At 45.6% G+C, this 137154-nt stretch overlaps 1 protein-coding gene across 3 annotated transcripts; it reads right to left on the bottom strand.

The window, feature by feature from the left end:
• Nucleotides 1-69408: 69408 nt before the first annotated feature.
• AZIN1 (antizyme inhibitor 1) lies at nt 69409-101336 on the bottom strand. 3 transcript variants are annotated; one of them, XM_030303747.1, is made up of 13 exons: nt 100981-101336; nt 96728-96865; nt 87878-88023; nt 82807-83004; nt 80387-80560; nt 79703-79875; nt 77871-78005; nt 75879-75960; nt 75409-75483; nt 74599-74761; nt 72515-72630; nt 71993-72207; nt 69409-71749 (listed from the first exon to the last, which is right to left on the bottom strand). In XM_030303747.1, exons 4-13 carry the CDS (start codon nt 82906-82908, stop codon nt 71638-71640), a joined length of 1347 nt encoding a protein of 448 aa, XP_030159607.1. In that variant the 5' UTR covers nt 82909-83004; nt 87878-88023; nt 96728-96865; nt 100981-101336; the 3' UTR covers nt 69409-71637. The 3 variants fall into 3 exon arrangements, with proteins under 3 accessions (XP_030159607.1, XP_030159605.1, XP_030159608.1); XM_030303745.1 differs by lacking the exon at nt 87878-88023; XM_030303748.1 differs by lacking the exon at nt 87878-88023 and having other exon boundaries at nt 72515-72627.
• Between the last annotated feature and the right edge of the window lie 35818 nt (nt 101337-137154).

Raw genomic sequence — 137154 nt, 5'->3', positions numbered from 1 at the left:
TTGGAAAGGTATACACCCCTATTTTATTGCAGCATTATTTACAATAGCCAAGATACAGAAGCAACCTGTGTCCATTGATAGATGGATGGAGAAAGACGTGAGATATATAGATTAGATATAGCTACACAGATACAGATATAATGGAATATTACTCAACCACAAAAAAGAATGAGATCTTGCCATTCACAACCACAAGGATGTACCTAAGAAGGTATAACGCTAAGTGAAAAAGAGAAAGACAAGTGCCATGATTTCACTCATGTGAAATTTAAGAAACAAAATAAACAACAAAAAAAGCTGAACAAGAACACAGACTCTTAAATACAGAGAACAGACTGGTGGTTGCCAGAGGGGAGGTGGGTTGGGGGGGTGGGTAAAATGGATAAAGGCGATTGAGAGTACACTTATGATGAGTACTGAGTACTGCACAGAATTGAGTTATTATATTGTACACCTGAAACTAATATAGCACTGTTAATTATACTTCAATTAAAAAATACTCAAAATGCATAAAACGCATGGGATTACAAAAGAAACCAATTACATTGAGAATCAGTTATCACACTATATTTTGAAAATCAAACTTCTACTATCACAACTAATGTGCTTCTTTATCAAATGCATTAAAGAACGAGATCTAGTGACAGGCCCTGATGTTAGAGTAGCAATAAACACAAATGACATTTGGAGACATCCCCAAAGCTCTAATGTGATATGCAAATGTCTGTGATTTCTTCTGGTGACAAAGTCACAGATCCCATGACTATCATGATCACTGCCTACAGTCATAATGGAAGGAAAGTTCAGTTTTAGGTAGAGCCTCATGAAAATAAAGATATCGTTTTTGCCCACTCACGTTCGTGGATCCCCTGAATTCCATCCATAACCTTTAGAATGTTAAGAGTTTCTGTCTTGTAGCAAAAGTCAAAAGCCCCAGTGCCCACAGGGGCCAGACGGGTGGCATCACGAAACAGTATGGAATGGCTGTGAACTTGGCGTCCAGGAGAATACACCCTCCTTCTAGGGGGAGCAAGACTGCTCAGCTCCTCGTCCCGCCCATCTTCACATTTTTAAGAGATACCGCAGCAAACACCAAGTTTTATGTGAGTTCTCCTAATTTTTAAATGTTAGCAAAAATATCCACACTTTAAAGGGTACTTTGGGGGCCAAGTATAACATAGCTATTGGCCAGATGCATACTGGAGATGCTGAATTTTGGATCCCTGCTGCTGGGGTCCTTTGTGGGGCCGGGCCTCACCCTCCAGGTCTACAGTCTTCCATAAGAAAATAAGGGATCAGGGGCGCCTGGGTGGCTCAGTCGGTTAAGCGTCTGACTTCAGCTCAGGTCATGATCTCGCGGTCCATGAGTTCGAGCCCCGCATCGGGCTCTGTGCTGACAGCTCAGAGCCTGGAGCCTGCTTCGGATTCTGTGTCTCCCCCTCTCTGACCCTCCCCCATTCATGCTCTCTCTCTGTCTCAAAAATAAATAAACATTAAAAAAAGAAGAAGAAAGGAAAGAAGGGATCGTATGTACCCCACAGCTCTGGTCTAAAAGTGTACTTACTAGGCAATAACCCCAATCCACAGTAAAGTACCACATTAAAGCTAGCAATTGTCAACTGCCACCTCCCCGCCCCCCCCCCCCCCCAGGGACCGACAGTGTCAGAGCTATGTTTTCATGTGCACTCCTCTACCACGGGAACCCTACCACAGGAGCTGGATTGGAACCAGAAGCTCTGAGTTTCAGTCTTAGCTCTGCCACTGATCAGACTAGTGACCTTGAGAAGTCATGACTCTCTTTCAACCCCTACGGGCTCTCCTCTACAAAATGGTTTAAGGGGTTAGTGGCACATCCGATGTTGTAGGTTGCTGTCCACATGCAAGGAGTACTGGTTATTTCTGCCCAATTTCTTTTTGTTCTCCACTACGGTCAGCTGGGTCCCTGTGAGGTGAGGGTGTAAGAAATGAGGGAAGCCGTGTTTGTCCCAAAATGTAGCATAATGGACAATATCTGTCAAATGCCTAAAGCAAGAGTATACCAACGCAAGGCAAGGCAATTGCCTGACTTATTCAAACGATAATCACTCTGGAAAGGTCCAGGGATTGGGCAATTACCTCGATTTTTTTTCCGGCGGCACCAGAATCTGGGTGTTTTGTAGATTTAAGAGGGGAAGGGAGAGAAACTGCAGACTTGAGGGATGCTGGCTGCTTTCATCTTGCACACACTGTGTTAGGCTGGCTCCCGGGGGTCTCACTCTCATTTTCACATAGAGCAAAGGGATGCTCTGAGCTGCTCAGCAGCAGGTTCTCAGGGGCTGGGCTGTGATGGGAGCTGGGAAATGAGACTGGGTAAGATTCCTGCCACCACACTGTCACATCAGAGCTTTTTTAAAAAAAAAAAAAGAAGAAGAAGAAGAAGGCCCTGTGGTTCTGTGGGAGTTTTGCCTGCATTTTCCGGGTAATTGCCTTGCCTCCGCCCTCTGTGAGCTGGGCTGTGGCAGGCGCTCAGGCTGGGGGAGGTGGCCAGCGTCTGAGCCTCCTTCCCTGAAGTCAGGGGCAGGGCTGCCTGGGACGGGATAGGGGACCCGCATCCGCCTTCAGGGCAGCGTATGAGAATGAACTAGGGCCCTAGGGAAGCGGGGTCACAGGGGCACAATCCATCCCAGAGGCACAGAGGGAAACCAGGAGCCACTGTTGGCAGATGAAACTTCCACGAGCCACCCACAAGAGGCAGATCCAGTAAAGACTGAGGGCCGGTGCTCTGAAGGCAGAAAGCTGGGTTTGAGTCCCGGCTGTGCCCTTGGGTAGCTTGAACTTACGCAGGTACTTAAATCTCTCTGCAGCTCTGAGCACCTATCTGCCTCACGGTTTGTGGTGAAGATCAACACATTGATTCAGGGAAAGCATTGAGAGTGGCCAAAAGGAAAACAGAACAAAACAAAACAAAACTGTGTTTCTTCTACACTCACAGAATACTTCTGACACCCAACGGGTGGGGATTTTCCAACCGTTCGGACATCCACTGGGTGTCCTGTACTTCTATTCCGACACTAACTGCCCCGAGTTAGGGTTGAGGCTCCTGTCCCACAACACTGCACCCCTCCCCCCACTTCAGATGCCACTGATAAGTCCCAGGCTGTTACCTGTACTCTGACCAAATGCCTAGAAATGGGGCTCCCCCAACCCCATCTTCGGGTTTATTTGTTATAATGGCTCAAAAAAAAAAAAAAAAAACTCAGGGAAACACCTATTTATTTACATTTACCAGTTTATTATGCAATGATGAGCCACCAGATAAAGAGGTGCCTAGGGGCGAGCTATGGGAGAAGGAACGTGGAGTTTCCATGCCTGCTCAGTGCTCACCGCCCTCCCAGCACCCCATGTGTTCGCCAGCCCAGAAGCTCTCCAAACCCCATGCTGTAGGGATTTTTATGGAGGCTTCATCACGTAGGCATGCTCATTATTAATTAAATCTCTAGCCCCTGTCCACTCCCCAGAGGATGAAGGGTGGGACTGGAAGCTCCAAGCTTTAATCAGGCTTGGTCTTTCCGGTGACCAGCCCTGATCCAGGAGCCCACCCAGAGCTGTCTCGTCAGAGCAAAAGATATTCCTGTCACCCCGGAAATCTCAAGGGATCCAGGAACTCTGTGTAAAAATACTCCTGTAACTCCCATCACTCTACAAGGGATTTAGGAGCTCTGTGTCAGGAACCAGGGTCAAAGACCAAATATTACAACAAAAGATGCCTCCAGCACCCCTCTCCCTCTGGACGTCCTACTCTGTACCAGGAACTGAGGACAAAGACCAGATTTCTTAGTGCACCACAGTGGCCCGTGCAAAGGGCTTAACAAATGGTAGCTCTTATTATCCGAGCAGAGGCATCCCTTGCGGTCTCTAATGAGGCCCGTGGAGACATCCCTGCAAAACCTGGGAGATGCTTGTGTTCCTGGTACCCTATTTGGAACCTGGTAAACCTTTACTTGTCCGTAAAGACTCGGTTCAAGTGACACCTCCTCTGTGACGCCCCTTTCCCATGCTTATTTATAAATGCATTTTACTTATTTATTTCATGATTATCATTTTTTAATTTCTTGAAGTTTATTTATTTATTTTGAAAGAGAGAGAGAGAGACAGAGAGAGACAAAGAGCGTGGGGGAGGGGCAGAGAGACAGAGGGAGAGAGAATCCCAAGCAGCCTCTGCACTGTCAGTGAGGAGCCCAACGCGGGGCCGATCCCAGGAATGATGAGCTCACGACCTGAGCCGACATGAAGAGTCAGATGCTTAACTGACTGAGCCACCCAGGTACCCCTATTTTTTTTAATTTTATTTTTTATTTTTTAAAATTTACATCCAAATTAGCTAGCATGTAGTGCAACAATGATTTCAGGAGTCGATTCCTTAGGGCCCCTTACCCAGTTAGCCCATCCCCCCTCCCACAACCCCTGCAGTAACCCTCAGTTTGTTCTCCATATTTACGAGTCTCGTCTATTTTGTCCCCCTCCCTGTTTTTATACTATTTTTGTTTCCCTTCCCTTATGTTCATCTGTTTTGTCTCTTAAAGTCCTCATATGAGTGAAGTCATATGATTTTTGTCTTTCTCTCACTAATTTCACTTAGCATAATACTCTCCAGTTCCATCCACATAGTTGCAAATGGCAAGATTTCATTCTTTTTGATTGCCGAGTAATACTCCATTGTATATAAATGCCACATCTTCTTTGCCTATTCATCCATCGATGGACATTTGGGCTCTTTCCATACTTTGGCTATTGCCGATAGTGCTGCTATAAACATGGGGGTGCACGTGTCCCTTCGAAACAGCACACCTGTATCCCTTGGATAAATGCCTAGTAGTGTAATTGCTGGGTCGTAGGGTAGTTGTATTTTTAGTTTTTTGGTGAACCTCCAACTGTTTTCCAGAGTGGCTGCACCAGCTTGCACTCCCACAGGTGTGCCTATTTTTACATTATTAAGCGATCACTCTATGCTAGGATCTATGCTGAGCACTCCACATATGGTCTCATGCAGAGGCAGACTCAGGTTTTGTGGGCCCTGACACTTAAGCAACTTAGGAGGCCTTCTTTTTTTTTTTTTTTTTTTTTAATTTTTTTTCAACGTTTTTTAATTTATTTTGGGACAGAGAGAGACAGAGCATGAACGGAGGAGGGGCAGAGAGAGAGGGAGACACAGAATCGGAAACAGGCTCCAGGCTCTGAGCCATCAGCCCAGAGCCTGACGCGGGGCTCGAACTCCCGGACCGCGAGATCGTGACCTGGCTGAAGTCGGACGCTTAACCGACTGCGCCACCCAGGCGCCCCAAGGAGGCCTTCTTTTTAAAAGGGAGTGAAAAATTATCCCCAAAAATGACCTTGTGAACAAATAGCTAGGGCTTTGGAAGGAGCCTGGGCAAGTAAGGGCCTTGACGTTCAAGCTTTGTCAGATTCACAGTAAACTCCTCTCTAGTCTCATGTAAACTCCACAGTAGTCAAGTGAAGTTGGTAAGAATTGTCCCCATAAGTATCTCCATATCCAGATGTTGACAGGGAGACTCAGAGAGAAGTCATTTGCCTAAGACGGTGCCCTTGGTCACTGTACCACACCGGCATTCCCTGCTGTCCCGGATGGGCAGGGACTGTCATCAGTCTCATCCCCTCCATTGCAGGGCTCACCCTGTGAAAACATGACACTGTAAACAGGAGTTGCCCAGCTGCCTCCACTATAATGTCAGTGTTTGCATGGGGGGAGGGGTGGTCCATAGAAGGCACTCAAAGGCATGTTGAATAAATGCACACACTCTACCTTTTTGTGCCCTTGGTCTCCACCAACTAATCTGTTTCATGCTCATGGGTTCCCAGCCCTACCTTAATGTTTTGGATAGAGTTTCTAGGGAGCAGCGTGGGGCGGGGGGGGGGGGGGGAGAAAGAAAAGAAAAGAAAGAAACCTTCCTATAGGGCCTAACAGGGCTCTAGAAGAAGATAGTCAATTTATACATTCAATAACTGTTTCTTAGGTACTGTTCTAAATAAATATCCCTGCCTCCAAGAAGACTGCATACTACTGAGGAGAAATACACTGTAACGAAATAAATAATATCATAGCCTGGCAGATGCTGATAAGTGCTATGGAAAAAAATAAGGCAGGAAAGGAGATCAGGTTTGCTGGGGGAAGGAGGGTGTGTGGGAGGTCCTCATGCAGAAAGTGACACATGAGAAAGCTCTGAAGACGGTGAGAGGGGGAGTCATGTGGCCATCTGGGGAAAGGCCTTCCCAGCAGAAGGAACCACCAATGCAAAGGCCCTGAGGCAGGAGCATGCCTAATGAGTGAGAGGAATAACAAAAAGGCCTATTGTGAGTGAGGGGAAAATAGCAAGAGAGGGATCAGTAAGGTGACAGGGACCAGATGAGATAGGTACTATGGGCCATCATGAAGAATTTGGACCATACTCAAAGAGAGATGGGGGACTGACTTTTATTTTGGAAGGATCCCTCCATCTGCCAAGTTGAGAAGAAACTATAGAAGGCAAGCCTTGAACGGGGGAGACCAGTTAGAGACTATTCCAAGAATTCAGGTGGGAGATGGCTGCAATTAGGACAGGTTTGGTGGCTGTGGAAGATGAGAAGTGGTGGCCTGTTTCCGGGTGATTTTGAAGACAATGACAACAGGAGGTAGGATGTGATGGAAAGAGTGGAATAAGTCTGACTCTGAGATCTCTGGCCTAAGGAACTGGAAACGTGGGGAAGTCTAGGGGAGGCAAAGCTTTTGGGGATAAGATTAGGATATGAGATTTGGACACGTGAAGCTTGAGATGGTTTTTGAAGTCAAGTAGGCAGCTGGATACATGAGATTTGCATCGGGGGAGACCAGGTGGAGAAATAAAATTGGGAGTTGTCCACATATGGTTGGCGTTCAAGGTCATGAGAATGAGTGAGACCACCAAGGGACTGTGGACAGAGAAGGGGGCCACGGTCTGACCTCTGGGGCTTGCCAGTGCTGGGTCAGGGAGAAGGCGCAAACCCCCAGGTCACGGGGACACCCGGAGAGCGCGGTATCCTGGAAGCCAAGACAGTGTTTCTAGGAGGAGGGAGTGATTATCTGGACTCAGTGCGGCTGCTGAGTCTGGTAGATGAGAGGAATGATCACTGAATTAACAACACGAGGATCTTCGGTGACTTTGTCAGTAGAAGTTACTACGGAGTAGTGGGGAAGGAAGGTGGCCTGGGGTGGTCTGAGAGAGAAGCAGAGAGAGACCATGTGGAGAGCAGGTACAGACCACTCCCAAGGAGTTTTGCTATGAAGGGGGATGAAGAAATGGACAAGAGCTGGTGGGAGAAGTGAGGTCAGGAGAAGTTTCCTGAGGATGGGGGAAGTAAGGGTATGTTTCCACGGCGGTGGGAACCACATAGTAAGGAAGTGATGGCGCAGGAGAGGAACAGAGAATTCGGGAGCAAAGGGCTCCAGTGGGCAGAGGGTGACGATGGGGGCACAGTGGGAGCATTAGCCTAGGAGGGGAACACCCAGACTGGCAGACAAGAAGGATGGAGTTCTGGACCCTTATGCCACGTGAGGGAAGACAGGGAGTTGGGGTGTAGGAAGGAACTGAAGAAGGCCGGGTATGGGGTGTGGCCATGAGGCAGACAGCAGGAATGGTGAGAAGGTGATGGCTTCAGAAGATCCGGGTCCTGATGGGGCAGGAGAATTGTTGGAGATTGTGGAAGACCCTTAGCTGGTCCCCAATCCATTCTTTCCTTCCTCCATAACTATAGAGTCCTGCTGTGCACATTCCTGCCAAGGGAAAAACCCTATTTCCCAGCCTCCCTTGCAGCTAGGTATAGCCATGTGACTAAGTTCTGGCAACAGAGGATGACAGCAGTGAAGCGTGCAAGTTCCATATTGCTTGCACAGAAGGAATTTGTTTGTCCTGCACCTGTACCCTTCTCCCTTTCTGGAATGTTGACAAGCGGTGGCCTAGCTCCCAGCAACAGCAAGAGCAAAGCACGAGGCAGGGCTGCTTGGGTTTTTTTTTTTGCTTGTTTTTTGTTTTTTGTTTTTTTGTGCCTCAGACCCCTCTGGCTGTCTGGAGAAGTCAATGGATGCTTCTCAGAAGAATGTTCTTAAATTCATAGAAAAAAATCATAAGATTACAAAGGAAAACAGCTATATTGAAATACTGTTGAAATATTAAAGATTCGGCCTAATAGTACATATTACTAACTACCCTGCTTTCAAAGTAATGGCAATCAGTATAAGTGGGATTTCCCAACATCTACAACAACTAAGTGTGATACAAAAATATCTGTGGTTTCTGTCAGAGACGAGGTCGCAGGTACCACCAACACTCCTGTGTTTGTGGCCTGATGTCATGATGGAAAGAAATGCTAATTTTCAGGTACACCACGGTGGAAATCAAGAAGTGATGTTTTCTCATGCAAGTTCAGACAGCCCCCGAATTCTGGCCAGCCCTGTTTGGAGCCCAGGTTTAGAATATCAGTCTCTGGGGATGGTAGAACCACAAGCCTGAAAACTCGCCTTCAGGAATGACTGCTTGAGGCCGAGCCACGAGCCACGACGAGGAGGTGTGGGGGGGGGGGGGGGGGCTGGCTGCTCTTTGAGGTAAAGTCCTGCCTCATTTACACAATCGTCTGTTGGGGGCTTTTTGTTACAGCAACTTAACCTGCACCCTAACAGAGAGGCGGAGGGTGACTAAACAATTTTCAATGCACAGCTGCATGAGTCAGTCGATTGCCTTGTCCCAAAGCAACCTGAAACCCAGCTGAGGGCCTCCGGACTCCCCGGCCTGGGAACGCAGCGAGTCCTTTTCATTTCGCCATGCACCTCCTCAAGCCCAGACGTGGGCTGCCTCACGTCCCACCCCCATCTGGGCCTCAGCAAAGTCCACCTGTTTCCTGTTCTTGGCCTGGACAGGCTGTGCCCTGGCCTCACCCGCCGTGACTGGCTGACAAAAGAGCAGCTGTCGCTCGCTCCCCCCCCCACCTCCTCCACCCCCTCCCTCCCTCCCAGGCAGGGACACACCCCGCCAGACCTCGGCAGATCCCTGACTACAGTTAGCAGGAATGTGGGCGGAGGACTCGGGTTGGTTGGGGCTGGGACTGTTGGCAGGACCTCAGGACTCCGAGAGGGTCTGAACTGGGGCTGACTGCGCAGCTGGAGCAGCAGAAATGCCCTTAAAAAGGGAAAGGAGAGAGATGCCAAGGAGAGAGCCGATGCCTGTGCCAGGAGCTTAGAAATCTCAAGAGGTGGGCAGAGGGAACGAAGTCAACAATCATAATGGCAGGGGCTATCATCGATTGAACACCCACTAACGGTCAGGACTGTTCTGGTGCTTTCCACAAGTGGCCTCTTTTAACCCTCACAAGTATTTACTGCACTTTACATCTGGGCAAACTGAGGCTCAGAGAGGTTGAGGTGCCTGCCCGGGGTCACAGAGCCAGTGGGCTACTGACGGTTCAAACCTCCTGTTAATAAGAAGGACTGGAGCTAAGCATGAAGTGTCTCTTCCCTGGGAAAAAAGGAGGACCAGCCTTCACTTTAGAAATTCCTGCTGTTCTGGGTAAATGTGTGGGCTTCACAGGAAAACGGCAAGGCTGGCATCTCCAGGGAAACTGCTCTGTGTCCCCGGGGTGGTATCGGACACCACGTGATAGCCGTGCTGCGCTGTGGGATGATGATAGAACCAGAGCCAGGAGCCCCGGGCCAGGCCACTACCAGGGCTGGTCAGCCTGACCATCCTTGCCCTGGCACAGCACAGGCTAGACACGACTCTGTCCTGGCAAAAGGCCACAGCGATGGCCTGCGGAGTTCCAAGAGCCCTGAGGCAAGGAACGAGATGGTCCCAGACTCTGTGAGAGGCCCTGATTTCTGGGGAAGGGTGAAGCTAAAGGAGCGCCCGCACAAAGAGCTGCACTGTGGGGTCAGACAGACCCAATGTGTCCCAGATGTGTGGACGCATCTTTCCGCACCTGCAAGGGACAGTCACCGTCCCGGCAGCATTGGTGTCAGCTGGATGACTCCATCATAAAGGGACAGTGAGGAGAGCACGGGGCACACCGTGTCCTCTACGTGGCCGCCCTCATCACTGCGTGGAGAAGGCCAGAACAAGGTGCAGCAGCCGTGAATCCTGAGAAACAGGTGAAGGCTCAGGGGGAGGTGGGCAAGGTGACCCCCGCAGAACGGACCGCCTGGCTCCCTGAGCGGCAGACAAGGAAACTGTGACATCCATGTGCTCCCCACAGTCGCAGAGAGCACATGGGACTGCACGTGAGGGGGATCTGCCGCCCCTCGGTGCTCAGGGAAGGCTTCCCGAAGGAGATCGCGTCGGAGCCGAGCGCAAGGGCTCAGCCAGGCAAACGTGGGAAGTACCTTGGGGTGAAGCACAGAATGACGCAAGAAGGTTATTAGAGGGAGCTTGGCATCGCTTTAAAGATCTGCAAGGAATTCAGCGAGCAAGCCAGTAAGGGAGGCAGTAGGAAGGCGAGCAGGAACCAGGTCAATGGGGAACCACTAAAGGGCCTTACAAAGATGGAAACTTGACTGAGCTGGTATTTTAGAACCACCTTCTGGCTGTAGTGTGAAGAATGGATGGGAGGACAAGACAGGAGTCAGAGCTCGGAGTCTGCTGCAGAAATCCAGGTGCCAGGTGGTAGGGGCTGGAACCAAGGTCACAGCCATGAGGGTAGAGACTAGGAAGTGCAGGTGAGCCAGGGTGGTTGAGAGGATGTGGGATCAAGGAGAGGAAGGAGAGAAAATGACTCCCAGGATTCTGTCCTGGGCTTCTGGGTAGATGGATGGTGGGGTTAGTCTCAGGGATCCAGAAGGAGAACAGGATTGGACAGAAGGGAAACGATGATCCCATTTGGGACTTTACTTTAAGGTACCTGTGGGGCCTCCAAGTAGAGGCAATCCAGAAGACAGATGTACACAAGAGTCTGGGGCTCAGAAGACCACTTGGGATGGGGGCCTAAGGAGGCACATAGGTGGGGCTGGACATCTATGCTGGGAGGCTCAAGAGAAAGGGGAGACCCTGGGGGGAAAGAACAGGCAGAAAGGAAGGCATGTTCGTGTCCAGCTCAGGTGACATAAAGATACACTTGGGACACTAAAAGTGGTTCCATGCAGCTGGGACAGGTTAGGATGGGCAAGAATGTTCCAGAATGATGGCACGCTGAAGAGCTATATGCAGGGGGGACTATAAGCCATGTTAAAGAATGTGGGCTTGGGGCGCCTGGGTGGCGCAGTCGGTTAAGCGTCCGACTTCAGCCAGGTCACGATCTCGCGGTCCGTGAGTTCGAGCCCCGCTTCGGGCTCTGGGCTGACGGCTCAGAGCCTGGAGCCTGTTTCCGATTCTGTGTCTCCCTCTCTCTCTGCCCCTCCCCCGTTCATGCTCTGTCTCTCTGTCTCAAAAATAAATAAAACGTTAGAAAAAAAAATTAAAAAAAAAATTAAAAAAAAATAAATAAAATAAAGAATGTGGGCTTTATCCTGAGGGCAATGGGGGAACCACTGAAATGTTTTCAGCAGGGCAGTGCCTTGATTATGGACTTTCTGATCATCTCACCAGCTTTCATAAGACCACCGTGGCAGAACCTGCTATTGTTCTCCAACATCCGCTTTTCCTTTCTTTCATAATAATGGAGTTTTAAGCGGGAACATGGTTGCCCAGCTAAGGACTATGTTTCTTGGCCTCCCTTGCAGCTAGATGTGGTCATGCGACTGAGTTCTTGGCGATGGGGTACAAACAGAAGTGATTTCTGTCCTCTTGATTAGGTGAGTGCTCGCCTGTCTCCCTTTCCCTCTTCTGGTCAGCCGGCAGATCCCAAGAACTAAAGCAACTCGGAGCCAGAGGTCTATGCAAGGAGAATGGTAGAGTCTCCCCTAAAAGGTCTCACTGACCTGCAGGCAAATAAACTCCTATTTTGACCATGCCACTGCACTGGCCTAGATCCTACTATCGAAAAGAGCAGTGATGGGGCACCTGGGTGGCTCAGTCAGTTAAGCAACTGACTTCGGCTCAGGTCATGATCTCACGGTTCGTGGGTTCGAGCCCCACATCGGGCTCTGTGCTTACAGCTAAGAGCCTGGTGCCTGCTTCAGATGCCGTGTCTCCTTTTCTCTCTGCTCCGCCCACCCCCCCCCCCCTGCTCGTTCTCTGTCTCTGTCTCTCAAAAATAAATAAATATTAAAAAAATTTTTTTCTTATAATTTTTTTTAATGTTTATTTATTTTTGAGACAGAGAGAGACAGAGCATGAACGGGGGAGGGGCAGAGAGAGAGGGAGACACGGAATCGGAAGCAGGCTCCAGGCTCTGAGCTGTCAGCACAGAGCCCGACACGGGGCTCGAACTCACGGACCGTGAGATCATGACCTGAGCCGAAGTCAGACGCTTAACCGACTGAGCCACCCAGGCAAACCCCCCCAAAAATTTTTTTTTAAAGAAAGAAAAGAACAGTGGCAACAGAGCCCAGTGGGCTTCTGACTGCACGGGTTCTGCATGCTTTTCTGGTATCCCAGGAAGTCTTGGAGGGTCCTGTCCTCACAGTGGGTAAGGCCGTTGTGGCGACTTAAGGTCAGAGAGATGGGCAGAAATAAACAAATACAGTCTTCTAACGTCCTGTAGGTACTGATATGCCAGATACAACCACACGGAATCTTCATAATGGCCCTTTGAGATGGATAACGGACTGCTGCTTACCCATCTGCTAGCTTCCTTGTGGAATCCCACCTTCTCCCTGATGGGGAGCCAAGTCTAAAGCAACTGGAACCGGGGTGGCTGGGGCAGCAGAACACCCACAGAAACCTGGAACTGGGACCCAGAGCTGTGGCCGTTCAGCTCATTCGTCCGGCAGCCAGCTGTGGAGCTCCGATGTGTGCCAAGCTCCGAGCGAAGCATTAGGGGTACAGAGGTGAGCGAGCCGACTAGCGCCTACCCTCCGGGAGCTCCCTGTCTATGTGGGGGAAGCTTAGGCTAAACAGAGAATCACGCAGGTGATGGGTAATTCCAGAGAGACGAAAGGAAGGAAGGAAAAGACTACTGGGCCAAAGTCATCGGCAAGTTTCAAGCTGGGGATATGGAGCCAGGTATGGAACCGAGACGGGCCCTGGGCCTCTGAGAGTTTGAGGAGAGCAAAAAGGAATTGGCTCCCCCAACAGAGGGCTTTAGGAGTCCTGTCAGCACAAGGGGGACGTCTGCATGTTTACTATGATGCACTTGGACCACGCGTGCCATGACTATGCATGGCACCATTGCCCAGAGAAGTCCTAAAAATTGGACTCAAAGACTTCCTCACAGATCCTTACTTTTACCCCAAGATGATTATTTTCAAAACGTGATTTAAAAAGAAAGAGCTGTGGGGCGCCTGGGTGGCTCAGTCAGTTAAGTGTCTGACTTCAGCTCAGGTCATGATCTCACGGTTCCTGAGTTTGAGCGCCCTGTTGGGCTCTGGGCTGACAGCTCAGAGCCTGGAGCCTGCTTCGGATTCTGTCTCCCTCTCTCTCTGCCCCTCCCCTGCTCATGCTCGGTCTCTCTCTGTCTCAAAAATAAATAAAAACATTTTTAAAACTTTTCAAAAAAATAAAAAGAAAGAGCTGTGGGGCACCTGGCTGGCTCAGTCAGTTAAGCATCTGACTTCAGCTCAGGTCATGATCTCACGGTCCGTGAGTTCGAGCCCCGCGTCGGGCTCTGGGCTGACGGCTCGGAGCCTGGAGCCTGCTTCCGATTCTGTGTCTCCCTCTCTCTCTGCCCCTCCCCTGCTCATGCTCGGTCTCTCTCTGTCTCAAAAATAAATAAAAACATTTTTAAAACTTTTCAAAAAAATAAAAAGAAAGAGCTGTGGGGCACCTGGCTGGCTCAGTCAGTTAAGCATCTGACTTCAGCTCAGGTCATGATCTCACGGTCCGTGAGTTCGAGCCCCGCGTCGGGCTCTGGGCTGACGGCTCGGAGCCTGGAGCCTGCTTCCGATTCTGTGTCTCCCTCTCTCTCTGCCCCTCCCCTGCTCATGCTCGGTCTCTCTCTGTCTCAAAAATAAATAAAAACATTTTTAAAACTTTTCAAAAAAATAAAAAGAAAGAGCTGTGGGGCTCCTGGCTGGCTCAGTCATTTGAGCATCTGACTTCCGTTCAGGTCATGGTCTCTTGGTTCGTGGGTTCAAGCCCCATGTTTGGCTTTATGCTGGCAGCTCAGAGCCTGCTTCAGATTCTCTCTCTCTCCCTCTCTCTGTCCCTCCCCGACTCACACGTTCTTTCTCTCTCTCAAAAATAAACATACATTAAAAAACAGAAAAAGCTCCTACTTTAGCTATTAACAAAACAACTCCATCATGTTCTTACTGAAAATGTAGCTTTTTATGAGCGAAGAACTTCAGACCCCACTTGTGGAGAGATTAAAAGAGCCCGACTCCTTTCTCTTTGTGCCTGTCCATGCAGCACAACAGGCCTTAGAAGTTTCTGGAGACTGGTCTGCTTTATCATTTGGAGACGGATTTGTCTGGGAGCCTCCCACTGATAACCTGAATCCTGAGGCCTGGCACATTATCATTTCTCCGGGTTACAGTACTTGTTTTTGCGGCTCTCCGATTTAACAAAGGAGTAAGTAAGGTAGTGGTAATATTTTATGGAAGAATTAGCAGTTTAAATGTTACACAAGCAAAACTCTGACCAGCCAGCAGTTCAGGAGTGAGCAGCTAGCTGCGGGGGACTTCTTACGAATAGCAATGTTGAAATTGAACTGTAATTGGCATACAATATTATGTAAGTTTCGGGGGTACCACACGGCGATCCGGTACTTTCATACACTATGAAATGCTCACCTCCATCACTCTAGTTACCCTCTGTCACTCTGCGAAGTTAGTACAATGCGATTGTCAGCCCAGCCTTTGGGTTTGAATCCCTGTACAGGTATCAGCTTCTGCCCAGTCTGGATAGTCATGGGAAGCTGGAGGGCCGCAGGTAAGGCTCCCCTAGTGGTTTCTTTGTGGGCAGTGGTGCCACTTTTCTCTTCCATGGAAATGTGCGCCTCGGGTGGGGGAGAGGGAAGAGGCACACCCGGAGCACGTAGGTTTTGAGTTAGGCGTCTAGGGTGTGGGTGGTGTCAGTGAGGCCAGTGAGGGAGCAGTCAGGTGGCCGGTGAGGGGACAGTAGCTGTGGGAGTGACATAGAATGAGATCCATTTGGGAACGCCTCGAGAAATAGTCTATACTCCGTACAGGGTCACTGGAAGCAGGCCCAGCCTTCAGGCCCGAGGTCCGGCTCCCTTCTGGTCAGGAAGAAGGGGCTGATAGCTCTCAGATGGGAGCCGGTCCCCAGCCTGTCTGATTCCTTCCCTCTAGGAAACTCTCAGGCCGACACCACCCCTAAGGGGCTCAGCAGCCAACTGAGTCTCCAACTCAGTCTGCCCAGCAGCTGTTCTGCCCCCAGGACAGGAAACTGTGATTTCCTTCCAGCAGCAGCGCTGGGAAAGGAGAACCGCCCGTGCACACACGCACACACGCACACCCACACAGGTGCACACGTGCACCCAGGAAACTTAGTTGAGGATAATCAATTCTAGTCACCTGCTTTTAAGGTTGAAAGCAGGGACATAACAGCTCCTCAATACATGTTTATCAATTGCATGATCAAGTGCCAGCTGAATGGAGGCAATGGCCATTACCCCCCTAGTTAAAGGAAAGGGAGGAGAGAATCCAAGGGGAGAAAAAGGAGGGAGGAGGGAAAGATGGGGTGGCAATGAAATGAGATCAATGAGATCATTGAGAGATCAATTGAGAATGAGAGGAAGGAGGAAGCCCACAGAGCTTTGCTCCTGCTTCGGTCACTCCGCACTGGCCTCCTTTGTCACGCCTGAACACCTGCCACATGCACACTCTTTCCTTCCCTCACTGACTTTGACTTTCACTACAAACCTAGGAGTATGATAAGCCCTACTTGTAGATGGAGTAGACGAGTTTAAATTAAGGGGACAAGGCTACACCACGGATCCAGAACTGGAGCCAGTTCTGCTGGGCCGCAGGGCCCTTGCTGGCTGCCCCGCCCCTCCACAGGCGGCCCTCGCTGGCTTTGTTCCATGTGAGTGCCTTCCTGGAGCCCATCCTGGTATCTCACCTGGATCTGAAACTCTTAATGCCTGTCATGGTGTCTATGCCTGGGTAAATGTGCCGTGAATGACAGAAGAGAGGGTGTGGGTGCCGGTGGTGAGGGCAGAGCCCCTGCACTGTTACCAAGATGGGCAGGGAAGGAAAGGAAAGCAGAGGTGACCCAGACAGGAACTCCAGTGCCAAGGAACCATTCCTCGGGGACGACCAGGCTGGGTGGGAAAGACCGTGTGAGTACGCTTGCCCTGCTCAGCTCTCACACAGGCTGCATTAAAGTGAAGCACAGTGAGGATATGGGACAGGGGGTGCAGTTGAGTCGGGGCCAGCCTGGGTGCCAGCCCCAGCTACGGGGCAGTTGCATTCTATCCTGTGGCCCTACGCCTCTCTCCAGCTGACCGCCCCCAGGAATCACTTGGGGAATTTTGAAAACAACAATAGCTTGGGCCCCACCGCCCAGAGGTTCTGTGTTCATTGATCTGGGATGGGTCCTGGGCAGAATTTACTAGAAGTCCCCCAGGTGGCTCTAAGATGCAGCTCACATCGTGAATCTCCGCAGAACCACTGCGGACCCAACCTACCACTTGAGGGAGAAAGGAGGAGAAAACTAACATTTCTCAAGCCCCTATTATGCATCGCCCACTGCCTCACGGGGTATCCTCAGGCCCACACTACAGGTGACTAACTGACTTGCTGGGACATTAAGGTACTCAACAGTTGTCACTCTGGAGTTGTCACGACTAAGGGGCAGAAGTGTGAAGGGAATTCAGACCTGAATTCAAAACCCAGCTTTCTTCATCCAACACACAAAAGCCTGCCCATGTGGGACGAGGCAAGACTGGGATTGCCCTGGCTTCCTTATCGCCCTGGTCCACTCTCCTGTGAGAGGCACAGTCCCCTCCTCAGCCAGGGAGGTCAGTGAGAGCTCTGGCCATTAATGACAAAGCTCCATCTGTACAGTTCTAAGCGTCCACAGGGTTTTCCCACCCCTTATCCCATTTGGGCTTCCCACCTGCACCATGAGGTGAGCCTGAAGGAATGATCGTGAAGTCCATGTCACCGTGGATGGAACTAGAGCGCGGAGAAGCTCAGTGGTTTGCCCCAGGTCACAGAGCTAATTCCTTGGCCCAGGGGAGCCGCGAATCCAGTTCTAAGACCAGCACTTTTTTTCTGCCTCCTTGAATCAGAGTTGGACAATCTAGTATTGCTAAAGGAAGCCATAATTGGTGACAGAACAAGCCACCCAGCTTAGCCCAGTCAGGGACAGAGCTGCTCTTTAATGGCATAGAGCACTTAGAAAAATGCCAACATGCAAGTGTCTACAAAAGTGTTGGTTACGATTATTATTATTATGTTGCACAAAAGTGTTGTATGCCTTGCTGAGTCAAAAATCAAGAAATCAAGAGGGAATTGGAGAACCGTCTCTCAGTTTTGAAATAACCCTCTCTAGCAACTGTCACTGGGCCAGGAAAAGCAGGACCCCAGTGGCATGATCTCAGTGCCTTCCTGCCTGACAGAGAATGTGTTCTCTGACCTTTGGCATGTCCTATGACCTTGGCAAGGTGAGTCTGTCCTGTTGGAAGTGAGACCATTGGGTGGGCCAGGTGTGAGACAGCACATGACTCAGAGGATATCTCCTGCTCGCCACAGGTCCTGGGGACTTTTGACTCGCCTCTCTTGGTCCAATGGGATTGCTAAGAAGCCTGAGAAAAAGGAAAAGAGAGAAGAACTAGAAAGCCGGGAGATGGATTCCCAGAATATCAGAGGCAGTTCCCAGGACTACTTCTCCCTGGGACAGTGTGAGGAGACGCCACAGGCTGCTGCTTGTCCTCAGCTGACCCAGCCAGCGCTGGTCCAAACTCCAGGAGAGGCCACAGTCACACAGTTGGCCCCTAACATAGCCCCAATCCTAGGCATGGCCGCATGGACCCTCTGAGAGCAGGAGAGGAGAGACGGGAACCGGAGGGCAGGAGGAGGGTCTAGGCCACCAAGGGGCCCAGACTCCCAGCTGAAGCTGTGCCACTTCTGGAAGGTTGTAGGGCCTCACACAGCCTTGAGATGCTCTGCACGGCATCTCTCTGACTTAAACTGGTTGAAGATTTTTTTGGCTGGCTTGTATTTTCCCAGTAAGAATGAGTATGTCCCTGGAGGGAATTGAATCCAACCACTGAATTCGTTTAATAAACACTGATTGAGGGATTACGACTATGAGCTTGCTCAGGGTAAAGGGTACAGAGTTAGAAACACTCCACCTTTGCACCAAGACCAGGCTCTCTACCTTCCCTTGCTCTCTTTTCATCTTCTCCTTGTGTACCCCACCCCACCTCCCACTGAAGATGTTGCACTCCTGCCTGCCTTGATGCATTTGCACGTGCTATTCCAGCTGCTTAGATGCTCTTCCCTCCCTGCCCCCACTTCCAAAGGTGCCCAGGCTTCAAGATTAAGCATCGTGAATCATTCATGTTTACTGGGTTCCAAACCACGGCTGCTGGACTCCATACCCGTGTCATTACCAAACAGTCTCCGACATCACCCAGGAAGTGAAAGGTTCACTGCACCCCCAAGATGCAATTAATTAATGGGCTCAAAAACAGAGTTCCCTTGGGGCACCTGGATGGATCAGTCGGTTAAGCGTCCGACTCTTGGTTTCCGCTCAGGTCATGATCCCACAGTTTGGGAGATCGAGCCCTGTGTCAGGCTCTATGCTAACAGCATGGAGCCTTCTTGTGATTCTCTCTCTCTCTCCGCCTCTCCCCCACTTGCTCTCGCTCTCTGTCTCAAAACAAATACATGAACATTAAAAACAACAGCAACAGAGTCCCATCATTGTCCATATCTCATTTCAGTGTAGCTACTGTCCTGACTGTTGTTCTGTGTAGGAACTTCTCCAGGGTAGGGGTTCTGTTTGATCTTTGGATGTCCAGGGGTTAGCAGAGCGCCTGGTACACAGAGCATAACAAATGTTGACTCATATTGAATAAATGTTGAATGAACAAATAAATAGGCAAATAACAATATACTAGACAGACTGACAAATACTAGAAGGGGGATCCAAACAACAAAGGAGTTTGGAGCAGGAAGCGGTCGCATCTGGGTGGGGAATCAGGAAAGCTTTTCGGAGGAAAGGGGAAGTGGCATTGGGTTTGAACCTTGGGCCCGGTTGGGTTTTAGCACTCAGCATGGGGAGGAGGGAGAGAGGATGTCAGCCAAGGGAAGAGCATAGGCCTCCCTAGGAGCTTAAATACAGGGTATGCTCACAGCTATGCATTCGGAGGACACAACAGCATACTGAGCAGCAGTGGGAGAAGAGGGTAAGTGCAGTACACTGGCGTTCCCCCAAAAGATATTGACAACCCCCAGTACTTGTGAATGGGGGCTCATTTGGAAATAGGGTCTTTGCAGATGATCAAGTTATCAAGGTCATTAGGGTGGGCTCTGATCCAAAAAAGATTGCTTATAACGGGGAAATATGGGCAGAGCGAGACCTGTGCACAGAAGAACACCATACGAAGAGGAAGGTGGAGATTGGAACGATTGTGTCTGCAGGCCAAAGAACACCGAAGGTTGCCAACACACCATCAGAAGCTAGGTGAAAAGGCATGGAACAGATTCTCCCTTGCAGCCCCCAGAAGGAACCCCCCTGTCCACACCTTGATCTTAGACTTCAGTCTCTAGAACTGTAAGAGAATAAATTTGTGTTGTTTAAACCACACCCCCCCACCCCCAGTTTGTGGTGCTCTGTTGTGGCAGCCCCAGGAAGCTCACACAGCGTGAGGGGCTCTCCACTGGCCAGCTGTGGGCTTGCCAACAGGGATTCAGCGAAGGCTTCTGGGCAGGAATGATCCCAGTCAGATATTTGTCCCTCTTTGCTACCCAACAACAGGAGAGGATTCTCTGGGTGGAAAGGTCGCGGTAGCCAGCCTCGAAATAGAGTCAGGCTGACGGAAAGTGTTCCATCCATACTAATGGATTGCATGGCACGGGCCCAGCTCTCCCCCAGGTACGGTGAGTAGATGCTATGGTGCCTGCACCACACTGCTCACAGCGCAGCTAAGGGGCAAGACAAACAAGCAGGGACAGCGGTGAACGGTGCACAGCCCAAGTGTGAGCCCAAGCTCTCTGTGATCCGACATTGCCAGGATGAGCCGTGCATGGGCGCGCCTGGGACAGCGCCAGACCTCCTCCCCGCTCTGTGGGACTAGGGTGGCTTATCAGCTCGGGTGGTTTGGGTTTCGAACTATAAAATACAATTCCAACTTGAGCAAAAAGAGAATTTATTTGGCACATATAATCGGTGTGTGAATAGAGGTTGAATCAATGGAGATGAACTGCCAAATACCTATAGGCAAGTCAGAAGGCGACAAATACTAAAAGAAAGGTCTGAGCAAAATGCTAAAAGGCAGGAATTGGTCACATCTGGTTGTGCGGGGATCCAGAACCAGATCCTGAAGGAAGTTCATGAATAAGAAGGAATGGCTGCACTCAGGAAGGACAAGACTGGGCGGTCTGGGGGCAGACTGGGAACCCTGGAGGTCTCTAGAGGGTGGCCCACGAAGTGGCAGCTTTAACTCTCCCCTGGACTCGAATTTTCAGGGAAAGAGCTGGATTGGCTTACTTTGGGCTGTGGGCCCAACTGTGGGGGGTGGGGGGAGCGCGTGGCCTGTGATTTGGAACTCGGGTGGAAGGGACTAATTCCTCAAAGGAAAAGTAGAGGAGACCACTCTCACCAGCACGCAGTAGAACAAGGCAGGCAAACAATCGCCTGGGCAAGCAAAACAACAGACCCCCTGTGCAGAGGAGAAGAGGAGGGTCTGAAATTCAGAAGGCTAAACGACAAAGAAAAGAGTTGGAATGAATCATGAATGAGACAGAGGGAGGAGACATCCCTGACCAGAACCCAACGTGAGTGCAGGAGTAGTGGGCACCTATGGTTCATGGCCAGGAAGCCACACCCCACGCCCCTTCCCTACTGAAATCTTTCTCTACTCCTTCCCCGCCCCACCTGCATCTCCGTGGATCCCACGGAAGCCACTCTGACATCATGTCCTAATGGATTAATCCGAGGGTGGCACGGGGACCCAGCTTGGGCCAACCCTGGTACATTCTCAGCCCTCGGTGCAAAACTTTTCCCTAGTACGTCCTTAAGTGAGTTTGAATTACATTTCTATTCTTGTGGTTGTCTAAATGTGGGGTCCTAGCTAACGTACAGTTCGTGCCCTCGGGGAGCTTACAAAGCAAGAGTGACAACTACAAACACAGCTCGAATATAAGATGAATATACTTATATATTGAGCCCAGTATATATGAATATACTTGAGCCGAGCCTGGCCTGCGATGTGAAACAAATGAAGTTTGGACTTCATTCTTAGACGTGGGGAGAATTGGAGAGCCAGGGAGCGAGCTGTGTTTTATGAAAGCACATGGTGGTGATGGGAACAGTGGTGGGGAGTCTGGTGATCGGGCCTCCTCAGGAAGACAACGCCCCGAGGTAGTGCAAGCCCAGGGGACAAAGGTCTCAACAACCGGAGAGCAGACACCATGGGTGGTCTATATGGGGACGTGCAGGTCAGAGCCAGCAGCTTCCACACTGGGTCATCAGTCCAAAGGGTGGATGGAGCTTGTCGAGGAGCGGAGGCCCAAAGGGGAGGCTGGAGGGGGAGGAGAGGTCGGAAGGAGGGGGAGGCCGAAAGCAAGGAGTGGCAGAGCTGGCCAATAGGAAGCGAGCAGAAACAATGCTGGAGCCACAGTGGACCCCCACTGGCTCTTCAAGCATCACAGACAGAACTTGCAGGAGGACCCCCTCCCCCCCTCCACTTAAAAGGGCCTGAATGGAAATTGCAGAGCAAACAGCCAGGGGCTCTTTTCATAGTTCAGGCAAGAGTGCATAAGGATCTAGGGCAGTGGTGGTGGGGATACAGGGGAGGAGATAGCCCAGGAGCATTTTTAATTTAAATTTTCATAGAAAATTCATGCTCATAGTTAAAAAGAAACTATTAAAGTATTAGAGGACACTACGGATGAGCATTGTTATTATTCTGAAATTAGGAAAGACTTTCCAAGCCTCATACGAGAGGAAGCCCAGCTCTCATCAAGGAAATGGTCAATAAATATGATTACACGAAGAGTTAAATTCCTCAGTAATAAAGAAAAATCGACACATACGCACGGGAAGGGGGAGCAAAAGATCGGGGAAAATATTGACACCATATTTGACAGTCAAAGGTGCTAAGTGTTACATTCTGAGAAGGGTTTGTAAAATTTGATAAAAAAAAAAACTATATGGAAAAAGTGGATAAAGAACATGCATGGATAATTTGCAAGAGAAAAAAACAAATGCCCGATAAGCAGATGAAAAGATGGTCAACCTCACTAACAGTCAAAGGTTTGGAATCAACACATGCAGCCTCCTGAAGGCTGAGTCTCAATGGGTGGGTAGGATTTCTAGCACTGGGAGCACGTTTAGTGAGGCAGGGCGAGGCCAGCCTGGGGACACCTTGGAAACTCGGGCCAAATTCCAGATTGATGGGGTTTGGAAATAGGAACCTGTGAAGGTTTCTGAGCAAAAGAATAACAATGAGGAAGTGGCACTCTAAGAAAACTTGTCAAGGCCAGGCAGAAGGGACAGGAAGCTTGGTGGATTTTAGGGGCTGTTTATTTAGCAAACATTTCCTGGGAACCAAGTATATACCAGGTATGAGGTGTCGACACAGAGATAAAGAAAAGAACAAAGATCTGGGAGAAGGATCAAGAAAGTCTTCTTAAAGGAGCTGGGTCTTGAGGGATAAATAGGAACTTGCCCGCCAAACTCTCCACTGCTGGGAAATGCCCTTATTTAGCTTTAGAAACACGTGTGAAAAAGACAAGCGATGCACAGGGATGTACAGTAAGAGTAACTCTCCAGCGCAGTTTGGTCCCAAGCACTATGAGTCCCATGCTTCTTGTTCTGATTAAAAAAAAAAAAAAAAATGCAAAAGGAGGAAGACAAAGTTTCTCTGTCCCAGAGTGTCTTCACCACTACCTACTGCCAGTGCATCCCTTTTGCCATGGAGGCTGAGAGCCCGAAAATTACAGAACCCAGAATCCCTCACTGGCAAGGATCGGGGTTCGAATGCAGTCCTTGGAGGTGCCTGTGTAAGACTTGGAAGAGAAGGAAGGAAGAGAAGAGGGGAACACGAGAATGTAGAGTGGCCTCTAGGAATGCGCATGAACATCTCCCGCTGTGGTCTGCAGCGACCTGTGATCATCCCTGCGGCTCGTTTTACGTTTGCTCCTCCAGCCTTTTCAGCAGTTGTGTAACCACTTAATTCCATGTGTAGAGCTCCTTCCTGCTGGAAATACCTAGAGTGGTGTCTGTCTTCCTGCCTGAACCATAATTAAACACTTTTTTTTTTCTTTTTTCAGAAAAGAAAAACGTTCCCAGAAATCCACCATCAGACTTTTACTCACATCTAAGGGGCTAGTGCTGGTTTCAGACCCCAGCTAACTGGCGAAGATAAATGGGATTACCGTAACAGGTTTAACCCAGCCACATTCACGCTCCCCACCCGCTAGGGTTGGGCATATTGCTGCCTCACACTTGAACAAAGAGGTAAATGGCTATGGTGCTGACACCCATAGTTTCTGTTTCCCAGGGCCTGGGAGACCCCTATCTGGTTTGGAGGGTCCTAATAAGACAAGCTGGACTGGGAGCAGGGTTTGTCTTCCAAGTTTGGCTGATGGTAGTAATGAATGTCTAAGAAACTGGGCGTCGTGATCAGGCTGAGAACCCGTAAGAAAAGAATCCATTGTGTTTGTGCTGATTTGAGGTGAGCATTCGTATTTTCTTCTCTGCAAGGCTAAGCATTCTTGGGACATATTAAAAAGCAAAAGTACAGGGGCGCCTGGGTGGCTCAGTCGGTTGAGCGACCGACTTCGGCTCAGGTCGTGGTCTCACGGTTTGTGAGTTCGAGCCCCGCGCCAGACTCTGTGCTGACGGCTCAGAGCCTGGAGCCTGCTTCCGATTCTGTCTCCCTCTCTCTCTGCCCCTCCCCCACTCACGCTCTTTCTGTCTCAGAAATAAACATTAAATTTTTTTTTTTAAAACAAAGCAAAAGTACAGTGCAGTAGAGCAGGACTAAACATTATTTGCACATTATCTACTGACGGAATAAATAGCATGTCTCTCACAGCTATCCTATGTCTTAATAAAAATCGTAGCAATTACTTTCATAGCACTTACAGTGTGCCTAGGACGTTTCCCAAATGACGTTGAGTCATTTATTCCTCATAATAATATAAGGTAGTTATTATAATTGTTCCCATTTACAGGTGAGGACCTTGAGGCTGAAAGTTGAACCTGGACGGTCTGGGAGAGAGCTCATGTTCAGAATGAATGAATGAATGAATGAATGAATCCATCACCTGGTATGAGCCGGGTGTGGGTTATACTGCTTCTCAAATGTTTGTAGCTGCTGTGTGCTTAACAGACTGTAAGTGCATTACTGAACTCGAGGTGGCCTATTGTCATTATGAATTCTCTTCATCAATCCAATGTGGCTGAAAACAATCATAGGAGGAGCCATGGCGTTTGTTCATGTGTATATTCGCTCCCAGTTACTGCTGCAGCAAATTACGGCAAGTTTGGTGGCTCTACACAAAATATATTTACTCTTTTACGGTTCTGGAAGTCGGAAGACTAAAATCGACACGGCTGCTTTCCTCCTGGAAGTTCTAGGGGAGAATCTGTTTCCTCGCCTTTGCCACCTTCCAGAGGTCATCTGCATTCCTTGGCTCTGACCTGTTCTTCCGTCTTCAAAGCCAGGAGATGGCACTTGTCTCCTCTCTGACCTGCTGCCTTCCCTGTATAAGGACCTGTGTGATTACTTTGGGCCTACCAGGTAATCCAGGAAAAACTTCCCGTTTCAAAATCCCTTACTAAATCATATCTGGAAAGTCTGCTTGACCATGTAAGGTTACATATTCCCAGGTTCCAGAGATCTGGACATCGCCATCTTCGAGGGGCCATTATTCAGACTACCGCAATGTTGTAAAAAGATCCTACCCCTGGAAAAGGCAGAAGAGGGCCATATTAACATAAGTCTACCACACGGACAGGAGGAGGCAGAGGTCATTTTCTGAAGGTCCATGCCCTTCCCTAACTCCCTCCTGCACATGGATGGGGCCAGCTGGGCTCCTTGGCCCTGAGGAGAAAAGGGCCCTGACAGGCAAAGCAGCAAGTCTCCCAAGAGTGCCCTTGCCCTTGGCTTGGCACAGCCCGCTTCGAGGGGCCTTTCCAGGTGGGCTTTGTTCTTCCAGAAGAAAACTAACAGAGAGACAACAGTCTCGAAACAGTAAGAGTTAAGTAAAAGCTCGGAAGACATCCAGACATCCAGAGCTTTCTGTCTCTCACGCAGGGTCCCTCAGATTGCAGCAGCCATGTGATGCACGGTACGGTCCAGGGAGAGGGGGTGGAAGGCCTACGGTAAGAGGCCCGCGGGCACTGGGCTACGGCTGTCTGGGATGACATCTGGTCGGCACTGTCAGGTCACGTGGGGAGCGTGGGGCTGCAGAGGGGCAGAGGGAGGCTGCTGCTTCCTTTCCTGTGGAAAAGCTCAGCCTTCTGCACGGAGGCCAGCTCCTCCTCCTCCCCGCTGTCCCTGACAACAAACATCACCCACAGCTTTTACCGGCGGCCCCAAGACTAGGGGCAAGGCAGGGGGGGGTCTGGAGGAGAGGGGCAGGGAGGTTGCTACCCGTAAACATCACTTTTGCTCCCTGCCCTCTGCAGCTTGCGGTCTACCTGAGGAAACAGGGCCCGGACGCAGAATGACCACCGCAGGTAGGACACATCACTTAAGCGTCGCCTTGCTCTCTGGACTCTCACTTGTACACGGAAATCATGGAAGAACAGTTCAATCCGCTGCTCCCTACAGAGCGCGCTCCCAGATCCCCCAGCGAATTTTAACCTGCAGGAGCAGTCACAGTGAAGCTCTTTCTCCAGCGGCTCCCTGTCACGCCAGCTGAAAGAGGTAGTCCCCCACGGTGCTCCCCTCCCTGGAGGCATTAGGGAGCCGGTCATGCCTGCCAGGAAGTTTCCCCTTCACTGCGCTGATGAACGCAAACTCTGTCAAACAAGAGTTCAGGTCTGCACGTCGCCTGCGAGCACAGCCCGGCCAGCTGCACAGGGTTTATTTTCATAGCAACCCTCCCCGTTCTTGACAACGGCGGCCTGGAGCCCGGCTCCAGGTGACAGGTACGGTGGCGACGTGCCACGGTGACTCTGGTCCCATGCGCCCACAGATGTCAGCTGGGCTCGTCCCTTATGAGTCTGAGTTTGGCTGATCCCTACCCCTGACCTTCCCAGACTAAGCAGGGGCCCTACACCTCACCTGCCCAGACTCTATCAGGGGAGAGAAGGGTTACAGAAAACACAGGAGACGAGAGAACACTGAGGAGGCAGTCAGAGCCCTCCATTCCTCACACCAGTGGGCAGGGCCGCCCAGGCTTCTTCCAGCTCAGTGTCAAGCCCGAAGGCCAGAGCTGTGAGAACACATACCCGGAGTCCCCTCCTGAGCACAGAATCCCCGCGTGTGAGGGCAGGAGGCACCTGAAGATGATCAAGACCAATTCTGTCATCTAGTAGATGAGGAAACCGAGGCCCGGAGAGGCTAAATGACACGCTCAAATCCAGACAGAGGGTGGGCAGCAAAACTAGAACCTGGGACCCACCAAAGCAACACCAGTCACACCGGCCTTCAATTTCCACCCGCAACACATATGCACACACAGGTGGCAGGTGACCGTTCTGTGACTTCTGCGCCCTAGTGAGAGTGTCCTTTGACATGAATACATTTGCATACAAATGAGGACTCAGGAGGTGCCTGGAACTCACTATAGGATGATGACAAGCTTAGTTTTGTGCCAAGTACGGGACCAGGCCCTACCTGCATTAGCTCATGTAATCCTCGTGGCCTCGGTGCAGTAATGATTATCTCCAGCTTACAAAGGAGGACGCTGGGCTGGGGGAGATTCCTTCACTTGCCTAAGTTATTCAACTCGAAAGAGACAGAACCAGGATTTGTGCCCAGGTCTGCGGACTCCAAACCCACTCTCTTAGCCATGCCAGGATCTGCCCCCCTTGAGACAGGACCTGCTTCTATTCATCCCACTAAAGACCTCGTGCAGGCCTCCGGGATTCTCCCCTGGGCCTTCTCTTCAGGTAGCAGGCATAGTTTTTGGCAGAGGGGAGGGTCAAGGGTTGTAAAGTGTGATGAATATCAATCCAAATGCAAAAGTGTAAGAAGCCCAAGAACCGAATGGGAGCCATGTAGACCCCTCAAGTTCACCTGAACCTGGACAGGGGTGGTGGCCTGAGGGAAGGGGCCGGGCGGGGGCAGCCTGCAGGCGGGGTTGGAGGAAGACTGACTTTGCGGTGTATACCAGATTTATATCTTTTAAATCTAGTATCATGTATATATCTGGCCTTTTAAAAAATAAAACAGGGGAGCCTGGGTGGCTCAGTCGGTTAAGCATCCGACTTTGGCTCAGGTCATGATCTCGCGGTTTGTGAGTTCGAGCCCCACGTCCGGCTCTGTGCTGACAGCTCAGAGCCTGGAGCCTGCTTCCGATTCTGTGTCTCCCTCTCTCTCAGCCCCTCCCCTGCTCATGCTCTGTCTCTGCCTCTTAATAATAAATAAATGTTAAAAAAAATTTTTTTTTAATAAAACAGATTTTTTTTTAAAAGTTAACTCAAACATATTCAGAAGGTGCTATGACCTCAAACTGACCCACAATACACGCTTTTTGTAGCACAAGCCCTTGTGACACCTGCCAGCCTCCAGAACCAGCCAAGCGCTTCATGCTTTGGGGATTTATTGTGATAAATAATAACCTGTCACCACCTTGGCAGAGCGGTACAAGTGGGTTCTCGCATCTCCCGGCCCAGTTCACAATTTGACTAGCCTGAAAGTTCCACTGAGCAGAGGCCCGGGTGTTCTAGCCTCCTCCTGACTCAACTAGAGAGATGGGCAGAACAATACAGGAGATATGGCTGTCATCAACTGCTACTCACCCACCCCCAGCACATCACCCCCTGTTACTTTCTTAGGTTCACTTAGCTACTTGAAGCCATCCCCTTTATGTGTTTGTTCCCTGCTAATTATATCTCTGCCCAGGGAGCAAACACCATGGGAACAGGGACTTGGTCCTGTTCCCACCACCTAGAACAGTGCCTGGCACGTAGTGAGCCTGTTTTAAATAAATGATCACATAGACTCATAGACTGTCAGAGTAGAGTTGTGTATCTACCTTATAGAGCTGAACTGAGAGTTAAATGAGATCATCCATGATGCATGTAAAGCTCTTATGAGTGAAAGTATTATGCCTAGGGGTGTCCGGGTGGCTCAGTCAGTTAAGCTTCCGACTTGGGCTCAGGTCATAATCTTGCCGTTTGAGAGTTCGAGTTCCACGTCGGGCTCTGTGCTGACAGCTCAGAGCCTGGAGCCTGCTTCGGATTCTGTGTCTCCCTCTCTCTGCCCCTCCCCCACTCACACTCTGTCTCTGTCTCTCAAAAATAAACAAACATTAAAAAAAAATTTTTTTTAAGTACTATGCCTAGCACAGTGCTTTAAACATAGGAGTTTAAGAGATAGTGAGTGAGTGATGAAGATAAAAGGGAGCCTCACAATGAACCGGCCCAGCCCAAATATTTAACTGAAGACAGCAAGTGGCCTTCACTCATCTCAGCACCCTTGAGAGATAAGGAAAGCTGTACCCCCTCCTTTTGCTTGTGAGCCAAACTTGGGGATCTGCTAAACAAAGGCCAAACCCCGCCTAGGCTCTGCCTAGCCCAGCAGCCCACAAGAACATTCAGATCCCTATCCCTACCCACCCCTGTCTGGAGAGGAGGGCAGCAAAGCAGGACACTAGTCCCTCTTTCCCCACTGGCTTGTGGGGTTTAGAAAAACTGACCTTGACACTATAGTCCCATGGGCTTCTATCCCTAGAGAGTCATGAGTCTCTCTCTCTCTCTCTCTCTCTCTCTCTTCTAGGTATTCCAGAATATTTCAAGGAGAGGTCAGCCTGCCCTCACAGCTATTTCTGCTGGGGTCCCTCAGGCTCCTACTCTCCCAGGCTGGCTCCTACGTTAGCCTATTAACCCTTACACCATCTCTGTGCCACACTTTGGAAGCTCAGACCCTGTTGTGCTCCTTCAAATCAGATCTATACCTGGAGCTGGCCTGCAGCTCCCTGGCCATCATTTGGCCTTGAGCGGAACTGTCCAGGGCTTCTCTTGAGACTGCCATTTCAGCCTCGCTGGCCGTTCACCCCTCAGTTTTGCTTGCTCCTGAGCCTTGCCTCCCAGCATGCCCCAAGCCCAGCAGAATACCCCCTGCCCTCCTGGAGGTCAGAGGTGATAGCAGAAGGGAGGCGGGGAGCAGAGGGAGGTCATCCTGCAGGGAGCTATTAATTAGTTACCGCCTTTACTCTTTACCAGGGCCTCTGTGGTTCCAATCTCTCCCATGCAATGATGTGCACAGAGCAGGTGTCCAGCGACTCCCCACCGACTTGAATTTCCCTTCATTTTTTGTCTTCCCAGAAGTCCCCTCGTCCCTCTAATTCAGTTACCCGGATGGTGGTGAGCACAAATACTTCCTAGATGCTCGGTAACTGAATAAGCCGACAGAGTTAGAAAAGGACTGGAACAAATATCCTGAGAGATTGTATTTTCTGCTTGCTCCTCCATAAGCCAGCTTCACATCCGGTTTCCTGTAGGTACAGAGACCCAGGCAGGATCTGGCTGCAGACCCAGGCAAACTCCCCAGAAGGAAGGGATCTGGTTTCCTAATCAGAGGGAAGAAGTGTGTAAACAGCCTTAGTAGGCCAGAGGGCAGGGAGAGGAGCCATGTTGACTTTACCTTTTCCAGGTGTGGGAACAGGACAGTTCAGCGATGGATGGCGGGTGCCAGCACACGGCACGGAGAAAACACTTCTGACTGGCATTTCCTGGCACACCTGAGTGGCTTGGTAATTTCCTGCTCCTGAGACACATGGGTGCTTGGGAACATTTTAACCCAGAGGCAAGTAAGGGAAGGCTTTGTGTTGATCAAGACTCTTCCAGCCAAAGTGACAGAAAATTCAACTCAAGCACAAGTAATAATAGGTCATGTTGTAGAGCGTTTACTGTGCGTCAAGCTCTAGCTAAGTCCTCTATGCCGTAACTGCTGTTCCTCTCAACAATTCTATGAGGAAGGAACTATTATTCTTGTCCCCACTTTACACAAAGTCACTGAGTCATCTGCCCGGGATCACACAACGTGGCCAGCCAGGGTTAAAACTCAGGGAGGCTTTTCCTCCTAACCCCTCCACTTTCCTGCCTCTTGAGATTGAACAGGAACAAAGAGGTTTGTGCTAGCTCACGTCCCCTGGTCACACAGAGGCAGGATGCAGGTGGGGCCTGGAAAACAGGTGACAGGAACAAGGGTGCCTGCAGATGCCCCTTCTGGGTATTTAGTTCCTCTTTTCCTGCAGGCTAGACCGGTTTTCCTCTACTGCAGCTTGATTTTCTCCACCCATAAAGGGGCACCGACTTCTGGCAGTTCCAGAACTACATTCAGTCCCCACAGAGACACAGACTGCCCTCTCTCTGTGCTCCCAAGTTGGAAACTTCCAGAAGAGAGCCCTGACTGGCCAGTCTATAGAGAGTAAGGAGAATGGATCTCTAAGAAGATGGGAGCCCCCATTCCAATTCTTGGCCAGAACTGTGGGAGGGACCGGTTCCAAGAAGAAAGGGGGTGGAGAGTCCTTTTTAGACTCAAGTGCCCGCTGTCCATGACACAAATGACAGTGGTGAGAAAAGCCTTGGAATCCAGGCCCAAATAACACCATGGGCCAGGATCCTCACAGGGCAGCAGGGTGGGGGCAAAGGGGAAATAAGAGGACTTCATTGCTCTGAAAGGAGACGAGGGTAAGCAGAGAAGGAAAGAAGTCAAGAATGGAGGCTGGCACGACAGACTACTGTCCCTGAGACAGGCTGGGAGACGACCATGAGTGTGAGGGGCAAAATGCTCTTGGATTCCTGGGTCAGGGGTGAGGAGTCAACAGGGACCCATGCTCTGCTGTCTTCTACAATGACAGTTTCTAGGGAATGTCAGGATGCCTGCTGGAAATTAGTCCCCACCGTCCCCCCCCCCCACCAGCTTGCGTTAGACTTATTCCTGAATAATGACTCATCCCCAAATTAAAGCAACAGTATTCATTTATTATCTCTCACGTTTCTACTGATGGACATTTAGGTGGTTTCCAGGTTTTTCTCCTTTATAAACACTGACACAATGAATGTATATGCACATGTCTACCTAAGCTGTGTTTCCTGGTATAATTTAGAGGGTAAGGGGTGTATCTGGCTCAAATTCCATCCCCTCTGCCTAACGGCTGTGCAAACGTGGGCATGTTTAACTGCCTGACACCTCAGTTCCTTCGTCCCTGAAAAGGTAATAATGCCTTCCTATAGGGCTGTTGGGAGGGAAATCTCACAGGATTAGCCGAAGGATCACATCATATAAAACATGTAAAGCATCTAGCATATTCAGCCTCTAAGAGGCACTTTCCCCGCCCGTAAAATAGTGGTATTACTTCCCTGGTTGAATGGTTTTGAGGATTAAATCTCACAGACTTGTGAAGATTAAATGAAATAACCCAAGTAAAGCATGCGGTACTGACCTGGCCCATAGAAAGTGCTCGGCAAATGTTAGCTCTTGTTATGACCCATGATCTCCACTAAGTTTGCTCTCTTATTACAGGGATTAAGACTACCATACCGCTTCAGAGCAGCTATATTTTGGTTGATTATGGTTCTTAACAACTGACAATATTTACCGAGGGCAATCTAGGCAGAAGACTTAAAAGCAGACCCTTTAGGGATAGAAATGTGCATAGAAACATGTCTCATTAATTTGTTTCTTGTTATTTTCTGTTGGGGAGATCAAAGCTTCTTCCTTAGCTGTAACATGTAAATGAGTGTTCACAGGCTGGTGGGGTGAATGGAATGGATCCCTCTGATAATCGTCCCCGGGAAGACAAACCCCAGATTGATATTTTCCTTCATGTTGCTCTCTCTACCAACATGTTTGCTCCTCCCACGTGCCTTGCCCTAGCGAGGGGACGGGGGACACGGAGAGGGAAGGAGACATTTCAGAGTTCTTGAACTACATGCCTATAAATATTGGATGGGAATGCTAACCCCACAGAGCAACCAAGTCACTAGGTGAACCCCGTGAAGTGTCATGGTGGCTTCAGAATAAACACCTCCAGAAGCCAGGTGGTTCCCAGCTGTTAAAGAGATGTCTGTGGGTTTTCAGAACAAACACCCCCTGCCGGAAAACTGCCAGTTTTAACTGCGCTTGTGACAATTAAGCAAGAGACCTACAAACATATTGCTTAACACCCATCCATCAGCACCCAGGCTGTCCGGAGGGCTGTGCCTGCCTTGTCCTAGAACTTGACATCTCTATTTGGGCCATCTCCCCACAAAGGGTTCCCATCCAGAGAAAGTTCCCCAGGAAGCAACAGGCATCAGGCTGGCAGTCACACTGCCCACTAGGGTAAAAGCCACTGGGACTGACATCAAACCATGTGGGGCTGTGGAGAGCCAGAGCGAGGCTGGGAGGGGGCACGGGCGTCTTCTTCCTATGGGGCCCCTCTCTGCCTCTCCCTGCTCTTGGCACAGAGAAGTATGTGCTCTGGACACTGTTTGCCCTGACAAACTGGGACCAAGCCACGGATGCTCCATGCCAGCGCAAACAGGGAACGTGATCCTGCCTGCCCAGTCCGCCACTCCATGGGAAGCTGCCTCCCTGGCAACTCCAGCGTGGTGGCTCTCAGACTCCACTGAGCACCAGACCACCCTAGAGGTGAGGGAGGGGACAGAGAGGAGGCTTGTTTAGATTCCCCCCCTCCCCCCGCCCCGGGGCGCCTGGGCGTCTCGGTGGGTTAAGCGCGTCTGACTTTGCTCATGGCACGATCTCACGGTTCGTGAGTTCGAGCCCCGCGTCGGGCTCTGTGCTGACAGCTCCAAGCCTGGAGCCTGCTTCGGAATCTGTGTCTCCCTCGCTCTCTGCCTCTCCCCCGCTCACGCTGTGCGTCTCTCTCTCAAAAATAAACGTAAAAAAAAAGGAAAAAAGAAGGCAGGTTCCCAGGTCCACCCCTAGACATTCCGACGCTGTGAATGACGCTCCGTATTTGCCAGAATCACATACTGGTAGACAGTTCACCAAACCTGGCCCACAAACCATGTTGTAAAATTTCTGTGCCATCATTACCAATTGGAAGCTTTTGTGTAAAAATCTTATCTCCAGCCTGTATGAGGCCAGGCCCAGGTCCACATTACCACTTGGCAGGAAGAAGCCAGTACAAAGCAGTTTCTGCCCTGGGAGGCAGGGCTGGTGCCCCCTAGTTCACCTTAGCACCACCCCCCCAATACCCGTACAGATGCAGGCACACTCACCACTCCGTCCCTCTCCCCTGGCAGCCCCGTAAGCCTTTGAGTTTACAACCTCTGCTCCATCCCGCCAGGGTGAGGAGGGATAGAAGAAGCCCGAAGAGCTTGCGTTTCTCTTTCCCCAGCTGCAACCAAACGATACTAATGTCCCTGCTAACTAATGGAGTTAAGTCTCCTAACTGCGTTCTCCTGTGTCACCTCCCTACCAGGATGAACTTCCACAAAAGCAGAGTCTTTGTCTATTTTGTTCTCTGTAGTGTCCCCACAGCCTCGCACAGTGTCTGGGTCACAGGAGGGCGTCAAAAAGAGGTGCTGAGCAAATCAAAACCACAACGAGAAGACACTTCACGCCCACTGGGATGGCAATAATCAAAAAATGGAAACTGACAAGTGTTGGTAAGGATGTAGAGAAATTGGAACCCTCGTACATTGCTGATGGGAATGTGAAATGGGGCAACCACTATGGAAAACAAGACTAGCAGCTCCTCAAAAAGTGAAACATAGAGTTACCACATAATCCAGCAATTCCACTCCTAGCCATGTGTCCAAGAGAACTGAAGACAGTTGTTCAATCAAAAACTTGTACAGTGTTGTTCCTAACACTATTCACAGTAGCCAAAAGGCGGAAACAACCCAACTGTCCATCAACTGGATGAATGGATAAAAAAAATGTGATATATCAATACAATGAAATATCATCCAGTCATAAAAAGGAATGAATTACTGATACATATTATGACTTGGATGAACATTGTAAGCTAAAGAAGCCAGACACAAAGGGCCACATGTTGTGTGATTCCATTTACATAAAATATCCAGAATTGGCAAATTCATAGAAACAAAGTAAATTAATGGTTGCCAGCAGCTGGGAGGAGAGGGTAGTGGAGAGTGACTACCTAATGCACTGGGAGGAGGGAGGGAGTTCTCTTTGGAAGTGGTTAAAATGTTCTGGAACAATGTGACTATACTCAAGGCCACTGGATTGTACACTTTATTTATTTATTTATTTATTTATTTATTTATTTATGAAAGAGAGAAAGCACAAACAGGGGAGAGGGGCAGAGGGAGAGAGACACCCAGGCACCCTGAATTGTACATGGTTAAGACAGTGGGGCGCCTGGGTGGCTCAGTCAGTTGAGCATCCGACTCTTGATCTCAGCTTAGTTCTTGATCTCAGGGTCGTGAGTTCAGGCCCCACGTTGGGCTCCGCATCGCATCGGGCTTCGAGTTGGGTTCCACGTTGGGCGTGGAGCTTACTTAAAAAATATATATTAAAGCGGTTAAGATGGTAACTTTCATGTTACATGCATTTTACCGCAATTTAAAAAATAGGGTGCCTGGGTGGCTCAGTCAGTTAAGCGTCCAACTCTTGATTTCAGCTCAGGTCACCATCTCACCGTTCATGAGATCAAGCCCTACATCGGGCTCTGCCCTGATAGCCCAGAACCTGCTTGGGATTCTCTCTCTCCCTCTCTCTCTGCCCTCCCCAACACCTCTCAAAATAAATAAACAAACATTTAAAAATACAAGAAAGGAAGGAAGCAGCCACTGCCGTGGTATTATAGTGCTGGGCCCTGGAGAGACAGATAACTAAGTCCCATCCTGAGCCTCAAGAATATTCAGGCCAGAAGGGGAGCAAGGAGACAGAGGATTCAGTGCAGGGGGAATGCAAATGACCGAGGTGGAGAAAGGGTTTCCAGAAACGGCCAAGCCGCTCGCGTGGAGGCAGGGGTGGGAGACAGCTCCGCCTTTGGAAGACTGCTGATAGTTTTGGTAGCCTGGAGAGCAAGGGAGAGGAAGAGGTGCCTGCAGCGGTGGTCAGGCCGGATTACAGAGGAGCTCACGTACCTGAGCCAGGAGCTCTGCAGTTCCACACAGGCAGTAGGGAGTCACTGAGGGATTTTAAGAAGGGGAGTTACGCAATCAGATTCGCAGTTTGCTGGTCCTTGAACCTATGGATGTTCCACGAGGCCCCCAGAGCAGCGGTGGTGCCCTACCCCCTTTCGCACCCCTCGGGCCCTGTTCGTTCTTCACTCACACACATATGTTAAGGGACTTTCTCATAGGTCAGCTGCCCCGGAAACGGAGACTGAGGTAGAGGTTTGTGTGTGGGGTGGCCTACTGGGGAGAACAGAAGGGTAACACCCACAGGTGAGTAAAGGAAGCAAGACAGCGTAGGGGCAGAGGCTGGACCGGGGTGCATTTGCGACAGACACTGCTTTAGCTGATCCCACGGAAAGCTAGGAAGCTGGGATGTCCTAAATAAGGCAAGGGGCGGGTCTCTGTGCCCCTCACTGACTGGCAAGTCACGGGGTGCAGGCTGCTGTCCTGGAGGGGTACAGCCTGGAACGCAGCAGCTCCCTTCAGCTGGGGGCACCTCCTGGGGAAGGGCCGGGGGCGGAGTGCCTGGGTTCTGAAGGGGGATCTGGGCAGGACCCCACAACATCCACCGCCAGCCTCCTGGGCTCAGAGCTCTTTGCAGTCAGGGGTTCACAGAGATGAATGTTGTTCCCTCAGCTTATGCCCCCATCTGTTACCAGAGAGCCAGCCCTCAGCAAAGCTTCCCTCAAGTGTTTTGGGACATCACCTAGAACGTGTTTCCTATCTTCCCCCCACCCCGTCATCACCAGCTACCACTGCTGCAGCTGTTGAATTCCTCCCCTACCACACCGCCTGGCTGCCTGCGCAGGAACAGAGAGCCATAAGGTCTTTTCTGGCAAAATAGGGAAGGCTGCCCCCTCCCCTTTGTGACACACTCGCCTAGAGGGGCCCTCAAGAATTCCTGTGCCTCAGTTTACAGGGTTAGCTCTTCATTTGGCCCTTACGGAGCTAAGGGAATAAAAGCCTGGAAAGCTACGGTTCTCAGCCCGGGGCTACCCCGTAGAATCCCCTGGGAAATTAAAAAAAAACAAAAAAAACCCCACCAATGCCCGGGCTCCACCTCGGCCCAATGGAATCAGAAACTCGGAGGGTGGGGCCCAGGCACTGGGAGTGCTTTTTCAATCTCCCCTGGTGATTCTAATACGCTGCCAGGGCTGAGAACCAGTGACCCCGATTTTTATATACAAACATCAGTCAGGGAGTGTGGAGGACAGAGATGGTTGCGGGGAGAGAACTGAGGGCCTGACCCAGACTAGAGGTGATGGGAATGGAAAGAAGAGGGTAGAGATCACAGAAGTAGAATGAACCAGGGTCAGAGCAGGGGAAAGTTGGAGGATCACGGCGGGGGGGGGGGGGGGGGGGGGGGGGGGGAGGAGCCAAGAAATACTCCTACCTGGGCCCTGCCCCCAGGGATCTTGATTTGATTGGTCCAGGTGGCTGCGAGGTGGGGGTGGGGCGGGTTTCATTTCCCCGGTGAGTCTAATGGCAGATTCCACTGTCAGGCCAAGCCAATAGACAGAGCTCTGGGTCATGGCACCGCCTCTTGCCTTGGGGACCCCACCAAGCAGGTGTCCAAAGTGTCCAGGTGGCCTCCACCCATTGTTGACAGGCCAGCCACGTTTCTCACCGTCTGGACCCCGGGCTGAGGTCTTGAGCAACACCAGTTTCCATCCAATCTAAACTCTAACCCTGGCACGCCCGGCTGGCCTCCTGGGAGAATGTTTGGGGCTGTTCTGCAGGATGTGGAACTGGACAGCTGTTTGGGACTCTCATTCCCCGGGGCGGGGGCTCAGCATGCTGGGCTGTCTGCCTTTCCCACCAAATGCACTGGCATATGGTTTATCCGGTTTAGCATTTTCTTATATAGGTGATTTGTTTTTCCCAGAAAGGAAACAGCTGTTTTCTAAAGACAAGTAGATTGTCTATTTGTTGTTGATTGTCGTCAAAAGAATCCTTTTTTTTTTTTTCCAGAATGTGAGGTGGAAAGTAAAAATCACCCTTCGTGCCAACACCTGGAGGTGGCCCCATGCAGGTAGCACAAAGCCCCTGACAGCCGGGCGCTCGCCTGGCCCTCACAGCCGAGTCAGGCTCTGCTGTTTAGCGTGACCAGCTCCACAGAACACCAGCCAAGGCTACTGGATTGTGAAGGTCAAGACGAAAACAAGACCATTCTGCAATCGTGTCTGAATGAGACAAAAACAAGAACGTTGTGCAAACGACAAAAACAACCAAGCATCCCCCTATCCTGGCTAATGGCAACCGTTGTTCCTGTTTTTACCAATTATAGCCTAGCTCCCCTTCTTCGTTCTTAGCACTCCATTGACCAGAATTATTAAGATATCCAATCATAAAACTTCCCCGGCGCCTCCGCCGCATCCGACCCAGAGCAAAGCCATGCTTGCTGGAACCGTCCCCCCAAAGCACCAAGCGCAAGCCCAAGTCTGGAACTAATTGCTTTCAGCCTCGTCCTGAGATACCTCGTGTTGCCCATGATGTGCCCCCTCCCTCACTGTAATAAGCAGATAAACCCCACTACCCGTGTATTCCTGGTGGCCTTCAGCTAAAGAGCATTGACACCATAGATTTTGGAACATATCCTTCCAGATATCATTTCCCTATTCACATAGATATAGTTTTATTTTAAAAATGAGAAGGCACTGTGATTCTAATTTGCACTCTACTTTTTGTTAAATTAACCAACTTTTTTTTTTTTTTAAGAGAGAGAGAGCGCGAGCGCAAGCAAGGGGAGGGACAGACAGACTGAGACCGAGACCCAAAGCAAAGTCGGCTCTGAGCTGCCACCATAGAACCGAGGTGGGGCTTGAACTCACAAACTGCGAGATCACGACCTGAGCTGAAGTCGGTCACTTAACCGATTGAGCCACCCAGTCGCCCCGTTAAAAAAAAAAAAAAAAAAAAAAATCATCATTTTGAACACCCTATTTTGTTCAGATCCAACTTTGGCTCAGGTCATGATCTCATGGTTCGTGAGTTCAAGCCCCACGTCGGGCTCTGTGCTGACAGCCTGCTTTGGATTCTGTGTCTCCCTCTCTCTCTGTCCCTTCCCCGCTCACTCTCTGTCTCTCAAAAATAAAGAAACATTAAAAAATATCATTTTAAACAGCTGCGTCTCTTGTTGTGTGGCTGTTGTAGACTTGCTGATACCACTCTCTAATTGTGTGATGCTGTGTCTCTTTAAGCCCATTGAGAGTAGGCTCATACACTTTTTTGCTATCAGCCCTGGGCTGCTGGCTGTCTTCGAAAATCCCGATAAGGATCCCCAATCCTTCAGGCTTTGGTGTGGGGAAGCCACAAGTGAGGGTGGAGGTGCTGCAACTGGTCTCCGGGGAGACAGAGCACAAGTGAGGCAGGACAAGTGGCCACAGATGCAGGGCCACGCTTCAGAGCTGGCCCTGAAAGGAGGCTCCCACTCCCTACTCTACTCCCAAAGGGTCACCCACCCAAAGATCGGGGACATGGAACACAGCTGACCCTCAGCTTCGAGAACATTCACTGCCTTAGAAGGGTGTCCACTTGAGATAATCAGGCTTGGGAACCATTTCGGTAGATTTCTATTTCAGAGGAAGTTTCTCCAAGGCAGCAAAGCCAACAGAATTCTGAAACAGCAAGGTCAGTTCAGCTCTGAACTAATTTAAGATAAGTCCATTAAATCAATGCCAGGAAATAGGCCTTGTTCTAGCTCAGTGCTTCTCAAGCTTTGCTCTGCTCCCCAATCACCTGGGGATCCTTACAAACAAATCTTGATTCTGCAGGTCTGGGGCCAGGTCTGAGTCTTTCTTTCTTCCTTTCTCCCTCCCTCCCTCCCTCCCTCCCTCCCTCCCTCCCTCCCTTCCTTCCTTCCTTCCTTCCTTCCTTCCTTTTAATTAATTTATTTTTAATTCACATCCAAGTTAGTTAGCATATAGTGCAACAATGATTTCAGGAGTAGATTCCTTAATGCCCCTTACCCATTTAGCCCATCGCCCCTCCCCAACCCCCTCCAGTAACCCTGTTTGTTCTCCATATTTCAAAGTCTCTTCTGTTTTGTCCCCCTCCCTGTTTTTATATTATTTTTGCTTCCCTTCCCTTATGTTCATCTGTTTGGTCTCTTAAAGGCCTCATATGAGTGAAGTCATAGGATATTTGTCTTTCTCTGACTAATTATGCTTAGCATAATACCCTCCAGTTCCATCCACGTAGTTGCAACTGGCAAGATTTCATTCTTTTTGATTGCCGAGTAATACTCCATTGCATACATATGTATATATATATATATATATATACACACACATATATACATATATATATATGTATATATATATATATATATGTATTTACCACATCTTTATCCATTCATCCATCGATGGACATTTGGGCTCTTTCCATACTTTGGCTATTGTCGATAGTGCTGCTATAAACATGGGGGTGCATGTGTCCTTTGAAACAGCACACCTGTATCCCTTGGATAAATGCCTAGTAGTGCAATTGCTGGGTCGTAGGGTAGTTCTATATTTAGTTTTTTGAGGACCCTCCATACTGTTTTCCAGAGTGGCTGCACCAGTTTGTGTTCCCACCAGCAGGGCAAAAGAGACCCTCTTTCTCCGCATCCTCGCCAACATCTGTTGTTGCCTGGGTTGTTATCTTTTTTTTTTGTAATGTTTATTTACTTATTTTGAAAGAGAGAGAGAGTGTATGTGTGCACGCGTCGGAGGGGCAGAGAGAGGGAGAGAGAGAATTCCAAGCAGGCTCCGCGCTGACAGAGCAGAGCTCGACACGAGGCTCGATCTCCCAAATTGTGCACTTGTACACTTACCCGACTGAGCCACCCAGGCACCCCTGAGAGTCTGCCTTTCTAACAAGCTCCCAGGAGATGCTGAGGCTTCCAGAATAGCCAGGTCCTCACTGTCAGGCTGAGACTTACCCCTAAAAGTCTGGTGAGTCCAACCCCATCTCTTACCAACACGCAGGCAGAACGTGATGATCACCAAGTGACATGTTAGACCTCTCTCCCCACCTCAGAGAAGTCTTCCTGTCCCTCGGAGAGATGAAACCACACCCAGCTAAATGTCCTGCTCTGCGGCAGTTAAAACATGAGTTTTGATACCACATTCTGCTCACGTGCAGCTGTACTTGGGTAACACGGGGCGGCTCAGACAGGAAGGGCTCCCAACCTTCCCGTTGCAGAGTTGACCGGGAGCTTAAACAGACCTGCTTCCCAAGAACCCGCTTTCAAAAATCGAATGACCCTGAGGCTCAAGAGTCCCAAACTGGCACCCCCTACCCATCTCTATGGTCATCTCCATAAAAAAGTTCATTATTCCCAGGGTGCCTGTGTGGCTCAGTCAGAAGACTGTGCGGCTCTTGATCTCATGGTTGTGAGTTTGAGCCCCATGTTGGGTGGAGAGATTAATTCATTAAATAAAAACTTTTTTAAAAGTTCATTATTCAAAATCAAGGGAAGAAAACAAAAAATAGGTTCAAAAGAGTTTAGCTAACTTCATGACTGGCAGATTCATAAAAGATTGCTAAGGGATGTGGGGAATCAGCAAATTGGAGAGGAAACTCTTACCTCCTCAGGCAACCCTTTCTCTCTTCCTCCTTCAGCTATTGGGTCCTTGCACCATCCGGGGTTGGGCGTTGAACAGTATCAGTGGAGTGTGGCCATACGGCACTGTCTAGATTTTCTCACTAAAACCCAACAAGGCTATAGGGTGCCTTCGTGTGTTTCAGAAAAAGGTACCCCTTCCTCAAGACACCTTCCTGACGCTTGCAGGAACAATTGAGTAATAAGCAATCACACTACAACCAAGCTGTAAATGGCACCCCCACTGTTGTGCAGTGCACAACCTGCACCATCATATGCAGCCACCTCAATGAAAGTCCTCCATTGATCCTTTGAGTTTCACCTTGCTCTGTCTTTCCCACTTCAGACCATGGCCAACGTTCTCTTTTCCTCTGGGGGGGGGGGGTTGCAACTGGTCCTTGTATTAGTTTCCTAGAGCTGTGGTAACAAATTACCACGAACCGGGTGGCTTAAAACAACAGAAATGTATTCTCTCACAGAAGCTCAAAGGCAGTGTGTCACATGCTCTCTCCAGAGTCTTCCTTCCCGGCCTTGTCCAGCTTCTGGTGGCTCCAGGCCTTCTCTGGTGCGAGGCCGCATCACTCCAACCTTTGCCTCTGTCTCCACATGGCCTTCTCGTCCGTATCTGTGAATTATCTTCTGCTCAAAGCACACTTGTCATTGGACCTAGTACACCCTGGATAATCCATGATGCTCTCATCTCAGGATTCCTGATTACATCTGCAAAGATCCTTTGTCCAAATAAGGTCATAGTCCCAGGTTTGGGGGATCAGGACACGGACATACCTTTTGGGAGGCCACCAGCCAACCCACCAGAGTCCTGTTGCATGAGTGTCTTGATTGCAACCTCCAGCTGGTCACACTCAGCAGGCTTCTGACAGATGAGTTGTCCTCCAAACTAGACTGGACCTAAAGGGGAAGTTCTCTCCTGCTACCAGGAGATACACCTCCTCCTGTGCAGGAATGAGGATGCTCATCCATCCCAGTGCAGTGGAGGCCGGCTCTCCTTTCCACCTAAGGATCATCTGCAGGGTCCCCACGGCTTCTCCAACACCCGGCACAGGTTCCCTGCCATGTGAGCGTCTGCAGATTTCCAAGCCACCCATGCCACCCTCAGCCAGCCTGCCAAGGCTTTGGGAGGACAGTGGGGTGATAAAGATCGACCTGCAGATGTGGGGTAAGAGGGAAGGGGAGAGAGAATAATCATAATAGTAACAACATTGATCGCTACCGACACTTACATGGTGCCTGCCGTGGGCCAAGGCTACTTTCCATCTTTTAGGACTGTTACCACGACAGTCCTTGCAACAACCTTAAGCAGTACGCTTCAGTAGATGTTCTCAACCCACATCAGAGTCAAGGGATCTGAGGCAGAGAGAGATTAAGTAACATGCCCAAGTCTGATAAGTTTCTGAGCCAGGATTAGAACTCAGGCAGTCTGGCTCCGAAACCCACACTCCAGCCAAGAAGAGACATGGTGTAGGCTGGATGGTTCTGGAAACCTGGAGGAGCTACGAATGTGAAAGAAGAAAGGCGCTTCTGAGAAGCACAGCTGAGTTGAGCCTCAGCAGAGGAAGGGCAAGGAGGGCTTGGAAGTCCATTTTAATGACTTCCTTGATAGACAGCGCACTTCTTTGAACAGACCTTGAGCAAAGAGCTGCGTGGGCTGTCAAGCCCAGCCTCCAACCCCTCCTGTGTTTCCCCATCCAGCCAACGTATACTCAGGGCAACCAAACGAATACATGAGTGAGGTTCATGATTAGGAGAAAGAGAACTCTCTCTCTGCCCTCCCAGCTCACCCTGCTCAAGCCTCCCCTCACTTTTTCCCCACCATGCTCAGGACTGGAAGTCTCTTGTCATCTTACTGCTGTGAGGTGTTGAGGGGGGGGGAAGATTAGTGAGGCGAGGTGGTGTGAGAGTCAGAGAGCAATGGAAACACTGAAAGCCAAAAGGGGAAGACAAGGAAGGCTTGACTCCCTGTGTGCGGAGAGATCTGAGGAGGGCTCAGGTGGCGGGGATAACACCCAGCATTCCTTATAGGTGGGGAGGACGTCATGGGGGCCTATATCCCACAATTTGACCAAACTCAACCAATCACATGGTTAGATTTAGGAGTTTGATCACCAGGGAGTGTGGTTTTCAGTCTCAGGAATTACCAGGTGAGTCGTGCAAGGGCAGGGACTGGGGACAATTCCCTGTGTGCTGAAACCACCACAGCCTGGCCCTGAGCACCCACTCGGCTCTGTGGGAGGAGGGTTGAGAGCCCGGGAGATGGAGTTCCTGGTGTAGACACAGAGGAGCACAGCTGTGTCCTTTCAGCATTATTTTCTAGTGGAAATTTCAGTCACAGCCAAGTCTTGGAGGTCACGGGGAAGCCAGGAACCTGACAATAACAGAGTAACAGAGTTGACAGTAGATATTTCCTCCTGAGCTAGACCAGAATTTTCCTGGGCAGTCAAATGGAATAGAATGGGCCCAGATTTTGGAGTCAGAGCAGTCTGGGTAGGATTTCTGCCCCCTATCCCCCACCCCCGACCACTTATTAATTGTATGACCTGAGGAAAGTTCCATAACCTCTCTGGGTCTGTTTCATCTTCTGTAAAAATGGGATTAAAAGCACCTCACAAGATTATCAGAGAGATGTTCTGCTCATAGGCCGTCCTTCCTTTGTTTCTCAGCACTGCTGTGAATGCTCTGGTCCAACATACAAATTGAAACTTCCCAGAGCAGGCCTGCCCTTTCTCCCTCCCTCTCCTGCCCTGTTCACTGGGAAAGGACACAAGAGCAGCTCCCACACAGCCCTGGGAAAGGCCCTGAGGAGGCCTATACTGCATCAGAGCTAGCATAGCAGGGGGGCTGGGAGGGGGGTGGACCTGCGGCTCTCAGGCCTGGGGGTGGGGGTGGGGGTGGGGGGGGCTCCCCGGCCTGTGGAGGAGACTGCCGGACTCTCTCACCCAGTGCTTTCTCCAGGTTCCTGGGTACAGGTGTCCACGCTTCGCCTCCCAGGGTACCTTTGTGCAGTGCACAAATAACTCACCCAGCTCGTGCCCCTGGGTAGGCACTCCAACCTTGCAGGAAAGGCCCAGAGATATTCAGTGACCTCAGCCCCAGAGAATGTGGGGGAATTCAGTGTGAGGCAGGGCTGACACAGCCAGACCTGAAGGGGAGGTCAGTGTAGGCTAGGAAGCTTAGAGGGTCAGCTGAGGCGTGGTGCCGTGTTTCCATACCCTTGGGAGTCAGTGTGACCCCTCAAGCCCGTAGGAGACAAGCCAGACACGTTGCCAAATGCCCTGAGCCTATCTTCTCCTGCACTGGCAACTGCCCAGAGAAGAACTGTTTTCAGGTTGTTTTCAAGGCTTCCTTCTGCAGCCGTTGGGCCCTGCCTCTTCTGTCCAGGGAGACAGGGCTCTGAGAAGAGGCCCAGAGCTGCTTTCCAGGGCCCCACTGCAGCAGCCTGGGAGCGGGGGTGGGGCCTGGCCTCCCTGGAGTCCCCGTGATTTGGCATAGGCCTACCAGCCTCTTTTCTAGAATTCTCCCCTCTATCTTCCCCTACTGGGGTGGATATGGATAACACCTACCCAAGGTTGCCAAATTGAACAAATACAAATACACAATGAACAGTTAAATTTGAGTGTCAGAGAAACAACGAATAATTGTTTTAGGATAGATATATCCCATGCAGTCTTTGGAACATACTTCTACTAACAAAATATTCCTTGTTTTATCTGGCTTTCAAATTTACTAGGCCACCTTGTATTTTAACCCTGGCCACACCTCATTCTTTAAATTCTGAGAATGTCCTTTTTCTCTACATCTTATCTGTGGGGAGACAACCGGACATGAGGGTACACGCAAGGCGTTAGTGCTTCTCATGTTTTACAAATATGTATTAATCGGGCTCACCGGTGAATGGGACACACTCCCAGTGCATGCATATTCTTGAAATCATGTTCTGGACTTGGAGGATGTGAGGTCTGAGGCCCGACCCATTGGGCCAGGGCCCCAGGGGAGCCTCCAGTTTGGGTATGCTTGGGGATATAAGAACGTATCCTGTCTATTTTTGCCTCCTTGTGCAAAAAGTTAAAAGAAATAGCAATGTTCCAATGTCCAGGGTCACAGGAGTAGGGAGGGGCAAGGGCTCCTCCAGGGCGGGCACAGAAGTCCCGGGTCTCTGCCTCTGGGCAGGTGGCAGGTACCTGAGCCACCTTTGCCACAGCTGAGGTGTCCAGATGCACCTCAGCTTGCAGGGTCTTGCCCTGGCAGCCACCTGGTCCCTCCGAGGCCCAACTCTAGGTCACCAGAGAAGATTTCGTGGAAAAATGCCGGTCCTCTCCAGGCAGCACCCTGGCAAGGGACCGGCTTGGGCCCTCCCTGCCCTTGCAGGGAAACAGGCTTCCAGCTGCCCAGCCCAGCTGAGTCTGGAAGCTCGGAAGCCAGTGCCGTGACGTAGGCCTTCCTCAGGCACACCAGGCAGGGCCTCCTGGGCCGAACCTCCCGGACTCTAGCAGCAGGCTCGCTCCTCCTTCCCACCCCCCACCCCTTCCCATACCTCTCTTCCAGGATTCCCAAGGACTTTGTCAGTGTGTCTCAGGCCAGCACCACACCCACCTTGACTCAGAGAGTGTGACAATGTACATGCCACTCAGGGGTAGTTCTGTCCAGCTCATGGCACGCATCTGCCTTCCCTGAGCACTGGCTGGGGAGGCTTTTCTTCCACTTTCCATCTTCTTCCATCTCTATTAGGAAGCACAGTGGTTAAGCTCTCAGTCTCAGACTGAAATTGCTGGGTTCCAATCCTGGCTTTCCCACCCGCTAGGTTAAGTTACTTAACCTGTCTGTGCCTTAGTTTTCTCATCCGTGAAAGGGGGCTGATAATCACCCCTATCTCATAAAGCTGTTGTAAGGATTAAATGAAGCAATGCCTATAAAGAGCTTAGAAAAATGTCTGGCACATAGTGAATGTTTACTAAATGTTACTTATTGGCCATTATCTAGATTTGCCAGGTGTCCTCTATAGGCATCAATATTTTGTCCCTATAGTGAACAGCACCTAATACTAGGCACTGAAGGGAAGCCATACGAAATGGAAGATGTGGGGGCACCTGGGTGGCTCAGTCAGTTACGCTCTGACTTCGGCTCAGGTCACGATCTCGACGTTCGTGGGTCTGAGCCCTGCATCGGGCTCTGTGCTGACAGCTGGGAGCCTGGAGCCTGCTTCGGATTCTGTGTCTCCCTCTCTCTCTGCCCCTCCCCCACTCATGCTCTGTCTCTCTGTCTCTCTCTCTCTCAAAAATAAACATTAAAAACAAATTTTTTTTTTTTAAAGTAAGAAATGGAAGCTGTTGTCTCCATTCTCTGCTCTTGTGTCCCCTTGGAGAAAGCCTGAAAGTACCTGCATAGCATTTCTGTTGTGCTTTGTGGCCATCTTTGCATGAATCCTTCGAAGGTTCTTCCTATATCTGGGGAAAATCCTACAGTAGAGGTCCATGCCTCCCCAAGGTAGAAGCCAGAAACTTGATTTCCCAGCCTGCCTTGCAGCAAAGAGGCACATGATATAGGCTCCACCAATCATGTGCATTCACATGAGACCTTGAAGAAGCAGGAGATACCAGGTAGGTACCTCAAGGGCAAATGACTCTCCTCCATACTTGCCTAGGCTTTTCTCTAGAGGGTGTCATAAACTGAATCGTGTCTACCCTCCCTCAAAAAAAAAAAAAAAAAGATATGTTAGCATCCTAACCCTCAGTACCTCAGAATGTGACTTTTTTGGAGATGGAATCTTTTCATAGATAATCAAGTTAATGAGGTCATTAGGGTGGGCTCGAATCCAATATGACTGACGTCCTTACGAAAAGGGAAATTTGGACACTGACAGACACACAGGGAGAAGATGCAAGGCAGGGATGGGACACTGCATCAGGAAGCCAAGGAAGACCAAAGATGGCCAGCGCACCACCAGAAGCTGGGAGACAGGCACGGAACAGATTCTCCCTTGCAGTCCCCAAAAGGAACCACGATGCCAAGACCTTGATCTCAGATTGCCAGCTTCCAGAACTGGGTGAAAATACGTTTCTGTTGTTTAAGCCACCCAATTTGCGGTGCTTTGTTACAGCAGCCCCAGGAAATGAACACAGAGGGGAAGTTCCTATGCTTTTGTGTCAAATGGAAACTCCCAGGAGCAGGCAATTTTATCTGGTTTATTGACTGACACATAGATGGTGCCAAAGAAATACATGTTCAACAAATGAGTGTCTTCTTCCTCGTTCACAGCTCAGGCCATACAAGACAGAGAAAGGTCCTACCTTCACAGATGGCGATTGTATCCATTACCATCCATCTCAGCTGTGGTCCAGGAGGGAACCCACCTGCCAGACATCTGCAGAGCTCCGTGATGCAACGGGGTCTCAGGCCCTGTGCGGGCAGTAGGTTCTGGTGGATGGCCGCCTGGCCTTGTGGCTTTCAGGCCTGGACTGATTACTGAAGAGACTTTAGAAATCCTACTTGCACTCTTTCATTTTAAAACCCATGAGGCTCAGTGAGGGTTTAAATACCTTCCCGACCCATCCCTTACCATGGCATGGCATAGCCACGCAGATAAACCTCAGGTTCTGCTAAAACATACATCAGCATGGACCTTTTCAATATATCTTCCATGCTATTTTGCTTACCCCAAAGTTTCTCCCTTCCCTTCCCTTCCCTTCCCTTCCCTTCCCTTCCCTTCCCTTCCCTTCCCTTCCCTTCCCTTCCCTTCCCTTCCCTTCCCTTCCCTTCTTTCATGCAATGCAGAGTCACAATGAGAGTGCCTGGTGGCAGGGAGAGACTCCAAGTTCTAAAGAAAACAATGATAATTATGCCTGTGGCCAGTACGGTGGTTCTTGTTGCATACTTGCTAGCCTGATTTCTTTGAGACCTAGTCTAATTTCTCCGTGACAATGACTTGGGGGTGGGGGCAAATGTCTGCACAGCATGTTTGACTAGTCTAAGTATGGCTGGAGATCTTCTCTCATTTAGACTGAGTGTATGATTGCATGGATATGAGTATATGTGTCTGAGAAAGAGAGAGTGTGTGTGCGTTGTGGGGAGTAGACCTAGGAAGGCTCTTCCCCAGAGGACGAAGAGGCAATTGCCCATGTCCTGTGATGTTAAGCTGCCTGCCCAGGCCTCTCTCCATCTTCGTGTGCAGACCAGATCATAATGAGGACTGAAGTCACCCAGATGGGTCACCAGGAGTCCACAGGGCCCTGCCCAGCAGGGTTCAGCCTACAGGCCACACCCAAGCCCATCTGGGAATGGGCCTCCCTGTGGTAAGAAACGTGAGCCTCCCTGATTGCACAGGGGCTGGGCGTGTCCCTCACAGAGCGTCCTTTGTGCCCAGGAGAGGATTGGCCCGGTTTGTTCTGGCAGACTTCCAGGCACTGCCCACCTCCAGCCACCCTGCCCCGGAGCTCCCCGCCTTTCCTCTCCAGCTGGGCCTCCCTTCCTCACGAAGTGCAACCACCTTACTGAGGTGCTTGGGGGGAGGCCTGTGCCACAAATGTGACCCTGGAGCCCCTGGCTAGAGGTCAGGGTGACTCCAAGGACTGCTGTCACGGAGAGGAGAAGCTTCTGGGGCCAGCTCACATGACTGGGGCTGCTGACAGGCCCACCCTGGGGCACCGGGGACAAGAAAGAGCCTGCTGCCGGGATGGAGGAGAGAATACTGGAGCAGAAAAGCCCCTCTCGTTCAACCTGCCTGCACAGGGGTGAGATACAGCATCTGGTTTGCTGCTGGGGAGACACCATCACTGAAGGTCCACAATTACAATTGCAACTGTTCGTGTTCCTTTAAAAAATTAAATTAAAAAAAGCCCACTAGAAATCTCATGCTTGTCAGAGCCTTCCTCCCCCGCCGTCGGCTCCCATTATGAATCCATGGCATCTTCTGCTGAGAGTTAATTACATGTTGTGTGAAAGATACAGGGCTTCCTTTTACATTTTTTTTTTTCCTCCTTGATGGGTCCTAACCCTTTCGGCTGTCTGCCTCTGCTTCTTCCCTGTGCTGCAGGAAAGAGGGGCACGCGGTGAGGAGGAGCAAGCCTGACTGTGCTCCTCAGAGCCTGGCTCTCAGATGCTGACAGCTCAGGGCCTCCCTGCACCAGTGAGCTGGCGACAGCCCTACCCATCCAGGTCCCCCTGCGCCACTGCAGGGAGATCCCAAGTGCCAGGGATTATGACAAAGCGCAAATGGAAGGTGTTGTTTAGGTGCCCGGCACTTCGCCCCTCTGGAACCTACCTCCTTTTGCCCTCCTCCCCCACAAGCAGGGACGTCAGGTGGAGGGCAGCGTGAGGATGGCATCCTGAAGCCATCTGCGTGAAGGCACAGAAAGGGAATAGAACCCCTTCCAGGAGGCTTGATTCAGAGTTTCACAGTTGCTGTTCTTCTTGGTTCTTTTCTCTGATTGCTCCCACACATAGCCAGATATTTCATTCTTGAGATGGCTCACCTTTTCTCTTAAGAGGCTATGACCAACTCCGGAAGCAACAAGTGAGGACCGATACCTTGAATTATTGCCTCTTTGAGGTGTTGAATTTCACCTACAGATGACATGGCTAATTGCACAGCTGTTGGGCCCTCTCCGAGCATGCTACAACTCCCCTTGGCCTTGACAAGTCGCAGCACTGCAGGGCTGAAGGGCGCTCTTGGCCAAACCCCGCCCCAAGGCAAGACACACCTTAAAGTGGAGAACTTTCTACCATCCTCCAATATCATTCCAGTAAAACAGGCAATAAAGGAAACCTCAAGGTTGTGAGTTAAAAGCAATCAGGTCTATAATTATGACTCTCAACTAACTGCTCACAGATTAACCACTTTTTAATGGGGCAAACCTTTCATTGCGGGCTGATGTCCTCCTGCAACTACTTTTCCTAATTCCAAATTAGGGCCCAGTCTGGGAATGTTAATTCATTTTAATTATTAGCCTTGCCTAGCTTAAGAAGCGCAATCTGCTGCTACTGGATTCCAAAATAAAATACAAACGTGAATTTTCTATTCTTCTGAATATGGTGTTTTGCAGCTTCCCGACTTAGGTACAACCAAGAGTAGACTTCGTAAAAAAAACAAAAAAAAAAAACAAAAAAAACCTCCTCTGTTTGGCTTGATTCTTCAAAGCCCAGTGTAGGCTGAGAGGGCATACATGGCTGGTGTGACAAACCACACTGGATTACTGATGAGTGGGGTGTCCCCAGCCTCTAAGGCAGGGGGAACTCAGCCCAAATGTGCAGAGCCTGTGAGAATGCCAATTCCTGGGCCCTGCGCCCAGAGATCCTGATTTGGTGGGTCTGGGGTGGGGCCTAGAATTCTGTATTTTAAAATAAAAATAAAATAAAATAAAATAAAAATAAAAAAGCACCGTGGGTAATTCTGATGCAAGTAGCCACAGGTTAAAAAACTCCAGAGGGCTATGGCTGTGGCTTATAAGCGTAGAAATCAGCTGGGCACCCAGCATGCTGCTCTACTCCCAGCCAGAACCTTCCTGGAGTGTATATTCCAGGAAACTATTTATATATCTATTTTTTCAATGACATAATTTTTTCCCCTTGGTTATAAAGCGATTGCAGAGAACTTATATAATGCCATAATAAAAAAAAATAATAACAGCCACTCATAATCTCTCCAAAAGGGGTGGGACTATCAGCATCACGTTGTGGTTTTTTCTTTTTTGTGTATTTTTTATAAAGTTGACAACATACTGAACAGATCGTGTTATTTCATCTTCCCTCGTGTCACTATTTTTTCCTGAATATACCATCTCTGAGGCTACATAATATCCCCCTTGTGTGGATGTGACTTATTTTAATAACCACCCTTACCTGTTAGATGTTGAACAATAATTAATGATTGTGATATTGAGTCGGATATCTCTACGCATAAAGTTTTATCAACATTTTTGCTGACTTCCGATAGCTAGGTTCCTAGAATTGGATCACTGGATTAAAGGATGTGAATGTTTTTGAGGCTTCTGATAAAGAGATTGCCAATGTCCTGTTCCAATTTGCCCCCTCACTGGCATATAGTGGAATGCCCCCGTGTTGACTAGTCCTCAGCCTGTACCACAGCCTGTTACCAAAGATATTACTCTTACTGTTATGTTATGAGTTGAATTATTTTCCCTAAAAAAAAAAAAAAAAAAAAAAAAAAAAAAAAAAATTTGTGGAGTCCTAACCTTATTTGGAAACAGGGTCTTTGCAGAGGCAACCAAGTTAAGAAGAGGTAATTAGGGTGGGCCTCTGTCCAATATGACAGGTGTCCTTACTAAGAGGAGAATGCCACGTGAAGTCACAGATACACAGGGAGGGCATCGCGTGCTAAAGGAGGCAGAGACTGGAGTGATGTTTCTGTGTGCCACGGAATGTGGCCTGAAGCTAGGAAGCGACAAGGAAGGCTTCCACCCAGAGTCTCAGTGGGAGCATAGCCCTGGTGACACCTTGATTTCAGACTTCTAACCTCCAGAATTCTGAGCAAATCAATTTCTGTTGTTTAAAGCAAGTAAATTTCTGTAGCACTTGGTTATGCATTCCTGGGAAATGAATATACGTGTATTTCCTGGATTGGTGTCACCTCGACCAGAAACGGCTGAGGTGCAAAGGACAGAAGAGTGTCCAGTGCAGCCAGTTAATCCGTCCTTCCTGGGAGCATTTCCTGCTCCTGTGCACAGGAGTAAGAGTCCAGGGCCCAGCATGGGACTCTGGGGCCCATAATCCATTAGAGCATCTATTTCCCTCAGTCACATCTCATGGTAGACGGGCACACAAAACATGAACTTTGCATTTTTCTTTCAAACTCTTGGATTTGACTCAATGGAATAAGGATTTATTGGGCTCTTTCAACACCTCCTGGATTAAAGCATTGTTCAGCGGTTCAGACATGCCTAAGTGTCTGCGCAAAGGTCATCTTTGTCACTGATAAGGCCTCAGACTGATTCAGGATCAGGTTTCTCCCAGGCCCCAAACCCACGATTGGTCAGTAGATTATGCTGCAATTAAATTCCTTACTTCTAGAAATGTTGGTCTTTACTCCACTGGCTTCTGAAAAAGAGCCTGTTTCTCTCTCAAGTTGACCTTCTTGACCCTGGACATAACCTGGACCTAAAGAACCCCAAGTGGAAAAAAATTATACACGCTAAGGAAGTTTTTACACCCACAGTTTGAAAATCTAAAACACGTTAAACTACTCTTTACTGAGCATCCCTGACTTCTGGTCCTCACAAGAGCCCTGTGGGTGGGTATAACGATCTCTATTTTACAGGAAAAGAACACAAGGCCCCAGCAGATCAGCCGGCAGATGGCCCAAGGTAGCAAAGCTCAGACATGGCAGAGCCAGACGTGGAGCCAAGATTTTCTAAAACAATGTCCTGGGCCCTCTCGTCTATTATGTGGCCAAGGATGGCTTAGGGAAGGTTAGCTCCTCAGTGGAGCGATAAATGCTACCAGAGGAAGCCAGATGTTTTGAGGAGTTATGCCCAACTTTCGGAGGCAGATATTCCTAATTTAGCTCAGTCTCATGCCCAAATTTTCTGGTATCTGCAGTAATACAGAATTTTGTTTCATGACCCCTGAAAAGAGTCTAATCTCTGCTAGTTCATCTTTTGATCTTATATCTCACTTTCAATATATCTGCTCCACAAGAGTTGCAAAAAAAAAAAAAAAAAAAGAAAAAAGTAAGCCCTCTAAATGCAGATGAGGACTCATACATTTAATGGAATGCTTTGAAAAAAGTTTTGTGATGAGACAGAGCCCCTCAGGGGGGAAAAGAGAGAGAGACAGCCCCTAAAATTTTTTTGTATTAACGAACGTATTTACACATGACATGTTAGCTTTAACGAAGTCCATCGGTATTCTTGAGTATGGACTTACACACGATGGGCTAGCTCTAGTGAGGTGCCCTTATATTCCACTGGCCCTCTGCCCTAGTTCCAACTGCTAAGGGAAGGAGCAAAGGCTCTTCCTGCTGAATGGCCGCTAGGAATCAATGAGGATGATGAGCCAGGGGGCGCAGAGGCTGAGCTCAAGCCAAGAGCAGACTGGGTCAAAACCCAAGCTGAGGCTCTCATGGAAGCAGACACGGCAAGCAGGAAGCCCCGTCAGACACAAAGGAAGAGTATCAGGCCAAGCGTGGGGCAGAGGAGGGCAGAGATGACAGCTAATTCGTTTCCTCAGGGGTTCCACCAAGGGGGAGCTGCAAAGATGAAACCCTGGGCCTCCCCGTGGGCCTCCGGGTGGAGAAAGAAGTTGAATTCAGCAAAACTGCTCAGGCCAAGCAAAGCAAAGTAAGAGTTACGTGGATGCGTTTAGAGCCAAGTGCACTCAGGCAGGCAGGAGAAAAGAGTTTTGCAGAGAAAGTGGCAACTGAACTGGGCCCAAACCAGAAACATGAAAAATCGGAATGTGAAACAGTGGAGGAGGCAAATCCTACCCAAGGGAGTTCTCAGCCTGAAAAAAAAAGATGTGGAAGTTGGGGGTGGCAGTGTCTGTGGCTTAGGTATCCGGCCACAGCTCCCCTCCTGCACCTGGCCTTAGCTCCCAGGATAACCCCCACTGGTCCAGCCCACCAGCTTCCCCGAAGGGCCACCACACAGGGCCCAGGATCTTCCACCACTAACACTTTCCATACCAATCCCTGGCCACTATTTCTGCCCTCTGATGTCACAGGGCTCCGCATCCTGACCCATCTCGGCAAATTAGACCTCTCGACTTCCCAAGAGCTGTCATTCTTAACTCTTTTCTGCAGAGGCCTATAGCGCAGAGCTTCCCAGAAGTCTGGTTCAGTGCTATTTTGAGCGGGACTGGATTGGCAGAAATGAGCCACCCACCCGCACACTTGGGAAAAGGCTGCCCAAGGAGAAGGGGGCCAGGAGCTCCCACTCTGCACGAGTTTGAGTGAGGGTCATATGGGGCAAGCAGCAGCTCACGTGGCCCCTGTCGAGGCTGTACCCACAAACAGCTCTGGACAGATCCGGGCGGGTTCTGTTCACCCAGCTGTTGCGCTACTTCTCCTGCAAGATGAGACACGGACACCCCCCTCCCCGGGGTTGGCATCACTTGTTGAGCCGTGGCTTTGGAAAGAACAGCAAGTTAAATCCCGGAAAGAGACTGAGAATGAAATCCAGCTGGAGGCCCACCAACGACAGTTGTGTCTTGCTCATCCTGGCGGCCACAGCCCCCCTCCTGCACCTGGCCTTAGCTCCCAGGATAACTCCCACTGGTCCAGCCCACCAGCTTCCCCGGAAGGGCCACCACCCAGGGCCCAGGGTGGTGGGGGCGGGTGGGATGGACAGGGAGTGGAGGAAGCCCAAGCACCTGTGGGGCTCCTCTGCCTTCCTTCCTGTCTGACACGGGCAGGGAAACCTATCAGGGTTAAAGCAGCTTCCGGGTGCCTCTTAGGCCACTGCAAGTGGGTGCTTTTTAAAGGGTCTTTTGCCCTCCGTGAGCACCCTAGAACCACAGGATGCAGGCTCCCCGAGTGGTTACTGAACACCGACTCAGGGGCAGACCATAGCGCCCAGAGCCGCTACAGCCTTGTTATCCAGACCAAGGCCAGACTCCTTCGCCTGTCTCATTCCTGCCTACAGCTAACCCGTCTTCTGTCCTCAAGGGGCTTTGACCTAACATCTCAGGCAGGAAGCAGCTCACTTTCCCAGGAGCCCAGTCATGTTCTTCACACGTTCTTAATATTCTTCCTTCCTCTTTTCATACAGCGGCTTCCTTCCATCTTCCTATCACCACCCCCTTCACTAAACCACCACCCACCTTCTATTTCCTGAGGTTCTGGAAAGCCTTTCGGCTAGGATACACGTCCTCTTTGAAGGGTGTGAGGTGGGGGGAGTCACCAGCCTCAACCCCATCCCACCACGGGGCAGGGGAGGGAGGGAGGCTAGGCCAGTGCACCTCTTCAGGCTCAGCTAGAGCCGCGCGCCCACCGAAGGGAGCTGGACCACCTCCTCCAGACTCACGAGCTCCCCGGTGCCCCGGGACCAGGGTGTTCACCCGGGCTCCCCTTCCTCCCCCGGAAACTCGGCCTGCGGCCTTTCCCAGCATGCCCCCCTTCCCCAAGCCACTGTGGGGCGGGTCCAGCCACCCACCCAGAGCCGGCTTCAGCACGTGGCTGTGGGGCGGCAGGTTTCCTCTCCGCCCGGCTGCACCGCGGGGCGGTTCTCACCCTCTTTCGCCCCTACCCCCCGTGACTTCTTGTAAAATGCTGCGCCCGTCCCCACCCACCTCCGCCCTCCCGCGGCTGCCAGACCGGGGCCGGCCCCCCACCGCCTCCCCCGGAGGCAGCGCTTTCTCCGCCCCTGGCAGCGGGATCCGCTTCGGAAACTGTTGACTCAGAGGGTGGCCGGGCGGCCAGCGTCTGATGTCAGCTTGGAGTGGGGCCAGGGGAGAGGGGGCGGGAACGCTGGGGGCTGGAAGCGCGGGGCGCGGGGCGCGGGGCAGGGCCCACGGGCGCCGGGCCGCGGCGGGGGGCTTTGCGGCTCGCTCGGCGGCTGCGGCGGCCCGGGCGCCCGTGAGTCACTGTGCGTCACCGGAGCAGATGCCCGGGGCGGCCGGAGGCTCCCGGGCTCCCGCTGACTCATCAGAAAGCCCTGCTGCACAGCCCGGGGGGCGGGACGGCGCGGCGGGGGACGGGGGGGGGGGGGGGAGACGAAAGGGGGGACGGAGGGAGTGAGGCAGGGGACAGAGGGAAGCAGGGGGAGGCAGGGGGAGGGGGAGGCGGGGGTGTGTGTGTGGCGGAGAGGCTCGGGCGGGCGGCGGCCGAGGTCGTCTGAGGCGCGCGGGGCCGGAAAACCCCAAGAAGGCGGCCGCGGCGAGGGCGCTGGGGCCGGCTGGCAGCTGCAGGGGTCACCTGCAGCGCGGGCGGGCGGCGGGCGACCGGAGAGGGAACAAGTCCCCGCCTCCCCGCAGCCGGCGCGCCGCGTCAGGGGCCTACCCAGCCCCCCCGTGCGCAGTCTGTCCCGGCGAGCGGGCCCCCGCAGGGTGCGGTGGGGGCGAGAGCTGCGGGAGGCCCCTCGCCCCATGTCGCACACGCCCAGCTATCGGGAGAAGGCGGTCCCGAGACACCAGAGCTGGCCTCTGTGGCGCCCGAGGTCGCGGGGTTCTTCCCTCCACCCCCTAAGAAAGCCTTTCTGTGTGTCTGGGAAGAGACAGCACCAGCATGCAGGTCCTCGACCGTGCATTCCTGGCCTCACTCTTTATACCCCTTCCCTCTCCTGGGGCGTCTACCCTGGTGCTGTAGCCACCACGTGCTGGGTCAAGGCCTGGTTCCAGGGCTTTGCTGTCACTGTTGGCTACCTACAAGACCCCGTGGCTCTCAGAAAATTGAACAGAGGGACCAGAGAACTTCAGGAAGGCTCATGAGCCAGGAGAATTTCTCTGGGTGACTGTCCACCCTGTCCTGCAACAGGGATAAATTCTGTAGCATTCAAGAAATGAGACTCTTCTATGCAAGGCGCTCCCCATCCCCTGTGACAAGTGGGGGAAGAAGAGGCACAGAAGAGTCTAATGGTTCTCACTCTGCACATACAACCTAACCAGGGAGGCACCCAGGGCACACGTTGAGCAGAATGGGGGTCAGGGGTAACAAGAGCACACAGACACCCTGGTGGAGGCTCCCTGGTGGGGCTGGCATTAGGGTAGGGACCTTGAAGAGGAATGATTTGAACAGATGGGGAAAGGACATTCCAGACAGAAACAAATGCCTGGAACCAAAACCTAGAGGCGGGAAGGAGCAGGGTGAGTTCTGGGAATGGCAAGCAATCTAGTTGGACCGGAAGAACGGAGGCTCACAGGAGCATCAGCGGCTTGGCCCAGCAGACAGATGTGGATCTCAGAAGCAGGCACAGTGGCCCAGAGGGACCTGGAGCCACAGGGTTCCGCCCTCTGCCCCAGGGCACCGAGTCATGCCAGTTCCCAGACAGATGGATTCCTTCCAAGAATTCCATAGTCCTGCTCAGTCACAGCTGCTGGAACCTCCCTGCTTTGGATGGCTTTTATTACTTGGTGTCTAATGCAAATCCTCTTTTGTTCAGATTTCAAACTTTCCTATTCTGTCCCTTGATCACTATCTATATGTATTGATCTCCCTCAGTGTTTCTCGATCCCAGCACATTAGAATCACCTGGGGGTGCTTCCGAAAACAAAAATTTAGATGCATGGGCCCCCCTCCCTGAAATTCTACTTCCTTTTTCTGGGGTGGAGCCCAGGCATCAGCTTTCTTTCAATGGGCAGCCAGGGATAAAAAGTACGGATGCAGATGTCACCACTGAGTGCGTCCAGGTCAGGCCCACCCTCAGAGTGGGGCCTCCTGGCCTTCAGACTTCCCAACTCCGACAAACCCGGAGAACGGCCTTGGCAGGTCTCCAGGAGCAGTCGGACTCCCTGAAGCTGGAGTTGAAATGTGTTTCCCAGGCATCCACTCTGTAGCTGAGCCCAAAGTTTCCAACAGGAAGGGAGGGTGAGGCTTCTGTTTGCTTCCCAAGAGCGAACTGGCCTTTTAAGAGCCAGTGATAGCTAGCCACCATGAGCCCCACCAGCAGAACTGGGCGTCAGTGGGACCTGCCTGCAGGTCCCATTGACTCCACATGCCTGGTAGGGGGCTTAGATGTGGCACCATCTCCTGCCACACTGGCCCTCGGAAGTAGAAGAGGACCACTGGGGATAGACTGGGGATCCGGCCTATAGGTCCTCTCTTTCTTACAGGCAAAATGGTAGGGATGGTTCCTGACACTGTGAGGATCTTGAGCTAAGTCACCTCAGCATAGGGAAGGTTTTCAGTAAACATTCTCTTCTTCCTGTTTTGCTAGTAACTCTTTTCACAAATGTAGGAAAACTCTCCAAATCTGGGCCTCACAACTCCCTCGGTATTTGTCCACCCCCACCTCCCCAGTCCACAGCTTTGGGGAGGAACCTGAAGTCATATCTAAGGCCCTGTGGTAGGAAGGTCAGGCTTAGGAACTTGGCAGTGGCCTCCCTGCTGCAAGGGAAATGGCATCGATTAACAAGAGGGTAACCAGCCAACCTCTCCCAGGACTAAGAAGCAGAATTATGGCCTTGAGTCCAGGGAGGATTTAGACCTAAAGGGAGAATTTCCTGACAAATGACAATGTTGCCTATAGGACTCATGGAGTCCCTAACAGTTTGAGATCCATCCTGAGCACCTGACCCTGTCCCCACCAAGCAGTGTTGTTCCCATTTGACAGCTGAGAAAACTGAGGGTGAGAGACATTCAGTAATTTGGTGAAGCAGCCACGTCCAGCGGCAAGTGGCAGGAAGGAGTCTGGAATCTGGAAGAGCTGCAGTTGAAAGTAGTGTGGCCATCTCTCCCCGCCTTTTGACTCTTCTAATATCCAAGGATTTTGCGTTTTTCATCTCAAGCCTTGCACCCAGAGTCCTAGAGAGGCCATACTTAATCCTACGGTGGGGGCATTAAACCGAAGGGGAGTCATTGACATGCTGGACACTCTTCTCCCTTTGAATCCCCATCACGCTAGAGGAAATGCTACAAAGGTAACCAGTGGTTATTGGAAGGTCTTTCCCGGCCAAACTGAAGGCAAGCTAGAGACTGTCCAAGGTCTCGAGAAATGCAGCAGTGGCGCCACGAGACGGCCTTTTGTCGGATTTCCGCATGGACAATTCTGTTCTCCCTCTGGATTCTACTGGGCACCTCTATTTACAGCGTCGCAAGCCTCCCGGTGTGGAAGCTCCAATTTTACAGATAAGAAACTTGAGGCTGGACAGAGGTACCACTGGGAAACAACTGTGTCTGGAGGGGACGCCACCGGTTCCCTCCCCCGTCGCGTCCCGAGGCCAGGCCCGACCACCTACTGCGGACGGGACCGGTAATCCGGGCGCCCTCCCAGGTCTGGCCCTCCGGGCTGCACGGCGGCCCAGGGCGCGGCGGGGCAAACAGGACGCACCTTCTCGCCGCGCGCGCACAAGCCCAAGCCTAGGGCCGGGGCCCCGAGCGCCGGGGAGGAGCCCATTTCCCTTCCCCTTCCCCTGGGAACCGGCCGCTGGCGGTGGGGGTGGCCGCTGCCCTCCCCACCCGGCCCGGCCGCCAGGTGCCCAGAAACTCAGCCTCCCTCTCCCGCCCCCGCGGCTGCTCTCCGCGCCGCCCGCGTCTCGGCGGTCACGTCTCCCCATTCGGCTCCAAAGTACTAGTCAGCCGCTGCCCCGCCGACCCGGCCGAGAGGCGGGGGCCGGGGGAGGGGAGGGGAAGGGCGGGGCGGGGGCGGAGGGGGCAGGGGAAGGAGAGGCGGCCCGGACGGGCGGGTCAGTGCGCTCAGCCCCCTTTCCCTCCCGCTCGGCGCGGGCGCGGCCGGGCCCCGCCCACTGTGCCCCAGTCGGCCCGAGCCCCCGGGGCGAGGCGTGGGCAGGGCCGCAGTAGCGTGGCCACCGCCCCTGCCGGGCGCTCCGCGGGCGGGGGGCGGGGCGAGGGGAGGCCCCGCCGGGGAAGCCGCGAGGCCGCGCTTCTGGAGCGGCGCGCGGGCCGGTGTTGCTGGGGAGAAAAGCGCCGCCGCGGCCCCGCCCCGAGCCCAGGGGGCGCTGCGCCCTCTGCTGGTACAGCCTCAGAACTGCACGCGGGCCCCACCTGCACCTACAGCGACGACCGGCCTTTGGACACTGAGGGGGCTGCTCGGGTCTGGTCAGTAGAAACTACTGGTTAATTAAAGATCATAATCCCCCCCCCCAAAAAAAAAATCCGATTTCAAAAGCGAGTCCTCGGCATTTCAGGAAAATTTGGAAATTTGGAGAAGAATAAAATCACTCATAGTTCCTGTATCTAGAAAGGAACACTGTTAGTTGTTTTCATGTCTACCCTTACGGTGCTTCACATCGGCAAATCTGTGTGTGTGCACTCTTTATAGAATAAAAAATACAATATTGCCAGCTCTGTGAACGCAGAGGCCTTATTTTATTCATTGCTCCGTCCTCAGTGTTTAGAACACTGGCAGCATTCTAGATGCTGAGAAACCATTTGTCTCTATCTACAGGGGATCGGGCTTTATACGCTATCAGGATCGTCGTTGTTATCATGCTTAAATTTTCTTTTATGATCCCCTGACCCCACAGATGTGAGTATGAAAGGGATTGATGGTAAAACGGTCCACTAGCCCTCGTAGCAGATGTGCTTGGGGTTCACAGGTATTCACAGTACACATATAAGGTACCCCCCCCACACACACACCTGGAATCTGGACAACACCCTGTAATCAAACACACGATTCCTGCAGCAAAATGCATGGCTATTCACACCAAGTAGGATACACAAACACCATAAACAGCTGCATGTCAGTTCAGTCAAGTTTTGAGGCCAAATGGGTTTTCGCCAAACCAAACTAAAAACTTTGGGTTTCCCGAGCAATTTGAATTTTGAATTTGTAGACACTGCGGACCCTGCACTAACCTCTGGCCACACCCGAGGGTAGACGACACGAGTCTCTGCTATGAGCTCATGCTTTCCCGTGCGCCTGTCTCTTGCACCCTCGGTGTGCCTCGTAACTCCAGACAATTGAGGTGCCAACTGATGAGATGTGATTGAATCTGGGATGTGGGATGTGAAGGAGTGGGATTTAGTGGGGTTGGGCTTTTGGACGTGGTCACACCTCCTTCCCTACTCGCAGCTGCCTTCGAACCAATGGACCTCAGCACGTGTGCGGTCACGTCTTCCTCCTGGACTCGCTTCCAGGGCGAAGCTGGCCCCAGTGGACCTTCCCTGGGGATTTTGAAAGAGAGGAGCCCAGCTTCCCCCGAACACCCCCACCCTCCCAGAGCACTACCGGGACAAAAAGGACACTGCTGTAACTTCTCAAGAAAGGTATGGGAACCAAGGCATTCATCTCTGTGGCCTTTGTGTCTGGCATCTCTCCAAGCTCCAGACTGAAGATCCAACCTCCTACCGACATTGCCACTTGATTCCCACCCCCAAATTTACCTTAAATGTGATATGCCCAAGACCACACTCACAAACCTCCCCTCAAACCCTGGTCCTCTTCTGTTGGGACCCGTGTCAGTGATGAAGCCTGTCATCCATGCAGTTACACCAGCTAGAAACTCGGGCATCTTCTGCTTCCTTTTCCTCCAGCCTCTTTTGGGACTCATCTCACGTCTTTGCCCATTTACCTCTGAAACAGCCCTCCCACCCTTCCCTGCTCTCCACCTCCACCTCCGCCAATGCAAGGGCCTAACCAGTCTCCACTTCCAACTCTCGATTTACTCAGGTCCTTTCTCCACAATGCAACGTGACGAATGCCTTTGAAATACAAACTCAGTTATGTCACACATAGACACATTCCAGGGCCACCAGGAGCAGCTGCCCAGGAATACGAGCTCACCTCGGATTCTGCGGCACGTGACCTGCAAAACGCACATCGTTTGACAGCTCTGAGGCGCACCCCACCCGTAGCTATAAAAACGGTAACGTCTTTCCCATTTCTCCTGGAATAAAAATGCATGGTGACTGCATTATGAGCCTCTATAAGGCTTCTATAATTGGCCGCCTTCCTCAGTCCCTCAAGTTTCCACCCCAGGACCTTTGCACAAGCTGTGCCCCTTACATGGACCATTCTCCCTCCATCTCTTCACCTGTTTAACTCCCACTCTTCCTTCACATCTCAGTGCAACTATTCTCTAACCAGGAAATCTTTGTGATCAAGCCAAATGCCCCATCGAATGCTCAACACCAGGCGCTACTCCTCCATAACCGTGACTCTCGTAGTCTTCCATGTATTGGCTCGACACTCATCTCCCTCAGGATACTGTCACTTCTGGTTTGCCCATAATGGTGTTGCCAGCACCTGGCCCAGAGCCATAAATATGTGTTCGATAAACATGTGAATGAACAGATGATGGCTACCCTCCCTGTTTGCTCACCTCTGGGGTAGCGTGTGGCGTTCTGCTCACCCATCTCAGGACAAGCCCAGGAAGAGAAGCAGAAGCAGAGAAAGGAGGGGGAGTTTGTGAGTTCCGACAAAGAGCATCTGTTATGTGCCGGGCTCTGGGGATACGTAAAAGATGTAGCTGTGTCCTCAGGAGATGGCACACTGAGAAACCAATTCACTGAATGCCTTCAAGATCTTAACTCCTAAATCACAAAAAACAAACCCATGGATCTCGCAAAGCCACAACCACACAGGGAACTTTCCCCCACAGATAAAAGGTCCCTTCTTCGAGCCCGAACCAATCAGCAAAAAATCTCCTTTCTCCCAACCAACCAACCAACCAGTCCTAAGGGTTCCGTGCTTTATGAGTGCCTCAACCACCTCCGTAAAGCCCATCCTAACCTTATCAGGTTGAGAGGCTCTGGAGGCTTGCCTGGTGTAGGAGTTCCTTGCATGTGTCAAGCTAAGTAAACTTGGCTTGTGGGGCCACACGCCTGTCCTTGGCGGGCCTGGCATTCTAGCTTGAAGGAGTTCAAAACCCACCTGGAAAAAGCCACGCAAAAGTTTACCAACCACATCCCTTGAGCATCCAGGTCTTCTAGCCTTTCATTACATTTTCTCACACCCAGGAACACCAGCTCACATTGGGCTCAGGGGTCCAGAAGTTGTCACAGTACCTGGAAACCTGCACTTAGTTTGGGATTTACAGTGGCAAAGGCTGTTGCTTCTAGTAGTGGGTATATGGGGGAGGGTGGGAAAAGTGAGGCAGGAATGCCCCCTTCCTCCTAGCTCCTCCCCACTACAAACCCCACTGTAGCAATGCAAAGGGTGGAAAGGCGGGAGCACTCTTGAAGTTCAGAAACATGAAAGAACATTAGAACTTAATATTAAGTGAAATCAGCTTAAGCACATTGGGGGAAAAAATGGGGTAACGTCATAGGCACTAAGCAAAAGGTAATCCACGAGCGCCATCTAGTGGGAATATCTGTCACTGCCATCCTCCCCGTAAATTTTAAGCTGTGGTGCACCGCGTGAGATACCAGAATTTTTCCCATCATAGACCCGTCTGGGTCCTCATCGGAGAAAACTTGTTGAGCTTCATTACCCTTATCGCTGCGCTCTGCGTTGTAAAAAGGAAGCCAAGAAAGCCTCACTCATCACCTATAGGTGCTTTAAATTTTGTTAAACTTCTTTAAAAATTTGACTTAGATGTGATTTTCCTCTATGGCTGCTAGGAATCCCTGAGCCAAAACGGGGCCAATCTTTATCAGGACCTTATAATGATCACTTTTGTATTAACCCCACCTTCGTTTTATCTCATTTTTAAGGTCCCCCCCCCAACGCCCCACTTCATTGCCGTTTTCCTTATCTAGTTTCTAGCTTACATGAAAAATATTTTTTTCAAATCTTTGGGAAAAGTTGGAGTCATCGTATTTCACACAGACTCCCCGTCACCTTCCTAAACTTCTTATCCAGGAGTCATCAGGAATGAGAGGGTTCAGAACCCCAGGATACATCAAGCTAAAATTCAGTGAGCAGAAACAAGGGAGACGTAATGGCTACCACGTATCGAAACTTTACTATACACTGGGCACTTTTTTAAGCACTAAATGCAAAATTCATTGAATTCTTACAATTTTTGTAGGTGGGGAAATGAAGCTCAGAGAGTTTGAGGGCAATTTTCTATGCAGCATTAAATAATATGCCCTTTTTATGGAAGAGGTAACTGAGGCTCAGAGAGGTTACATAACTCATCCAAGGGCACACAGCTAGTAAGTGTTAGAAATAAAGTTGGAATGCAATGCCCCAAATCCACATTCTCAAGCTCCACTGCTTTATGAGCTCTGTGTCAGACATCAGCCAAAGCCAGAGTGGGGGGAAGCGGGGCTCTGTTTTAGGGTCACAGGCTGGGAGAGGAACTTGCCAGCAGAGAGGGGTGGGGGCTATGATACAGAGTTACCTGCAGTTTGCTTGGTACGTGATTGGGGTTGTGTGGATATTATTGTCGTTTCCTCCTGCCCAGCCTGGCATCCTGGACGAGAGATATGGGGCACCTACAGGGTCAGACCATTTGCTCCGCCAGGTCCAAAGATCCAGCAGAAGCTGGTTTGTCTGTCAGACATTATCTAGAAGTCAGTTGAAAGAAGTCAGTTGGCTCCCTGGAAGGGAAGTGCCACGTGGGCAGCGATTTAGGGCTATTTTGTTTACTGTTGTCCGAGTGTTAAGAGTGTCTGGCCTCTAAATATCAAAAATAAATGGAGAATAAATGATCACCCGAGTGAATGAATCAGTGATGAAGTTGGACCCTCCCTCAAGCTTTGCCCTGCAGGAATCAAGCTATTTGACAGGTGATGAGGGATCTCATGGGATGGGTAACAAGATGGTTCCTAAGGCCAACTGAGGCCTGCCTGGAGAGCACAGATCCCAAACAGAATCTTCCCAAACAGAAGATTGTAAAGCGGCCCAGTCATCCCATCAGACCAGTGACAGAAGCCCACTTTGCAGCCCTAAGGATGGTGGGCTGAGGGGGAGTTCTAGGGGCAAGGAGACCAGGTAGGAACTATTGCAATAGTCCAGTGAAGAGACAGGAGGGAGTCAAACTGGCAAGTCTCTAGAACCAGGCGTGGTTTCTGGTGTGCCTGTTGCCCTCACCTGGGTGTCTGGGTAAGTCTGGTGCTGCGTATCCTCTGGGTCACGCAGTACGTGGAGGTGGTCAGCAGGCTGGAGCTGGGAATGGTGAGTGAGGTACAAGGAAATGGGTGAGGGCCTTCTGAGCTGCTGGTCTGGGGGCTGGGTTACGGCGGGGGGAGGGGGGAGACGTTAAAATGCTGGGAGTGAAAAGTGGCCACTCAGACTGAAGAAACTAGTTCTTGGACAGAGTCTCATGCCCTCAGCTACAGGTGCCCTCTGGGCTAGGCCATGGAGGTCTGCACCCTGGGCTTCCCATTCCCCTAGAGAACCATCTGGAGAGTTGCAAAGTAGCCACACCCCTTTGGTACAATTCGAACCCACCATTTCCAGGTGTACCCGAGGGCTTACCTGAGGGGTGGTCTCACTTCAGAGCGTCTCTCTGGATTTTCTTCTCCGGAGCCACAGACCCCCGTAACACTCAAAGCCAGTTCACTGCACTATTGGAGGAAAAAAACGATTGGAAATGGCAGAAGTAAAATGCTGGGCCCTCAAGTGTTAATGAAGCCATACTTTTCCCAGGAGGAAACAGAGGGCTGGAATGTTGAGGTGGAAACGGAGGTGTCTGGAAGCCAGCACCACACGGCATTAAAAGCATTTGTCAAGAGTTTTCAGGTGATTTTTAAAAACGGTCTTCTTTATACCTTTCTGTATTATTGGAATTTTTATAACAAAATCACTTCATAATGGGAAAAAAACAAAGATCTCTGTAGGAAAAAAGGAAGACAGACAAGAGAAAGAAGGAAAGCTGGAGAACGGAACAGGCAACGGAAAGGGAGGGGACAGAAGAAAGGAGCAGCCGCTGAGAGGAAAGGAGTGGACAGGCAGGCACACTGAGGCAGTGAGGCCAGGGTCCCAGGGTCAAGGTGTTGCCCCATTCGGATTGGCAGCATACCTGTTGTTAGTTTTGTACCCCTAAAATTCATGTTGAAGTCTTAATGCTCAGTACCTCAGAATACGACCTTACTTGGAAATAGGGTAATTGCAGATGTAATTGAAGTTAACATGAGGTCACTAGGGTGGACCCTAATCCAATGTAACTGGTGTCCTTACAAAAGGGGACATTTGGGCACAGACGCACATACAGGGAGAATGCTAGGTGTACGTGAAAATGGCCATCTACAAGGTAAGGAAAGAGGGAACAGATCCTTCCCTCACAGCCCTCGAAGCAACCAACACTTACCCTGACCTTGGAATGCTAGCCTCTAGGACCGAGACAATGAATGAATCTCTGTTGTTGAAGGCCCCCAATTTGTGGTACTTTGTTACAGCAGCCCTAGCAGCTGCTAGCCTTCTTAACAGAAACTGCTTTTGACCTTAAACAGACATTAAACACGATCTAGCCTTTTTCTTTTAAGGACCGGATACTGTGGTGCTCCTCCAAGGTTTCTACCAGGAGTATCAGGTGCGTCTTAAGACTCACAACTAACGGCTTAAGACTCGCAGCTAATGGCTTCGTTCTCCACTTGGAATTGGCTCACAACATTGGCTCACAATTCCAGAGAATTGTCCTTTGCCACAGGGAACTGCTCACCCAAACTTACGTCTTGCAAAGTGCAGCCCGTAGCCAGCCAGTGACTGGCTGATACTGTGATACAAAGTCCCAGCCCCCGCTTTTCAATTTGCTTTAACTCTGAAGAGCCATCCTAGCTCCAGGACTGCCTGTAGCATCAGCTGAGGCCTCCTCTGGAACTGCATTGTGACAACTTCCTCCTCTGTCCATTCCTGCCTCCCATCTCCCAAGAGCACTTCTGACCAACATTCTGCATGTGGCTGTGCATCTGGGAAGCCCAATTGAAGACAATGACACAGGTTTATCAAGTTATTAGGCTCAAATCTCTGCTCTGACATGTTTTAGCCTAAAAATCTCAGGCTAATTCCTTAACCTATTTGGGTATCCCAGATTTCTTCAAATGCGAAATCAAGGAAGTTAGAGAGAAACCCTTAGGACACTTGGAGCTTCTCATTTGTGTCATACAATAGTGTCCCGAGGCTGTTGAGATGTTGGTCCTTACACAGCTTAAGCCTAGGCTTTTAGCTCCATTGTCTGTCTTTTTAATCTTCTCGATTGCCGCAAACCTGCCGTCACTCAAGAGTAGGGTTGCTGATAGCTAAGGCTTGAGCCTAATCCTTTATTATTGGTACTTTTCAACCCTACTCCCTCCTGGGAGGTATTTTGAAACCGCTTTGTCCCAAGGTGATTGGTTTTATTAGGGATCAATGTTAAGATAATATTGCACGGACAAAGTGTTGTGCTCTGAACCCCACATTTTTCCCAAGGGCCCATGGTACAATTTCAGTGCAATCATTTTTTTTTTTTTTTTTTTTTGAGAGAAAGAGAGCACAAGCAGGGGAGGGGCTGACAGAGACGGAGACACAGAATCCAAAGCAGGCTCCAGACTGAGCGGTCAGCACAAAGCCTAACGCAGGGCACCAACTTTGGACTGGTGAGATCAAGATCTGAGCCAAAGGGGGACGCTTAACCGACTTCACCCAGGTGCCCCTCAGTGTAAACATGTTTAAGTAAGAATGTCAAGTTAGAGCAAAAATGTACCTAAAAGGGAGGGGGCAATCGTGTCATGCTATTTGGGAATATTTTCCTCAATATGAATTTATGTCCAGCTCTACACCCTAATGCCCCCCCCCCCTTCAGTCTAATTCTCAACCCAGTTCTTATTGGGGCAACATGAGATATAACACATTCATAAACATTTTTAAATGCTTTTCTTTTGGGAACCACTAAAGTTCTCCCTCTCCCAGCAAACTCTTGAAGTGTATTACATCTTTTTTTTGAGAGAGAAAATCCAAGCAGGGTCCACAGACAGCACAGACCACAGCACGGGGCTCAATGTCACCATCCGGAGATCTTGACCTGAGCCAAAATCAAGAGTCGGAAGCTCAACTGACTGAGCCACCCAGCCGCCCCAAGTGTGCTGCATCCTTGTAGAATTAGAGGAAACTAAACTTGGAAAATGCTCTTGCTTCATTGCTGTTGATTACTTAAAAGGAAAAATATGAGTAGGTTTAAGTCATGAAGAATTCAGGGACAGTCTCCTGGATAAAAGATACTGCACCCTTAGCTTGGAAATTAAAAAGTTGCCAAAGTGAAAAATAGACTTGGAATATGGAGCGGAGAAGACCTCCTAGAAAGCAATTTGAGACACCAAGTGGATGGGAGGAAATCAATAAAATCCAGAGAATTAAAATTCCTAACCTTTAGTCATAGGTCTTCTGCATACTACTGCTAAAAATCGAGGTGGTGTCAAAGTTGTAGATATAGGCATATACCAGTCTGGCACCATTATTTAGGAAAAGCTTTTAAGTTGTCTGGCCCTAAATTGAATCTGAATAATATCCTACTAGTTTACTACAAGATTTTCTTTTGCACTCCTACAAAATCTTTCGGGGGGGGGGGGGGAACGCCAATGCACAATCAGGTCATCGGTCAACTGCAGATTCTTTTTAACTTCCCATAGTTAATACAGTAGTAATCTTCTCACTAGGCCATCAACTGCCCAGGTTTTAACAGGCATAAGCAGTGTTATGGTACAATCAGGATTAGAAAGACCATTTACCAATGAATATGCATTTGAAATTAAAGTCAAGATAGGTCAAGGGATTCAGAAGTTAAGAGATGGTTCTTACCTGCTCCAAGACAACACACAAAATGAGCGTGTTGGGTAGATTAAACCTTCTACTCATTGCCATTAAAAAAAAGAGTTTGCCATTTTCAACAGATAAAACAAATCCTTCCACTGTGCAACACTGGACAGAGTGCCTGTAGCAGTTCTGTCTTCCCCTATCTACACTGCATTCTGGGTGAAGATAAAAAACTGTGATTAAGATACATGTAACACCCACAATCTGTAGTAAGCAAAGGAAAAACAAAGTCCTTCAGTAAAGAGTAGGCACTGCTACTTTTCAAGTTAATTTGCCCAAATTGATGATCATACGTTACCAGAATTTCTTCAAACTTAAAATGCTTTCCTATTTCTATACTTTTGAAACCCCATCCTGAATTAGCAACAGACCTAGGGGAAAAAAATCTACTCCAAACCATCCTTAACAAATTTGATCTCAATCCCAGCAGAGTAAAAAGGCTTCAGAAATTCGTACTTTTGCTATCAAAAGACCAGAACAAGGTTTTTTTTTTTTTTTTTTTTATTCCTAGGCTAGGTTTATTCTCATTATGAAAGCCTCAATCTGCGAATAGACCATTCTTTTATTGTGCCTTCAGCATGGACAAGACAGGAATTATAAAGTATTTGTAGGATTTATTCACAACTTGAATGGGCAAGACTACGGATTTTTCTCCTCTTCTACTGTTTTAGTCAATTAAGCAAGTATTCTTGCTATATAACTGGTCAAGTGGCCAATATCAACAGTGAGAAAACACAAAGTCCCCAAAAAGGGACAAAAAGATTGAACAGTGGCTTTTTAAACACAGTATTTTCAGTGAATGTTATCAGTGCCCACTTTTATTTGGAATATCTATTTTAATTCATATAAATCAATTTCATTTAGTTTTCAGTTTAAGATTATTAAAAGGCTGGTGAATTAATGGATCAATCTAGAAAATGTGGCCCTGGAAACATACTCGTGCTCACGTATGTATTGAACTTTACCAAAATCTTCCATGTGTAATGCCCAGCATGTTACCGGATTTGCTACTTTATAATTAAGATTCTGAAAGAATAATTGGAAGTTCGTAATATTCAGAGTTGAAATGCAGAATTAACTCTTTCACAATAGAAGCCAAAGTAAAACATAAGGAGGAATAAAAACATTTTATCTGTGTATTCAGAATCACACACAAATTACCTTTACAGTTCAATTTACTATATAGAAATCATTTGGGTTTTATATTTTCAGTTAAATTCTGAACTGAGATTACAATATTGTTTAAAAAAAAAGATTGTTACATTAATTCAGTACTTTTTAGCATACCAAATTGAAATACATTAGTTCAAACCTCAGATTTTATGGCAAACAGTCTTCAAATACAATACAGACATTTCTTAAGGTTACCATTTCATTCACATGTGATATTTGCTACTCTGAGCTGTATACATCGAACAGCTCTCCTATGAATATGGCAAAGTTGACAAGCCATGAAAACTCAAAGCTGTATACTCAAGCCAAGAACTCAAAGTTGTACCATCTTCTAAAAGGTCTGTCATTTCTGGACCACAAAGCACGACATGTAAAGAAGGTTGGGAAGAATTCCTCCTCTTTATTACGGTTAAAAAAAGTTGCATGTAGCTTGGAACTTTGCATAAAACCCCATATTATGCCTTGGTAAAGTCCAAGGGTAATTAGATGACAATGGACTGGGGTCTTAAATTTAATTAATAGAACCCATGAAATTCAAATGGGCATCAATCAAATCAAAAAATATTAAGCACCTACTGGTTTAGATTGAAATTTATTAGAGATTCATGATCAATTTCTTTCCACCTTGAAATCAAGGTGTAAAAACCAGCTATTAAGTGCATTCCAAACTTCTCCTATGTAGCACAGGTAGAATTTTCTGTCCATTGGCACCAAAGTGAAGTCACATTTCCTCTTGGGAGACAGAAATTCCACATCTGAACATAGAGTAAGTTAGGAAAAAATGACCCCTGTTGTTTATATTTTATTACTATTGTGATTCTGAGATCTAGGATTACTAATATACTAGCAGTGAACAACGTAAACGCCTGGCAACAACTGTCAGGTTAGTAACGCTAACTCCCTTCCCCCAGTCACAAGATTTTAGTATGAAAAGAATTAAAATTACTAAGCTGAATGGGAAATAACAAGGAATGGAGAGTAACTAAAACAAAGCAAACTCCTAAAGTTTGAAATCATTGCAATTGAGAAACTGAGAACAGGTGTGCTTCACCCCACCCCCTTACAACTCTGAATTTAAATAATGTTCCGTGCAAAAGAGCATCAGGTTTCTGGATATAGATGTAGCCCTTCTTTAAGTTTTAGTGCGCTGCAGACTCTTCTGCAATTTTATTTCCCTCCCCCCAAGTTTATTCAAAGTATTTAATAGAATCTTCCATTTCAGCCGAAAGATTTGTAATTCAAAGATTTACTAAGGTATTCTATGCATTCTATCTATACAGAAACACCTATTAATTATTACAATCGGTTTATGCAGAATTAACATTTTTGGTGTTAAAATTGTTAAAACATCATGCTTACTGCACATCGACTCTCCATAATGAATCTGAACTTCACAATGATTTACCAAACATTTTACTTAAATTACTAATTAAATAACTGAAAAAATGTACTGAGCCAAACTAAACTTAAATGGGCTATAAAGGAAAAACAAAAAATAAAAAAACCTTCAAAACAGTCCATATACACATCTATTTCAAAACTACCTTTGCTAGCTAGCCCCTTTCCCAAAGTTTTAGCCTGAAAAAACAGTAAAATCTACACAAAATTTTATTGCAATCATACAAGGGTTACATTAGGTCAAATACAACAAATACTATGATGCAATTTTACATTTATTAAACTACAGTTCAAAGCACAAATTTACACATTCTAAATACACTAAACGTATCTAATGAAGTCACACTGGTCTTCCACTGACATTTGATATATCTGGGTGAAAGACATTAACTTTACAAGACTTTTTAACATGAATCCTTAGTATAAAAACTGTGTACTTGTATGTAAACGATTTAATGGGGAACCCAATTAATGGGCTTCCATCTCCACTAAGTCATCCATTTTGTTGCATATTTTATTTTAAATGCTTAAGGGGTAGGACAAACTGGTTAAGTTTAAATCTGGATACATTATCTAAATCTCCCAATTACCCCCCAATGAATTATAGATGAAAGCTGATTTTGTCTGGTCCCAAACAGCTATTACTAATAGATTTTGTTTCCAAGAGAATTAACAGAATAAGATTGTTTGAATTTGTTTCACACTGGAATGTAGACCAGACAAGCTTAACCTGCAACTTCAGATCTAAAGAAGCATTGATGCCTGTTTAAGCTTCAGAGGAAAAGCCATCTTCTTGGCTCAGCTGAATGCAAGAAGGCACAAAGAAGAAGTTCTTCATCATTGTGTCTGAAGTAATTCCAGCATCCTGCATCTCATACCTAACATTAAAAAAAAAAAAAAAAAAAAAGTGTAATTCTAAATTTAAGCACAAAGACCACACTACCACATAACAAATGGACAAGACTATAAATATAACTAGTCTTCCAATAATCCTTAACAGAGGGAGGGGCACTTTGCTATTTATTGCTTGTTAGGCATTTGTTACAGAATTAAAATTATTAGCAAACATCTTATGTCATCTCAAATATCCAATCAGCTTTAAAATGAAAACAATACCTTACCAATCATTGAATGACATCATGTAGTAAATCGCTGGCCTCTGAAAATCATTAAAAGCAGATGGTTCATGGAGAGAATCTGCTCCCATGTTATCAAAGATAAGCCAATCTCCCACATTCAGCTCAGGAAGAAGACAGTTTTCCACAATTTGATCAAGCTCATCACAGGATGGACCCCAAAGGCTGCTTGTAAACAGAGGCTCATCTTCCTTGTATTTCTGTAGGAAAAGGTTTTATTTCTTCATTAATTTTTACTCGTGTTCATGCAGGTAATGAATCCGAGGGAGGATGAGAGCATTTTTCACTGAGTCAGACCCAATGCACCTATGAAAGGCAGGCCTGGAGCCAGGGGCACTGGTGCTCCTTCTTAACTCCATCTAAGGAGGGCAACTCCTCAAAAAAGGGCAACATTTCCCATCCTAAAGTATATCTCCAAAACTTGGGATGCATCTTAAAAAAAAAAAAAAAAGGGCTCAGTTTATAAACTGCCAAATAAGCAGCTCTGGTATTTGTAATAAAACTTGCCTTGTGAACCTCTGGAATGGTATTTAAGTCCTCAGACAGTTTACTTGCAAAAGAACCATAAACACCATCATTCATATAATACATGAAGGCTGGTTCATCACTTCCGGTTTTTTCTACTGAAATAAAGCAGAAAAAACAAAGATGAATTTATATGGAAATTTCAAATAGAGTTACTATGCAAGGCATAGCAAACAGATTTATAGAGCAGACTTACAGCTTTCACATTTCCCAAATATTTAATTTAAAAAAAATATACTGACATACTTTAAAACTGTTAGCCTAAAAAACTGAAAAGACATTTCATACAGGAAGATAACCAATAGACATGAAAAAAGTTCCCTACAGAAGTTACCAGGTAAATGCAAATTAAAACTACAATGAGCCATCACCACCACCTACCTATTGAATGGAGAAAACTAAAAAGTGACAATACTGAAAACATCCATGAAAGCGGGGAAACAATCAGAACTTGCACATATATACCACCAGGAGGATAAAATACCACTGAAATCTTCAGAAACATCTACTCTGTGACCTGGCAATTCTATTCTTAGTCATTTCCCCCAATGAAATGAAAAATGTCCATAAGACTTACACAAGATTGTTAAGTTTTACTCTTAACAACCCACAACTGGAAACGACCAGTTGTTATTGTTATTCACTGCCAAGGAGAATGAATCAATTGCATATTCACAGTGGAATATTAGTACTGAATGTGAAAAAAAAATTGTTCAGACACTATACTGAGCGGTCCTAAAATATATGCTAGAGGATTCCATTTATATGAAGTTTGAGTATAGCCCAAACTAATATATGGTGGAAAAACCATCAGAATGGTGGCTATCTGGCAAAGGAACAAAACTGGAGGGAAATTCTAGGATATGAAATTTATGTTTTTATAGGGATGTCAATATATGCCTTCATTATTTGTCAGATCGTGTATTTAAGACTGTACTCACTGAATAAAAAGGACATGTCAGAAGTAGTGAACACGGTCAATACTCTTCTTGGTTTTTAAAATACCACTCTCCATTAAAATGAATTGGAGCTCTTTGGAGAAATGGCCAACTCCAGGTCTGAGGCAGGGTAAGAAGAGCTTGGAACATCTTGATGTACCAGAAAGTAAAGAAGCACTCAGGAAATGATGGGGGCACGTCAAAAGGACCCAAATTTTGGGCAGTAAATAATGAAAAGTAGATTACATAACCTATTGAATAAGTACCTAGGAGTCTAAACTAATATAAATAGGTAGGAAGGTAGAAAGAGAAAGCTATTCTTAAACTGAATAATGAAGTAAAAATATGGAGAGAAAAAGGTTATTTACAATGATCTTTCCAATTCATTATGAAGAAAACTCACTTGATACCATCTTAACCAAGTGATCAAAATGTAAAGTTCCTTGTATCCTTGCAGCTCTTCAAGTTTGAAATTTTTAAAAGACTATTTATAGAAAAAAAACTTATTCCCGTTAACTTAAGGAAAAAAACTATAGGAATAAGTCTTCTTAATGTTCAACAGTCCTTTCTACATTTTTTAAAGTAGTATTTGTCAGGAAGGCAGACTGACTAGTGCCTTTCTGTTGGTTTGACAAGAGAGATTAAGACTGTTGGCCCTTGTTATGAAAGAAAGCATAAAGTACATTGTCCCCCATGAGTAAAAGTTCCATGACAAGAGACATTACAATAAAACACCGGTTCTTAACAAGATAGGAGAATCAATCAGCTGGGGAAGCTTACCTAAAATATGCTTATCAAAACACCAGAACCAAGAGTTAGATTCAGGAGGTCCTTCACAACATATAAACGTCCATGTCCTACAGTATTTTACACTTGACAAGTATCTGATCATTTCAATTCATTTGTAGATGAATTGATCTAACAGAAACCAAACTATAAGGGGGCACCTGGGTGGCTCAGTTGGTTAAATGTCCAACTTGGGCTCAGGTCATGATCTCACTGTTCGTGATTTCGAGCCCTGCATCCAGCTGTCAACAGAGAACCCGCTTTGGATCTTCTGACCTCCACCTCCGCCCCTCCCCTGCTCACACTCTCTCAAAAATGGGGAGGGGAAAAAGAAAAACTTACCTCCAGAGGAAAATTTATCATTTTCAACAACTTTCTTTGCAATGATATTAACTGCAAGTGTAAATGCAGAAGACACATAGTAGCTTCCGGGTTCTGAAATTATCTTAATGCCAGATCCTTCAGGAAAGTAGACATCCAACAAAGGGCTGATAACATGATTAACCTATAAATTTTAAACCCCACATTATGATTTCAATATTGAATTAGATAATTCATCACAGTCATGTTCTATAATCTAACCCTAGCAAATCAGTTTCTAAATATTATAGAATGAGGGATCGAGGGGAGAGCAAGAAGGTGAATAGTAACGTACATCTAGATAAAACAGCTTAAACTATCCAAATGATAAATTCATTTGTGCCATCAAGTACCCCTAAGGGCAGAAACGCAACTGTATACAAATTTTTTGTAAATAAGTTATGTTAGAGTTCACAGAATTTTATTAAGCTTTTCAAAGTTAGCTAGGTCTTCTCATTGTCTCTTTATCTTAGAATCAAATTAAAAATTTTAAAAAAATATTTGTTAGAGCATGCGAGCGAGAGCAGGGGAGGGGCAGAGAGAGGGAGACCCAGAATCTGAAGCAGCTCTAGGCTCTGAAACTGACATGGGGCTCCAACTTACAGACCATGAGATCATGACCTGAGCCAAAGTCGGATGCTTAACCAACTGAGCCAGCCAGGTACCCCAGAATCACTTTTAAACAGATAGTACAGGGTTTATTTCCTGCCATTGTTAAACTCTAGTCTATATCTACCATTTTAGTAAAGAATGAGATTATTCCAGCACGTCCATCCACTGAACAAAGTTTACCTCTTCCAACTGAAATTCAGATCCTGTGAAGCCTCCACCAATGTCTAACATGTTCATTGTGAAGCCAAATTCTCCCTAGAGATAGGAAAAAATACTTCAAATGCTTATCCAAATTGTTATGGCTACAAGGACATTTCAAACACCCCTTCCCAAGGAGGTAAATAAGATCTGTTATAATCTTTAGTATAGCAAGTGCTTTGGTCTCTATTAACCGAAGAAGGTTTACTCAATGGTATATGTATACAGTACAGTCTTCCTGAGGTCTGTCCTGGCTTGTAGTCATATGCAAATAAATTACTATTTCATCCCTTTACCTAGTTAAAAAATGTGACTGTATGGAACTGATTATAAAAAATGATGCAAATGTTTTAAGTATATGAGGGTACTTCAGAGGTAGTAAAAACACTGGATATTAGTCTTAAATAACACCTTGGCTTAAAACATCGAAATAACGCAAGGAAACAACTTACAGCCATGTCAAACACACATCGAGCATCAGACAGAGCATGTACATATACTTGAGATTCTTTGCAAGTACTTGAAACATGAAATCTGGAAGAAAGAGAGTAGTAAATTTAAAGCAACAGCACATCTTAGAGGTCCTTCCTGTCATTCTTTTTCAGTTCTCATTTACCAGACGTAACATTACCAAATATTTAAAGGACTGGAAGCACACGCCTCTAATTATCCAAGTTACGATAGCAGTGTTTTTTTGTTTGGTTGATTTTTTTTGTTTGTTTTTTAAGAAAAGGCAATGTATGGGTAACACTGTAATTTTACAAAGAATTTAATTTTTTTTTTTCAACGTTTATTTATTTTTTTTTGGGACAGAGAGAGACAGAGCATGAACGGGGGAGAGGCAGAGAGAGAGGGAGACACAGAATCGGAAACAGGCTCCAGGCTCCGAGCCATCAGCCCAGAGCCCGACGCGGGGCTCGAACTCACGGACCGCGAGATCGTGACCTGGCTGAAGTCGGACGCTTAACCGACTGCGCCACCCAGGCGCCCCTGTAATTTTACAAAGAATTTAACAATGAGCTGTCAGGCTTCATAACTATCAGAAAGGGACAGGCTTTTATGTATATGAAGCATCAAGCACCACTAATAAAACTGGGTCACAAAATCTTTAATTTGAATGTACAATTTTATCTGACAAAATATAAAAACGTGTCTATTGTAAAATACAAAGGTACTGGGTGGCTCAGTCGGTTGAGCGACCGACTTCAGGTCATGATCTTGCGGTTTGTGGGCTTGAGCCCCGCGTCGGGCTCTGTGCTGACAGCTCAGAGCCTGGAGCCTGCTTCGGATTCTGTGTCTCCTTCTCTCTTTCTGCCCCTCCCCCACTCATGCTCTGTCTCTGTCTCAGAAATAAACATAAAAAAAAATTTTAAATACAAATGTACATTAATTCAGCTGAGTAGCACTAACACTTGTTAATGCTACTTATTAACAGAAACTTAGAGACTCATAACAGAATACTTAAGACTATGGCAGTGGTTACACGAATCTGTTAAAATTCATAAAAAGTCAAATCCAAAAAGTCAATTTTACTGAATGTTACCTTAAAAAACAGAAATACGAAAACCCTCAAATTGGTCAATATTGTTACCTAAGGCAGAATTAAACTTAACAGTGGTGACTTTTTATCCATCTTTATGAACAACTTAAAAAGCAAGACTTTGCATTGCAGTGAGACTAACAATGGACTGGCAACTCAAAAAACGTGGAGCTCTGTGCTCCAAATTTGACCCAGACCATAGTTCTGACATCATGATCAAATCATTAAATCTCTTTGGGCCTCAGTTTCTACACACATAAAAATCAAGAAAAGTGAGGGGCGCCTGGGTGGCTCAGTCGGTTGAGCGGCCGACTTCAGCTCAGGTCATGATCTCGCGGTCCGTGAGTTCGAGCCCCGCGTCGGGCTCTGTGCTGACAGCACAGAGCCTGGAGCCTGCTTCAGATTCTGTGTCTCCCTCTCTCTCTGACCCTCCCCCGTTCATGCTCTGTCTCTCTCTGTCTCAAAAATAAATAAACGTTAAAAAAAAAATTAAAAAAAAAAAATCAAGAAAAGTGGAACAATGTCTGATTTATTGGAGTGGCCAAGAGATTAAGATGAAAAGGAAAAAAATTTAAAGATGGGAAAAAAAATAAAAGCACACAACTCAAATGAATGCCATCTTGGTATTCATTAGAATTCTAGTACATCCTCTCCCTTCAATTTAAAGAAGGGGGGGTTTTAAATTACTAACTGAATTTTTATTTACTATTTTATCTCTTAGGGAAGGGGAAGGTATAGGCACAAAATTACATGAAGGATAAAGCATATTTAGTTGTTTTTCCTAGACTAAGGAAAAAAAATACATTAAACTGAAAGTTGAATCTATTAGAGTTCGTGCAAAAAGTCTTAAATCAGAAAGACAAAGATTTATCACCATAAAATGAAATTTAAAACAAATACTCACTTAACCCCAATAATTTGGACATCAAGTTCCTTAGCACATTCCAAGAGATGCCTACAGTTCTTCAGGGTAGTGCCAAACTTCATGTTACCCTCTTCGCCTCCAATATTATCTTCTGTTGCAATATGTAGTAAGACCCTAAGAGAAGGGGAAGATGATTGGGGCAGAGTTGGTTTACATCATCATCAGCACATGTGAAGCCTGAAGATTGTAGAAGTATGTTGATTATGTTGCCAGTGCTCCCAAATCCAGCGACGGTTGAATCAGTGAACCTAATGAAAAACAATCCTGTACAGAGAAAAAACTAGCCATTAGGGCCTAAAGCATGAAGCTCACAAGGACGGGAATTTGGAAAATGCAGAAGTTAAGACTCTGTTGTAGCAGCAAGAGTCAGTTGGGCTCTGTAATGAAAGACGACATTACTTTCAAATGAAGTCCATCAGTCCATAAAACCACCTAGAAAGACTAAATTGAACAGCAATGCCATCATTGTCTTTCGGATGAAAACATCAGGGCTTTAAATGTTTCAAATTTCCTAAATTGTTCTAGCTACCTAAATTTCCACCACTTATTCTGAGAACTCCTATTAATCTCATACATCTTACCAGAAAATTGGCAAACTTGGGAGTTATTTAAGCATCTAAAACAGTAGCCTTTTAAATACTGATTCAACTCTATTTGGTATTTCCTTCCAAATCATGACAACCAAGACAAAATGATCAAGACTGTCTCAGGAGACACACAGTAATTACAAACTACTAAAACCCAAAATATACAAATGCTGTTTGTAAAACTGTTTTCCCAAAGAAGTCCTGATGAGTGACTGATGATCAGAGGGGCCAAGTCTGATAAAAGCAAAATTATTCTTCCTATAGGTATAAATAATCAGCTCTATCAAGAATATAACATCCACTTTACAATTAACAAGGTAAACATCCCTAATCACTGCTGTCTTTAAAAGATCACAGAACAGAAAGATTTTTTGAGAGAGACAAGTGGTTCACTAGAATTTTCCCCAAAAGGCCTTTATTCAAAGTTTTTTTAGAGTAATCAATCCTGTCAGGACACCTAAGAGTATCATTGAAGTCAATAAGAAAATTATAAATATACAACAAAAATATGGATATGATACACATTTTCAGGAACACAATGCATTAAAAACAAGCAATTTTGTATTAATACACTATACTTTTAGTATATCCTAAGGTCTTCTTGACGTACCAGTTCATGACAAGATTAAATCTGCTTTTTGCTTTTAAAAAGTACACATTTTAATTTAAAAAATCTTGAGATGCATGCAGGAACAAGTACAAAAAAAAAAAAAAAAGTAAACTTCCTATGCAAAGAGAAGAGTGGGCCTTAGAAAAGAAACCCCTTGAATCTACAGAGTAGGCTCCTAAGACACTGTCACTAAGGACAACCATTTAAGAACTACAGCTAAAGGCAGATTAAACCCTGAGCTAACCAGGAAAAAAAGCTGACCAACACATATCCTGTTCCCAGCATGACAACTAGTAGGGTTGATATGATTATGAAAATAGGCTGTGGCCCTCATTTTATTATCCCAAGAACCCCATTTTCTTCCTCGAGTTCAAGATTATAAATTCATATTCCAAACTGCCCTTATCTCCTCCCAACTCTACAAGAAGGATCAGAAATAGGCAGCCAATAAGATGCTATCAGCATTTTCGATATAGGAACTTATTAAATAAGTTAAAAAAATAATTACAATACAAATCACTACTCTACTAAGCATTGCCTTTTCCCAGGCCAAAGACAAACCCAAACCCTAAAGAGTAAGATAAATATTCCCATGTACTTAGTTTCACACTTACTTGGCATTTGGGTGATTACGTGCAATTTTCTTCAATTCAACTTCATTGTCACATGTCATGATGTTCACTCCAATTTTTGCTGCATACTTTATTTGAGACACTTGTTTGCAAGGACTTATGTAAATGATGTTTTCTGGAGATACACCCAATTCTTGCACTAAAGCCATTTCAGTCTATAAAAATATATTTTAAATAGTGTCATCTAAAAAGCAAAATTTCTATTACCCCTTTTCATTCAACTACCACTTTATAACTTTTATTTTTTGGCTAAATTTAAATCATATTAAGTTAAATTGGGATTGCATAAAGTCACAGTTCTTATTCTGGTAACACTACTCTGTGTTAAAAATCCTTTTAAAAGCTATAATTACCACCAGAGAAATCTGGTTTAGAAGTATTTTGCTGTTATCAGAAGTAATGGTCTAGCTCTAGCCTAAGAATGAAGAATAAATAAAAAGTTATTGACAAAAGATAAAGCTTTTCAAAATCTCATCTCACTGAAACTTTCCTTTCATTGGTACACTTGAAAAGTTTGTAAATTTCCATCAGGCTGCGAATTTACACAAGAGTTTAAAAACATCCAAAAGACAAACTTCCTTGCAATTTTTCTAACTGCTGTAACCAAAAGTTAAAGTGAGTTCTAAAATGTTGCAGTTCAGTGACAAAATAATGAAAAATACTCACTTTACTGGAACAAGCAAATCCAGTTCCAAGAGCTGCCAAAATCTCAAGTACAGCTGGAGTGGAGTTGCACTTTACTGTGTAGAATGGCTTTATCTGAGCCACTACATTCTGCCACTGACTGTGTTTCTTCACAATCTTTCCAAGATCTCCCACAAAAAATGCATTTTTCCCTGTCTATTATGATCACACACAAAAAAGAGAAATAATAAAGGAACCATTGAAAACAGAGTACCAAAAGTAGTAAAGAACTCCCTTTTCCTCCATAAAGGAGCGAAAATACACATTTACACACACTACTATACTTAAGGCTTAAGAGTAATTAAAGCTAAATAGAGCAAATACAGGAGAATCCAAATACCTTTTTCTTTTTAAAACTTGACTTTTTGCTGTGCTATGCTGCCATATAACATATTCTCTTCTTTGCTTTTTCTAAAAAACTGTATCAAGTGTAGTGACTTTCTACTTTACAACTGCCTCAGTTTGGGGGAGTAAAGGAGAAGAAAACCACCTGTTTCCTTCCATGCTTTTTTCCTACACTGTTTAAAACTACTCTGGTAGTTCAGGACCTGATTTCCTAACACAGTGAGTAGAATCAGGAATGCTAACCAAAATAAGCTATGTATCTCCATTATAAACTGCACGTAAAGACAGGATGGTAAAACAAGAAAGCAAGGACACTAGGAACCGATCTTTAAGGTGACAAAGCTGGTAGTCTGTATACAGAGATGGCAAAATTATATTAAAAAAAAATACAGAAGTACACTAAATACCAGCTGAACTGGAATAAGGATATTCTTCCTTCAAAACTAAGAAAACAGATTTTAATTAGGGATCTGGGGAAATCTGTAATAATTTTAAAATGGCTACTCTAGGGTAAGAGAAGTGACTGTAACATGTCAGGCAGAGAGAGCATAAATCATTCAATGTTACATGGCAGACCAAATAATCTTATTTAGAATACACAACTATTGTTTGAAAAGCCAAGACAATATTACTGTTTTCTATTCCTTAATACACATTTGAAAATGTACATTATTGGAAAATACTGATCAGGATATAGACATGATTGGAAATTAAGGTTTTTGCATAGCAGATATGGGACAGTTGTACTCAAATTACTCCATTCTTTCAAGATATACCATCCCTAACGTTCTAGAGACAGAAAATTTATTTTTACTTTAATATGGAAAAAACAAATAAGGCAATTATTATGGCGACCAGCAAACTGGGATTAAAAAACAAGATTTTCAGCTGTAACCACCCTTGAACCATACAATTAGATGACACTGCTAGGAAAGAAGAGGGCTGTAGACTAACCCTCACTAAATGTGGGATAATTCAACATTGTGGGACAGGAATGAATGAAAGGAATATTTCGAAGATCATTATCTGACCCACAAAGAATGTTGCAAAAGTTAGAGGACTAAGAGAAAGGTCAGCATACTTCCACAAGGAGGTTCCTAGTGACCTAAGAGAAGGAACTGCAGAATGGCATGGCTATACAATTGACTGAACAGTATGACAAGTGTCACTTTTTTCCCCAAAATTTTGATGCCAGGGGAAAGAGATTTGCTGAGGTGTGGGGAGACTGGAGCACACGTGTAAAGGTCAACAAAAGTACTTTGGTATCCTATTACTGAACACCAATAACGTGAAAATCTTTCAATAAATTTGGGGAAATGGGAAATTAGCTCCAACAAATTTTATTAGCAAGGTAATAAACAAAGATAGTTCTATTAGTAAGTACATAACAAAAATAATCTTAAGTAGCAATGAATATGAGTCAATAGAAGCTGACATCTGGCGCCAGAGAGTAAACATTTCAGTGTAAGTTACCAAATTCTTAGCCAACATACACGACCAAAATTATATTAAATATAAATTAAAATCTACTCAAGCATATAGTTGAGAAAAACGGAGTAAAAAGCCATAGTGATTAGGAGGAACATAATCAAGAAAATAGACCATACAAGAGCTGGGCACAGCAGAGAAAGATTAAATTAGAAAGGCACTTGTTTAAAAAAAATTTTTTTTTAATGTTTTATTTTGAGACAATGTGAGAGACAGAGTGCAAGCAGCGGAGGGGCAGACAGAGGGAGGCACAGAATCTGAAGCGGGCTCCAGGGTCTGAGCTATCAGCCCAGAGCCCGACGCCGGGCTCAAACGATCATGACCTGAGCGGAAGTCGGACGCTTAACCGACTAAGCCACTCAGGCGCCCCAGAAAGCCACTTGTTTTAATCTGGGCTACGAAGAAAACCTCATCACTACGCAAGGGAAGTGGGAGTGTCAGACAACCTGGAAAAGCGAACATCTGGAAAAAGTACTTTTATCAGATTAACATCTTAGAAATAGAGCAATGTTTTAGAATTCAAAAATTTGTAAACACTGAATTTGAGAAATGTGAAACGGCACACTTACCAGGGTGTGCTCATAAACATAATTATCAATCACATTCCCAAGGTTTGTTCCTTCATCCAACAGGCCAACGGAGTAGTTTGCATCGTCAATAAATCCTTTCATCTCAGCCGTATTCCACAAAGCCGAAAGTCATAAACCAGGAAAAACAAGAGACGGGCCACCAAGCCTTATGTCTGGGTCCTTAGAATATGCAACAAACTGTCAAAATAGAAGTTATTTCAAAGTCTGTATTATTTCACTATTAACCTTATAATGTAGGGGATGTCAATGAAAGCATGCTAAGTGCCTAAATTAGTGAGGAATCTGTATCACTTAACACTTGCAGAAACACTGGATCATTCACTATCTTTTAATGCCCATTTTATAGTGAATGTGTATTTTATACATTTAAAAACCAAGCTCAGTATGACATAGTTTAAGATAATCCATATATGTGCAATTTATCACCAGTATGGTCACCTTACTGACGTGGAGTTGCAGACCCAGCCTGTATTATTTCTTGTTTTATCGTTCTTCCATAACACAATTTTCAGTGAAAGCACATCCTCATTTTAAGTAAAGAAAGCTAGAGAAATATTATCTGCAGCCAAGAAATTAAAATACTAGCCTAAGCTTCAATATACTGCCAATCACCTCCCAGTGTGTTAGCAGGTAACTGTAGATAAAGGTCTAAATTCTACAGGAGGGGAAAAATGAAGTAACAGAAATGGATAGAAGTGGTAGAGAGTCACTTTAGTGGACAATCTGTAGCTTTGATACAGACTGTCTAGGTCTCACCTCAAGCTCAAGTGGTACTGGCTACATCAGGTTAGCAATGTAATTCTCTTATGAGTTAAGCTGACTTAGAGAAATAGAAGTCAGAAAGATCTGGTCGTGGCTATGTCATTTAATAGCTATTCGATCCTAGGTCAACTTCTCTGAACTTCAGTTAATTATCTTAACTACTTCCTCAAAAGGTTGCTGTAAAAATAAAAAAAAAAAAAAAAAGAAAGAAAGAAAAGAAAAAGTATAGCATATGAATACAAAAAAACCCCAAACATTTGTTTAAACGTGTTGATTCAGAATAGAGCTAAAATTAAGTTGCCAATTGCCAGTAACACAAAAATGCCATCACAATTTAAAACTAGGCACAAGCTAGGCACCTGGTATATCCTAGACCATTTACTAAGAGCTCTAAAGGCTGACTAAATCCAACATTTCTCTTAGCAAAGAAATCTTTCCCCTCCCTACCCCAGATCACCCATTCTCCTCAGGGCAGCATATACTGACATAAAAGTTTATCTTTGCTGAATTCACTGGTCCTTAAAGGTTACTTTAGGCAAGCATTTAACATAAACAAAAAGTCCGTTAGCAAAACAAGTCTTCCAGACAGGATACTACTCATTGTCTGGTACTGACTTCTGGTTACATTAGGAATGGACACAGACCAGCTATTGGCAACCTATTTCAAAACTTGCACAGCCTTTCCCATGTCCTTGATTCTCCCAATGCTATTCTATGTGCCAGTGTTCACTTTCTGTGATGGCCCTCATCCTAAGGTATACTCCATTTCAATGGTTCCCAAAGTGCATTTTTGAATGCACCAGAACAAACTCATCAGTAAACCATAACATTAGATTCCATGAAATAAGTTTTTTAAACTTTTAAAACATCTTCATCTCCAAGAAGTCAACTACATTCAGTTTAGCTCATCAAATCTCCTTCATGCAACAGCAGAAACAGAAAAGTTGAGAATATTTTTATTTTAACGAAGTAATTAACTTAGGCATATCTACATTAGACTTAATACTTATGCAGTAAAGTCACATTGTAGCCTGGACACTCTCTAAAGGTTGTTATACCAGCAATGATGTAAACCTGTGCCCAGGAAGCAGACATTTTAGGCCTGAGGATACATATTTATTTTAAACAACCTAACTCCAGTTACAGTAACAATTTAGGGGGCTATTCATCTATGCACTAAGGGAAATAGAAACAATAAAAGCTACTTTTTTTTTTTTTTTAAACGTTTATTTATTTTTGGGACAGAGAGAGACAGAGCATGAACGGGGGAGGGGCAGAGAGAGAGGGAGACACAGAATCGGAAACAGGCTCCAGGCTCCGAGCCATCAGCCCAGAGCCCCACGCAGGGCTCGAACTCACGGACCGCGAGATCGTGACCTGGCTGAAGTCGGACGCTTGACCGACTGCGCCACCCAGGTGCCCCAAAAAAGCTACTTTTTAAAAAAAGATCAAAGGTAAGTATAAGAAAGAGTACAGCAGAAACCTTCAGTTCGGTTTAGCATCAAAAATCTTTTTGGTCCAACAGCTTTCACTTAATTCTATTAATAATGAAAAAAAAAGATCTTCAGTCTAATTTTTCAGTTCATGAAACTCCTAAGTCTGTATGTACTATTTACCTGGGAACTTTAAGTTAGGAATTATGGACCTCTACAGGCAACTGCTGCCACATGCAAAAGTCGTTAACAGTCACAATGAGATGTACCTCAATTTCCTATAGCTGCAGTCCTTACAGAAAGGGTGATTTTCCTCTAGTAGTAGGATCCTCAGTACTTACAAAAACATCCATCTTACCTGCTGAATGCCTACATTCTTAACAGCAAAGATGTTATGGCAGTGTGCCAAGCACTGTTGTAAGTACTTTATCTATACAATTAGATCTCTAACCCTTAAAAAAAAAAAAAACAAACCGTAATAATGGTACTGCCCACATTTTAGAGGTTAAGACACTGAGGCACAAAACAATTAGCTCCAGAGATGCTGACGATCAAATTATGTTTAAAAGGAAAAAAGTCTCTCCAGCACCCCTAGAAAATACAGGATTGCTTTTTTGGATCTCCAACTTACATACAGCATAAAAACATCCTATTATACTTATTCATAGCCTTTTAGCCTCTATGACTAGTCTCTAGATTTTAACCTTGCTGTTCTTCTGTATCTTTGGTCTAATTCTCAGGCAAACCCCAAATTTGAAATTATTTTTCCTTTTTTATCCATCATATCAACAGTTTACATGAAACGACGTGCACCCATTTTGACAAACATATATTATCTGTGTAACCACTAACCATAAAGGTAAGTTCCCTCGTGTCCCTTTTGCAGTAAATCCCCAAATCTGCTTCAGGTAACCATTGAGCTCTTTCTGCCACTATAGATCAGACTTTTGTAGAAGTGAAATAATTTTAAAACTAAAACAGTTGACAAGTAATGAATAACATGAACCAAAATACTGGACTGCTCTAAAGGATACAATGCTTGTGGAATGGCTGTATTATTATCATTGAAATCGAACTCTCACTTCAAAAGTAACCCTAGTGTTCATTCACCAATCCCTAGTTGATTCACAAAAGGACTCAGAAGGAAAAATAAAATTCATTTGCTATACTGGCTGTACTTAATGAAAGAATTAAGGGACTAACACACCTAAACCACTAAAACAGATGTAGTACATGTAATATTTGATTTCCTTATTTACACTGAGCACTGCAATAAAATTGTTAGGCCGACACTAATAAAACCTATATATAAAAGATAGTGAGCATAAGTGAGCTCTATCTCTTCTTATATGGTCCCTGAAGGTTTTGATACCTCTCTATTTCCTAGCTCAGAATAGGTGCTCACAAACAGATGGGACAAAGGACTTCACAACTCTTAAGAATGGGGAGTTCTTAAACTTAGGGTTGGCTTGTGACAGCAAAGAACTCCTTCAACTTCCAAGTGTGTTGAAAAAGATGGTCCAGTCCATCTTTCACCTTCTCAAAAGGAGCCCAAAACTTGATACAATAGTGACCCACATGTAAATGCAAAGCTCAAATGTCAGTTACCGTTAAAAGCTGAAAGTTAACATGCAGGAAAAACTAATTCTGCTATAGAATCTGCAAAAGATAAAGGCCTTCAGAAGAGAGGTTTTCTAACACATCTTAAGCCGACAAACCCTTTGTTCACATGAAATGTCACCTGGAAACCCAGTATTTCCAACAACTGAAAAGGCTGAAGTAGGGGATTATGGGTAGGCTGATCTTCTTTCCTACCTCTAATAATTGTGCCCCTCTCTCACTGAAAGAGTCCTAAAAGTAGTTCATAATCCTACCTCCAGAAGCCTTTGACTAATTTTCTTAACATGTTAGCAAAAAATATTTAAAGCTCCACTACCTCAAAAAGGTTTATGTTCTACATTTCTGCCTTAGAGCACTAAAGAAATACTTTGCTAGTTTCCCAAAAAGCATTTGAAGTTACTTGGTAACAATACATTAAACCAAAAATCTATGACACATACAGTATGTTCTATGGACCCAGAATGAAAATAAGTGTGTATGTGTTGTGGGTGAGCAGAGTTTGTATTGTATGGCAGATCACCAAGTTAATCCACCTTAATTTTAAACACCACAGGGAATTTCCAGACACCTCTCCATTAAGAATGGACTCAAACCCAGGTAATGCCAAATTCCCCCCAATGCTCCAATCCTAGGTATAATTTCCAACAGACATTGCACCATTTTTTATGGCTTATAAATCAAAAACGGGACTGACTTACTGGCTCCAACACATTATGACCCACTATATACTATGGTCTGGTGCTGCTAGACATTGAAGTATTTACATTAAACTTCAAAAAATCTACCCTATATAGATCTTAGATTCTCTTCAACTGGAGCAAATTCATTTTCCATAAAAGCTCTCAAGTTTATTTTCATCAACAGATACTAGGAAGTATTCTCTACTTCAAGCCTTTAAGCCATGTTCACAACCAAACACCTTATCAATATACGGTGAAAGCAAACTGTTTATTACAGTAGCACAACGGCTGTAATCACAATACTACTTTTGTAAGGAATTTCCTCTTGGATAGCATAGCTGGGAAGAAAAAAAATGTTTAACATTCCTTATTTACACCTTGGTGTTTTCTGGTAATACATCTTTTAATGAAGAGCTGCCAAAGAAACAAAAGGCTCCAAAGAACTGCACACAGCTCCCTGGAGCCTTCCATGAGGCCGCTGAGTCCTCATGTCCATTGAGAGGGTAGCGCCAAGAGAAGTGGCTGCAGCAGCTGGGCACTTGCCTTGTTACACACCTGCTACAAAGGCTTCTATAGTTGATTGTACTTCAGAAGAAACTGATACATCTCTCAAATAATCACAAGATAATTCTGGCAGCAACAGCCCACTTGACACCAAGCTGGATGAATATGAGTCTTGGATTTCTGAAGTGAAGACCTCCCTGGAAGTAGAACAGGGAGAGCTGAAAGGCTGAGAGTACGGTTTCAGAGACATGTAAGCAGGAAACCCAACCTTAATACATCAACCACTTTTCTAAAAGGACTTTTTACTCATTAAAAAAATGAGAACTTGAAACATTTTGAAACTACTACTGTAAAGAAGCCAAAGAGCACTTTTTTTTTTTTTACATAGTCAATTGATGACTTAAAACTCAGCTAACAGCTTAAGAAGACACAATGCTGTCAAGGTCACCTCTGTATCCTACCGCTGATAGAATGTTACTTACCACACAGAATACCTTTAGAAATAACTGGGCAGGAGAGTATTAGAAGAGGATTCTAAAGGATGACTTTGGCACTATAGATGGGAGGCCTGGAGTAGGTTCAAACCACCAAAAACAGTGCCAGGAAGCTATATACTGGAAATGGTAGGAAGTTCCAATAAACTGTGCAAAGGCAATATGGATTTTTGCCATACTGGACCAAAAATAAGTGATGGAGAATAACAATAACCTACACAGAGTACTTAGGATAATCAGGACAGAGTATGCTTTTATCAACAGTAAGTGGAAAGCCAGTAATGACAACAGGCACCCTTAAACTTATTTTTCAGGTGATAAGGTAGGGGAAAAAAAAGAAAAAAGAAAACCCTAAATAACCCTAGAAAAAGAATATTAAAGGTGACTGCTGAAGAATTATTTTAAAAGACAAGAGCAAAAATGAACAGGAGATATTTAAGGGTGGGGGAGAAAAACCCTAAAGGAAATGAGCTCAACGGGCTAAGTTTGAAATGCCTAGGTAAAGGCTACCGTGTCAAAGGTCTCACAATTCTAAAATATGTCTTAATGAGAAAACAAAATACAGGATTTTCATACCATATACTTTTACATGTGGAATTGACAAGATTAGCCTTTTAAAAAATCTGTCTTGACTATCTAATGTAAAGATTAATTTTTTTCTGGAAGAAGTGTATGTACCCTCACTCAAGTAAAATACTTAAAGGCCTTTTGGTAATTAAGATGTAGTGACATTAAAGATAACTACTGTAATCCACATGAACAGGAAATTTACAACCATAGTAACTTCATGCTTTCTAAGCTTTTCAGGTGCAGTAAAGGTACAGAATAACTCTATAAATAAATGCACTTAATTACTATTTTGATTACCTTAGAGCAGATCTCAGTCATCTTTCCAAGAAGAAACCTTAATTATCATATATAAAACACATGTGTAATACAATTATTCCAACAAATACAAGGTTAAGAAAGAGAATACCCTAGAAGCCCTATACAGCTACCCAGGTGGCAGTGGTTGCATCTCCCATAGAATAAACATGTTCATACTTTTCTGATCATCATTCCCTTGTTATTTAATATTTATTGTTCTATGTGCCCCTAAACCATTGGCTTTACTGGTTTTGAACTATAAGTAGCATCCCTGTTATTCTTCTACCATGACTGCCTTCTTTTGCTCAACTTTAGTCTCAATTCACCCATGCAGATAGACATAACCAAAGTGCATTTATTTTCATTTCTGGGTAGTATTCTGTGTAGGTATGCCATTTATTTATCTGATCTATGGGTTACTTCCCATTTTTTGCTGTATTCTTTATGTTATTTATGACCTAACTTCTATTACTTATGTATCTAAGGGCAGTGCTATGCAAACTGTACTGTAGTGCAAGAGTCTAGCTTGCCAGCTGGCAGTTTAAGTAGCACTGGTCTAGGGCTATATACTAGAAGTGGAACTGCTAAGTTTTTGGTGAAAAAAGGTCTTCAAGTCTTTTGTTCATTTTCCCATTGTTTTTTGCTTTTTCTTGTGGGAGCTCTTCATGAATTTAGGATAGCAAATACCTCACTGATGATTATTTGGGGATGGTTTTTGTTAGATCGTCCATGTTGAATGTACTAAAGCATTTCATCCTACTTTTGGTCATGCCTAAAATAACATGTTTGGTCATGTTGAACGTAGGTGAACTGAAGTTCATCTAGAACCTAGAACTATACTTATTTAGGAGCTCTTTAGGATATATCAGAGGGTCCTTGCAGTAAAAAGCCAAGAAACAGATGAAAAATCACATATTCAACATAAACCTAATATTAATTTGTCTACATAAGCACATAAAATCATAGTAGGGAATTACATCCTAACAGCATGATAAAGAATTCAAAATATAAAACTGAAAAGCCTCTACAGTTAAAGGAAATTTTTTATTAAATGAAAGGAGAAAGAAGAGAATGCGTAATTTTTATGCTTATTAATCAATGTTTTAAGATTATTACAGCTAATACTACTCACGTTAATAATACCCCATTTGCGACTATGTGGATGGAACCAGAGGATATTATGCTAAGCGAAATTAGTCAGAGAAAGACAAATATCATATGACTTTACTCATGTGAGGAATTTAAGATATAAAACAGACAAACATAAAGGAAGGAAGCAAATATAAAAACAAGGAGGGGGACAAAACATAAGAGACTCTTAAATACAGAGAACTGAGGGTTGCTGGAGGGGTTGTGGGTGGGGGGATGGGCTTAAATGGGTAAGGGGCATAAGGGAGGACACTTGGGATGAGCACTGGGTGTTATACACAGGGGATGAATCACCGGAACTACTCCTGAAATCATTACAGCACTATATGCTAACTTGGATGTAAATTTAAAAGAATGGATATACTAAATACAAATAGTTTAAGAAGAGGTTTAAAATTAGTCTGACTTATAATCCATAACAGTTCACATCAATGAGAAAAGAAGAAAACCTAAAATATGCACCTATAATGTTGGTTAATATATACAAATAAATAATCTAGTATAGGTGGTAAACTGCAGAACCTTAAATTCAGGAATGTCAGTTTTCCCATGCTACATACAGACTGCTGAATAAAATTCAATAGTTCCTATGGGGAACAAAACCAAAAACCAAAAATAACAATACCCTAGAACAATGCTGTCCAATAGAACTTTCTGTGCTACATGCAATTTTCTTTATCATTGCCCAAAATAATAGCCAGTAGCCAGCACTCACAATGTGGCACCTGCAACTGAGAATGGAATCTTAAAGTTAGTTTTAACTTTTAAAGCTCACCACCCCCAAATAACTTTGATCAAGGTAACAAAGATCAATTCACAAGCTTACAAAGCTAGACTGTAAGGGCACAAAAAGTAACAAAGTAACAAACTCCACAGCAAATTCTGAAGAGAGATTTAAAATGCATGCTTACATAAGATAATGAAGAAAAGGCAAAAAAAAAAAAAAAAAAAGTTTGGAGAGGAACATTCAATAAGAATTTGTTATCTTGGGTCCTTCTCCAAGTCAGTTAGTTCTAGGCATTTAAGCTCTGATCTCATAGTGGCTGAATATGGCTGAGGCAGGCTGAACATCATCAGTGTAATCCTTGTAACGCAGTACAAATATTTTCTAATTCTTTCATAATGTTCTTCACATTATTCATTAAAGGATGGGTAAATCTTTGCTTCAGTTAGCTTGTGATAAATCATTTAAGTGTACATGGATGACCCTGGAATGAAAGGGAAGGACAAAAAATACCGTCTTCCTATGCCTTACCAATGTGAGAGCACTTCACTTGCAACAGCCTCTTTAGGCTTATCTGCACGACAGTCAGCCTAAAACAGCCTACTATTTACCTAGATTTTATAGCATGCAAGGTACAAATAACTTATTTACTCCTATTTGAAATTAAGAGTATCAAAATTTCAGGGGGCTAGATTAAGAGTCTCAAAAACTCTGAAATAACACCAGGTGAAAAGAGTATATATAATGGAACACACAGACTGGTAGCCACTGTTGATTCTCTTGGCTCAACTGTCTTTTGTGATAAATGCAAGAACCATTTTATGCCCTTTAAAAATTGGTCTATATTGCTTTCCAATCTTTTTGGCCCTCCCAGAGAAGATTCTAAATTTGCTCAAAGGAAAAAAATCCATGTTCCCCAAATGCTGTTTAATCCATTAGCATATTTCCACATTGTTCTTGTACAGAATACTTTTCCACTAATTTACACAAGCAGTGCAGAACCATCAAACACTATTTTATGTATGCCAGGGGATACATATGCCTTAAAAACTGGTATTTCAAGGATAGTTTTATTTGACTTTTTTGTCAAAGACACTAACAACCATTAATGAGTGTTCTGCTGAATTTGCTTTCATCACAAAATCTGTAAATTACCAAAACCAAATTTTTTTCCAAAGTCAAAAACCTGACTTTACTACTGACAATTAACAGCAAAACACGAGGAAACAATACTAGTACATACATACAGAACATTTTTCCCTTAGTTACAATAATTCTAATTTAGGTGGGATGGGTACTATTAAGGCATATGTAAATATTACCAATCAGGAGACAGAACATGAATATTTAAAATGCTGATGATTCAGGGTGCCTGGGTGGCTCAGTCGGTTAAGCCTCCAGCTTCAGCTCAGGTCATTAATCTTGTGGTTCTTGAGTTCGAGTCCTGCATCAGGCTCTGTGCCGATAGCTAGGAGCCTGGAGCCAGTTTCAAATTCTGGGTCCCCTCTCTCTCTATCCCTCCCCCACTCATACGTTCTCAAAAATAAACATGAAAAAAATTTTTTTCCATAAAAAACAAAATAAAATGCTAATGATTCTTATTAAGTTCCTACATGAACATAGTCAACTGACAACCACACAAAATATTTCAGACAAATTTTAAGAGCCCATTTAAACAAATCAATTGTAACCTTTTTCTAGATTTAGATACAACTTACTAAAAAGTGTAAGGGAATGATTAATTCAATCTGACTTCATCACCAGATCTGCTAATAAAAAGCAGTTGGTTAGAAGAGAATTTAGTTTTCTGGAAAGGCCTACTTCAGATTTTTCCATCAGGCTTATTAATTATAAAATGGAGCTCTGGCTAAAATAACTTGAGAATCTAGCCCACTGAAAAATCCACTCCAGCATAAAGCCCTAAGGATTTTTTTTTAACGGCATGCAAAAGCTTTTCCACAATTAGAGGCCCTTCATTAATTTTAGATACTATTAGTGTTAAAACACCTGTCAAATATCTTTACAGTGCTCACATATTACATCATACATATATTCTAAAGAAAAGTTTTCAAAGAAAAAGCTTTTATATAAGCAACTACCTAAGTTCCTAAATACTTAATACACTATCTCAAAATTCACATGGTTACCTGATTTAGAAACCTAACTCTGGAGGGAAATCCTAGAGCTCAGACCACCTGCACAGAACTATTGAAGTATTACAATGTTCAAATAGAGTTCACATAGCTATATGCTTTGCAATGCTATGCAAATGCAAGGATTTTCTACAAAAGCCAGCGTGTTAAGCCCTTTTAATGACTTCTCGTTTTCCAAACAGTATTGTTGCTCCATAGGATTTTAAATATCCAGTATAACAAACTCCTGTTGATACCTAAGGACCTTTCTGGAATGTAAAATTTTCTCTTGCCATTTTCATTAATTCTACTCAAGAACCTTTGGAGCCAGTGATCCTTCCGGAATTTAAAATTTCTCAGATTTTAGAATGGCCAGGAGGCGAAGTCAACACCCTGTAATCACAATATTCTTGCAACAAAATTTAGGAATATTGGCACTACCTGGGATAAGATAAAAAGAGCCTCAAGTCAGCTCAGATTCAGGTCAAGTTTTTGTTCCCAAATCAGTTTAGGTTACTATAAGGTCATAAAAAAATTTTTTTAAGTAACTTTTGAATTTCAGAATTATACACATAAGGGATTATGGACCTGCAGCTTCGCAGCAAAGCACCAAGTACTAAAGTTTCCTTCAACATAATACACATTGTACCTGGGCATAGTAAGTAAAAGTCAGTTACTTTGGCTGCCAGAACCTGCAGAGTAAGTATCTTTAATATATTCTACCTGTATTCATCTACCCGCAAAGGAGGTGTTAACTATGGATTTCCCAAGTTCACTATAAATATTAAATATAATGCAAAGTTAAGTTTTCATTACAGAGTTCAACTAAATGCCTGTTTTAATATGACATTCCTTAAATCATGAAGCTTGTTCTCAAATTTCCATCTTAGAATCTATTCATGACTATGTCATCAACTAGTCCCCACCCCAGAAAAGTTAAATCTCCAGGCCAATGAGGGAGAAACATCAGATATATTGGAAACAGACAGATGACTAACAAAAATTAAGAGATAACTGACTTGGTCCTGAGATGGCAGCAATAGTGCTTCTCTTTAATATGCACACAAGACACCTGGTTAAAATGCATTGAGTCAGGTTTGGGTGGGGCTGAGATTCTGCATTTCTGTTGTAGTTGATGCTAATCCCAAAGACCACACTACATTCATTAACAAGGGGTGGTTAATACACTCAAAAAAAAAAAAATCATTGTATCAGTTTAGGGCTAAAGGAACTGTTCTAGTTACAGCTGAAATCTAGTTACAGCTAGATTTTAAAAATAAGTAATTTAGGGGTGCCTGGATGGCTCAGTCGGTTAAGCATCCAACTTCAGCTCAGGTCATGATCTCACAGTCCGTGGGTTCGAGCCCCATATTGGGCTCTGTGCTGACAGCTCAGAGCCTGAGCCTGCTTCGGATTCGGTGTTTCCCTCTCTCTCTGCCTCTCCCCTGCTCATGCTCTGTCTCTCTGTCTCAAAAATAAATAAAAACATTAAAAAAAAAATAAGTAATTTGCTCAAACTCACACAGCTAAAAGAAAGCCAGTAGGAGTGGGGCGCCTGGGTGGCTCAGTCGGTTAAGCGTCCGACTTTAGACAGGTCACGATCTCGCGGTCCATGAGTTCGAGCCCCGCGTCGGGCTCTGGGCTGATGGCTCAGAGCCTGGAGCCTGCTTCGGATTCTGTGTCTCCCTCTCTCTCTGCCCCTCCCCCGTTCATGCTCTGTCTCTCTCTGTCTCAAAAATAAATAAACGTTAAAAAAAAATTTAAAAAAAAAAGAAAGCCAGTAGGAGAAACCCTCTAGTCAGGTTTCTAAGTCAACAGAACTTTCAAGAAATTTTATTAAACTTATTCCCCCCACTCTTTAGCCTTACAAATGTGTTGAAAACACATTTTAATTAGAGAAAACATTTTTATTCGATTCGATCTTTTTAACAAAATCAGACTACAGGAACACTAAACTGATAACCTATGCTTTCCTGAAAATGTCAATTGTTATGCCAAGTGTCTGCACAACTCAGAAACATGCAAACTTTGGGGCACCTGAGTGGCTCAGTCAGTTAAGTGTCGGACTCTTGATTTCAGCTCTGGGTCACATTGGGGAGTTTGAGCCCCACATGGAGCCTGCTTCAGGTCCTCGGTCTTCCTCTCTCTGCCCCTCCCCTACTTGCACGAGTGCTCTTTCAAAAATAAATAAATGTTTAAAAAAAAAAAAAAAAAAACCAAAACCTCAAAACCCAAATTTCAATTGCAAGAAACCTAAAATAAACTATACAAATCCAGTAGCAAATTCAAATTTAAACATCAGTTTACTGTGGAACTGTATTTTGCACATTCAATTCAAAAGTCAAATCCATACATAGAAAATCAAGTACTGGCAAAAATTATCCAAGAAAATCTGTTCAGAAAATAGCAAGCTAGGAGACGTACATATATCATCCCTCAGTAAGTCCTCTGAAAACAACCAATTTTTCCTCACCAGCTGAGTATTACATAAAGTCATCTTATAAAGCAATTATAAACTCTAGTAGTCACTTTATACCTGGCAAAATGCTCATAACTATACAAGAACTAATATTTACCTCTCCTACACCATGCTGTGAGGTATAGCTTCAGTGAGTAGAATGAACAGAATCTTTTACTCTATTTAAAAATGTCTTTTTTTCTGATTAAGCCCAAATACTTGAAAATTTACCAAATGGTTGAATGATGGAATAAGCCACTGCCTACACATTAAATTACAAAAAAAAAACCCAAAAAAACCCACCCAAAACTCTCCAACAACTTATATTAAAACCTGGATTAGTAAGATTTCCTAAAACTTGGTCTACAGTATGTACTTAAGTAGAGTAATACTTGTTATATATTCAAAATAAATTTTTTTTTTCAACGTTTATTTATTTTTGGGACAGAGAGAGACAGAGCATGAACGGGGGAGGGGCAGAGAGAGAGGGAGACACAGAATCGGAAACAGGCTCCAGGCTCTGAGCCATCAGCCCAGAGCCTGACGCGGGGCTCGAACTCACAGACCGCGAGATCGTGACCTGGCTGAAGTCGGACGCTTGACCGACTGCGCCACCCAGGCGCCCCGATTCAAAATAAATTTTAAGTGATTCAGTGATTGGTAAACAATGCATATAAAACTGAATCAGTAAACCCTTAACTGTCAAGCCTTTATTTTTTTATTTTTAGAGAGAGCGCGCGTGTGTACAAGAAGAGAGCGAGCACACATAGGGGAGAGAGAGAGATGGAGGAAGAAAGAGTATTTCAAGCAGGCTCCATGCTCAGCTCAGACAGAGCCTGACACAGGGCTTGATCTCACAACCCTGGAATCATGATCTGAATTGAAATCAAGAGTTGAACTCAACCAACAGACTGAGCCACCCAGGTGTCCCTATTTTAGAACTTTTAAAAAGCACATTAAAGATCACTGCATTTTAAGAGGTAAATACAATTTCAAATTCAGAAAAAAAGTGAGCAACAAGAACTCTCCTTTACTTCAATTTTACAAGACCCCCAGTACAGATGTGAAAATACTTACATGGACAAGTTAGGAGATGGAACCCCCCTATCATCAGCTAGGTTCCCAAGGTGGCTCAGCGTTGAAGTCGAACTGCTCTCTATACAGCACTTCTCCTAGGCCCTCTGGGTAGTTGTATACTCGGTCAGAAAGTTCGCCCTAAAGAAGAAAATAAAAGTAGTAGTAAATAGTCATAAATTAAAAAATACGTTACACTGCGCTTTTCAAGCAAGTTAAATTGATTTATAGATTAACTATGGGAGTATGTTTTAGTTTTAAAAGTGTTTCATTAATCACATTACACAAATAATGTTTTCAAAGGATTTACCATATTACCAAGTACTTTTTTATGTAGTAAAAATTTCCAAGCTCTTATAGTGCAAAGTTCACAGAACTGGTATCATCTTACCAAGTTGCTTTATCCACCTACTCAGTTTCCAGCCTTCATCTAATTTCATTTTTTGCTTTTATTTATCCTTCAAAACCCAAATTTCTCAGTGGACTAAAACTGCAAAATTCCCCAAGTACTCTGGTCTACCTGATGTGTATAATGTTCTAGTATGATTTGTAATCTGCAACTACCCAGAACATTTCTTTTACTCTCCAAATTGCAAGTTCTTCTTTGCTTAAAGTATAAAATCTTACTACATACCAAAAAGAAGATCGAGGACTTAATACATTATGAACGTGAAATAACATTTGAGAATTGCCTTATACATTAAGGCAAGTCACTTGGAAGTTTATACTTCTCTTCCTCATACCTAACCTACCTCGCGTCTTTTTACTATCGCTAGAACAACATACAAATGTTAAAGTGCTTAGCATGTTACAAAACGCTAAGTTTTAGAAATGGTTATTACCTATTATGGTTTGATTGGATGGACTTCTCAACTCTTAACTAAACCGCTACACCTATACTTAGAAATCATAATTCAGTGGTTGCTACTTTAAAGTAATATAACCGGACAGCATTTGTTAGAAAGGGTGATAAGGAAACTAACTAGAGATTATAAGGTTAAGAATCAGAGAAATTTCACAAGTACTCTAGGTATATCTAAAGCATCTCAAAAAAATTTTAAATTAAAAATAAAGCATCTCTCATCTCCATCAGAACAGAAGCATCCTTGTGGTTCTTTTAATTTACTAAAAAAATATGCTCACATATTCTTGATGAGTCAAGAACCCTTACCAACATGCAATGGTGATTATAACCTTACATTAGATTCCAAATAATGTACTCAAAAACAAAGATTTTGAGTCTTCCCACACCAAGATAATTTTAAAAATAAATTAAAAGTTGACTCATGCTGCAAAGACAGAGTTTATAAGGAATAGGATAATTATCCTGGGTGAGACACTCTCATCTGCCCGCCTCCCCCCATGTATCCACATCCACACAACTGTTTTGCTTAATGCAACCTCAAGAGCAGTGATGTAAAATATTAAGGATAGTAAACTTCAGACATTCAAAAATTTTCATCATCTCTACAACATTTCCATCTAGCAACAACAAAAGAAACTAGTAGGAAATGAAAGCCCTAAAATATGAAAAGCACATTTTGGTAAAATAAAAGGGGCATATAGGGTAAAAGAGCTATTTACATACAGGATAAATATTCGTACAGTTAAGATAAACCATAAAGGAGTTACATGAAAATGTGGAGAAAAGGAGGTACAGGAAAAGATAAGTTATTCTCATTTAGAATGGTATGTGTAAATCCTTTGGTTCATGAACACTGCAATCAAGTTCCTTAACTGAAGACAATGTCTCTCGTTACATCTAGGTGAACAGCACAGAGAGAACTAGTCCTGACTGAAGTCAGCAGTAGGTCACTACCACAAAAAAAACCAAGCCTCCCATCACTTTTACAGTACTATCCCAAAGCCTAGTACCCCCAAATTATCAGTATTTGAACAAAATACATTGCATTTACCGATGACTTTTAAAGTCGCTATGTAGTATCCTCTCCAAAAACCCCGAACTCCAGTCTAATGATGAGAAAAGTAGCAGACAAAGCCAAACTGGGCGACATTCTACTGGGTATCTGGCCACTACTTCTCTATGCTATCAATGACATGAAAAACAAGGTTAAGAAACTGTCACACATCAGAGAGAACTGGGGAAGATATGACAACTAATGTAACATGGTACCCTGAATTATCCCGTAACAGAAAAAGGACATTAAAAACTGATGAAATTCAAATAAAGCCTAGAGTTTAGTTAATAGTAATGAATCAAAGTCAGTTTCTTAGTTTTGACAAACGTACCACAGTAAGATGCTAATAATGTGAACTGGGTGAGAAGTATGCAGCTCTATACTATCTTTGCAACTTTTCTGTAAATCTAAAATTATTCCAAAATAGTCTATTTTACAAAATCAAAGTATTCACATAATCGGCTACCACTAAGAAATAAAAGTAACAATCTATTGATATATGCACTTCCGATGACTATCAAAAACATGAATTAAAGAAGTTTTTCAAAGAAAAGAAAGCAAACAGTATAATTCCATTTTAGACAAAGCTAATCTGTGGTTTAAAAAAAAATCAGAATCCTGGTTGCCTCTGAAGAGTGGGGGATTGTCATTTGAAAGGGCAAAAGAGAACTTCTGAGGTAAGGCAAATGCTCTACATCTTGATAGGTCTGGATTGCACAACTCTATTTTTCGTCAAAACTCATCAAATGATATACTTAAAGATCTGTGCATTTTAAGGTTATGTGGATTTTATCCAAAGATTTTTTTTTTTAAGAAATAACCAGTATTAGGCTATGATATATGCTCATGAACTGAAGTTGGAGGCGTTAAGTGTTCTGATGTCTCCGACTTTGAAACACATGAGAAAAAACCGACATGAATTGATGAATGGATAGTAGGATAGCAAAGAAAGCAAAACGTTAAATCTAGGAGAAGATGTAATTCTTTCGCCTTCTATGTTTGAAAATTTACTAAGTTAAACGTGAGTGGCAGGAGAAGGCACTGATATTCCATCACCTGTAATCATTAGAAGCCTACCTTTCTACTAAATGTAAACCCCCTCAGGGCTTCTTTGTCTTCTTGACCAGCATCTGCACTCTCACATTTGCAAAAAATTAAAGATTAGGGCCTTGCCCGACAATCCTTAGCCCTATTTCTGCCAGATCACACAGCACTTCTCTCTTCCTTAAGGGTCCTCAGGTTTGCACCCAAGCTGTGGGGCTTAAAGGTGGAAACACGAAGACAGTCAACACCTTAACGGGTCCAAGGCACCACCACAAAATCCAGTTAAGTCTGAACATCAATGGGGCTGTAAATTGTGTACCCGACCTCAGGTTTCCGAACCAGCAGGGTAGCCCAAAAAACAAACGCTCAGAATGTATTTTGGGCAAGAGTTAAAACACGTCACCATCATTCCCGTTGGCAGTCAAAATAGTACTTGATAAGCCACCCAAGCCTACCGTTCTCCCTCTCACTGCCCAGGAATCGTGGCGCGGACGGGAAAACGAAGCCATGGTGACTAATCCTCAGGCTCCAGGAGGTGACTGGGGTGAGTGAAGGCAACTTGGCCCAATCAGGAGAGCCGCAGGGGGCGGAGCAGCAGCCCCGAGGCTTCCAGAAGGGGCCAAGGGCCTCTCGCTAGCTACCTGACACCGGGGCTTCCCTGCCTCCGGGCCCCGAGTGGCGTCAACTTTCCTCCACCAGAGGGGGACCGCACTCCCCGCACCCCCAAGAACCCGTCCTCCTCCGGCAGCTGTCACAGGAGGCCGCCGCCGGGCCCGCCCCGCTCCATTCATAACCTAAGGCCCCGGCCGTTGCAGCCCTTCGCGCCGCCCGCGGGGATCCCGGAGGCGAAGTCGCAACGCGCCTCCGGGCCGGGGCTGCCAGACCAAGGGCCCTCAGGGCTGCGGCCCGGCCCCCTCCCCGGAAACAGCAATGCACCACGGGAGAGGGGTGGGGGCCGCACGCCGCCGGGAAACGACGCCGAACCCCGGCGGAGACCCCCGCGAGCGCCCCCACACGCACACGCCCCCTCACCTTAACCGCGGTGGCCCCCTGCTCCGCCGAGCGGCAGGCGGCCGCCTGAGGGCCCCGAGGCGCGCCCGCCACCCCAGCCCGCCGCGCCGCCGCCGCGGAGACACCGACCGCCGCCACACACACCGCCGTCCGCCATATTCGAGGCAGCCGGCCGCGGGGCACTGCGGGGCCGCCGGCCGAGTGGCGGGGCCCAGTCTGGAGGCACCCGGCAGCTCCCCGAGGCCAGCCCCGCGCCCCCACACCCCTCGGGTCAGTACTCACGTGAGATAACGGCCCAAAGAGTCGGGTAAAGCGTCTTCTCTTTTTCGGCGGAATTTTTAAAGAGGGATGTGGTTACCTTGAGCAGAAATACCCAAGGCGGCCTGGGCCATAGGCTGCGGGGACGACGTGGGGGGAAAAGCGCGGCACCGACACCAGCTGTGCAGCAGTGGCGGCGGCGGCCGAAGGGGAGAAATAGAACAACAACGCAGGTAAAAGAAGAATGGCGAGGACTGGGTGGGGAGAGGATTCGGCCTCGTCACACTGCAGAGCGGAGGAACGAGAAAGGATGAGAAGAGGCAAAGAAGGCGGAAAAAAAAGAAACACTGCAGCCAAGCGAAGAGCCAGACAGTGTGGGAAGGCGGTGCCGGAGACGCCAGTATTTATAGTAAGTGGGCGTGGTCTTGTGACGTCACAGCCATCCGGGCTGCCGCGCGAGTGGGGCGGAGTCGGGCTGCGGCCCGCGGCGGAGGGAGGCAGCGGAAGAGACAGGCGTGAGACGCGGAGGGGGCGAAAGGGGGCGGGGCGGGCGACCCCGAGTGCAGGTGCCGACCGCCTGGTGGCTTCCTGCCCTCGCGCCGGCTGCAGCTCCCCCGCCGCGAAGCTTCTGACGCGCGGACGTGGGCGGGTGAAGGAGAAGAAACGCGGCTCGTCCGCAGCGCGGCGTGGCCCCGCTTCTCCACCCCCTCAGGTGTCCGTGCTCACGCCCGTCGCTGGCCCCCGCTCATTGGGAGCTGGACCCGGGTCTCTGGTGGCCGCGACGCTGAGTTGTGCTGGGTCAGGGGCGGCGGCATGCTTGCGCTGCCTGGAGAGGCTGTAGGGGAGGCCTGTGAGGGCCTTCGCCGGAGCTCCCACTTCGAGTGCGCTCCGCGTTTTGAGGGTTCCATAGGCTACGCCTGGGGACTGTCCTCCCAAGGTGAAGCTCCGGCACTCGAGGGATACCCCGGTCCTTTATGGAAAAGAGTTCCTAATGACCAGGATGGGTTCCTTACTCCAGCGCTGGTGAGGTTACAGAGCCTCGTGACCCCGCGAAAATGTCCCTCGTGTATGTTACAATATGGTGCAGTAGGATTTTTTCTTTAAGCAGGGTAGACTCTCTGTCCTCATTTGAAGGCAGTCACACCCAGTCCTTATTAATCAAGGACCGGTGTTGGAGAGGGGATTACTGATGTTACACATGCATATTACTTTAATCCCACACGTCTCATTTTCGCAGTCATTTTAATTTTACTACTCCATAACAAACTTTTTTCTTTTTTAAACTGGGGAACCTAGTACGACCCACATAGCTTTTAATTTATTCTCCTCTTTTAAAAATGTCTTCATACTAGTGATCAGAAATCGTGAGTCTTGTGCTAACTCCAACTCACAGTGTCACAAATGAAATAGGTTTTTACACATCGCTTTCAAGTTAACATCTATGAAATTAAGACCTTGACTTTTTTTTTCCTTCATTCTTCCCACCCTCTATTTTGTGAGCAGCATTGTGGTTGATTAATAAATCACAAATTAGGAAAGAAGAGAAAGAGCTTTCCTGGATGGAAAGGTAACAAACGTAGCAACGCTGAACTGTGGGGTTTGGGAGGAAAGTATTTGGTAAAAATCGGGAGTCTGGACTCTTCCTAATTTCATTTTTCCTTATTTCATTCTAATATATCTTGGCTTCCTCGTTCATTCCTTAAAAATTCTTTTTGATTCAGAACATTTATAAACACAGCATTTTACTAGACCCCCCTGGTGGAAGGAGGAGGCTAGAGATGAATACACTACTTGAAATCTTGCTAACAATCTGGCAGGGGAAATAAAACAACTACACAAAATAACTAAACTGTTGATAGATAAATAGGTAACATGCTGCATGGAACCTAGTGGAGGGAGGAAATGATTACAGCTAAATGAAAGAAGGCTGCTGGGGAAAGGTAGTGATAAATTTTGAGAGCAGATATTCTAGGCAAGGGAAACAAGTGAGAGGAGGCACAGAAATGGGCCAGTCTAGAAAACTGTGAGTGGGCTTTCTGGCTCCAACATAGAGACATGGTTGCATGTGAGATTGAGAAGGTAGGGTCCGATCAAGAAGTGATCAGAGCTTGGACTTTATTCTGGAACCATTTAAGCAGAGACATGATATATTCAAAGATGTTTTTAAAAGATTATTCTGGCATCATGGGATTGGAAAAAGGTAGACAGTTTGGAAGAAACAGTAAAGGAGACCCCGAACAATTAAGAAGAATACTAAGGGATTCAGAATGAATGGGAGGGAGGGGTCCCAGGGTGGCTCAGTAGGTTAAGCGTCCGACTCTTGATTTCCGCTCAGGTCATGTTCTCGTGGTTCATGAGATTGAGCCCCACATGGGGCTCCTCACTGATAGCCGACCAGCGGAGCCAGCTCTGGATTCCCTCTCTCTGCCTCTACCCCCTGCTCATGTGCACACGCTCTCTCAAAATAAACAAACATAAATAAAAGAATGGATGGGAAGGAAAAGGCATAGCAAAAGCAGATGGTAATCTTGAATGTCAAGGGAGGTAAGGTGTCAAATGATTTGGGGATATTAAGCTAATCAACAGGGAGAATTCTAGAATCAGGAACACAGGTAGAAATAGAAGGTCCCAGTTGGGAGGGAAGAATATGAGCCAGCTTTGAGCATAGTTTAAGCTGTTGATGTTATAATGTCCATGTAAAGATGGTCCAAAGGCTCCCATAAATACAGAGATCTAGAGCCCTTTTGGCTATGAATTTGAGAGCAGACGTGATTATTAAGGAAATGTTGAGGTCTACAGGAAAAGGGATATAAGCACAGGACTTCAAGAAATGCCAGAGTGAAGAGAGACTGGCAGAGAAAACCAATAGGACCAGCCAGAGAAGTAGAAGGAGAATCACAATAGTACAATGCCAAGCCATGTGAGGAGGAGGGTGATCCAAGATGGAACAAATGATCCAGATGTCCCATCACTCGAACAGGATGGGAAGGGTTCTGATTCTGGCAAATGGCAAATCATTGGTAAACTCTGGTCTCATGTTAAGTTTGGATTTTTGTCTCCCAAATTTTTCAATCACAGGAGTGGTTTGGATTTCAGAAAAAGAATGTGGGGATGGAAAGAAGATGGGCTATGAGTGTATGGGAGAGAGAACACTGGGAAAGGTATTGTAGTGATCCATTGAGAAGAATGATAAAGGCCTGAAAAGAAGTTATCTGTGACCTTTAACTGAGTAATTTCAGTGGAGTGGGAGGTACAGAAGTGAAATTTGAGTGAGGAGCAGCTGAAGTGAAGTCACTGAATGTTAACCACTCTTTCACATGGAAAGTACTGGACCTGAGCCTAATACGACATCATTTATACCATAAAGCGATTCAACAACCTATTATTCAAACTACGTGCCCTCACGATTAGTGTTTGTGTATTCAGAATTAAAGAATAGTGCAGCTAGCTAGCATCATTGTATTTTTTTGTCTTTGATGAATACAATAGAACCTTAAAAACTGTACTGCAATGGACTAGCCAACATAGTGTGTAACCTTAACAGAATGATAGCTTCCTAATGAGAACAGCATATTTAATTGTGTTTGGGGCTTGAGGTTTTGGGTTTTTTTGCCAAGTCAGGTTACTCATATACAAAAATACAGGTAATGCCAGGGAAAGTATTATTATTAAACGGAGAGCCCTAAGACAAAATGATACAGTACCATTCACGCTTAGATCATCCTGGTCTATTGATTCAACCTCATCTGCTTTTGTGCCAATAGATATAAAAGATGGAATGAATTAGATTTCTGATAAAGACAATCACTCAAAAACAATAGGTATACCTAAAACCGCCAGCCTATAATAAAAATATCTTGTCATCACATAGATCAATGTGACAAATGTAAAGAGTACCATTGTAATCAAAGGTAAAAATACCAGTTTAATGGGAATGTTTAAAGGGAGCTTCATAAGTATTTTTTTTTTTAATGCTTATTTATTTTTGAGAGAGACAGAGACAGACTCTGAGCGGGTTAGGGGCAGAGAGAGAGGGAGACACAGAATCCAAAGCAGGCCCCAGGCTCCGAGCCGTCAGCACAGAGCCCAATGCGGGGCTCGAACTCACGAGCTGTGAGATCATGACCTGAGCTGAAGTTGGAGGCTCAATCAACTGAGCCACCCAGGCGCCCCAAACTACTTCATAAGTATTTTTATTGCTAAGGTACATTCTTAGAGTACTCCTTATTATATAGAAAACCAAAATATATAGGTTTTGTTTTGGGTTTTTTTTTTTTGAGACTTTTAAAGTTTTAATGTGAAGTTTTGCAGGAAACGGTAATACTCTCTGAAATTCAAGCATGTTAAAGAGTACTTTGTAAAAATAACATTTTCAAACTGATAAACAGGAAAAGAAACATGGCAGATTAATAATTTTTCGCCATACTTCCACAGTTCAAGTTTTCACATAGACAAAATATATAGGTTTTGAATAGTTAAAACATTTCCCTTTTTCACAAAAGTAGGGGCATCTGGGTGGCTCAGTTGGTTAAGCATCCACTTGATTTCAGCTCAAGTCATGATCTTGTGGCCGTGAGATGGAGCCCACATCAGGCTCCATACTGAATGTGGAGCCTGCTTAAGATTCTTTCTCTTCTTTCTCTTACTCCCTCTGCCCTTCTTCCCCACTCGAGCTCTTCTCTCTCTCTCTCTCTCTCTCTCTCTCAAAAAAAAAAAAAGTTTATTTACATATGTGTGTAATCTCTACCCCCAAACATGGGGCTTGAATTCATGACCCCAAGATCAAGAGTCATGCACTCTTCTGACTGAACCAGCCAGGCGCCCCTAAAACATTCACATTTTAAGACATGATGATATTTCAGTTGTCTGCCACATCTTTTGGTGCACTGATAATCTTCTAAAAAGCTAACTTGCTTTTCAAGGACCTGGTGCTCTGGCTTTTATGTACTGGTAAAAATGGCTAAAAGTGTTTCCAAATTACTTTGCAGAGTACAGAGTTCAGATTATATACCATTCTCTCCTTGGATGGAATAAATATAAGGTGCTGTCCTTTATTTGCTAAATATCTGTTGTTAAAAATCCTATAGAGCTGTAATTCCTTTACCCAGGTTGATTTTCTCCTGAGAAATCACTTAATTTGAAAAGGCATTTTGTATTGTCATGTTTAATTTTTTTTCTCACAGAATTTAGGTACCAGGTTGGTAGGTTTCTGGGGCATTCCAATCCAAGTGCCCTGCATCCCAGCACTGACTTGAAGTTGCTCATGTCCGTCACCCATCTTTGTCCACAGAATAATTTAACCTATAGAATGGTGTGCCTGGCAAGCAAAGAGTGATAGAGCCCAGATTCAAACCCTGGTGTAAGGGAGACTTTTTTTTTTTCTTTTTTCATTGGCCATGTATGTCATTAGATATAGGTCAGCATTTTACCTCTCCCAAGTGACTTAGTGTCTGTGATAAGCAGGTCATAAGCAATACAGTGACGTCTTTTACTACAAATGAAAGTAGTAACAGATTACTCACTTAATTTAAGAGAACTGCTTCACAAACCTATGTAATCAGCCAAAGCAATAATCCAGTTTTACCAATTAAGTGTAACATACATGACTAGAATAATTGATGGACATAAACCATGAGTTTGCTCTCTTATATCTTCATCTAATCCTTGGAAGTGAAGAAATCCTTGGAAAGTTAATTTCATTGTCACTTTGCTGCCAGGCATTATCTGATAACAAGTGTTTTATTTGTTAGGTAATGTATAGCAATATAGGCTTGTATCTCTCTGTCTCAAAACAGCTGGCTGGCAGATATTCCTAAACTTTTTGGTTATGGGCATAGAAAGTAGGAGCTCTGAAATCTATTCTTGTCCAGTTTGAATTATGGTTTACTTTATTTTCTTTAATAAATAACCTAGCCAAGGTGCTGTCACGTGAGCACTTACGTGATTGTTAGTAACTGCAAGCTACGTTGTATTTAACAAGAATTTTTAAATTACTTTTGTCATTTGAAGTTTTGCAAGTTCCCTTATAAACATTTATATCATTCTGAATTTGCCTTATCTAATTTTAACTAGAAGGAGAAAAGTCCATACAAGAAATAAAACTTGAGGGGCGCCTGGGTGGCGCAGTCGGTTAAGCGTCCGACTTCAGCCAGGTCACGATCTCGCGGTCCGTGAGTTCGAGCCCCGCGTCAGACTCTGGGCTGATGGCTCAGAGCCTGGAGCCTGTTTCCGATTCTGTGTCTCCCTCTCTCTCTGCCCCTCGCCCGTTCATGCTCTGTCTCTCTCTGTCCCAAAAATAAATAAACGTTGAAAAAAAAAATTAAAAAAAAAAAAAGAAATAAAACTTGAGTTCTTGGGGCGCCTGGGTGGCGCAGTCGGTTAAGCGTCCAACTTCAGCCAGGTCACGATCTCGCGCTCCGTGAGTTCGAGCCCCGCGTCAGGCTCTGGGCTGATGGCTCAGAGCCTGGAGCCTGTTTCCGATTCTGTGTCTCCCTCTCCCTCTGCCCCTCCCCCGTTCATGCTCTGTCTCTCTCTGTCGCAAAAATAAATAAACGTTGAAAAAAAAAATTAAAAAAAAAAAACAAAACTTGAGTTCTTTACCAAAATAGGGAGAGTAGAAATGACTTGCTTTCACAAAAATAATTAGTCTTTTTGTGCCATTCAATCATCTATTGTATAACAATAGTTTTAAAACCTTCATTTAGTCTTGGCTCTGCTTGACTAAGTCACTTAATTCTAAGCCACCTCTATTTCTTTTACAAAATGTGTTCCGGGGCGCCTGGGTAGCTCAGTCAGTTAAGCGTCTGACTCTTGATTTCAGCTCACGTCTTGATTTCACAGTTTGTGAGTTCAAGCCCAGCATCTGGCTCTGTGCTGATAACTTGGAGCCTTCTTGGGATCCTCTCTCTCCTTCTCTCTCTCTACCTCTCCCCCCTCAAAATAAATAAATAGACATTTTTAAAAAGGTATTCCTTATTCCTTTGGAAGAACTTCTTGCCTGCCATACCCTGAGTTCTTCTGGTAACTGCCATCTTCTTAACCCTGGCCTCCCAAGCCACAGGAACTGGTCTAAGAGTTAACAGCTTCTCATCATTGGGGGGCAGGGACAGCTTAATAATCATTGGTACCTATTGATTTTCAGACCATTCTTTCCTTGGTTGGAGGAATGAGGACTGGACAAGGAAATAATTTAAAAAAAAAATTTTTTTTATGGCTCAAGTTATCCATATGAGCTGGTAGTTGCCAGTAACCATGGTCCCAGAAGAAATCTATGTGAGAAAAGGAAGCGAACTCGTATCATGAAGAAGGGAGAGTCAGCATTCCAGTTGTCCCATTTTTCTTGCTCTTCAGTTATACCAAATTCGTCTTTCTTGTCTAAGTTAATAGCTTTCTGCCACTTACAACCAAAAAATCCAGGCCTACACAAGAGAAAAAAAGATCTTAGTTTCATTCAAAAAGTCAGTTGCACAAGTAGAAGACAGGAGAGGCCTGATTGTTCTCTATCTAAACAGCACCTAGAGAAGTAGTCGGCCACAAGCCTGCCATGAACCAACAAAAGCATGGAATTGCTAAAAGCAAAAACAAAAACTCTGAATGCAATAATTTGGGGCTGCATTAATAAACATACAAGTCAGAAGGGAGGTAGCAGTTTGGTTTACTGTTTTGGTTAGACCCCAAATGTAGCTTTTCTGTCTTGGGGTTTGTAAACAACAACCAGTTGTAAATAAAGTTTTGTTGTAACGTTCTAGGTAGTACAGGAGAGTGAAAACTACACCACTTGGAGGAAGATAGCCATAAAGGAGAGGGGTCTAGAAAACAACATTATCTTTCAATAAGCCTGCCAGGTGGGTCTTACTGTGCCCAGTGTACAAACAAGAAAACAGGAGTACAGTGAGGTGAAGCAGCTTGCTCAAGGTAACCCACCTAAAAAGGGAAGGCCCAGATTCATATCCAAAGATGTCTAAAGCCCAAGGTCCAGCTTCAAGCCCCTCAGCCATATTGTCTCTTTGAACACATCTAGAAAATACGTCAAGCTCTGTAGAGAGAAAGAAACTATGGTGACAGTACAGATGGCAGAGCCAGGACCAGTGGGTTCCCTCGCCTAGCTGTGCTATCTCATCCCTCCCCCTGGGCTTCCACAAGGTTTGGTTTGTGCCTTTCTATGGCCCTTTTAATTACTTGTCTTATGTTGTTATTGTCTGAACTTAGTGAATAAGGTATTAAGCTTCTTTAGGGCAAGGACTTTGATTTTTTTTTTTTTTTTAAATCTCACAGAACACTCAGCACGGTGCCTTACACAGAGACCTCTAATTACTTCCTAACAATGTAGTAACTGACAATGTCATGGGATGTCTCATGGAGCAGAAATCTGTCTTGCCACTGGGTTTTGCTCAGAGATGCAGAGGAGATTTCTGCCCTGGGAGAATGTTGGACCAGAGGGACCTCTTAGACACTTTCCTTCTTTAATCACAGTGTAGAGGTGAACCATATTCATTGCTATTCATTATATACTATTTTTTTAAAGCAGAATTTAACATTATTTTAACTTTAAACATTATTTTAACTTCATGATGATTGCATATTGACATATAAAGTTCTGTTTCTTTGTGATTTGTTACTTGCTTATACTAAAATTAGGACGTGTTTTATCTGTGATTGGCCATTTTATTTTATTTTATTTTTTTCAACGTTTATTTATTTTTGGGACAGAGAGAGACAGAGCATGAACGGGGGAGGGGCAGAGAGAGAGAGAGAGACACAGAATCGGAAACAGGCTCCAGGCTCTGAGCCATCAGCCCAGAGCCTGACGCGGGGCTCGAACTCACGGACCGTGAGATCGTGACCTGGCTGAAGTCGGACGCTTAACCGACTGCGCCACCCAGGCGCCCCTGTGATTGGCCATTTTATTGATTCCTTCTCTTCCCCCTGGGAAATCCATAGCCTACAATAGAAGGAAGGAAGGAAGGAAGGGAGGGAGGAAGGAAGGGAGGAAGGAAGGGAGGAAGGAAGGGAGGAAGGAGATGCCTGTGTCTAATTTGAGAGGAAGAATGGTATTTTTAAAATAAATTTTAAATTGTAGTCATGAAAGTGGGAATGAACTGTCAAACAAAAACTGAGATGTTTCATATTATTTGTGTACCAAATTACCAAGAAAAGAGTGTTTGCTATTCAAAGAAAGTGAATGAATAGAAAATGAGGGACAGTATAATAGTACAACATCAAGAATGCTTAAAAAGAAAAAAAAGCCCCATTGTTCTTTGTACACAAAAACAATAGCTCTTAACAGCATATTGACCTCCTAAATCAAATTTCCAGCTGCCAGCAGCAGCCCTCGAGTGGGAGATGATTTAATGCAGAGGGTGTGTGTTGTGGCATGCCTCCTGTTTCCCAGGCACCTTACCCACTGACGCAGAGTTACATGACTTTGGAGCACTGGGATCCAACATTTAGTTGCTAATACCAAGTGAAATGATGAACTAAACCTTTTAGTTGTTAGAGAACAATGGTCAGAAAAGCAAAATCAGTATTCTTCCAAAACGATGAGCTGGCATTGCTTAGGGCCTCCCAACAGTGCTTCATCTGCCCTCTGGTTGCTCGGATCTGGGGGAGACAGATCAGATTGGGCCAAAGCCCGGGTGATCAGACAGCCCCAGAGATTAATGCAGACTTGCAGGGAACAATATAGGACAACCTGTTCTATAGTGATGGCCCTAGTTCTAAGAAGACAAGCCCTTGGAAAACCCATTTAATGTTCTGTCAGTTTTGCTACTTTGGGAAAACTGCCAAACTAGCTTATTTAAAGTTCGACCATACTCTTAAACCTAAGCGTCCAGAATACTGAGTCTGGAGGTGAAGAAAGCAAGAAGGTGCTAGAATGTGGGTCAAGTATGGAGGCATACAAAGCTCACAGAATTAGTAAAATTAACCATGAAAAACAAAAGTCGAATATCAGCTTTATTGTAATAGAGTAAGAGCCTTGAAATGGGAGAATAGCCTTTTTATTTTCCCTGGGTACATCTTAATTGTAATCTTAATTTCTAAACAATTTCATGCAAGTTTTTACTAGTGTGTTCATAAAAATATTTTTGGAAAACAGGTGAAACTTAGGAGTGCTAATTTAGTAAACTGGCCTGTCAAGATCTCATAGACTGAATTAAACTATTAGGATTTCTAAAGATATACATTAAAACCTTGGTTTGTGACTCATTCCAGAAACATGCTTGTAATCCAAAGCACTTGTATATCAAAGCGAATTTCCCCATAAGAAATAATGGAAACTCAGATGATTCGTTCCACAACCTAAAAATATGCATATAAAAGTGATTACAATTTTGTAATATAATATAAAATAATAAAGCAAATACAAAATATAACGAAAATAAACAAATTAACCTTCCTGTCTCTTTTCTACCTCTTGATTCAGTTTTCTGCTATCTCCTCCTATGTCCTCTGTCTTTTCTCCTCACTCTATTCCCTCTCTCTTGAATAAATCATCCATTCTTACAGAATTGTTTGACGTGACTATTCATGTGACTCGAAAATGGGTATCACCAGTTTTGTTCTGTCACTGAAGTGCAGCTATGAATGGCCAACTGCCTCTGACAGGATGCCCTGTGTCCTTTCAAACTCAAGATTTCTTTATCTATAAAATGTGACAGTTGTTCCATTTGGTCAGATGGAGAGTCTCATTTACCTGTATGATTCAAACAAATCTAGGTCCCAAATCAAAGTCATCACTGCCCTCTCCTTCCCCACAAACCGATCCTGTTCCTTCTTTCTCTCAATCAGCCAGGTCCAAAATTTTGAAGGCTTTTCTCATCACCTCATCCATATATAAAACGAGCGCTACTCGTTTTCATTTTGAAACAATGTTTTCATTTTGAAACTTGTTTTTATTTCTTGTCCTTCCTAGTCCAATCCTACACCGCATCATGTTTAGGTAGAAAAATCGATAGCAAGTCCAATATTTCCGGCCCCTATCCATTTTTTGCATGGGTTTTTCTCACACGAATCTTCCTTAAATGCTGTTTTCATCTGTCCCTCCACTGGCAAAACCCTGTAATGAACCTGTTTCTTACAAATCATGTCTTTTTTTGAATTTACATCCAAGTTAGTTAGCATATAGTGCCATAATGATTTCAGGAGTAGAATCCAATGATTCATCCCCTACGTACAACACCCAGTGCTCATACCAACAAGTGTCCTCCTTAATGCCCCTTACCCATTCAGCCCATCTCCCCACCCACAGCCCCTCCAGCAACCCTGTTTGTTCTCTGTATTTAAGGGTGTCTTATGTTTTGTCCCCCTCCCTGTTTTTATATTATTTTTGCTTCCCTTCCCTTATGTTCACCTGTTTTGTATCTTAAATCCACATATAAGTGAAGTCATGTGATATTTGTCTTTCTCTGACTAATTTCACTTAGCATAATACACTGTAGTTTCATCCATGTTGTTGCAAATGGCAAGATTTCACTCTTTTTGCTTGCCGAGTAATACTCCGTTGTATATATATACCACATCTTGTTTATCCTTTCATCTGTCCACGGACACTTCCTACAAATCATATCTTAACTCCTCTGCTGGCTTTTAAATCTCATCAGAACCCAGCCGCACCCTTAGGAGATAGCCTTGTAATCCCAGCCCAAACCTTCAGCTTTAGTCTGGTTTGCTCATGGGCCCTCAAGTAATCCATGCTACTGTCTACTTCTGTGACTTTGTACTGTTGTTTTATTGTCTATCCAGATCCTACCCTCCAGTGTCCCAGCTAAAGTCCAGCATCCGTTCAGATCCCAGGAGGCCTATTCCACCGTTCCTAAACTTGACATCACGGGTGTCTCTGGGCCCTTAAGGCTGCTATTCCTCACTGAACCACGCTGTTTGCATACTATGTAAGTGCCTCAAATGTAAATGCCTCCAGTCACCCATCTTACCCTGTACACTGGACCCCATACCACCCTGGGCCTTCCTACGCCCATTCCCCTGCTACTCCTTTCTTTCTCATGCCCTTCTGCTGTTTCCTTTGGATCCCCATTTCATGTTGAACAAGCCCTTCACATCCCTAGACTGTCTCCCATTGCTTGCCTTAACTGAAATCTGGTTATCTTACAAAAACAGTTTCCCTTCCCTCAGTCTTGCGTTGAGGGATGTTTGTTCTACCAAGCCTCATATACCTGAGGGTCGGGAAGCAGAGTTAGCCATTTCCCAGCTCCTCAGTACTATTGCCAGACCATTACTCTGAAAATAAATAAGAGATTAATCCAGCTGGCACGCCTACTCCGTATCCATGCCTGTATCACCTAACACCTTCCTGACATTCCCATGATAATTTATTTATTTTTTTTTTTTTAAAGTTTTTTTTTTTTTTTTTCCAACGTTTATTTATTTTTAAGACAGAGAGAGACAGAGCATGAACGGGGGAGGGGCAGAGAGAGAGGGAGACACAGAATCAGAAGCAGGCTCCAGGCTCCGAGCCATCAGCCCAGAGCCCGACGCGGGGCTCGAACTCACGGACCGCGAGATCGTGACCTGGCTGAAGTCAGACGCTTAACTGACTGCGCCACCCAGGCGCCCCTCCCATGATAATTTAAAAAAAGGGGGAGCACCTAGTTCATTATCTTTTTTTCCTATATTAAAGTTCCTATATTACAGCTTTAAGACAATTTTCATTATTCTTTCTCTTTAAAAAGATATTATAATAATAAAATTCTCCTATAATCCCATCTATCTCCAATGCACCCCAGTGATGAACACCATTCCCAGCCTCGCATGGATCCTTCTGAAACCGTAGACTTGAATCTCCTTGTGAGGAACTTATCTTCATAGATACTTTTGGAACACCTTAGCCTCCCAGCGTTTTTACTGCTCAACTCCAGGGACCTTCACCTGCCCTAAAGTCTTCTGCATTAGAGTTCTTCAAACCCAACGTTCCTCCTTGCCCTTCCCGCTGCCTCATTACCACCTGCATACTGGCTCCTCAGACATAATTGCCCAATCTTTAAAAAAAAAAAAAAAATGGACCTGAAATGTACATAACCTACAATTAACCATTTTAAAGTGTACAATTTAGTGGCATTTCATGAGTTCAAAATGCTATGTAAATACTACCTGAAGTAATTTACAGATTCAAATATAATTGCTATCAAAATCTTGATGGCTTTTTGGGGGGCAGAAGTAGAAAATAGTACTCCTAAAATTCATGTGGAATCTCAAGGGACCCTAAATAGCCAAAACAACCTTGAAAAAGAACAAATTTGGAGAACTCACACTTCCTGATTTCAAAACTTACTACAAAGCTATAGTAATCAAAACAGTGCAATCCTGGTGTAGGACAGACATATAGATCAATGAAAGAAAACAGAGAGCCCAGAAATAAACTCTCAATTATATGATTTTCAAATGATTTTTATAAGGGTGCCAAGACCATTCAATGAGGAAAAGACAGTCTTTTCAACAAATGGTGGTGCTGGGAAAATGTACATCCACATGCAAAAGAATGAGGTTGGACCCTTACTTTACATCATCTACAAAAATTAAATGGATCAAAGAGCTTAAACTATAAAACTCTTACCAAAAAAATAGAGGGATATCTTCATGACATTGGATTTGGCAATGATTTCTTGGATATGACACCAAGGCACAGGAAAAAAAGGAAAAAAAAATAGACTACTTTGACTTTATGAAAATTAAATACTTTTGTGCATTAAGAGACACTATTAACAGAATAAAATGGCAACTCATGGAATAGGAGAAAACATTTGCAAACTATATCTGATAAGGGATTAATATCCAGAATATATAGAGAATTTTTATGTTTTTTAATTTTTTAATGTCTATTTTTGAGAGAGAGAGAGAGAGAGAAACAGATGAGCAGGGCAGGGGGAGAGAGAGAGAGGGAGACACAAAATCTGAAGCAGGCTCCAGGCTCTGAGCTGTCAACACAGAGCCCGACACGGGGCCCAGACCCAAGAGGAGCAAGATCATGACCTGAGCCAAAGTCAGCTGCTTAGCTGACTGAGCCACCCAGCCCCTTAAGAGAATTTTTAAAAGAAGAATGTTATCTTACTATTTTTGTGAGCTAAAAGACAATTAAAATGTAAAGGTTTACTCTTGTATACATATACATATATATATGTATGTATATGTATGTATGTATATATGTATAGGTATATATACATATACCATATATGCACACACGTGTGTATATAAATAAAACGGAGAAAAGTATTTATAAAACTGTATTATATACACACACACAAAGAAAGACTGTAAACTTCATGGGAATTGGGACTGTGTCTGAGATGCATAACATTTTTTCCTAAGGCCTAGTACAAGGTCTTGGCCCACAGTAAGTTTTCAATATATATTTTTAATGAAATGAATGAAGGAAAGAGAAAGAATACTCTAATCCTCACATTACCACCAGCATTGTTTTTTTATTATTCAGATCTGATCATGCCATTCTTTGCTCAGAATTCCTGCATGAGTTCCTGCCCAGCATGGACTTGTTTTGTTTTTTTAAAGATTTTTAAGTAATGTCTACACCCAACGAAGGGCTCAAACTTACAACCCCAAGATCAGGAGTCACGTGCTCTCCCTACTGAGCCAGCCAGGCACACATGTTATGTAGCAGGAAGACCTCCCTCCATCTGCCCTGTCACCCACTCCACCTCATCCTCATCATGGCACAACGGAGAGAATGGCTTCAGCCTTTGTGCTCTTGGTGAAATAGTGACGGTAGATGCCATCTCAAGGATTGCTGAAAGGATGAAACAAGGGAACTTCTGAAAACATCAGGCGTATAGCTGAGGCCAGTGGGTTCATGCTGGCTTCTTTTTCTCTCCCCCGCACCCTGCTCTTTAGCCACACTTTAGTTTTTGCCCTCTCAGAGTCACACGTAATTTGTTCCCATTTTTTGTTCATTCTTTTCCCATTACTTCATGTGTGTCCTCCTGATCTCCCATCTCTCTCTATAAAAGTTAAATGAATACTTCAAGACATATCTCCATGGGAATGCAAGCTGGTGCAGCCACTCTGGAAAACAGTATGGAGGTTCCTCAAAAAACTAAAAATAGAACTACCCTAGGACCCAGCCATTGCACTACTAGGCATTTATCCAAGGGATACAGGTGTGCTGTTTCGAAGGGACACATGCACCCCCATGTTTATAGCAGCACTATTGGCAATAGCCAAAGTATGGAAAGAGCCCAAATGTCCATCGATGGATGAATGGATAAAGAAGATGAGGTGTATATATATAAATATACATATACATACACACACAATGGAGTATTACTCAGCAATCAAAAAGAATGAAATCTTGCCATTTGCAACTACGTAGGTGGAACTGGAGGGTATTATGCTAAGTGAAATTAGTCAGTCAGAGAAAGACAAAAATCATACGACTTCACTCATATGAGGACTTTAAGAGACAAAACAGATGAACATAAGGGAAGGGAAACAAAAATAATATAAAAACAGGGGCGGGGACAAAACAGAAGAGACTTATAAATATGGAGAACAAACTGAGGGTTACTGGAGGGGTTGTGGGAGGGGGGATGGGCTAAATGGGTAAGGGGCCCTGAGGAATATACTCCTGAAATTATTGTTGCACTATATGCTAACTAATTTGGATGTAAATTTTTAAAAATAAAAAATAAAGTTAAAGAAAGAAAGAAACACATTCAGAAAAAAAAAAAAAAAGACGTATCTTCAGTTGCACTTACTCAGTGAAACCATCCCACTCCCCCAGGAAATGTAATCCTTTTCTATGCTTCCATGTAATTTTGTAAGACAGTTTTTAAGAAACTTTCATAGACTGTTTTATATTACAGCTATTTGTGGACATATCTCGTAGACCTATGTGTCGATCTTCAGAGCCCGACACAGTATTTATTAAATTGAATTGATTTTTTTTGACCAGGAAATTTGGGTCTTAAATTTCATAATTGAAATTACATCATAAAATCATTCCAAATACACTCTACCTATAAATAGTTCCTCTCTTTCTGTGATAACATCCAGCCTGGCAATTTAACACCCTTGCCACCCACAGCTCTCTGGAAGCTGCACAAGATAATGTGAGATAATGTGACTTCTAGAGATGGGTGGTGGTGATGGTGGGGGTGGGAAATCCCACAGCTGATTGGACCAGGAGTGAGCACACACCTGACCCAGGAAGAACCAATCACTTGCTCAGAAATGACTTGTCTGATCCAGGCTAATTCCTTCATCCTTGGAGAATTTCAGGGTGGCATGCCAATTGTGGGTGGGTGCTGGAACTTAGTGGTCACAGTATAGGTCCAGGATGAGCAGTCCTGTTGTGTGTGTCTCACAGGATGATTGAATGGAGGAAGGCAGGTAAAGTGGAGAAAAGGCTGAGCTGGCTCAGAATCAGAGACCAAGGGACCCAGGGAAGAGCCATCCTATTCCTGAGGGTTTCCCAGTTCTCTGGCCAACTTGAATGAAGCCCGACCAATACTTTGTTTTCTATCCTTGGATCCTGGGAGAGATCTCTGTATACTCAGTAAGTAACCCTTTGTACCTCAGTGGACTGATGTTTCGTACAGTCACATGCATCCTACTGAAAAAAAGAAATTGTTCTGATGAATCAGTTCCAGCCTCTAACCTGTCCAGTCACTAGAATTTATATCTTATCCTTGGCCCTCCCTTACTAGCTAATTATGACTTTGGGCACATTTTTTGTTCACTCTGTGTCTCAGTTTCTTCAATAGATAAAATGCAGTGATTTCCTAAAGTACCATTTCTGTACTTTCCATACATTATCTCAGGTGCCTTTTTAAAAAAGTTTCTTAGAATACAGGCAAAGAATTTTTCCCGACATTTTACCAACTTTCCCAAGATCTCACAATTAAGTACTAGCAAAAATGGGACTCAGATACCAGTCTTCTGACTTTCTGCTCAGGTCACCATCGGGTGTAACTCAGAGAATATAAATAATTTCTTAAAAGGATGATAAATTGTAGATTGAATGAATGCATGAATGAATGAATAAACAAGTGAATGAATAAACTCTAAGATCTCTCTCCTGAGAATTTTTGTTGAAAGACCTTCAAGTCACTAAAGGTAACAGTGACTTCATATTTATAGGAGTCCCATGTCAAAATACATAGATACTGGGTTCAGTAGTAGGGACACTAGATGGAATGCTTATCTATGATGGTAATCAAGTGCTCTATTTAGAAAAATATGCATAATATTCCTACTTGTGGCATGTACTTCATGAGGATTCCAGTTACCATCTAGAAGTTCAATTTCAAGGTCACAGGCTCAAGACCTTACGTAGACCCATGGGCAATACCCTGTACTTCCCCACTTTAAAATGTGCGCGCTCAGGTCACAAAGAACTTCCAGTTCAGTTCCCCGGACCTTCTTCACACTGTCCCCAAGCCCACTGACACAGCCTGACCAGGTCCTACCATGGACCGCTTCCTTCCTTTCCTTCCCACAGACCAGGGCTGCCTGTTGGGCTGATTTTGCTCAGAGCACACGTCTCCCTTGCGGCCAGGAAGAGGCTGATCTTTGCTGCTCCTCAGAGTTACCCCTGCACTGTTCTGCTCACAGCCCTGCTGAGTCACCACCCTTTCCTCCCAGCTGCTGCCACCAGACCACATGGCTTCTTTCTCAATTCAAGCCGAAAGAGAAGAGCACGTTATGCAAACTAGATGCCGGCACAAGACTGCAACCCCTTTGGCCCCCTCCCACCCAAAAAGCACACAGAGGGCTTCTTATGTAATTTAGGAATTGGCCAACACCGTGCTTGCCTCAGCAACACATATACTGAAAAAAAAAAGGGGATTGACCAACACAGCATGTTGTAATTGCGCCTGTGTGAGAAAGAGGTGGAGGGAGAAAGCAGGTTGGGGGCTAGTTCACTGCTGAAAGGGCTGCCCCCCAATTGACCCGGTCAATACGGCTCAGAGAAAATCACCGAGTGTGTAAGTTGAAGAGATCATAACATTACAAGCTCTTTTGCTATAATGCTGCTATCTACCATTATAGTGATATATAATAACATTAGTAACACTGATGTCTTTACTATATGCCATACCTCGTGTTAATTCCATTATGTGCAGTGTGTATATAGTTTAATACAAGTAAAGCCTTTAACATAGTATCTGACACAGGGGCGCCTCGATGGCTCAGTTGGTTGAGCATATAACTTGGGCTGAGGTCATGATCTCACAGTTCGTGGGTTCGAGCCCAACGTTGGGTTCCTGCTGTCAGAGCAAAGCCTGCTTCGGATCCTCTGCCCCCATCTCTCTCTCTGCCCCTCCCCAGCGCACATGCATGCTCTCTCTCTCTCTGTCTCTCAAAAATAAATAAACATTAAACAATTTTTTAACACAGTATCTGACACAAAGTAAGTGCTCAATGAATGCCAAGTATAGCAATAATATTATCTTCTCCTTAAAACCAACCCCAAATCTTTGCTATGCCTTTGATCTTCCATCAGTCATTTCTTCAGGAAATATGTACTGAGCAGTACTATGTATCAAGCACTACGGCCCTGGGGACACATAGAAGAAAAAGCCCATGTGCTTCCAGACATGGGTTCCAGTTTAGCTCAACCACTATCTTTCTGGGTGATGTTGGGTGTCCTCCTTAAGCTTTCTGAGCTTAAATTAGTTCAACTGTTCAATGAGTACAATAATTTCTATGTCATAGATTGTTGATAGGATTAGAAATCCCATCCAAAGAGTTGAACCCAACACATCACTCATACGAGGAGAAGCTCCTAATACAATCTTAGCATCATTTAATAGAGAATTTTTATACATTATTCTTGAAAGAGAATACTAAGAGAGAATCCCTTTTCAAGCTCATGAAGTAATTAGTAGAACCTGGGGGTTGAACCCTCGTCTACCCATAGGCCACGCTATCAGCCAACGCAATTCAAAGTTTGAAATCAGGATTTCTCTGAGACACACTGCTGTATCTAGATTCCACATCTCCCCTAGACAGATGAGGTACCAATATGCATGGAAAGGAGATTTTTTAAAAATTGAGGAATCCAGGAGCACCTGGATGGCTCAGTCGGTGGAGCGTCCGACTTCGGCTCAGGTCATGATCTCACGTTTGTGAGTTCTAGTCCCGCGTCAGGCTCTGTGCTGACAGCTCAGAGCCTGGAGCCAGCTTCAGATTCTGTATCTCTCTCTCTCTCTCTCCCCCTCCCCTGCTCATGCTCTGCCTCTGCCTCTCAAAAATAAATAAATGTTAAAAAAAATTTTTTTTTAAAAATTGAGGAATCCAACTCAAGCATAAAATCGAATCCTGTAGAAATCTTCAGATACTTGGCATGACATGAAGTTAAATACAGCAGCAGCCCTGTCGATGGAAAAATCAATAGCTGTGTAGCCAAACAAACCTCAATAAATGCTCCTTAAAAGAAATTTTGTTGTTGTTGATTACTATTCAGAGATAACATTTTTGGAAATTTTGAACAGAATGAGTTTGTAAGGATAAAACCCTTGCTCCCACCCAACCCTCCAGCCCCTTCCCATATCTTGTACTCTAAGAACATTAAAGTCTTTGAATCCGAATGATTTGCAGTCCCAAAAAAGAGACTAAAATCAAAACTGACTTGGGGAAAAGCAGTAACTTTCTGACCTCTTTGTACTCACTCTTCAGGGAATTTTTAATGTCTCTTAGTTTTTTTATTTTTCTTCTTGTTTTGGTCTTATATATGAAATATTCCATCTGTGGATTCATTTTCTGGATTCATTCCGTAGAGTTTTATGTATGAGAAAGTTTAGAGCAATGTTTGCCAAACATTTTTTTGTTCCAATCCACAAATGTATTTTACGTTATAGCCTAAATGCACATATATGTACATATGTATCTAAAACAAAAGTTTCATGAAATGGTACCATACTGTAATGTGTGCACTATGATTTTTAGAATTTTATGCTATCTTACATATAAAAAATTGAACCAGAGGTCCAGGGGGAGTAGGGAAGGGATTACTAGGCTGAGCACGGGACACTTGCAGGGCACTGAGACTATTCTGTGATATGGTAATGATGGGCACATGACATAATGCATTGTCAAAACCAACAGAATGAATGACACAAATAGCGAACCCCAGCACATACGATGGACTTTAGTTAATAATCCTGTATCAATATCGGTTCATCAGTTAAAGCATATGTACCTTCTGTGCCGTTTCATATTAACCGAAAACTGCTCTAAAGGATGAAGTCTACTAAAAAAAATTTTTTAAGTAAAATAAAAATAAAAAGTTGCTTGTAGCTTATAAAATTGATTTCACTACGCACTAATGGCTCACTCTCCACAAGTTGAAAACTTGTGGTCTAGAGAGAGTGCTCAGGCCTTCTAACGAGCTCTATCAGTCCACGGAGCCTGGCCTTAGACAAACCACATGATACTGTGTCTCACCTTTCTCATCTGAAGAATGGGGCGTCTGATCAGATAAATGCCAAGATTCTTGTTGCATCCACACAACTCCTGAAACAGAATGCTACGGGCACCAGTGACAGTCACAACAAAATTTATTGCAATGAGAGGCAAGGCCAACCGATCGGGACCGACACTCTTGACCAGAGTGCGGTCTCCAACAGCCGGGGTACAGAGTTTTTATAGCCGACCACATCGTCTTATCATCACCTGGGGACAGAACAAAGAAATAGTTCCCAGATGGGGGTGGAAACAGTTCAGATATGCCCTTGCCCCAATCCAATCAAACACTAAACCAGTTGATTTTCCTTAAACTTTTGTTCCCTTGATTGATAGGACAAGGCTGTTATCTCTTAATCTACAGTGTTAAAGCTGTTATTTCTTAAGGCTACAGGTTAGCCCTACACTACAATTTAACCCTTACAATTCTTCCCAGCTCCAAAATAGTATAAGTAGAAATTGTCATTTTAAACTGTCTTGGAATGAAAGAAAAGTTTATTAAGCAAAAGTTGTAAATTATATATATATATATATATATATATATAATTATGTAAATTATATATAGTTATAAAATAATTTATAATATAACTTATATAAGCTATGTAAATATATATAATTATGTAAATATATATATGTGTATATATATATACACACACATATATAAATGCTGTTTAGGCCAACTGTATTTTTACAGACACTCTTATCTTATGGGCACTCTTATCTCTCCTATTTAAAATAAATAAGATGACGGGGCACCTGGATGGCCCAGTCGGTTAAGCGGCCGACTTCAGCTCAGGTCATGATCTCACAGTCCATGAGTTCAAGCCCCGCATCGGGCTTTGTGCCGACAGCTCGGAGCCTGGAGCCTGCTTCAGATTCTGTGTCTCCCTCTCTCTCTGCCCCTCCTCTGCCCACACTCTGTCTCTCTCTCAAAAAAATAAAATAAAATAAAAAAGATGAAAGATAATGGTTTCTGAGCAAAATATATAATTAACATTTGTCTCTGGGTTCCTAATTCACATCCCTGTGGGTGAAGCAAAGAGCATTTGGGAATGATGCAAAGGGTACCTCCTTCTCCCCTACTGCCATGGTCTGGCAAGACTCACCTGAACTCAGTTCTCATTGGCTCCATTTGATGTCTGCCAAGAGCTTGCCATAGGCCAGACCCCATGCTAGGAATAAGCCCCATGCTGTCCCACCTCCTGTAAGTTGGGTCAGGACATGGAAATTAGGTTACCTCATCTCAGATCTTTCTTGCTTTCCTTACCCTAGGACCACCTTGGGAAAGACAGCAAACTGGGAAGAATACATGTAGGCTCTGGCCCAGGCAGACCTGGGGTGAATCCCAGTGTTCAGTGCTGCTTCTCAGCGGCTGTTGAACCCCAGGTAAGCTATCTAACCACTCCTCTCAAAGTGAAAATGGGGTAATAAAATCCCATCTCCTAGGACTTTCTGAGAATGAAACAGGGAATGGAGCTGACATCCTGGTCCTGCACCATACCGCAAAGCAGATGTCCTTGGAACACCTTCCCCATTTTTCGTATTTGCTCTGCACCCTCTGCACCTCACCCACACTTTCTGCAACCAGCAATGTTACAGACCCATCCCAAACACCCAGTGCTTCCCCTACCCATTTGATTTATTTGCCTTATTTTCTAAGAATGGGTGACCCTAAGTGAGTGTGGAACAAATCACCTTGTATGTTTCCCCTTCTGTGCCAAGAAGTCCTTGTACGAGAACCCAACTGACATTGAACTTCCCTCTAGGGGGAAAAGTCATCACTATGAGATGGCAGCTCTCTGGGAGGTGCAGTCCCAGTCTTCCAGCTTGGTTTTAGTGGGGCTGCTTTGAGGTTGATTGCATGACTAATAATAATGATAGCAAACAAGTTATTATTTAATGAAAGTCTCTAGTAGCTGGGCATGTGTTAAACAGTGTATACAAATACCTCTATGTCTCACAACCGTCTTGAAAGGCTAGGCTTTCCCTTTTACAGATGAAGACATTGAGTCTCAGATTCATTTATTCATTCAGGGAAAATTTTTAATGAATGCTTACTATGTGCCAAACATGAGATTAGACGCTGGGGATAGAAAGCTGAGTAATATGTAGTCCTTGCCCTTGGGAAACTTATGGTGTGGTGGAGGATCTGGTGGATCAAGACAATTGCTGTCCTGGAGTTCACCCAGGGAAGGTCAGAAAACACAGAAGATGGCACCTGACCAGACTGGGATTGGCAGGGAAGGTAAAGAAGGTATAGAAGCCTAAGTCTTCTCTTAAGCCTAGTTGATCTGAAGTCTCTCCCCTCTTTCACCCCCTTTCCCCCTGCCCTTGTTGCCCCCCACCAATAGAACAAACCTAGAACAATATCTCAAAGTCCCATAAGGACTTTTCTGTACCTTGGACTAGCAAATGCAAGTGCCCAGGGACCATGCACATCTTAACGGGAGTCCCCCAGAAAGTGTGCTAAAACTAGGAGGACCAGATAGTTTATGCCCAAACCAATACACTTTTGAGAATGAAAGGGACCCTATTAACAATTATTAGGATAACAGGTATAAACTAGGTGGCAACCTGGAACACAGGCTTAGGTTAAATACAACCTAAAGGAATACTTATAATGAAGAGATACAAGTCTATCTTTGGCTGGATGGTTGATTAGTGGGGAGGATACTTGGGGATACTAGATGTCCCTTGAGCCTTTCCACTAAGCAATGACATGGGCCTGAGTGTTGGGTCTATTTCTCTGAGCTCGGGGAGGCCCTGCCTGACAGTGGGTGTGGGGTAGGGAGTGATTGCCTTAGCAACAATCATAGAAGCCCCTCAGGAATAGTTACCAGGGTGAGAGCACCAGCCAGGGGAATACCCGAGAAAGAGCAGCCCCCAGCAGGGAGAGCCTCCCTCGCCGCCACCACAACTGGTAATTGGAATCCAGCAATCACTCTGATTGGCGGTAGTGAGCCAAAGCCACGTCGGCCCTCAATGATGCATCACTGGGCTGAAGAAAGAGCTCATTGAATAGTTCGTGGAAAAGAGTGGTGCCCAAGAGGCCAGGACTGGAGAATGTGGCCGCCTCAAGCACAGCGCTTGGCAGGACATCAGGGCTGAAAGGTACAGCAAAGGCCGCCCAGAATTGGTGCTTGGGGCAGGGTTTTGCATCACAAACTGGCCATGGCAGGGCCAGAAGGGATCTCACGGGCCTGGTCTGTGTGTTTGTGATTCACCGCTGCTGAATGTGTCCAAGGGTGTTTGAGCTGCAGCTTGGCCTTCGTGTGAAAGAGAAAACCCAGACCTGGGTGAGCAGGAGAGGCAAGGCCATGCCCCCAGGGCTTTGTCAGCAGCTCCTTGCTTCTAGTTTCCTAGAAGCTCCCTGCCCAACCTGGAGCCAGAGACCTGGGCGGCCAGATAACTTGGATCTAATCCTCAGATCTAATCTGGCTCCATAGCCTCCCAGCTGGGTGAATGAGGTCACAGTGATAACGTGTGATTTACCGTGTGCTCGGCACTGCTCTAATCACTTTGTGTCTCTTTTCTCACTCTTCGCAGCTACTCTAGGTACTATTAGTGTCCCCATTTTACAGATGAGGACACTGAGGCACGGGATACTTAGGGACTCTGCTTAAGGTCACAGGGCCAGATGGTGATGGAATCAGGAGTTGAACCTAGCCACGTGACTCAAGCAACGGCGTGTTGGGCCACAGTCTTCTATACTGGCTCAGGAGTTGTAAAATGGGGAGGAATGTGATGCCTCCTCCCTAGGGTGTTGTGATAATTCGAGTGGGGTAATTCGTTTACAGCACGGGGCGGTGTGAGCTACTGTTGGTGTGATTTGTCACAGCCCCTCTGAGGCCTTGTCGCTCTGTTTCTTCTCAGTCTCCTTCAGATGACTTTCTGATTGAACTTCACGAGAGTTGGAGCTTCTGGGGTTTGGACACGTTGTCTGTTTGGCATGTGTGGAGGGGCCGGGCAGCAAAGATCAAAACCCTGTGGATAAGTGGGGATTCTCTACTCACCTAAACAGTGTTCCAGGAATCCTTCAAGGATTGAAGGTTATGTTTAGTCCTCTGCACCGAAGTTTAGAGGTTCTTCTGTAGCTTTGTTTAACTGCTAAAAAAAAAGAATCTCCATAGCGATAACAACAACCCTCCTGTTTTGTTTTTGCTTTTGTTTTTTGTGGCTCCCATGCACACACAGAAAAACAAAGAAAAGTGATCAACTGAAACTACTTGTATCCAAGGCTCCCATATATAAGGGAAGGAAAGCTTTTCCCTCCGGGGGCAGGGGCAGATATATAGAGGCAGGGGTGGAGGTGGGCTTCCCACCATTCTGGTGCCTCTCTCCAATTCCAAAGCTGAGGTAAGACTGAGTGGCCCGAGAGAAGCCCCAGGGAAACTCCAGGTCTTGCTTCCCTGCATACCAAAGAGATTCTTGGTCTCCTCTTGAGGTAGGCAGCCCCTCCGTGCAGCCCAGCCCTTTTGTTTTTCTTAAATGTTTATTATTTTTGAGAGACAGAGACAGAATGCGAGTGGGTTAGGGGCAGAGAGAGAGGGAGACACAGAATCCGAAGCAGGCTCCAGGCTCCAAGCTGTCAGCACAGAGCCCGACGCGGGGCTCAAACTCACAAGCTGTGAGATCATGACCCGAGCTGAAGTCTGTCGCTCAACCGACTGAGCCACCCAGGCCCCCCAAGCCCAGCCCTTTTGTGCGGAGAAGTTCCTGCTCGCTCTCCTCATAAAGAAGGAACGTAGGAGCTTGTAGATGGGGAGACGCTGGGGTTCTTTTTTCGATTTTGGATTCCTTTTCCAGTCCTCTGGGGCTCATATGCCCCATCGTCTGGTCAGTAAGGAGCTGCACTCCAGGACACTCAGGTGCTGGGACCAGTGGGCCGCTTCTGAGATCACCCCAAGAGACCTGCAGAGATTTGGCGGGCTTGAGGATTAAGGACAAGAAAAGAGTCCACAAGCCAGTGACTCAAGACTTCTCCAGCCGTCCCGGGACCGCTCTGGTTGCTAGAGGATACTGTGCAAGCTTGGAAGCTGTGGCTGGGTTTGCCTTTCCAATCATCTCTACTTCCATTTTTATGCTCTGCAGGGGATGGATGGTGCTGGTTTGCCTTCCTCCAGAAACGTCCACGGAGGGGAACAAAGGAGAAGGAGCTAGGAAAGATGAGGGGAGAGGGAGAGGAAGAGAAAAACCCATAGCCAAGATTGTCTTAGGAGATTTTTCAGGGAAGGTTAGTCTACAACCGCCCCCCACCCCATCACGAGTTTTGTTTTTAGAGCAGATAACATATCTGTGTATGTATAATTAAAGGCCCACTTAGAAATGCCACAGGGAATTTTATGTCTTCCTAGATCCCCCCTTTCCCTTTCGCTCAACAGAAAGCTTCGTTTGGGTTGCACAAAGCAACAGAGGAGTACTGCTGAGTCCTTATGGCCACGTTACCTCCGACTTTCATGAAGCCGGGAGGATGGAACTCCATACTGCCTGGTGGGAGGAAGAACCTCAGGGGGCCTTTGGGCCCCAAAGGCAGCAGCCCCCGGGGAACTCCGAGAGGGTCTGGGTCGCCTGAAACTGGCCTGTCTTAAAAGCTTGCCCTTAGCAAAGAAAGGCTGGATTTGGCTAAGAGATAAGCAGGGGCACGTTTGACCCTTTTGTGTCCTTCATTTGATATTAATATAACTAGACAAGGAGGGAGGAGGCTGACCTCAAAGAGATAAAGACTGTTTTCCTATGAGTTAAAGGACCCAAGATCTCTTTGTTTTGTTTCTGTCTGGAAGACTCGAGCTCATTCCAGTCCTGTGAAAGGTCGTCAAATACCCAGCCGGCCGGCCCCGTTGTAGTAACTGTCTCTGTGAACTCACTTCAGAGGACACCATTCTGCTTAATATTGGCGAAAGGCACCTGGGTTTGTTGTTGTTTGTTTTGTTTTGCAAGAGTGGGTATGATGAACAGTTGAGAGTCTGGTTACCCTGGTGCCAAAGACAAATCCTAGTACCGCCTGCTTCTGGCTCAATTGTCCCCAGCCCTCGAGAGTAATTCAGTTAGAACACAGAGAACAGAGAGGGACTGACTTCCCCCTTCCCGTGGTGGGTTCCATTAGAGTCTTTTTTTTTTTCCCCCAGATCAGCCAATAGCAGAGCCTGGCATCTAGGACCCTGCCACGCTGTCCTCACTCCCACCCCCCCTTCCCCCCTGGTTCAAATGACTTCACAAAACAGCAACAGTTAGCTGCCTGGGGCAAATGGTGCCCTACAATCTGGACAGCTGGAACAGTTTGTCACGAGCTGGTTTGTAATTTTATTTGTGAAATGTGTTTGTTTGTAATTTTAGATGTACCTGCACCCACCCGGATTTCGGCACTTAGTAATTATCCCACTCCTAAAACCTGGAGTCCAGGAGGAAGGAGGGAGCAGGGCTAGGGATTCAGAAGAGCAGCTGCAGGGCCTGGCTGTGCTAGCCTATGCTGGCTAATAATAGCTCCCAGTTATCTCACCCCAGCTCTGCCAGGTATGCAAGGGCTCCTTTATCTCCTGTAATCCTCCCAACAGCCCTGGAAGGTGCAGGTGATCCCCATGGTGATGAGACGGAAACTAAAGCTCTAAGAGAGGGAGCGATTGGCCTAAACTCACACAGCCAGTGACCGAGAGCAGGTTCGAACTGTCCGGAATCGGCACTTTTTGGCATCAGGCTGCCCGGCTGCTTCAAGCTGATGAATTTAACAAGAGTGGGTGCCAGAAAGGCCAGTTGAGCCAGGAAGGGAACCACTGCCAAGATGCCAAATGCAAAGGGGTTTGAAACCTGAGAACTGGCAGTTTACCACCGGGAAAACACAGGGCGGGTGGAGGTGTTTCTGGGACACCGGGCAGGGACGCAAAACGGCAGCCGCCTCACGCCTGTTTGGAAGCACCCTTGGCCACTCCCTGATACTCATGTGGGAATCGCAGGAGTGTAGAGAGCCACAGATGGGTGTTTTTTTGTTTTGTTTTGTTTTGTTTTACAATTTATCTTAATGTAATCTTGCAGGGAAAGGCTGGTGGCAAAACATAACGAAGCTGACGTTGCTGAAGTCAGATCCAAGTATAAACTGGTCTGCTTCCGAGAGATTTTGAATGGAATGAGTGCCCCTCGCCTGGGTACCTCCCAATACCCATTCCCAAGAAGCCCCAGTGAAGCTTCTTTCTCCTTCTCCACCTCCGCTTCCTGTTCCCACCCCGCTGGCTGCAGGTGTCTCTGTGTGATAGTGAGGGCGGCCACTCCGGTGAGTGCCAACATCAAAGCATGCTGCCACGTTATCTTCTCGCTCACCACGCGTCCCGTGCTGCTTGGTGGACCCGGGGTCATGCTCTCCATCTGTCTCTCTTTGATAGGTACATTTCTCTTCCATCACTGTGTGTTCCGTGGTTGATGAATCCAGAGCATGACATGTATTTCTAAGAGAAGGCTTACCCTACGCCAGGCACTGTTCTCAGCCCGATACACGTATTAACTATTCATCCTCACAAAATAGCATGAAGTGGGCAGTGCCATTGTCTCCACTTTACAGGTGATAATAGTTGAGGCCCAGGGAGGTTAAGCTCCTTGCCCATGTCACACAGCTGGCGAGTAGCAGAACCAGGGTAGGGACCTGGGCCTCCTGACTCTGGTGCTCACATTCTTAGCTGCTCAGCCATAGTGCTTTTGGTCTGAGCCAGGTGTTCATTCATGCATCTCTTCCTGGGCGTTCCACGGTTGGGCCGCTGCCGCCATATCTGGCTCTTGGCTGCAACGCTGAAATTCTATCAGATTCCCAGGTGAATGCCATGCTATTTTGGGCAGTCAAGGAAAATATCACATAGTGCTGTCAATGCCCTCCGCAGGGCGGCTCTGAGGGATTCATCTTCCTCTGGGACAAACTCTTCTCCTCTTTGGATCTGGGCACTGTGACTCAGTTTCTAATGTTATTGGATATGATGCTGGACAATCTGGAAGCATCAGTACCTATTTGTAGAACATGCAATCAGCCATCTGGGAAGGGCACAGAATAGAAAATCATAACAGGAGCAATGTCTGGGGTCATTCACAGGAACATGCCAATTCCAGAACTTAAGAGGCACCTTGGAAGGAATGAGGATAATAATAGCTAATGCTTATTAAGCCCTCACAACGTGCCATCCCTAGTCAAAGCACATTCCAGGAAGTATCTCATTTAATCCTCACCGCAGCCTTCTGATGTAGATCCTATTATTATCCCCCTTTGGCAGATGAAAAAAATGAGACTTAGAGAATTGATTTGCCAAGATCACAGGGCTCATAAACAGGAGATCCAGGATTCAAAAGCAGCCAGTGGCTTCAAAGACTGATCTCAAACATGGCGCTACAACTGATGCTATTTTCTTAACCGCAGCTCTATTTTGGGGAGATGGGGATTTTCAACCATCTCATCATCAGCTACATTGCCTGCCAGCCTTGAATGAATGAGGCCCCAGAAACAAAATGAAATGAAAGGCTGCCCTGAAATAATGTGAAGTTCCCAGTTGGGGAACAGGGTTGGGAGGGGAGAAGTTGGGATAGGATATCCCCAGGTGGGCACTAGAAAGGAATCAGAAGAGTCTTTCTCAGTCAACATCCAAGGAAGCAGGGGACATGGGGAGGGACAACCCAGGGTCTTTCCCTTGACCCTCTGAGTTCTGGTCATCCTTCCCCATCCGCCTTGACCCCACTGGGTGCTCATTCTTGTCACCTGTTGCTGTTGGTTGCTTGCCCCCATTTCTGAGGTGCTGACTGGAAGGAATCATGTCTCCCAGCTGGCAACAGAGTTTTCATTTTAGCATTCAAAAGGCTGGACGTCACCACTTTGGTGACTACTAGTTGTAACATTGCTACATTCTTTTGAATGGAGTTTAAAATTTTCTCCACAAATCATATATCTGATCAGGGATTAATATCCAGGATATATAAGGAACCTCTACAACTCAACAAGAAAAAAACCTGATTAAAACATGAGGCAAGGACTAGGGGCGCCTGGGTGTCTCAGTTGGTTGGTGTCCAACTTTGGCTCAGGTCACCATCTCATGGTTCATGAGTTCAAGCCCTGTGTTGGGCTCTGTGCTGACGGCTCACAGCCTGGAGCCTCCTTCGGATCCTGTGTCTCCCTCTCTCTCTGCCCCTCCCCTGCTCATTCTCTCTCTGCCTCTCTCTCAATAATAAATAAACCTTAAAAAAATTTTTAAACAAAACAAAACAGGAGGCAAGGACTTGAACAGGAATTTCTCCAGAGAAGGTATACAAATGGCCAAGAAGCACATGGAAAGCGGCTCAACTTCTCTAGTCTTCAGGGAAATGCAAATCAAAACTACACAACCCATTAGGATGGCTCTCACCAAAACAAAACGAACCGAAACAAAACAAAGTGTTGGTAAGGTTGTGGAGAAAGTGGGACCCTTGTGCATTGTTTGTGGGAACGTAAACTGGGGGAGCTGCCGTAGAAAACAGTTTGGCGGGTCCTCTAAAAATTAAACATAGAGTTACCAGAGGTGGAATACCAATTCCACCTCTGAGTATATACCCAAAAGAATTAAAAGCAAGGCCTCAAAAGGTACACCATTGTCCGTAGCAGCATTATTCACAATAGCTAAAAGGTGGCAACAACCGAAATGTCTATCGATGGGTGACAAGAGGAACAAAGTGTGGTATATCCACACGATGAAATTCGGCCATAAAAAGGAATGATGGTCTGGTACCTGCTGCAACATGGATGAACATTAAAAACATCATGCTCCGTAAAATAAGCCAAACACAAAAGGACACATATTGTATGGTTGTACTTGTATGAGGCACCTAGAATAGGCAAATTCATAGAAAGAGAAAGTAGAATGGAAGTTAGCAGGAACTGGAGGGAAGGGGGTAAATGAGAAATTTGGGGGGGGCAAAGTCTCTGTTTCGAATAACGCACAAGTTGTGAAAATGGGTAGTGGTTATGCAACATTGTAAATGTACTCAATGCCATTGAACTCTACTCATGAAATGGATAAAGTGGTAAATTATGTATATTTTACCGGAGTACAAAACAAAACAAAAATCACACAAAAAAAGTGTAATGCAAAAAGTCCTGTGGGGTTTAAATCATCCGCAGTTTATAATTCCATTAGCATTCACCTCACCTACCCTGCAGAGAGGGAGTACCATGTGAAAACTACACTTGGCTCTCTAACTGGAGCTAAAAACACCCCTACTCTACTCCTTGGATTTCCCCCAAAGCAAATCTGTCCACACGTGGTTGCTATTGGACCCTACCTGTTGCTACAGTATCACCATGCTGTTACCAAGAAATGTGACATGTCCTGACTTTCAGAGCATTCACATAGTGCATAAAACCACTCTGTGCCTTGGTATAAGGCCACATCTCCTTCAAGTACTTAATCATTAAAAAAAAAAAAAAAAAAAAAAAGTAAGCTAAAGATTTATCTGGCTACAATTTAAACTCCAGTCATTGTTTAGTCAGGGACAGAGCCAATTGTAGTGTTTAAACTTCATTATTATTTAGACAGGGACAGAGCCAAGTTTACAGAATTCTGGAAGGCAAGCTTAACCTTAGAGTACCTTAGCAGTTGTTCTCTGTGGCCGGTCCCGAGGATTTAATTTGAAGCAAACCGTTCATCCTTTTACACCCAAGGTTTTTTTCTGTGTATTGGAAATAGAAAGACGAAGAGAAAAGTACAGCATAGGGAATACAGTCAATAATATTGTAATAATGTTGTGTGATGGGGGCACCTGGCTGGCTCAGTCAATAGAGCATGTGACTTTCGACCTCAGGGTTTAAGTTTGAGCTGCACATTGGGTATAGAGATTACGTAAAATCTTTAAAAAATATATAATGTTGTATGGTGACAGACGGTAACCACACTTATCATGATGAGCATTGATAAAACTGTGAAATCACTATGTTGTACACCTGAAACTAATATAACATTGTATGTCAACTATACTTCAATAATAAAAAAAAAAAAATTGAGGGGGGCAGGCGGATGGGTGGCTCAGTCGGTTGAGCGTCTGACTTCAGCTCAGGTCATGATCTCACCGTTCGTGAGTTTGAGCCCCACATTGGGCTCTGTGCCGACAGCTCCAAGCCTGGGGCCTGCTTCAGATTCTGTGTCTCCCTCGCTCTCTGCCCCTCCCCCGCTCATGCTCTGTCTCTCTTTCTCTCTCTCTCAAAAATAAATAAACACTTTAAAAAAGTGTAAAAAAAATGTAGAAATAGTGCTAATAGAGTGAAGTCAGTGTTCATAGGCATGTGTCCAAAGTATTGTGGAGTGAAAGGTCATGGTTGGGGGCAAGAAAAGTGGACAACATGGGTCACAGAGAAGATAGCATTTGAGCCAAATCCTGATGGAAGAATGGAGCTTTCTGGGGTGACAAAACAGGAAGAGGGGCTTCAGGGTGAAGGAACGGCATAGGTGAAGTCATAGAGCGTGGCAGGATGGGCCATTCGGAAAACTCCCAGCAGCCACGTGTGGGTAGAACAGGGTGAGTGGGAGAGTTTGAAGAAATTTAGAGGTTATCATATGCTCAGTGGGCAACTGCAAAGGACATTCAGCATGGAGGGGAGCTGGAGGGGCACGATCCGGTTTTCATTTCCAAAAAGAAATTAAAAAAAAAATTTTTTTTTAACGTTTATTTATTTTTGAGACAGGGAGAGACAGAGCATGAACAGGGGAGGGTCAGAGAGAGGGAGACACAGAATATGAAGTAGGCTCCAGGCTCTGAGCTGTCAGCACAGAGCCCGACGCGGGGCTAGAACTCACGGACTGCAAGATCATGACCTGAGCCGAAGTCGGCCGCCTAACCGACTGAGCCACCCAGGCGCCCCCCAAAAAGAAGTTTAAAGTTTGGTGGATGGATTTGAGGGATTAGACGCTTGGTACACGGAAGCCAGTTGGAGGCCTGTCAGAGTTGTGAAGTGAGAGGTAAAGAAAGGCCAAATTTAAGAGCGAGTTCAGAGGTAACAGAGGCAAGATAATAACGCTAACTATTTTACTAGAGGGAGGTCCAAACTGAGGCCACATTTCTTTGCATCTTGGACTTATGTTACATTCAGGTGAGTCCCAGAGGGCTCCTGTGGGAGCCCCAGCCTGGCATAGGAATTGGGTCTGTAACTGCTGCTTCCCCTCCTTCCTCATCTCACCCTTGCCCAACCTCCCTGAATCATTTGAAGACCTGGTTTTTATTTGCTGATTTTAATGTATTCGATTTTATTTTTTGACTCCGTTTCACCGATGCTTCAAAACCCAAGAAAGTGTAAGAAGACGGTGAAGTGTTCCTCTCACCTGTCCTCCATCCACTCGATTCTACCACGAAAGGTAACCACTGTTTCTAGCTTCTTATGTATCCTTCCAGAGATAGTTTTCAATGTATATCCAAGAAAAGAGGATGATACATTCTTCCTTTCCTCCTTTTATTTCCTTTCCTTCTTGGGGATCCTTCTTAGGATAAGTTTAGGAATCCTAAGAGACCTCATTCAGTCTTAAGGAGTCAGTCCTGGCTACCATTATGTCTACTGATAAGCCTTTCTCCTCTTCAGCACCTAAAGGTATAAGGGCCCCAAAGCAGAAAGGCATCCGGCAGGACGAGGCCTTATCTCATCAGCAGGCCCCGTCCATGCCTGGGCCTCCTGCAGTAATTGAGGTATGCATGCTGGCCAGCACCAGGCATTCCAGGCGAGACCCTGAACACGTTGGAAAGAGCAGACATCCCTGAGGCCTCCAGTCTCAGGCTGCGGAGAGAGAACCCCCGTGTTATGCTTAGATACGACTGCGCCACAGACAAGGGGACCCACGTTTTCAGTGACCATTAGCCATTTTTCCCTGGGCCCACCCGTGAGATTAAGCAGCGAGACCACAAGGGATCAGCTCTGGGCACTGCTCCCAGGGTCAGCTTTCCAAAATGGAGCCCCATTCTGACCCTGAGCCTGCAGAGGGGCACTGCTGGCTGTTCTTTCCTGCCAGCCGGCCTCAGCTCAGGCCACCTCGGTCTGCACCCCGAGGCCACCTCGGTCCGCACCCCAAGGCCAGCAGGGATATTACATTAACTTTGAAAGTAAAAGAAGAGCCTATCAGTCTTACTGTTTCCTTCCAGAAAGCTCTTGCAGGTTGCAAACCTGCGTGCCTTTGAGAGGAGCACCACCTCCCTTCACGCACAAAAGCAGCTGAGCCCTGAGGTCTTAGGGACAGGGAGAGGTGTTTGATTTCAGATGGTTCTTTTCAGTGTGTTCGGTGGGTAAATTTGTAATAATAAAGGAGGGGGACTGAGTCTGGGGAGGGCCTGGGAGGTGAAATCAGTCCTGAACATGTTGAGTTTGTCCCTGTGATCTCTCAGCCTCCTATTGTAAACACAAATCCTGGTTTTAATGAGGTTTCAAATCTGCCCATTATCGAATTTTCTCAAGTCTGTACCTTTCATGGTTAACTTTAAGCTCCTCCTGGATTTTCTTAACTTAAGCAAGTTTATGTATACAGGCTGTGCAAAACAAAAACCAAAAAACAGGGGCGCCTGGGTGGCTCAGCTGGTTAAGCGTCCGACTTCGTCTGGGGTCATGATCTCATGGTTCGTGAGGTCGAGCCCCGCGTCGGGCTCTGTGCTGATGGCTCAGAGCCTGGAGCCTGCTTTGGATTCTGTGTCTCCCTTTCTCTCTGCCCCTCTCCCACTTGCGCTCTGTCTCCTTCCATCGCAAAAATAAACATTTAAAAAAATTAAAAACCACAACAAAAAAAACCTCCCCAAAACTACACCGTACGATGCTCATGGGATACAACTTGAACCCACCAAATCCAATTATAATAGTGTTTAGTAACCTCACACAGATATTTCAATGCCAATGAAACATGGCACAGGGCAGCTGTGCCAGAGGCTATCATGCCATGTATATAACTGGCATTCAATACCTCTGCTCCAGTGTTAATAATAGCTAATACTTATAAGTACTTACTAGGTGCCAGACATCGGTCTAATCATTTTACATGCTGTATCCCTATGAGGAAGGTATTACTACCGTTGCTGTTTCTACTCTTACTATATTTTCTACAACACACAGATGACAAACCTGAGGCCCCTAGAGGTTAAGTAACTTGGTTTTCATCAGTTACTCTGTTAGGATATCAGTTTGGCTGCTAGCAGGGCCCAAAGTAACAATGGCTTAGACAAGACAGAACTTTACTTCTCTCTCACGTTGGTGTCATGGTGAGCGGCCCACGGCTGAGGACGCAGCTCGACCTTGTCGAGGTGGCAGGCTTCTTTCACGTCACCCTGCCTTCTTGAGGGGCTATGCGATTCGCCTTTGTCAACGATGGAGCGACGTCTCTTCGGTTTTCCAGCTGAGGAAGAAAGGAAATGGAGGATCCAGCCGCCACTTCGAGGGCAGGACCTGGAAGTTGTGTTCAGATCCCAGTGGTCACCTGGGACTACGCCTCGTTGCAAAGCAGGCTAGGAAATGTAGTATTTATTCTTGAAGGCCACACGTCCAGTTAAAATTTAGGGAAGAAGGGGAGAATGGATACTGGAGAACAAATAGTGACGTATGTATAACTGCACTCCTGATGCCTCTCTTTTTTCTCATCCCTGTAAAAACAACTTTGTCTGAACCTCCCAAGACACTTGAGACATGTTTTACAAAACCAGTTTTAAGAAAGTATTAATTCGGGGCGCCTGGGTGGCGCAGTCGGTTAAGCGTCCGACTTCAGCCAGGTCACGATCTCGCGGTCTGTGAGTTCGAGCCCCGCGTCGGGCTCTGGGCTGATGGCTCAGAGCCTGGAGCCTGTTTCCGATTCTGTGTCTCCCTCTCTCTCTGCCCCTCCCCCGTTCATGCTCTGTCTCTCTCTGTCCCCAAAAAAATAAATAAACGTTGAAAAAAAAAAAAAATTTAAAAAAAAAAAAAAAAAAGAAAGTATTAATTCAATGGAGCATTCCTGGTGTGGCTCTTTCAGCTGTGCAGAATGCCACAGCAGTGAGGAAATTGTTTGTTTCAGAGCAGGAGATGCCAATGCAATGACAGACACTTTTTTAAGGCATGTAGCTGTGCCTGTTAAATTTACATTTCCTGACATTCATAATGGCCCGTTAGCCACTGGACGTGAGCAGAGAGTTAGTTAATACTCGGGCCTTCATTTTCACAGTGTGTTTAACAATGCAGAGTACTTTTAAATAATTATTTCATCTAATCGTAACAATAACCCTATGAGATCGGTAGGGACATCTTGGCAACATAAGAACATCCTAAACGTCATTCTCGCAAGACAAAGGCCTACTCTTCCTACTTGAGAACATGGGTACTCCCTAGTAGGTAGAAAGCACGCTTACATTATTTTATTAATTTATTAATTAATTAATTTATTATTTATTTATTTGGTGGAGGTACTGGGGATCAAACCCAGGTCCTCATACAATTAAAGTTTATTATTTTCAACAAATATTCACTGAGCCCCTCCTATGGGCCAGGGTGCTGTGAGATGTTGGGGAGCCACAGATGAACAAGACACAGGTGCTTCTCTCAAAGAATTCCACCTGTCAGGGGAAAGATGAGAACACTACCCTCTATCATCCGATGCTAACGGTACCATAACGGATGGTTTCGGGGAAAGCAGGGTGGGGAAGAGAAGGATTCAAAGAATTGGAGGGGATGCTTTTGTTGAGTCCTGAAGCATAAGTAGGGTTCCGCCTGGCAGGGAAGTGCAGGGAGGACATTCTAGAGAGTGGTCACAGCATGTGTGGGGGACAGAGGCACAGACTACCTGA

This window comes from Lynx canadensis, chromosome F2 (genome assembly GCF_007474595.2).
Source record: "Lynx canadensis isolate LIC74 chromosome F2, mLynCan4.pri.v2, whole genome shotgun sequence".
NCBI lineage: Eukaryota > Metazoa > Chordata > Mammalia > Carnivora > Felidae > Lynx > Lynx canadensis.
This window is presented reverse-complemented; position numbering and strand designations above follow the sequence as displayed.

What these genes read in the sequence shown, in the direction of transcription:
- AZIN1 (XM_030303747.1), bottom strand. Translation starts at nt 82,908, where the DNA reads ATGAAAGGATTTATTGACGATGCAAACTACTCCGTTGGCCTGTTGGAT. An exon ending in ATGTTTATGAGCACACCCTG is followed by an intron (nt 80,561 to 82,806) that starts GTAAGTGTGCCG and finishes TGATCATAATAG; the next exon opens with ACAGGGAAAAATGCATTTTT. An exon ending in GATTTGCTTGTTCCAGTAAA is followed by an intron (nt 79,876 to 80,386) that starts GTGAGTATTTTT and finishes ATATTTTTATAG; the next exon opens with ACTGAAATGGCTTTAGTGCA.